Genomic DNA, 144179 nt, shown 5'->3' on the forward strand with positions numbered 1-144179 from the left:
CGCCCATTTTATCTAAAAATTTGCAGGGGCCTCTTGGGAACATTAGCAACCTCTTGGGAATTTTGCCCCCAAGAATGGGCACAATGGGTAAGTAATCATTCGGGTTTTCTTCGCACTTGGGGCTCGATTTTTTAGGGAATTTGAGACTTGATTCTGGGAGACCGTGAATTCGGTTTCGGGACTCGGATTTCGGGATTTATTCAATTTTTTTGGGAAAATGGGGCCAGGTCAAAATGGGGTGTCTACACTTGGGCTCGTTGAAATTTTGATTTTTGTGTTCAAAATTATAACTTGAACCGATCTTACTATGGTGATACTAATTTTCAAGAAAAGTTTGGGAAGGGAAATGTTTTCTTTCTTTCTTTTTTCACACGTTAAAAAGATAACTTGAACCAACCTTATTCAATTTTTATAAAGGGGAACTTCGATTTAGGATGTTATCCCACTAAATTTATCATAATCATACCATTTCCTCTTTATCGTTCAAAGAAATTTTTTCCCAAGAATGAACTTTCCATCAGAAATATCTTTCTTGCAATCCAAACGGGGCCTTTTGTTACAGGGCTAGCTCAGTCATTTATGAGCGTGTATAATACAACTCTTTGTATGTGTTCCATTTTCATCTACAATAATTTAGATAAAACGTGAATTTAGATAACGTGAATTCACGATAAAAGGGGGGCACATCATCCTACAGATCATCTCCCATTGCAGCCCAATAATCAGTTTTTTTTACTGACAATCGTTTCTTAAAATTCAAAACAAACATGGCGTAAGGTGAAATTAAAATAATCTCGTTAGCAAAGGAGGCCCAATTTTTGTGGACACCCAAAGATAGGCCCTTAGCTAACGAAGGTATTTTCTCCTGCTCATTTTAATAGTGAAGAAGATGAAGCTATGAGAGCCCTATTATATATTAGAAGCTTGATTCGGGCCCACTTATGATATTAATAGTTAGAAAAATTACGAATCATCCCAGCCATCCAATTAGTAGATGTTAACCATCGATCATTTTTATTTCTCACAGTTTGTTTGATGGTCATCATCTACACATCGACCCAACAGGGCGCACCAGATGGATCCTAATGATCCATGGATCAAGATCTCTGATCAGACATTCCCAAACAGCGCGATTTCTAGCTATTCTGGTAATTGTATCTGAAAACTCTGCGAAACTTGATACACATCTTTTCCTGGCTTTAATGGCAAAATATAAAGTTTTTTTAAAATAAATTAGGAGATAATATGTTGTGCATTTGCTAGGCTGTAAAGCAAAGGCAATTCCTTTGCTTTAGTTCATCTGTCGTTTCTTCTCTCTTGATGACTCTGTTTCCTTACACATTTAAAGCGCTGATAAATTACACTTACACCCCTTCAAGAGCAATAATGGCGAACATAGAAAAGTCAGTGGGTGTAGTTGTATCTTGTATCTGAATTCCTGGCTTTAGTGGCAAAATATAAAGTTTTTTTTTAAATAACTAAGGACCAATTACCAATGGGCGACAAACATTAGGCAGAATTATCAACTGGACCCAGGCTTTTCAGAAATTATCAATGGGGGACAAAATCTGTCTTGTCAGTAAAAGCTAGACGAAAATACCCTTTGGCATATAAAACACGTTTTGACTTTGGAAGGGGGTTTTCAAGTCTCTACGATTAGGGTTATTAGGTATCAAAATGGGGTTACCAATTTCAGAATGGGCTTATCAAGTCCCTTGAAAACCCCTTTCCAAAACTCTAGTGCCCTCTGCCAATTTTTAGGGACTTGATATGCCCATTCGGAAATTGGTAACCCTATTTTGATACTTGATAACCCCAATCCTAGAGATTTGAAAACCCCATTCAAAAACTCCAGTACCCTAGGCCAATTTTCAAGGACTTGATAAGCCCATTCAGAAATTGGTAACCCCATTTTTATACTAGATAACCCCAATCCCAGAGACTTGAAAACCCCCTTCCAAAACTCTAGTATCCTTGGCCAATTTTCAAGGACTTGATCACCCCATTCGGAAATTAGTAACCCCATTTTTTATACTAGATAACCCCATTCCTAAAGACTTGGAAAACCCTTTTCCAAAACTCCAGAACTCTCGGCCAATTTTCAGGGACTTGATAAGCCCATTCTGAAATTGGTAACCCCATTTTGATACCTAATAACCCCAATTGTAGAGACTTGAAAACCCCCTTTCAAAGTCAAAACGTGTTTTATATGCCAAAGGGTATTTTCGTCCAGCTTTTACTGACAAGACAGATTTTGTCCCCCATTGGTAATTTCTAAAAAGCCTGGGTCCAGTTGATAATTCTGCCTAATGTTTGTCCCCCATTGGTAATTGGTCCTTTAAAAAAACACTTTATAATTTGCCATTAAAGCCAAGAAGAGATGTGTATCAAGTTTCACAAAGTTTTGAAGTTATCAGAGTGACAAGCTATTTTCATCTTTGAGAGTTCACACTGGTGAAATAGGTATTTTCCTTTTTTGTACCCTCTCTATTCTTTCTTAGATATTAGAGAGTGATTTAGTTGGATTCTGAGGAATCTGTTTTTGGAACTTTGAAGGTTAGAGGAATGCTTTTGTAGTGCTCAATCCTCTCTTGTTCCATGTGTTTATCTCTTTTCTTTTGAAAATTTAAACAATTCAAAAACAAAAGTTGATTTTAAAGTTGATTCTGCAATTTGGGGTATGTGTATCTATTTATCTATCTATCTATCTATTACCTATGTGTGTGTATGTTAAAATGTGTTGGGAATAATAACAGTCTTTATTTATTACAGTGATCAAAGTAGTGACCATTGGACAGGGAGAGTTCATGTTGGTGAAGGCAAGTATGTATGTTTCTTTACTCTCTCTCTTTTTTTTTTCCAAAAATATTAAATAGTAATTTAATTAGTGGGTTTATTGAGAATCTCAAATTTTTATTAAATATTAAATAGTAATTTAGTGGGTTCGTGGGGAATCTCTTTTTGGAACTACCAAGATCAGAGGGAAGAGATTCTTAGCTAAGCTTTTGGGCTATCAGAGTGACCAGCTATTTTCATCTCTTGGAGAATTCACGTTGGTGAAAGGAGGTATTTTCCAGCTCTCAATTTTTTCCATAGAAAATATTCAGTGATTTGAGGAAGTTTAGAGGAATGCTTTAGTAGTGCAGAATCCTCTATTCTTGGATACGTTCTTCTTTTCTTTTGGAAAGTGAGATTTTATACCGTTTAACCGATATTCAAAACTGAATTTTCGGCTCGGTTTTGGTTCAATTCGCCCAATTTTATCACCCCTTTCACATAATCAATGGAAATAGGGGACAATGATTCGGTTTCGGTTCGGTTTGACCCCCAAACCTAACCGAACCAAATTTTGAATCGGTTTGGGTTAACCAAACCGAAACTGAATTTTCGGTTCTGTTTCAGTTCGGTTTCGGTCCGGATCTGCCAACTTTGCCACACATAGTTTAAGCAATTAATGAGTTTTTATATGGTTTAAGCCCTTATAGTCCCGTATTTTTTTAAAAAGTACTGTACATACCATAATATAGCATGATCCAAACCGTCCATCTGATGGGCCGCAGTGTAAAAGGTTGTGCTTGAAAAATCATTTCAATAGGATGATCCCAACCCTCCGATCTAGATAAGAACTGCATATTATGGAAACCTCTATAGATCAGACAGCTAGGATCATCCTATAGAAATAATTTTGGGCGAACAGCCTATTTACGTTTTGTTCCATAACATGGACGGTTTGGATCATGTACTTTTTTGAAAAATAAGGGACTATAAGGGCTTACACCATTTAAAATCTCACAATTCAAAAAATAAAAGTCCAAATACCAGGTATGAAGCTTGGTTAACTCATGACCAAAGTAATAAAATGACATAAAATAATAAATGGAAGAGATATAAGTTGCGAAGAATTATCAGGGCGACCATCTGCATCATCTTTGCATTAAAGAGGAGAGTTCGCGTTGGTGAAGGCATGCATGTTTGTTTCTCTGTACTCTTCTTTCTTAAATTATATTAAATAGAAATTTTTTAACAAAATTTCTGGGATTCTCTTTCTTAAATATTAAAATTTAGTGAGTTTATGGGGAATATCTTCTTTCATAACTATTAAATAGCAAATCTATAGTAGGGCACAACCGCTAATTGTAACATAATGAGGTCTGCCTACTAACAATACAATACTCGGCTTGTCTCATTGTAAAGGTCACCCCTAACTGAGCATTCCACATGAAGACCAGTAGGAGGTCATTTGGTTGCCATCAAAATAGTATTTTCTTCTGAAAGGAAAGTAAAATGACCTCAGTTTCCCATTCCCAAGGATGTTTGGTGGTTATGCATTGTTCATTCCACTTTCCTTCATGAAACTAATCAGGCCTCTTCATCCAAATGAGAAATACTAGAAAGAAACTCATTCTTTAATTCATAATCAAAATCGTATGTCTGATTTGCATTCTCATAAAAACATCTTAATTTTTCTCTTATAATCCCCCCAAAAAACAAGGTTTTAAATTTTGGTTTAGTAAAGCCTTTCGGCCGAATTCCCAAAATTTTTGGCCGAAATCCCGAAATCGAAATTTTCGGCCGAAATCCATGAAACTAATTAAAATAATATTTTATTCAATAGAAAATTTCGTCCGAAACTACTGAAATTTCGGATAAGTATTAAATAATTAAAAAAGCTAGATTTTTGGGTGGAATTCCTTAAATTTGGGCTGAAATTTCGGTGGAAGCTAGATTTCGATCAAAATTTCGATCTAAATTTTGAAATTTTGAACGAAATAATATACGGTTTTGCGTATATGCAATTTCGATTTTGTGGTTGACCGAAACCCGAAATTTTAGTCCCAAATTTTGGATTTAAATTTTGGTTTCGGTGTATATTTCGGTGTATATTTCAGTCCTCACCGAAAGCGAGGTTTTAAATTTTGGTTACGGTGTATATTTCAGTCCTCACCGAAAGCGACGAAATTTCGGCTGAAATTCGATGAAGTCCTTTGAAATGTCTGTTTTTTGGGCCGAAATTACTGAAATTTCGCGGCCGAAATTCGGTAAAGGATTTAAAATTTAATTTTTTCCAGAAATCTTGACAAAATTACCAAAATTCTAGGAATTTCGGCTGAAATTCCGTACATTTCGACAATTTCGGATTTCTCCTCTTTCGGTTTCAGTGTTAACCGAAATCAAAATTTTCGGTCGAAATTTAAAACCATGCTTCCTACAAAATAGGCACATGGAAGGAGAATTTTAACGCCAAAGCTCTATACACTTGAATCACTTGATCCTTAAAGTAGAAAAAGTCATACAAAATATTATCATTTCTACCTCCTTTTGGAGCAAAAATCTCTCTACTTTTTCCTAAAATTAATCTCTATCTTTCGGCCAACTTTAACTCCACATAAAGCTAGACTTCGGCCATTTCTTATGTTATCCGATTAAAAAAATAAGATCTTTAATTCGGCCAATTAAAAAAAATAGAATGTGATTTATGATTCTAATTACTTTTAAAAACATCTACAGCTCTACCTTTCCTGTGAAACTTGTCATAAACATGGTTTAAAATTTCGGTTTTGGTAGTCAAAATCCTGTACAACAAAGAGGCCTACTTTTTTTAATATTAAATTTCAGCCGAAATTACCGAAATTTCTATAATTTCGGTCGAAATTTTGGTCAAATATTAAAATAATAAAAAAAACAGGTTTTTTGGTTGAAATTTAGGAAGAAAATGAAATTCGCCTTAAATTCTGAAATTTCGGCCTAAATAAAATACTGTTTCGGATAAGTGTCATTTCAGTGTCGGTCTCCACCAAAATCCAAAATTTCAGTCCGAAATGTCGGATTTCGGTCGAAATTTAAAACCATGGTCATAAATATGAAATCGAAAAAGTTCATCAATCTTAAGGCCACTCCAATCCTCTAACGATCTAGGGATGATCAACTGTTGAATAGTATGTTACAAGTAGTAATTTGCCGGCCTAAGTCTATCTTAATTCTTCTAAGTTTTTGACAGATTGGGATTCTTTATGTTGTTTTTTTCTTTAGTTGAGTCATATCATATTTTATCTATAGTCACACTGAAACGTAAAATAGGGAGGCCAAAAAACATGCAAACCCTTGATCTCAGGCTTGCAGTAATAATGAAGTATATGTAGGCTGGCAATGGGGCGAGTCGGGGCCGGATATTGGGGTCCCCTACCCCTTCCCCTCTGCAGGGGAATTTCCCCCCTCCCCTCCCCACGGGGAATATCTAATCCCCATCCCCTACCCTTCCCCACTCCACATCCTTCGGGAACCATCACTTTACTTTGTTAAATGTTAGGTTTAAAACTAAAGATTTGCTAGGGACAATCACTTTAGGCATGTTGCGGCTTGGTTGTTGCATGTGAGAGTAGCCACATAACCCACACAGGCTAAGATTTTGTCTTATTCAATTTATTAACCTGGGGACAAAGGTGGTTTTTCTCAGATTCATCTAATTGATCAATAGTCCCTAACAGATCCCTAATTCCCAATCTCACTTGCCAAAAAGTACTGTATGCATTTGATGGGCACACCATACTACCATAGGCATAGGATGATCCAAACCTTCCACTTGATGGGCACATTGTAGGATGATCCAAACTGTCCATTTGATGGGCCACAACGTAAATAGGTTGTGGCCCAAAAATCATTTCCATAGGATAATCCCAACCCTCTGATCTATAGAGGAATTGCATATTATGGTACCTTCTATAGATCGGAGGGTTGCAATCATCCTATGGAAATGATCTTTGGGCCGCAATCTATTTACATTGTGGCCCAACAAATGGACGGTTTGGATATCTATGGTGTGGCTTGTAAAGTACTTTTAAATTGTAGCCTATCAAATGGACGGTTTGCAATCATTCTATGGCGTAGCCCATACAATAGCAATAATGCAAAACATAGAAACATATAAAGTCATCAATTAGACCCCATGACTTTTCTATGTTTGGCATTACTGCTATTGTAGAGGTGTTAGTGTACGGGTGTAAGTGTAATTTATCGTGCTTTAAATGTCTCCCAAAATAGAGTCATGAAAGGACGATTCCCATTAAGAAAAAAACTTTATATTTTGCCATTAAAGCCAGGAAGAGATGTGTTTCAAGTTTCGCAGAGTTTTGAGGTTATCAGAGTGACCAGCTATTTTCGTCTTTGAGAGTTCAAACTGGTGAAAATAGGTATTTTCCATTTTTGTACCCTCTATTTTTTCTTAGATATTAGAGAGTGATTTAGTAGGATTCTGAGGTATCTGTTTTTGGAACTATGAAGATTAGAGGAATACTTTGTAGTGCACAATCCTCTCTTCTTCCATATGTTTATCTCCTTTCTTTTGAAAATTAAACAAATCAAAAACAAAAGTTGATTTTAAAGTTGATGCTGCAATTTTGGGACATAGAAGTCTAATAGAATGACATAAAAAATAATAAATGTAAGTGATGGAACACACGAAGGTGTGTGTATCTATCCAGAGACGGAGCCAAGGGGGGCAATTGCCCCCCGCTGAAAAATATGAGAAAAATTCTTAGAACTTTGTAAAATGTCAAAAATGCCCTTTGTCTCTATAATTTTCAATTATTTTAGAAGGGGGCAAAAGGTTTTGTGAAGGGCATTTTTGGAACTAACATATGCCAGCATGACTATTTAGAAATGTCCTGTCAGTGGCCCTTTCTCCAATAAGAAACCCTTCTAATCCCGTGAAAATTGAAACTATGCTACTCATTGGTTTTAAAAGGGTGGGTTGTTAAGGTCTTTAAAAACACCTATGTTTTTTTTTATAATAGCACCAATGCGAATAAAAGGTTTATTATTGGTGTGTTGATTTTGACAACAGCACTGCAGTTTTGCTAAATTCAACACACTTAGTTTTTTATAGTGACACCTTGTTATTCTGTCAAAATTGAACCTATGCTACTAACGGGTAGGGGTGTCAACGGATCCGCTTCGGGTCGGATCCACCTATGTCACGGTCACAATCCATTCAAATTCCTTATCGGTCGGGTCAGAATCGGATTGTTCATCGGATCCTACTTTCCATGTCATGATCATGATCCATTTTAATTCGGAGTGTCCTATTATGTCCCACTAAGCTAAGTAAACAATGTTTTTTTAAAAAAAAGAGTTAGAATGGCAGTCCACTATTAGTGTGTCTTTAAGCATTTTCTTCAACTAAATTAAAAATTTATCTATGTTTAATCTATGTGTAAAATAATGCTTGTAAAGAATAAAACTAATCAAAATCACATACACGAATATAATGTATAACTATTATCAAAGAATAAATTACCCTAAAACCCCTATCTCTTTTCCTTCGTGAAAGTCTGAAATGAAACGACTGAAATGAATGAAATTGCACTCCCATCCGATTCATTAAGTGATAAGAGAGGTTTTGACAAAAATACCCTTCATAGAACGGTTAGCATTAACAAAATTTGGAGGGTACTTTTACAAAACATTTTGGATCGTGACTATCCAATGGGCATCTGTGGAGTGCCCATACCTAATCCAAAAATTTTCGGATCCCAGATTTGATGATCCGAAATATGCTCATGGATCCTATTCACATGTTTAGATCCCGTTCATTAACGCTCGGATTCAGATGATCCATCGGACCGTCTGGATCTATTGACGCCCCTACTAACGGGTTTTAAAAATGGGAGTTTTTATTATCTTTAAGTCACTTGTGCTGTTTTTATAACAGCACCCATGGAGATAAAAGGTTCTTATTGGTGTCTTGACTGTGATGACAACACTCCATTTTAGTCTTATATGAGAACTTCACATAAAAGTTGATTTTTAATGCTGATTTAGGATCCGTTTTTTTCCTAAAATTTTAAATGCGGATCTTTGTGATTGTGGTGGGTCATACAATACCATTTGAGCCTGGAAATTTTTGTTATTGTTCCCTTATAAATTATAATAATACTTTATGGTGTCTTTATGAACAATCCCAACATAATTATTGTTTCACTCTCTTTTACAGCTTTTTTTTAACAAACTTCTACTTACCCATAATTTATGTTGTAGTTTTGCTTGAGAAGGTACTTTACACTTCCATCCGAATTTATATTTCATTTACTTTCTTGTTCCAATTTTGAAGAATCAATGTTTTATGGTCAGTCAACATTGGGTCATTCTTATTGTAAGTGTCGTAGAATTTTGAGTCCTTAAGCAGTTTTGCAAGTTATGATTGTGTGGAACCATGCTCATTTTTAAGGCTCCGTTTCTTTTAATTAAAATGGACGTAAAACAAAGTTTATGCTCATTTTTACTGTAAAAATGGGTGTAAAATTTGTTTTTGCACCCATTTTATGTCGAAAGAAAAGGAGCATAAGTAAAAAATGAGGTTCAAAACTTGAGATATGTGAAATCTTCCATGGAAACTGTAATTTAGCTGCACAATTTTGATGAGTTGTTTGCCCCCCTTGGGGAGAATTCCTAGCTCCGCCCTTGTATCTATCTATCTATCTCTATATCATCTATGTGTGTTTGTAAAATGTTTTGGGAATAATAAAACACTCTTTATTTATTACAGTGATCAAAGTAGTGACCATTGGACAGGGAGAGTTCATGTTGGTGAAGGCAGGTATGCATCTTTCTGTACTCTCTTTTTTTCAAAAAATATTAATTAGTAATTTAATGGGTTTGTGGGGAATTTCTTTTTGGAACTTTGGAACTACCAAGATCAGAGTGAAGAGATGCTTAGCTAAGCTTTCGAGCTATCAGAGTGACCAGCTATTTTCGTCTCTTGGAGATTTCACGTTGGTGAAAGCAGGTATATTCATGCTCTCATTATTTTCATAGAAATTTTACAGTAATTTGAGGAAGATTAGAAGAATGCTTTAGTAGTGTAGAATCCTCAATTCTTGGATACGTTGATCTTTTCTTTTGGAAAGTGAGATTTTATACCGTTTAAGCCTTATAGTCCCTTATTTTTCAAAAACTACTGTACGGACCACACTATAGGATGATCCAAACCGTCCATATGATGGGCCATTACGTAAATAAGCTGCGCCCAAAAAAATCATTTCCATAGGATGATCTTAGCCATCCGAGCTGTAGAGGTTGTCTTGGAAAGTAAACAATTAATGAATTTTTATATGGTGAAAGCCCTTATAGTCCTGTATTTTTAAAAAAGTATTGTACAAACCATAATATAGCATGATCCAAACCGTTCGTCTGATGGGCCACAATGTAAATAGGTTGTACTTAAAAAAAAAATTCTATAGGATGATCCCAACCCTCAGATTGAGAGAAGAACTGCATATTATGGAAACCTCTATAGATCAGGACTTGATGATGCCAAAATCTGAATACGGGCGTCGGGTGAGCGTTATTGGCGAAACCAACAGCTTAGGTTGGTAGAGCTCCTATTCATGGGTGCCTGCGCTCATAGAAAACAACATTAGAAGGGCCCCAGAGTAGGGACTCGGGCACCCTCCGACGCTCAAGTCAGGTATTGGTATCACATATATCTAAGCAAGACTATTGGAGATAAAAATGCTTATGGGGGGGAAAGAGTCGCCTTTACCATTGAGCAAGATGGTGCCTTTTACAGGCTTAGAGTTCTTACACCTTATTTTGGTGTATAAGCCATGTGTCCCTGAGCATGCCATGTTTTAGCATGTTTGCCACTTGTTGGTGTGCATGCCATGTATTAACATGTATGCCATGTGTCTAATATAAAAAGGGAGTGCCAATTTTACCTCCAACAAAGCTAGGATCATCCTATGGAAATAATTTTTGGGGAATAGCCTATTTACGTTGTGTTCTATAATATGGATGGTTGAGGTGCAACTTGGGCGCGCTCAACCCGAACCCGACGGGTTCAACCGGGTAAAAAGTCGGGTTGGGTTGAGTTCGGGTCGGGCTCGGGTTTGGGTTGAGTTTTCTCAACCTGGGTTAAGGTTTCTCAACCCGGGTTAAGTTCGGGTTGAGGGCTTGGGCAACCCGACTCGAGTGAACCCGACATTTTTTAATAATTTTTAAATTTTTTTAAGATTAAATTCTCGGGTTGGGTTGGTGTGGACCCCGATCCGAGAGAGAGGTGGGAGGACGAGCCCCCTACGGCCTCTTGGATCATCCACGTGTGAAGGAGAGCTCTACCAAGGAACTCTCACGAACGGATGCCACCCTCATAGCATAGCACAAGTGGCGATAAATGAATGAGATATGTCTTGATCCGGAGCCAAGGCTTGAAACCAAGACATACCTAAAATAAACTCAGAGTCGCCATCCATGGATAGGCCATGAAACCCCAAAAACAAATATGCTCTGTGCAACGGATAACTAGAAATATGTATGGGCTTGTGCCTGATTACGAATGGAGAAGGTCCGAAGAGCACCCCCAATTCGTCCGAGTGCAAGCACTTGGTCTCTTATGCCATTTATTATTAACCTTGAAGAGTTTTGGGCGAAAATCATGTAAAATGGGAACAATATCCTCGAGCGAACGTCTACCTAAACATGCATGGCTCGGGATGGAATAATAAGCGCACACAAAATAATGAAAGAAGTGTCGCCTAATCACCACTAGGTTATGAGTGACATACCTAATTAGTGTTTAAGTTCTGGTGGACAAACACATGCATGCTACAGCTAAATGTATAAGGTCTATACAAGAAAGTAAGAAAACACAACAAAACATACAATATGACTCGATACCACACACGACGCAACACAACAAATCCTAGGACTCTAAACGATTTAACCCGAGTCCTTAGATAGTCTGATATTCATCCAAAGAAGCCCACGTATTCCCGCCTACATAAGAATCAGAGTCACGTAGTTCTTCGCACATATTGTAAATTATGATGCGTAAGACATCTAAACCTCTAACCTAGACTCGATCTAAAAGACCGGACTAGTTATTAAAGCTTCTTGTGCGATTATTTAAATTCCAATGGATTGTGGATTTTAGGACACCTTATATGCCCTAACTAAATGCAGGTTAGCCCTAAGCTAATGCAGGTGGTTCCTACAACCTATGTGTAACTAGGTTGTGTTTCTTAAGGAAAACAAAGGGCGGACTAACGCATCCTATTATAGTCATCAGTCGGCGATGTGGATCGCCAACTGACCGGACGTAGGCAAAACAAACTCTTAACTCTAACACAAACACACAACAACCACAACAAATCAAAGACAAACTTCTAGCTCTAAAACTCTCTATCTAGAACAAACTCCTAACTCTAAAGGAAGAGCTTTTTGAAAGCAAGGTTTTAAAGTTGTTAATTCAAAAGATTTAAATTGTTATTTTCAAAAGTTTGGGTGGACTTGGGATAAAGATCCCGAGTTGCACTACGTACCTCGTGAAAGAGGATCAAGCCAACGTAGTTCGAAAAGAACTTTCTTAGTACGCTCCTAAAACTTTAACACTTTAGATGATTTTGAATTTTTCTGGTTTTCAAATGTTTTTGAATATTAAGATATTTCAATGTTTTTTATGTTTTTAAAGTTTTCAAGTGTTTTTGGATTTTAAAATGATTACAATGTTTTCAATATTAAAGGGAACATGCAATCACAACCACAAACTAGGGCAAAGCCCTAAATCTAAAGGGAAAACCCCGAACAAGCAATTAGCGTCTCAAAGAGACGATCCACAACAAGTAAACAAATGTCCCAAGAACAGAGAAAGCTATTTAAAATCCTAAGTAAGCAAAGCTCTAATAAGACTGAGTTAGTCTCTAACCAAGATGAAGTAACAACTCAATACATAAAGATGGGTACAAATGAGTCAATGACTCTAATAACGCTACCAAGAAACGGAGAAAAATGAGTCAAAGACTCGCTAGAAGAAAGGGCTCTAATCATGGGGCTAAGGTAAGCCTCCTAATGGGGAAACTCTCTAAATGAGACAAGGCTTGTCTCCAAATAGGGGCTCTATAAATGAGATAAAGTATACCTCTTATGCACAATGGTGGGCTCCAAATATCCCTATCATCGCCCTTGCAAAGATAAAAAGGGATGAGGCAACCAACAGACCAAGTTGGTTTCCAACTAGTAAGAGGTACAAGTTGGGGTACAACTTGGAGAGGGTTCTAGAATGAGGCTGAGCAAGCCTCTTATAGGCTAACTACTTATAAAACCAAGGCGGACTCCCTAAGGGGAGGCTCTAAATGAGGCTCGTCTCCAAAGGAGAACTACCTATCGAGACAGAGCGCGTCTCCTAATGGGGGCTCTAAATAACTCTTTCATTGCCCGTGCAATGAGGGAAAGATTCTATCTAAAGGTATCTAAAAGACTTGAAAAGTCTACTAAATAAAGAGGGGAGCACTACTTGGACTGAACAAGTTCCCTAAATGATGGGCTTGGGATGACTCCTTCATCGCCCAAAGGCTACTAATAGCTAGAAAAATTTCTAAAAAAAACTAAGCAAGTTTCCTAAATGAAAGGTAAAAGAGGGAAAATGCTACCCTAAATATGCGAAGAAACAACAAAAGTGATACCAACAGGCTACAAAATGTCCTCACCAAGAAAAAACTTAAGACATCCATTACAATAAGACAACATCAATACTTAAGATAACACTATTATGAAAGAGACCCTGTCATTATTATTAGGCCCTCATGCATCTGCATATTAACTTTATGAATAACACTTTAGGCAAATGATTCAATCATTCAACCTATGGAATGCAGAACTATATAATGATGCCATCAAAATAATGCACATCCAAATTCTTTAAAAGAGTTCACACACTAAAGTTGACCCCTGAATGAAAATCATTCTCAAGTATTTCAAAGCAACCGATCACAGCAACAAAAACAATCCATATTAAACCTGGTAAACAAAAAGAAGGTAAAGAAAACTTGGAAACGATAAACTAAAATAAAGAGTGTAAATAAATCTTATTTAAACATCAAAAGCACACCAATGCAGGCACCAAAATATGTAACAGCACAATTTCAAACATTTGCATCCATTTTAAGGAAATGCTACTCCCACTACTTATAAGATAAACCATTAGAAGCAATAGAATCAACATTTATGAGGACTACTACTATCACAAAGGTGTGGGGGCTGCCAATATAAAAAATGTGAGGGCCGCCATTATCAAAGTAGTGAAAGGGCTGCAAATATTAAAGTGAAATGGTGGTGAAATGGTGGCTGCCGTCATCAAAAGGGATGTGAGGCTTTCAAAATCAAGGGTGTAAGGGCTGCAAAAAAATAAAATAAAATAAAAAATAATTTTTATTTTTACAATACTCACAAATGAAAATTAATCTAAGGCAAACTAATTTTGAGTAAATATAAAACTAAGCCTCAAGTATTGAAGCCAGGAACAAACATGTACATTACAACATCTTATTAAGAGTGCTATTTACTCCATCATGCATTGCTCCGACAGAATGCCAAATATGTTAATAATGTTGCATATTTGGGACTTCCAATATTAATTCATTGTAGGAGCATGGGCTATAGAATAATGCCACTACCAAAATATGACAAAGTAAAAGCTAGTTCTGAACTGGACTAAACCATTGCTATCCCCTGCATGGCCATACCAGCTCTGTTCTTTTTTATGACGCGCATTAGGGACATGAGTCCAATTATTCACTTTAGATCATTGAGACTTAAACCCCAAATAGAGGATCATTCCCCAAGTTGGATAACCACATCAACTCAACTCATTCACATTGGAAAAAAAAAAAGAGTAGCCCTGCAATTGGGAAATGGCAGAAGGAGGCATTTCTCCAACTGATAAGTTATGCCGGTTAAAAAAGTAGCCCTGCAATTGGATCATATCTATGATCCAAACTTCTAGATTTCCAAGTTATGCCTGTTATAAACAGATGGACACCCAAACTTCTAATTAACAAGAGAATGCATCAATTAAACGCCTCAGATTACTTTGATTTGTATATAAAATCATGGATTTAAAGAAGAAGATAGGGTTACCTGAATCGAACTATAGAGATACTGTAATTCCAAAATTAGTGATGATGATCGCAAATCATGGAAGCGGTCGGATGAAATGAAGGCCAGGGATTAAGATGATAACGATGGAATTCACAGATCTGACCGGAGAAGGAATAAATTCGCAGGAGATGCTGGGGGCTGATGTTTGCAGAATTGTCAGATCTAGGGTGGAATGGAACGAATCGAACAATGATGTCCGGAGATAGAGCTGGATTGCCGATCCCCTTTCTTCTCTTCTCTTTCTCTCTACTCCTTCGATTTTTGTGCAAGAGATTGGATTTGCGATGACTAGAAATGGCGGCTCAAGGTATTGTCGGCCGGGAAAAATAATGCCAACGGTGATGGCCGGATCTGAGTAGTAGCAATGAGGAAACTGATCGGATTCCGGCGGAAATCGCCGGAATTAACGAGGGTTCTCAGATCTAATAGAGATGGCTGCAAGGAATAAAAGAATTGGAGGTAATGATGATGGCTGTGATGGTAGGGGTGATCGGATCTTGGGGTTAAGAAGAAGATAAAGGTCGAATTCCGGCAACAATGCTGGAATCAATGGCAATGGGGAAATGGGATAATGATGGAGGTTTTTTCTGTAATGAGATTGAAGTAGGTAAGATCCAGATAGATGGGGATGGGTGACCGGATTCCGGTGAGGCGTGGTCGGAAAGGAGGAGATGGTAGAGAAGAAGAAGAAGGAGGTTGGAATGGTGGTGAAATGGAGGTGTGGCTGACGAGGTGTGGAGCTCGTCGGATTTCCGGCGGAATCGCAGGAGAAGAAGACCGAAATTCCTCTCTCTCTCTCTCTTATGCGGCTGCAAAAAATTGAGACTCCCCCCTGTTCAATCGATTTCTCTATCCTTTTTTATAAAATGTGATTAGGGTTTTTTCATTAGATTGATCCTCACCCTTGGTTCTTTCTCTCTCAAGGGATGCGATCAACCCATTTGTCTCCTTTTTAGGGTGAAATAAACACCCTTTATCTCCAAATATAGCGCCCCCGCCAGTGTATTCATCACTACTCTTTTGCACTTTCGGGTGGTCATCTCGGGTAGAATATGGGGATAATATTTGGCCCCTTTTTGCTGAGCATCTAGGTTGATATTGGCACACCTTGTTAAAATAACCCTCCTTTTACATGATAAAATAGCAAATTCAACCCTTTTCTCACTCTATGTATTGCCACTCACGCCCCCCTCTTTTCTTAAACAAAGAAAACGGATTCCCCTCCCAACAGACCTTAATTCATTGATATAAAAAATGAGGACTACGCTGATTTGGACCCCAAGGGCCTTGGTAAAATCACCCTCCTCATTTGGCTTCTCCTCTCTAACAATTTGTGTATGGAAATTGGTATTGGCACACCCTCACTCTCTACTGTTTTATACACTTGGGCTTTTTCCATTTTTCTTTTAGAAATGAACTCCCACAGCCAAGAGTCCCTTTTTATATAATGGAAATGATATATTTGCTCTCTACTCTTTCCACTGGACAGCCCTCTTTTAATACATTTTCACAACCTTCTTTAGACTCCACAAGGGGATCTTGAGTGAAAAGTAGCCATGAGAAAAATGATAAAATCTGCTTCTTTTTTCATTCCATGGACAGCTCTATGTACCACTTAATTCACCTCCCATTTGGTGCATTTTATGACTACTCTTTTTGCTACAGGGAAGTGGCTCGGGTAAGAGAAGGGGTCTAAAAAAAATGGAATATGCTCCCTTCTTCCCTGGACAGCAACTTCTAGTGTATTTAATACACTATAAGGGTGGTCTAAATAAGAAAAGGGGTGAACATTTTGCTCTTGCTATTACACTAGGGATTAGTAATGGCACACCCCTGCTTCACTAATGCACTCCACTTTTTCAATTCACCATTAGTTATAGCACAAACTCAGCTAGTCCTATTTGCTATTTCTCGTCCAATTCTTCTTAAACTTTGCGGGCACTCCTCTTGCTCTCACTAATGACCAAGACGGGTCTATGAAACTGGGGGTTCTCTTTACACTTGAACATGCTTCCATGAATTTTCGGGACTTGAATTTTTGAAATTCTTGCGATTAACTTCTGAATTTTTATTCGATTTCAGGGTTTGGGGTTCGGTCAAAATGGGGTGTCTACAGTCGGGTTGAACACGGGTTGGAACTCGGGTCGGATCGGGTTCGGGTTGAGCAAATGGTTGCTGGGGTCGGGTTTGGGTTAGCATCTACCCGACCCAACCCGACCCGAGTTGCACCCCTAATGGATGGTTTGGGTGACACCAAACAAATGGAAAAGAGAGGAGGAAATGCAAGTGAAAACTAAGATGAAACAGCCCGCCAACCAAAGGAATCCACCCAAGGGATAATAGCAAATAATACAACAAGGAATCCTTCTTTTTCACAAGCCAAAGGCTAAACTTGATTCAAATTCTCTGCAAAAGTCTCTTCTCTACAGCCCAAATAAATAATTAAGTAGGCATAGAACAACCCTCCAGCCATAGGTGCATTTCCAAAGGCTTGAACAACATTTCCTATCTTGACAGCACAAGTTCCAAGAAAGAAGGGAGAGGAAAACTAAAGTTACTTTGACTAATACTTAAGGCTATCTTACTAAACTTAATTGTGGTCTTTGGGACTTAATAAAGCATAAATATAATATAAAAAATAACTTAAATCATATCCAAAAACGTTTGGAGTAATGGGTTGGACAGTAGGCAAAAAGAAACCCAAAACTGCTGAAATTTGTATGTTGCAGGCAGCTTCAACCCTTCTCAGAAAAATAACACTAATTCCCTCCACAGAACTCAGATTTACGAACCGTTTATTGTGTTGGAAAGTAAACTCGTAGATCTTTCCAACCATGTATGGCTTGCTATGTTCAAAGCTCTGAGTAAATTCAGTTTTGACCCAAAAGATGACCTAAAATCATGGACTGCAACTCTATTTTTGGACCTTTTAATTTTGGGGCCTAGGCTAGTGGGCCTAGTAGACTCGGTTTGAGGATCCATCGAGTTAGCTCCGGCGTCATTGGATCATCCTATGATGTGGTCCGTACTTTTTGGAAAAATAAAAACTATAAGGCCTTACACTATATGAAACCTCACAATTCAAAAACAAAATGTCCAAATACCAGATATGAATCTTGGGGACATAAAAGTCTAATAGAATGACATAAAAAATAAAAAATGTAAGTGATGGAACAAACGAAGGCGTGTGTGTATCTATCTAACTCTATATCATCTATGTGTGTGTTAAAATGTGTTGGGAATAATAAAACACTCTTTATTTATTACAGTGATCAAAGTAGTGACCATCGGACAGGGAGAGTTCATGTTGGTGAAGGCAGGTACACATGTTTCTGTATCTCTCTTTTTCCAAAAATATTAAATAGTAATTTCACAGATAGGTTTATTGAGAATCTCATATTTTTTTAAATATTAAATAGTAATTTAGTGGGTTTGTGAGGAATTTCTTTTTGGAACTACCAAGATCAGAGTGAAGAGATGCTTAGCTAAGCTTTGGGGCTATCAGAGTGATCAGCTATTTTCGTCTCTTGGAGAGTTCACGTTGGTGAAAGGAGGTATTTTCCTGCTCTCAATTTTTTCATAGAAATTATTCAGTGATTTGAGGAAGATTAGAGGAATGCTTTAGTAGTGTAGAATCCTCTATTCTTGGATAAGTTCATCTTTTCTTTTGGAAAGTAAACAATTAATGAGTTTTTATATGGTGTAAGCCCTTGTAGTCCCGTATTTTTCGAAAAGTACTGTACAGACCAAACTATAGCATGATCTAAACCGTCCATCTGATCGGCCACAATGCAAATAGGTTGGCCCAAAATATCATTTCTATAGGATGATCCCAACCCTCTGATCTAGAGAAGAACTGCATATTATGGAAACCTCTATAGATCAGAGGGCTAGGATCATCCTATGGAAATATTTTTTGGAGAACAGCCTATTTACGTTGTGTTCCATAACATGGACGGTTTGGATCATCCTATGATGTGGGCCGTACAATACTTTTTGGAAAAATAAGGGACTATAAGGGCTTACACCATATGAAACATCTCAATTTAAAAACAAAACGTACAAATACCAGGTGTGAATCTTGGTTAACTTTGACCAAAGTAAAAAAAAATGACATAACATAATAAATGGAAGGGTATAAGGCTTGAGGAATTATATAATATAATTGTTAAAACACACTTTGTTTATCAGAGCTATCATCTACGTCATCTTTGCATCGAGGAGAGTTCACGTTGGTGAAGGCAGGTATGCTTGTTTCTCTATACTCTTTTTTTCTTAAATTTTATTAATTTGAAATTTTGTCAATTTCCGGGCGAGATTCTCTGTTTTTCTCTTAAATATTACAAAATTTAGCGAGTTTATGGGAAATATCATCTTTCGTAACTATTAAATAGCAATTCTTTAGTAGGGCACAACCACTAATTGTAACATAATGAGGTATGCCTACTAACAATACAATACTCGGCTTGTCTCATTGTAAAGGTGACCCCGACTGAGCATTCTAATGAAGACCACTAGGAGTCCGTTTGGTTGCCATCAAAACAGTATTTTCTTGTGAAAGTAAAATGACCTCAGTTTCCCATTCCCAAGGATGTTTGGTGGTTATTTAATTTATCATTCTCCTTTCCTTCAGGAAACTAATCATGCCTCTTCATCAAAATGTGAAATACTAGAAAGAAATTCTCTCTTTAATTCATAATCAAAATCATATGTCTGATTTGCATTCTACATAAAAACATTTTAATTCTCTCTCTTATATTGCCCCTACAAAATAGGCACATGGAAGGAGAATTTTAACGCCACTTTTCCACCTCCTTTTGGAGCAAAAATCTCTCTACTTTTCCTAAAATTAATCTCCATCTTTCGGCCAACTTTAACTCCACATAAAACTAGACTTCGGCCATTTCTTATGTTATCCGATTAAAAAACTAAGTCCTTTCATCCGGCCGATTAAAGCAAAATAAAATGTGACTTATGCTTCTAATTACTCTTAAAAACATCTAGAGCTCTACCCTTCCTGTGAAACTCATTGTGATAAATATGAAATCGACAATGGTCGTCAATCTTAAGGCCACTCCAATCCTCTAACGATCTAGGGACGATCGACCACCGAATAGTATGTTAGAAGTAGTAATTCATACTAGTGGGGCCAACCTAAGTCTATCTTAATTCTTCTAGAAGTTTTTGACTCAGTGGGATTCTTTAGGTTGTTTTTTTCTTTAGTTGAGTTGATATTAAATTTTTTCTATAGCTATTTGTAGACACCCCATATTGTTAAGACATGACTAATGATAGGTTTGTTGCGATGATGAATCCTATGATGAGTCCCGAAGCTTCTCTAGGTCTTTCCCTCGATGTCTCTCTCAATATTTCTCTAGGTTTTCAAGAACACAAAGTCACCCAAATAGCCAAGACACCCAATACCCAAGACCACCTACAACCAAGCCTACATCCAGAATCATCCGAGTTCACCAAAACCTTTTGAAAGAACCCTGAATTGGTCAAACAAAGGTCCCAAGAATAAAGCTCGATAGCTCGGCACCCTCTTTTTATAGCAAACACAACATCCTGAAGATCAAATCACCAAAACAAAGGAAAAGCTCTCCCTGAAGCCATTTCTAAGAACCAGAACCACCTTTTGGTCACCATAACCACTTTTGGTAACCATAAACCACTTTGGCTACCATGAACAACCTTCCCAGAGCAAAAAACTACTTGTCAAGCAACCAACAAACTAGAACAAAAAATCGGGAACTTGAAGCCAACTTTCCAAGGACCTGAAACCCATTTCGAGGACCCATAAAACACTTTCGGTTACCAGAAACCACTTTCTGGGAACTAGGAACTACCCTCGGTTATGAAGAAATATTCCTTAGAAACAAAAGATCAAATCTTGCTACCAAGGACATTTCATTAAAAACCAGAAACCACTTACTAGCAAGCCAGAGCAATTGACCATCTTTTAGTCACCAAAAATCATAACTACCAAAAGTTACTTTTTTTACTGCTTGGGACCATTTCCAACAACTGGAAATCAATTCGGGTTACCAAACAACTGTTTTGAAACTATCAAACATTCCCAAAACTTGAAATCCAGTCCTGGAAACCCGAAAACCATTCTCGATACCCCAAAACCCGACATACGCTAACAAAAACCACTTTTTAGTGGTCCCATAAGCTCCATCAAAGTCTATAAAAGGAGGCTTTCCCCTCCTTCAATTTTCATTCCTTTTCACTCCTCCACTTTTGCTCTGGTTTTCTTTCCCCCTCTTTGATATTTTTACCCCTTTAACATTTAGTTGCTATCTACACTCCTTTAAGCCCTTAGCACCCCTCCCTCATTGGTATTCACACCATTTTTCCATTTGGTTTTAGAAAACCCTAGAGAGAGAAATCGTGGGGACATTTCAGAAACTAATCCTAACCAATATATGCTGAAATCTCTTATGATATACCACCGAGCGTCGGAGTTATGCCGAATGTCATAGGATTTGGAGCATCACCAACCTATAAACTAGTTATATTTATAGTTTTCTGTACTTTCCTTTACAAAACCGGTAATGGGTAGCTACAGGGTTTGGGAATCCTCCTCTCCTCTTTTCATTATTAAGGGATGCTTTCTTTGTATTCAACAATCCATTTAGAGATTGACCATGCTTCTAGGTATCTAGAGCGGAGCATTATATGGTCTATCCCAATCTTTTTGAGGATTGTTGTCTATTAACAACTAGATTAATGAGATTCCTTTACTGTCCATAAGTCTAATTGAAGGATGCTTCCTCAATTCCGGTTAATCGTATTCAACAATCAATTTGATTAGAGATTGACCATGCTTTTAGGTGCCTAGAGCGAAGCGTTGTATGGTCTATCTCAAGCTTTTGAGTATTATTGTCTATGAAGAACTAGATTAAAGAGATTTGTCCATAAGTCTAATTAAAGGATGCTCCCTTAATTCCGGTTCTTGTATTCAACAATGAAAAAATTGGGATCTAGTAACGGATTGCCCTTTGGCATATCTAGAAGAGGCAATGGGTGTAGATGTAGAGGTTTTAGTTTGCTCCATCATTTTCTCTTGTAATAATTTGCAAAAATAAAAAATCTATGTAAGAGCCTTGAGCTCTGATACCAAATCCTAATAGGCAATCTAAGAGGGGGGGGGGGGTGTGAATTAGGTTTATAAAATTTTTAGCAAACAATTAAGAATTAAAAATAACTAACCATTGTTAACTTTGAATTAAAGTGCAAAGCAAAGTAAAGATGTTACCAATTAGAGGAGAGAAGGGTGGAAGAAGTAGAAGAAGATGAACACCAAGAATTATAGTGGTTCGGTCCTTACATCAAAGAATGCTTGAGCCCTTGTGCGGTGGCGGCCTTACTAACTCCAAAGAAAGATGGAACACAACGTATGTGTGTGGATAGTTGTTCCACTAACCGAATCATTATCAAATACCGATTTCTATTCCAATAATTGATGATATGTTTGACATGCTTGCCGGTGCAAAGATATTTTCCAAGATTGATCTTAGAAGTGGCTACCATCAAATTCAAATCAAGCTGCGTGATGAATGGAAGACCGCTTTCAAGACATGTGAAGGCTTATATGAGTGGCTTATTATGCCATTTGGTCTCTCAAACGCTCCAAGTATCTTCATGCGGGTAATTAATCAAGTCCTTCGCCCTTTCATTGGAATGCTTGTTGTTGTTTATTTTGATGACATTCTTATTTATAGTCATGATAAAAGTAAGCATGTAGATCATTTGAGGGTTGTTCTAACCACTTTAGAGGTGAAAAACTCTATGTAAACCACAAAAATTCTTTCATGACAACTAGTCTAGCTTTTTTAGGCTTTGTTTTGACTTCAACATGGATTAGAGTGGATGATGAGAAGATCAAAGTTGTCCAAGAATGGTCAATTCCAAAGAGCTTGCAAGAAGTGAGGAGTTTCTATGGATTGGCCTCATTTTATCGCCGAGTCATAAGAAATTTAAGCACTCTATCAACCCCTTGACGGATTGCATGAAGAAAGATGGGTTCAAGTGGACAATGGAGGTTGAAAAGAGTTTTCAACTTATAAAGAACAATTTGTCTAGTGCTCCTGTGCTTGCTTCGCCGGACTTTGAGAAGATGTTTGAGGTTGATTGTGATGCCTCTCATGTGGGCATTGGTGGAGTACTTAGCCAAGAGGGACATCCTATTGCCTTCTTTAGTGAAAAGCTCAATGAAGCAGAGAAGTACTCTACTTATGATGTGGAATTTTATGCCATTGTTCAAGCACTTCGGCATTAGCGATCGTATCTTGTTCAAAGGGAGTTTATTTATAATGCCGATCATGAAGCTCTCAAGCAAATCAATAATCAAGGAAGCCTAAATCGAAGACATGCAAAGTGGATTTCTTTCTTACAAGAATATACTTTTGTAATTAAAGCACAAGAGTGGAAAGTGCAACAAGTGGCAGATGCTCTTAGTAGAAGAGTAGCTCTTCTTAATTCCTTGAGTGTGCAACTTGAAGGATTTGATGGCATTCGAGACATGTATGCTAACGATGAAGACTTTGGTGAAATTTGGATGCTTTGCAAAGAAAGGAAGCATGACGATTATCTTCTTCAAGATGATTTTTTCTTTAAGGAGAGTCGCTTATGCATTCCAAAATGCTCCCTTGGAGAGTATGTTATTAAAGAGCTACATTCGGGAGGTTTGGGATGACATTTCGGAAGAGACAAACTTTTTTGCTAGTGAAAGAGAAGTATTTTTGGCCGACAATATGCATTGTATATTCAAAGCTATCTAATAATAACAATGGCATTCGACAATATGCATTACAAACCAAGATTACTTGGAAAAACCAAATGGAATAAAATTGAACCAGAAACACTTACCAGCTGCATCTCTACTTTCAAACCATAAGATTTACCTACATTATCCCACCAGTCATCTAAAGCATTGGCAATAACTGCAGTTATCACCTCCGCTTGCTCCGATGGAATCCCATGTGCTTCTGATTGTTTGACCTACAAGTCCATAAACATTTTACATCAGAATCACCACAACAAATAAAAAATCGAAAAAAAAATGTAAGCCAAATACAAACATGGTGATCAAAATTTTTTACCAAAGCTAATGTGTCTACATGAAAAGATTGTCTCCAGTTAGGTTTCACAAGGTGAGATATCTCCCTACGAAAAAATTGGATACCAAGATCAGAGCGAAGAGATGCTTAGCTAAGCTTTGGGACTATCAGAGTGACCAGCTATTTTCATCTCTTTGAGAATTCACGTTGGTGAAAGCAGATATTTTCATGCTCTCAATTTTTCTTAGAAATTAGACAGTGACTTGAGGAAGATTAGAGGAATGCATTAGTAGTATAGAATCCTCTATTGTTGGATATGTTCATCTCTTTTCTTTTGGAAAGTAAACAATTCAAAAACAAAAAGTCCAAACAGCACGTATGAATCTATGTTAACTTTGACCAAAGTAATAAAATGGCATAAAATAATAAATGGAAGGGATATAAGGCTTGAAGAAATATATAATATAATTATTAAAACACTCCTTGTTTATCGGTGCGACCATTGGCATCAGTGTGACCATCTACATTATCTTTGCATCGACGACGAGAGTTCACGTTGGTGATATGTTATATGATAAAAACTGACATGAGATTGAGAAGAAACCCTAATTCAGTAAAAACAAAACCAATAGCGGATGAAACCAAACCTATTTTCCTAACAAAAATTCACATTATAAAGAAAAGTAGAAAAGAAAACAGGAAAACAAAAAAATAATATTAAACTTTCTAAGATAAAAAATGAACATAAGATCAAAGAATAAACTCTAGTTCAGTAAAAAAACCCAATATCAGATGATACCAAACCTTTATTCCTAACAAAATTTCACAGGCTCTATTTTTTTCAACGAAACATGAGATGGGTGTTAAAAAAAAACAAATATAAGATCAGAGAAGAAGTCCTAGTTCAGTTACTATTAATATAGTATCAGAGAAGAAACCCTAGTTCAATAGAAACCCTAATTCGGTAAAATAAATCTAAATTTAAGATTAAGTCAAAACTATTTTTCTAACAAAAATTCACATTATAGAAAAGTACCAAAGAACACGGGTAAACCACCAAAGTAACTTTCTATGATAAACCAGCATAAGATCAGAGAAAACAAACCCTAATTCAGGAAAAAAAACCTAGTATAAGATCAGAAAAGAGGAAAAGGAAAAGGAAAAACAAATTATGAGAACATTCAACAAAAAAAACATCAGAGAAGAAACCTAGTTCAGTAAAAAAAAACCTAATTTACGATAAGAGAAGAAACCCTAATTCACTAAAAAAAATCTAATATAAGATTAAACAAAACTATTTCTAGAGAAATGATATCAGCACAACCATGTTTAATAATTGCACAAACTCGGCTTGTCTTTTCTTTTTTAATTGGCTTGTGATAGCTTTTTGGTACCCATAATAACCTTGACAGCTCTTTAAATACTAAACGACAAGGTTTAATGCTGATATCAAAACATAGTTGTGATGATATCATTTCCCTTCTTTTATTAGCCATACAAGTAAATTTTTGGACAATCTGGGCCATCAGATAAATTTGTTTTGCTCTATCCCATTGAAGGTGGGCCCCACCGAAAATTTGGTGGAATTTCTTGTCCGTGGGCAATCTAAGGTGGGCCCACCATATCGACGGCCCTAGTTGTCTCGGTCCCACTTCTGAGAGACTATCTTACGACTAGAAAAAACAATCATTTGCTTTCTTGACAGTACTAGAAAAAAAAAGCCTTATATATGATCATCTGATCAAGGTGGGCCAATGGCAATCCGATGTGTTCAGAAAAATAGAGATCAACGGGCCAGATCACATCCATGTGGTGACGTGAGATCCAAGAAAAATTATCAAATACAATTAGTAGAATAGCTAGAAATCCGCTGTTTGGGAACGTCTGATCAGAGATCTTGATCGTTAGGATAGTGCGCCCTGTTGGGTCGATGTATAGATAATGACCATCAAACAAACTGAGAAACAAAAATGATCGATGGTTAACATCTACTAATTGGATGGCTAGGATGATTCGTGATTTTTCTAACTACTAATATCATGAGTGGGCCCGAATCAAGCTTCTAATATTTATATAATAGGGCTCTCATAGCTTCATCTTCTTCCATATTAAAATGAACAAGAGAAAATACCTTCTTTACCTAAGGGCCTATCTTTGTTTTGAATTTGAGAAACAATTGTCAGTAACAAACGGATTGTTGGGCTGCAATGGGAGATGATTTTTTCACACCCTGTAGGATGATGCACCCCCTGTATCGTGAATTGTGGGCAGACTTGACGCTTTCTAACGTCAATTCACGTTAAAAGGGGCGCATCATCCTAAGGAGGGGTTGAAAAAACATTGCTTGGCTGCAATTTATGTTTATTAGTTTTGGATTCACAATCGGTTCTCTAATTCCCAAACAAACAGGACTGACTTCTAAATTAGACATTAAAGCCTCTTTGAGGGCACTATTCATTTCTCAACTATTATATCTATTATTTACAAATAATCATATTTTAACTTCAAAATCATTTATATAAAATATTATATTTTTTTGGACCTATCCAAAGAGTTTCTAAATTACTGTAGGTGAAAATGGAACACATACAAAGAGTTGTATTATACACACTCCTAAATTACTCAGCTAGCCCTATAACAAAAGGCCCCGTTTGCATTGCAAGAAAAATATTTCTGACGGAAAGTTCATTCTTGGGAAAAAATTTCTTTGAATGATAAACATGGTTTTAAATTTCGACCGGACCGACACCGAAACGTACCATACCCGAAACAGTATTTTATTTAGTATTTTATTTCGTCGGAAATTTCAGTCAAAATTTTATTTTTCTAGAAATTTCCTTGTACTGGCCTCCTCTTACGCCCCGGCTTTATATTTTTCATTTAACACGTCTCTCTTTCTCTCCCTCTCTTTTTATGATTTACCCTTAGTTGCTATCCCTATCTATTCGTATATGCAAGGGTAAAAGTGTCTTCTAATCTGTAGCACTGAGACTTGGACAAACTCTATCTAATAGGTATCCTCTCTCTTTCTCTAATTTGTGAGATATTTTTTTACTCATCTCCATCTAATATGTCTCTCTTCCTAGTTGTCTGACTGAAGGTTATCACAGACCCTCTCTAAGCAGCTGGAGTACGCTTTTTAGATAGCCATTTTGGTCGTCTCCTTCCGCCAGCGTAGCTCGAGAAGAGAAAGCCTTGCATAGTTAATACGTGTGCCTTTTCCCATCCCTCTTAAAGACGCGTGCCCCCCTCTCTCTCTCTGTACAAAAACATGCTTTTTAATTAATTAAATATTTTACTGAAATTTCGACCGAATTATTGAAATTTCGGCCAAAAATTTTTATTGAATAAAATAAGGTTGGTTCAAATTATCTTTTAAATGTGGAAAAAAAAGAGAGAAAACATTTCCCTTACCAAACTTCTCTTAAAAATTAGTATCATCATGATAGGATCGGTTCAAGTTATAATTTTGAACATAAAAATCAAAATTTCAGCGAAAAGTTGCAACTTTAAGGATCATTATTTGTGGATAGTGTCATACTTGTATGAAGTTCTTGTCCAATAATAGAACGGAGAATTGTCATTAGAGATTTGAACTAGTTTTGATGTAGAACGGCAATGCGAAACAAATCTTTACTCTCTTTTTTCTAATTTTTGTCAGTTTATTTGTGTCCCATGTTTTTAGCATCAAATCTTGTTATTTTCGGTTGATTTTGGTATCTTTAGAAAGGTTTTTCCATTACCTATCTAACGAGCCCAAGATCTCGCGATTTGTACTTGAATTGAGCAAGTTATGAGCATCTTACGAATATGGTATAAATCAATTACGAGATTTCTATTTTAGGATTATCTTTGTCATATTTCTTGCTTTTATTTCTGTTGCTTTAGATAGAAGATGGAGAATAATTGTTTGGCAAGTATTTAGGGTTGCTAATCGTAAGTTTTGACTCTATATATTGTAATGGCATGAGGAAAGAAATATATAGATTGAATATCGTTTTTTTTTGGGACATCACTTTTGAAGAGAGCATTGGCTATTTTATATGGGAGAAGGCCCTTCACTCCTTTCTCATGTTGTATTGGAGTTTTTCTCCAAACAATGGCATGGGTTTTCAAACCCCATGAGTTTATTTTAGTTGCTGCTTGTGTTGATTTCAAACTTGTGTTTCCGCTCGACACTCCCTTCTTTAGTTGGTATAAGAGCACAAGAGAACCAAGAACTCCAACAACAAGTGAAAACTTTCACACATAGCTAACATTACTTGAAGCCCGCATCCATGAGAAGACACCCATGGATCTGAGAGTGCCTTTGAGAGACCCTTTCATGGCTAGGCGCCATGTAAGGGATCGAGAAAAGATGAAAAAAAGGAAGAATAGAAAAATAAATGATTTGGAGGACGATGGCTTAAACTCGAGGTTGAGTTTTCTTCAAGCGGGGGTGAATGATGCAGAACGACAACACTTCTTTATTTTCAAATATTTGTCATTTTATTTCTGTCCCATGTTTTTGGCATCAAATCTTGCTTTTTTGGCTTATTTTGGTATCTTTAGAAAGGTTTTTCAATTCCCTATCTAACGAGCCCATGATCACGTGATTTGGACTTGATTTAAGCAAGTTATGGGCATTTTACGGATATGGTATAGGTCAATTATGGGATTTCTATTTAAAGATTATTTTACTCATATTTCTTGCTTTTATTATTATTACTTTTGCTAGAAGATAGAGAATAATTGTTAAGCAAGTATTTAGGGTTGCTATTCTTAAGTTTTGACTTTCTATATATTGTAATGGCATGAGTAAATGAAGTTATAGATTGAATAATATTTATTTTTGGGACATCTCTAGCGAAGAGAGCATTGGCTCTTTCACGTGGGTGAAGGAGCTTCGCTACTTTCACGTGTTATTTGGAGTTTTTTCCAAACGGTGGTATCGGTTTTCAAACTCCCATGAGTTTATTTTAATTGATGCTTGTGTTAATCTCCAATTTGTGTTGCCGGTCGATGCTCTTTGCATCAGTTGGTATCAGAGCACGTGAGATCTCTGACGCATTCACGACGGCGTGAAGAAGTTGTTGCACCTAACATCGTACAACGTGATCTAGCCGCATAGAATGAAGAAGTCCAACAACAAGTGAAGACTCTCTCACATAGTTAGCTCTACTCGAAGCCCGCATCTTTAAGAAGATACCCATGGATCTGAGAGTGCCTTCAAGAGCCCTTTTTCATGGCTAGGCATCATGTAAGGGGTCAAGAGAAGATGAAAAAAAGAAAGAAAGAATAGAAGTTTAGTGCAACGCTGAAAATTTGATTTGGAGGATGATGGCCTAAACTTGATGTCGAGTTTTCTTCAAGCGGGGTTGAATAATGCAGAACGACAATGCGAAACAAATCTTTATTCTTTATTTTCTAATTTTCATCATTTTATGTGTCCCATGTTTTTGGCGTTAAATCTTGCTATTTTGGCTTGATTTTGGTATCTTTGGAAAGGTTTTTCGATTACCTATCTAACTAGCCTAAAATCACACGATTTGGACTTTATTCTAAAATCACACGATTTGGACTTTATTTGAGCAAGTTATGGGCATTTTACGAATACGGTATAGGAAAATAATGAGATTTCTATTTTAGGATTATCTTAGTAATATTTCTTGCCTTTTTTTCTCTTGCTTTAGATAGAAGATGGAGAATAATTGTTACGCAAGTATTTAGGGTTGCTATTCTTTAGTTTTGACTTTGGCATGAGGAAAGAAAGATATAGATTGAATAAATTTTATTTTTGAGACATCACTTGTGGAGAGAGCACTTGTGAGGAGAGCATTAGCCCCTTAACACGGGTGAAGGAGCTTTGCTCCTTTCACGTGTTAAATTGGGTTTTTTTTTTTCTTTTCAAACGGTGGCATGTGTTTTCAAACCCCCATGAGTTTATTTTAGTTGTTGGTTGTGTTGATCTCCAGCTTGTGTTACTACTAGACGCTCCCTGTATCAAATTGTATGCTTTCAAGAAAGAAATTTGTCTTGAGAAAATGATTTAGCAGGCTAGTTCATTTTGAGTCCTACCAAAACTGATTGCACCACATTATGGCAAGCAACCCGAGGGCTTTATAGCCAGCTTTTTCTCACCAGTCACACCATTATAATGCCTTTCTGGTTCAAGAACAGCCAAATTACATGAATCGGATGGTTTGTACAGGGTATTGAGTACCTAAACTTATGATAGAAAAATTAGTGGACTTAAACGGTATCAGAAAAATAGAAAACATAGTGATATGGCATCGGTGAAGTATAATGGGGATCTCACATCGTCAAGAGATTTTGGTATCATTTCCCCTTCAGAATTAAAACTAGCTTTTATTTCAACCTTGATGTTTGGAAATGGCTTCTCTTACTAAAATAATCCTTAGTAGTTTCTCCATTTCGTGGTGTGATATAAAATATGGCAAATTACGTTCTCTATTCTAAAAAGAAGTATTAAGAAAGGATAGTGATAAATTAGCCCCCTTTTCTTCCCTCGGCCACCCCTATATTCTAATTGTGACCACTCACTCCTTTTACACTAAGTAAAGGGGACGAATATATCATTTCGCGGAAAAAAAATAATGGTCCCACAAATTTTATGAAGAAAAAAAAGTCTAAAAATATAAGGGATATGTCTTCCACTATGAAACTTTATGAGATATTGAGAACAGCCAGTCACACTAAAACGTTAAATACAGAGGCAAAAAAACATCCAAACCCTTGATCTCACGCTTGCAATAATGCAGTATATGAGAATGCCCAGTGCCACTCGCAAGTTCTTTCTTTATCCTTTTAGATTTATTTCTCCATCAGTGCTTTACAATAGCAATAATGCCCAACATAAAAAGAGAAATAAAGTCATCAACTACACCCCTAACTTTGCTATGTTGCCCATTATTACTAGTGTAAGTGTATGGGTGTAAGTGTAATTTATCAGTGCTTTAGATGTGTCAAAAATAGAGTCTTCAAAAGAGAAGAAACGACTAATGAACTAAAGCAAAGGACGATTCCCTTGGCTTTACAGCCTAGCAAATGGAAAACATATTGTCTCCTTATTTATTTATTTTTTTAAAAATTTATATTTTGCCATTAAAGCCAGGAAGAGATGTGTGTGATGTTTCACAAAGTTTTGAGGTTATCAGAGTGACCAGCTATTTTCGTCTTCGAGAGATTACACTGGTGAAAATAGTTATTTCCCTTTTTTGTACTCTATATTTTCTTAGATATTTTTTCTTGGATTTTCAGGAATTTTTGTTTTTGGAACTATGAAGATTAGTGGAATGCTTTTGTAGTGCACAATCCTCTCTTCTCCCATGTGTAAATGTGTTTATCTCTTTTCTTTTGAAAATGAAACAATTAAAAAACAAAAATTGGTTATGCAATTTGGGGACATAGAAGTCTAATAGAATGAAATAAAAAATAAGAAATGTAAGTGATGGAACACGAAGTTGTGTCTGTATGTATGTATGTATCTATCTTTCATCTATATGTGCGTGTATACGTTAAATTGTGTTGGGAATAATAAAACAGTCTTTATTTATTACAGTGATCAAAGTAGTGACCATTGGACAGGGAGAGTTCATGTTGGTGGAGGCAGGTATGCATGTTTCTTTACTCTCTCTTTTTTCCAAAAATATTAAATAGTAATTTAATTGGTGGGTTTATTGAGAATTTCATTTTTTTTCTTAAATATTAAATAGTAATTTAGTGGGTTTGTGGGGAATTTCTTTTTTTGGAACTACCAAGATCAGAGCGAAGAGATGCTTAGCTAAGGTTTGGGGCTATCAGAGTGATCAGCTATTTTCGTCTCTTGAGAATTCACGTTGGTGAAAGGAGGTATTTTTATGCTCTCAATTTTTTCATAGACATTATTCAGTGATTTGAGGAAAATTAGAGGAATGCTTTAGTAGTGCAGAATCCTCTATTCTTGGATACGTTCATCTTTTGGAAAGTAAACAATTCATGACTTTACATGGTGTAAGCCCTTATAGTCCCGTATTTTCCAAAATGTACTGTAGGGACCATACTATAGCATGATCCAAATCGTCCATCAGATGGGCCACAATGTAAATAAGTTGTGCCCAAACAATCATTTCTAAAGGATGATCCCAACCCTCCGATGTAGAAATGAACTGCATATTATGGCAACCTCTATGGATCAGAGGGCTAGGATCATCCTATGGAACTAATTTTTGGGGAACAACCTATTTACGTTGTGTTCCATAACATGAGCGGTTTTGATCATCCTATGATGTGGTCGGTACAGTACTTTTGGAAAAATAAGGGCCTGTAAAGGGCTTACAGCATATAAAATCTCACAATTCAAAAACAAAATTTCCAAATACCAAGTATGAATCTAGGTTAACTCATTACCAAAGCAATAAAATGACATAAAATAGTTAATGGAAGGGATGTAAGGCGCGAAGAAATATATAATATAATTGTTAAAACACTCTTTGTTTACCAGGGCCACCATCTGCATCATCTTTGCATCAAGGAGGAGAGTTCACGTTGGTGAAGGCATGTATGTTTATTTCTCTAAACTCTTTTTTCTTAAATTATAGGGAAAATGATCAGAAAAATGTACTTTTTGTCTGAAATTTTCAGAAAGGGGGGCTGTTTTCTAAATTATCAAAGAAGGGAGGAGGGAGAAAACTTTAGCCCATTTTAGGATGAGAATACCCCCTTCCCTCTTGAAGGTTCCTCATCTAATCATCCCATTTGCATATTTTCCAAAAGTCACCTTTTTACCTTGTTCTCATGATTTCTACCTTTTTACCTTCTTCAACCTCTTCTCAAAGACAAAAATCTTGTATTGCTCCTCTTCTCACAGTCCCATGAAAAACCCATTTTAGTGTGTTCTTTCATTTGGCATTAAACCCTTAGGTACTACCTTCTTCAATCTCTTCTCAAAGTCATACTTTAAAAACCTTGTATTGCTCCTCTTCTCAAAGTCCCATGAAAAATCCATTTTAGTGTCTTCTGGCATTTGGCATCAAACCCATTTGTACTTTTTCCCTTCTTCAACATCTTCTCACTTGCACTCTTTATTCCACGTAGAAAGGGCTTTAGTTCCATTTGGCGTCAAATTTAGGGTATTCTCTCTCTTAACTTTGTTCTTTGAAAATAGAGGTTCGTAGTGATAAATAGTGGTATTTATTGTTAAAAGAGTGCTTCGAGTGCTAAATAGTGGTTCTTAGTGTTAAATGGTGGTTATGTAGTTTTAAAACAGTGGTTCGAAGTGTTAAATAGTGGTTCCAATTAACTAAATAGTGGTTCTTAGTGTTTAAATAGTGGTTCAAAGTGCTAAATAATGGTTCCTATTTTAAATAGTGGTTCTGTGGTGTTAAAACAGTGGTTGTGTGTGTTAAATAGTGGTTCTAATTAACTAAATAGTGGTTCTTAGTGTTAAAATACTATTTGTAAGTGCTAACTAGTGGTTCTTAGTGTTTAAATAGTGCTTTGGAGTGATAAATAAGGGTTCTTTAGTTTTAAAACAGTGGTTTTGAGTGTCAAATAGTGGTTCTTAGTGTTTAAATAGTTGGTTCAGAGTCCTAAATAGTGGTTCTGTAGTTTTAAAACAGTGGTTGGGAGTGTTAAATAGTGGTTCTAATTAACTAAATAGTGGTTCTTAGTGTCAAAATAGTGGTTTTGAGTACTACATAATGGTTCTTAGTGTTAAATAGTATTTGTTTAGGGTTAAAAAGTGCTTGGGTGTGTTAAATAGTTGTTCTAATTAACAAAACAGTGGTTCGTGGTGTTAAAATAGTGGTTTTAAGTGCTAAATAATGGTTCTTAGTGTTTAAATAGTGGTTCAGAGTGCTAAATAAGGGTTATTTAGTATTAAAATTGTAACGCCCCGGTTTTTCTTGAAAATACCAAGTCGGTGCGTAGAAGAATATGACATCATCTTTTTCAAAAACTTTCATTATTCCCAAGATCTCAAATACATTTAGAGGATTTACAGAAATTAGGTCTAACTTATTACATCGTAATTCAAGACATAGTTGATACACATTTAAAACATAAATATCTGTTAGAACAGTTCTGCATTCAACTCTAGCATTCCCCATCTTCCATCTATACTTCACCTGGGGTTTGGAACCATAAAACAAGGGAAAGAAGGGGGTGAGCTCAAATAGCCCAGTAGGGTATAAACAACAAGGTAAATCTCACATGGAAAGAAAGAATAAGCACAACATGCTTTCCAAACGTATAGAGAAACTTATAGAACTTGATATTAAGAACTATATATATAGAATTAGATATATAGACTTCATGATGCTTTCATTCATAGCCATATCTCGGCCCATAATCCTCTAGATTTACACTTTCTAGAGTCGTCTTTACCCACGTGCACATGGAGGACTATAACGCGTCCATCCGTCATCATATCATAACTCAGTCCATATTCAGAATTAGGGTATCACAAGATAAACCCTAAACATAAACATATCTCATTGAAATAAGTTTCGGGGAAGAAAAACCCTTATATCAGCAAAAGAGAATCAATAGATAGGCAACCCTTACTTATGGTTTTCCGGTCACAGGTTTGTTTGAGCTTACACCTTGGAGTGGATAACCTGTAAATATATTTTATATCAAAGTCATGTTTTAAGATTATGGGCCCCACATGTTACTATTCATGTGGACCCCACATGTTACTATGCTCAGCAGGTTACCATGCTTTGAGTTAGTTATTTCTTGGCTACTATGCTTAGCAGTTCGCCTATGCTTAGCAGTTTGCCTTTCTGTGCTGAAAGTTTACTTACGGTTACTTGCTTGCATTTCACCGTTCAAATAAGATGGTAAAACTTGCATAATCTATAGCGAGTTATCGCCTCTTATGCATGTTTTATTTTGCTTCATATTGAGAGACTGTCTCTCCCTCTTCTTGCTTTAATGAGATAAATTCTCTTACTAGCTGAGCTTTCAGTGGTTGTGGGAAGTACTTTTCGAGGAAGATGCTTTTGAATTCATTCCAACACATTGCGTTCATTTCTTCTTCGGTTTTTGTATTTCGGAATAAATTCCACCACTGATCCGCGTCACCGTCCAATCTATACGTCGCCAATCTTACACGTTGTTGGCTGGTGCAGTCAATCACCGAAAAGATCTTTTCGATGGAGTGAATCCATCTTTCAGCTTCTAAGGGATCTGTAGTTCCCGAGAAGGCAGCAGGATGTTGCCTTATAAACTGTTCCAGTATAGCTCCTTCGTTTTGAAGTGGAGCAGGTGGGGCTCGTTGTTGGTTCATGTTTGCTGTCATTGCTTGGGCTAGCTGTGCCAATGCAGTGGCAATGGCATCATTTCCTGCGTTGTTGTTTCTAGCGTTGGCTGTAGGTTGTTCGTTTCTTGCTTGCCTTTCTCTGCGTGGCCTGCCACGTCCCCTCCTTGCCTCAGCCTCGATTGCAAAATTCTGTTCCTGATTCTCCGCCATCTTCATATCATAGGATCACATTAGTAATCTAAATTATAACTCATATTAAAAGCATTTATATCACAGAAATCATAACCAGCACAAGTTCTATATTAACCAACGACTATTGGTATAATTAACATCTTTTAACATAACATTTAGATAGGGTAAATTCAAATCCTATCTTTTTAAATCCTAATTTCCAAAACCGACTAAACTTCGCTCTGATACCAAATGTAACGCCCCGGTTTTTCTTAAAAATACCAACTCGGTGCGTAGAAGAATATGACATCATCTTTCTAAAAAACTTTCATTATTCCCAAGATCTCAAATACATTTAGAGGATTTACAGAAATTAGGTCTAACTTATTACATCGTAATTCAAGACATAGTTGATACACATTTAAAACATAAATATCCGTTAGAACAGTTCTGCATTCAACTCTAGCATTCCCCATCTTCCATCTATACTTCACCTGGGGTTTGGAACCATAAAACAAGGGAAAGAAGGGGGTGAGCTCAAATAGCCCAGTAGGGTATAAACAACAAGGTAAATCTCACATGGAAAGAAAGAATAAGCACAACATGCTTTCCAAACGTATAGAGAAACTTATAGAACTTGATATTAAGAACTATATATATAGAATTAGATATATAGACTTCATGATGCTTTCATTCATAGCCATATCTCGGCCCATAATCCTCTAGATTTACACTTTCTAGAGTCGTCTTTACCCACGTGCACATGGAGGACTATAACGCGTCCATCCGTCATCATATCATAACTCAGTCCATATTCAGAATTAGGGTATCACAAGATAAACCCTAAACATAAACATATCTCATTGAAATAAGTTTCGGGGAAGAAAAACCCTTATATCAGCAAAAGAGAATCAATAGATAGGCAATCCTTACTTATAGTTTTCCGGTCACAGGTTTGTTTGAGCTTACACCTTGGAGTGGATAACCTGTAAATATATTTTATATCAAAGTCATGTTTTAAGATTATGGGCCCCACATGTTACTATTCATGTGGACCCCACATGTTACTATGCTCAGCAGGTTACCATGCTTTGAGTTAGTTATTTCTTGGCTACTATGCTTAGCAGTTCGCCTATGCTTAGCAGTTTGCCTTTCTGTGCTGAAAGTTTACTTACGGTTACTTGCTTGCATTTCACCGTTCAAATAAGATGGTAAAACTTACATAATCTATAGCGAGTTATCGCCTCTTATGCATATTTTATCCTGATTTACATAGATGGATATTTACAGAGGTGGTAGAACCAACCATTTACTTTACGGTTACTATGCTAGCATTTCACCGTTCAAATAAGAGGGTAAAACTTGCATAATCTATAGCGAGTTATCGCCTCTTATGCATTTTTTATCCTGATTTACATAGATGGATATTTACAGAGGTGGTAGAACCAACCATTTACTTTACGGTTACTATGCTAGCATTTCACCGTTCAAATAAGAGGGTAAAAGAAATACTTTAACTATTGAAAGATTACCTTGAGGAAGTGGATTTCATTTTCCTTCTCCTTTCTCTCTTTTTCCTTCTCTTTCTTTTCTTTTTTTTTCTTCTGCCTCTGAACCTCTATTTATAGACACCGATTTCAACTATTCACGAATAAAATAATAATTAACTTTTTTTTTTAATATTATTTTCACCGACGTCTTCAATTATTATCAAAAAATAATAAAATAATATTTCACAACTGTCTTCAACAACTACTCCTTATTTGTGGGTCCTGCTTGTTGTGGGACCCGCTGGTGGTAGGACCCGCTTGTGTGGGGCCCGCTGATGTGGGACCCGCTTGTATGGGGCCTGCTGATGTGGGACCCGCTTGTATGGGGCCCGCTGATGTGGGACCCGCTTGTGTGGGACTCGCTTTTGGTGGGACCCGTGTGGGACCCACTTTTGATGGGACCCGCTTGTGAATAGTACTCGGTGGGTCCTACTGTGAATAGTAGTTTTAAATAGTGCATCTCAATAGTGAACTTGCATAGTATTTCTGCATAGTAATCTTGCATAGTGACTGTTGTGAATAGTAATTATGAATAGTGACTATTGGAAATTTTTAATATATGTAAATAACTAAGCCTTTTTCGTTGACATCTGGGGCGGTGGCTTAGTGGTAGGAAGCCGTTCAATCCTAGCTCAGGGTTGGGTTCGAATCGCGTATGCCCCATTATGCCAGATGTCCTCATGCCCGATTAACTCGGGGAAAAATGAGTAATGGCCGATGATTACCCACCTATGAGGCCATTTTGTTTTTATTTGTATGTAACATATATATATATATATATATATATATATATATTTTACCGGTTCTTACAAAAATAGTGGCTTCTAATGTTAAATAGTGGTCCTTAGTGTTAAATAATATTTCTTTAAGGTTAAAACAGTGTTTGGGAGTGTTAAATAGTGGTTCTAAGTAACTAAATAGTGGTTCTTAGTGTTTAAATAGTGATTTTGAGTGTTAAATAGTGGTTCTTAGTGTTTAAATAGTGGTTTGGAGTGATAAATAGGGGTTCTTTAGTGTTAAAACAATGGTTTCGAGTGTTAAATAGTGGTTCTTAGTGTTTAAATAGTGGTTCAGAGTGCTAAATAGTGGTTCGTAGTGTTTAAATAATGGTTTGGAGTGATAAATAGGGGTTCTTTAGTGTTAAAACAATGGTTTCGAGTTTTAAATAGTGGCTCTTAGTGTTTAAATAGTGGTTCAGAGTGCTAAATAGTGGTTCTTAGTGTTAAATAGTGGTTATGTAGTTTTAAAACAGTGGTTGGGAGCGTTAAATAGTGATTCTAATTAACTAGATAGTGGTTCTTAGTTAACAAATAGTGGTTTTGAGTGCTACATAGTGGTTCTTAGTGTTAAAATAGAATTTTTTTAGTGTTAAAATAGTGTTTGGGAGTGTTAAATAGTGTTTGTTAGTGTTAAAATAGTAGTTTTGAGTGCTAAATAGCGGTTCTTAATGTTTAAATAGTGGTTTGGAGTGATAAATAGGGGTTCTTAGTGTTAAACAATGGTACTTAGTGTTAAAACAGTGCTTGGGATTGTTAAATAGTGGTTATTACTGTTAAAAAAGTGGTTCATTCATTCCTATCTGATGAGGTCGACTTGTTCAGTGCAATTACAATATGATGAGATCAGTTGGAAAGAGGTCGACTTGTAGGTTTACTTGTTCAGTGCAATTACAATTTGATGAGATCAGCGGGAAAGAGGTCGACTTGTAGGTGGACTTGTTCATTGCAATTATAATCTGATGAGATCAGCCGGAAAGAGGTTGACTTGTAGGTCGACTTGTCTAGTGCAATTACAATTTGATGATATATGATGAAAAGATGTCGACTTGTAGGTTGACTTGTTCCACAAAAAAATCACATCGATATGTCCCACTTAATTTGACATTAAGGGCAAAGGACAAAGAATGAAAGGGACAAAGATGAAATGGAGAAATATATGCCACAAATAGATCCCACATATAGGTGCCACACAGTTACATTAACTAACTTTACAAATCGCCATTCATTTACGTTATTTACAAATCATCAAATCACAACCACCACCACCACCATCACCACACTGACTACTTATACTCTCCTTTCGTTTACAATCAGAGCATTCTTCTACTTAGTATTAACTCTCCCATATACTCCATCTAAGAAATCACTGAGTAATCTACCTCTCATAGCCATGATATTTGCCTAGTTGAAGTCTATCTTAGCATCACGCGAGAGATATTCCATTTCCTTTAAAACGACTAAACCACAACATTGCTGCAAAACACGAATGTCAAAATCATGTCGACACAATACGCATATGCTGAAATTAAGGTGGAATTATGACATTTCAATTATACTGAAAGGTACAAGTAAAATCAGCTATTTTTCTGTACGGGCTGCTTTTTTAGCTCTAATCCAATGAATCCAAATTAGACCTTTTTAGATGGAATCCAATCAAATGAAAAGAAATTAGACCTATTTAGATGGAATTGAATCCAATGAATACAAATTAGAGTGAAGATACATGGAATCCAGTCCAATCAATCCAAATTAGAATCTATTTAAATGGAATCCAAACCAATGGATCCAAAATAGACCTATTTAGATAGAATCCAACCCAATGAATCCAATCTTTGAACCACTATTGAGACCCTCTGAAGCATTAACAGACCCTATGAACCACAATTAGTCCCTTGGAACCACCATTAAACCCTCTCAACCACAATTTACAATGTTTGAACCATTGTTGAGGGCCTCTGAACCACTATTACACCCTTGGAACCACTGTTAGACCCTCTCAATCACTATTTATAATGTACTCAATAATTTAAACACCGTAGATTTAAATTATTTTTTGACATTTATATGGACTCAATACCCTTTTCTTAGTCTCTTGTGCACATGTCACGAGAAGACACCTTCGTGACACGTCTACTCGGGTCTTGTATGAAGTGGGGCTCCCAAATGTACAAACCCATGATCTCAAGCTTCCAACAATGCAGTATATGAGAATGCCCGGTCCCACTCGTAACTTCTTTCCTTACCTTTTAGCTTTATCTCTCTACCAGTGCTTTACAATAGCAATAATGCCCCATGTAGAAAGAGAAATAAAGTCATCAACTACACCCCCTCATTATTGCTATTGTAGCGGTGTAAGTGTAATTTAGCAGTGCTTGAAATGTGTCAGAAAATAGTCATCAGAAGAGAAGAAACGACGAATGAACTTTAGCAAAGGACGATTCCCTTTGCTTTACAGCCTAGCGAATGGAAAACATATTATCTCCTTATTTATTTAGCAAAATACTTCATATTTTACCATTAAACCCAGGAATAGATGTGTATCAAGTTTTGCAAATTAAGTTTTAAGGTTATTTGAGTAACCAGCTATTTTCGTCTTTGAGACTTGAGAGTTCACACTGGTGAAAATTGGTATTTTCCTTTTTGGTACCCTCTATTTTTTCTTAGATATTAGAGAGTGATTTACTGGGTATCTGAGGAATATCTGCTTTTGGAACTATGAAGATTAGAGGAATGCTTTTGTAGTGCAAAACCCTCTCTTCTTCCATGTGCTTATCTCTTTTCTTTTGAAAACTAAACAATTCAAAAAACAAAAGCTGATTTTAAAGTTGATTCTCCAATTTGGGGACATAAAAGTCTAATAGAATGACATAAAAAATAATAATTGTAAGTGGTGGAAAACACGAAGGTGTGTATCTATCTATCTATATATCATCTAAATGTGTGTGTTAAAATGTATTGGGAATAATAAAATACTCTTTATTTATTACAGTGATCAAAGTAGTGATCATGGGACAGGGAGAGAGTTCATGTTGGTGAAGGAAGGTATGCATGTTTCTTTATACTCTATTTTTCCAAAAATATTAAATAGTAATTTAATTGGTGGGTCTATTGAGAATCTCATTTTTTTTTCTTAAATATTAAATAGTATTTTAGTTGGTTTGTGGGGAATCTCTTTTTGGAACTACCAAGATCAGAGCGAAGAGATGCTTAACTAAGCTTTCCGGCTATCAGAGTGACCAGCTATTTTTGTCTCTTGGAGAGCTCGTTGGTGAAACCAGGTATTTTCATGCTCTCATTTTTTTCATAGAAATTATACAGTGATTTGAGGAAGATTAGAGGAATGCTTTAGTAGTGCAGAATCCTCTATTCTTGGATAAGTTCATCTTTTCTTTTCGAAAGTAAACAATTAATGATTTTTTAATTGTACTGTACAGACCATACTATAGCATGATCTAAACCGTCCATTTGATCGGCCACAATGCAAATAGGTTGTGCCCAAAAAATCATTTCTATAGGATGATCCCAACCCTCCGATCTAGAGAAGAACTGCATATTATGGAAACCCTCTTATCATGCCCAATACTCCGATCTATAGGATGATCCCAACCCTCTGATCATTTCTATAGATCAGACGGCTAGGATCATCCTATGGAAATAATTTTTGGGGAACAGCCTATTTCCGTTGTGTTCCATAACATGGACGGTTTGGATCATCCTATGATGTGGCTCATACAGTACTTTTTGGAAAAATAAGGGACTATAAGGGCTTACACCATATGAAACCTCACAATTCAAAAACAAAACGTCCAAATTCCAGGTATGAATCTTGGTTAACTTTGACCAAAGTAAAAAAATTGACATAAAATAATAAATGGAAGGGATATAAGGCGCGAAGAAAAATATAATATAATTTTTAAAACACTCTTTGTTTATCAGGGCGACCATTTGCATCATCTTTGCATCGAGGAGGAGAGTTCACGTTGGTGAAGGCAGGTATGCTTGTTTCTCTATACTCTCTTTTTTCTTAAATTATATTAAATAGAAATTTTGTAGATCTCAGGGATTCTATTTTTTTCTTAATCATTACAAAGTAATTTAGTGAGTTTATGGGGAATATCATCTTTCGTAACTTTTAAAAAGCAATTCTTTAGTAGGGCACAACCACTAATTATAACATAATGAGGTATGCCTACTAACAATAGGATATTCGGCTTGTCTCATTGTAAAGGTCAACCCGACTGAGCATTCTGATAGAGCTGTGATACTTGCTGAGTTCAAGATTGCAAGTCTCCAAAACAATGAGTTTTTTTTTGGTTGGAAAAAATATCTGATGATTTTCCATTATTTGCTAGAGATATATAAATAGATAACATCAAGAGTCCAGGGAGAGAATCTCTCCAACAAATTGAAAACACAACAACGGTCAAAAGACCACTTTGCTAGCTAACTACTTGACGAAAAATAGCAACATAAACTGAAAAACAGGGAAAGGCTCCAGCTTTATTATTTGATAAGATCACCCACGTCGGAAGACGTGGCTTGGATGGGTGGGTGACGTGGCTTGCAGGGTAACCAACCCACGTGCACATAATCCTCGCCTCTTCAAGCAACCTTGTCCTCAAGGTTGAAGCTTGGATAATCCCGTTTCAATGTCCATTCATCAACCCATGTTGCATCCCCTTCATCAGTGCCCTCCCACTGAATTAGCAAATCGGGGTGGACGCGTCTTCCTCTTTTCTTCTTTCTGGTGCTAAGGACCCGAATCGGCCTGAGAACTGGATTGCCCTTTTCATTGCTATCTGGAAAATCAATAAGAGCTACATCCTGATCACCCAATTTAGCTTTTAATTGAGAAACGTGGAATACGGGGTGCACCTTGCATCCCGTAGGTAGTCGCAGCTTATAGGCGACTTTCCTGACCCGTTCTATGATCTCATATGGCCCATAGTAACAAGGAGAGAGCTTCGTTACTCTTCAGAACTGGAGGGAACTCTGCCTGTAGGGTTGCAACCTTAGGTAGACCATATCTCCCACTGCAAATTGATGGTCCGTGCGTTTGAGATCCGCAAGCTTTTTCATTATGTTTAGGGCCATGTCTAAATTTTCTTTGAGCAGCTTTAAAACTTCATCACGATCTAACAGTATTTTCTCCAATTCTTTGACAAAACTGGTGCCCTTGACAGAGGAGAGTAACCTCGGTGGATCAATGCCATAAAGGACTCAAAGGGGGAGAAGCCTGTTGACCCATTTATATTTGTGTTCTGCCAAAACTCAGCTAAAAATATAGCCATTGAGCCCATTGTGAAGGTTGCAATCCTGCAAAACAGCGCAAATAGTTTCAGGCCATGTTCATCTGTCCAAAGGGCCAAATGTGTCTTAAAAGTATTTAGTTTCCACTCTGACATTTTTGACTTGTGAAATCCATTTTATAATCAATTTATGCTCAATTGATCTTGTTTTAAGCCTAACCTAGGGATTAGTTTATTATCTAAAGGCTTGACACACATCTTCACTCCTTCATAATCTTCAAATCTTCTTCAATCTTGGATCCATCCTTCGTACTTCATGGTTCTTTATTTGACAAACTTTGACTCCATTCCATGATATCTTCAATTTACCTTTAAAGAGCTTTCTTACATAACAATGAACCACTAGTATAACAACTATTATAAATCATCATGATGTGTTTGTTCTCACCAAAACATGAGTTGGGAAAGTAGGCAAGGTTGAACCCTTGGGGTAACACATGTTATCTATAAAAAAAATTCCCTTGTAGTTACGACTCCCTAGATTACTTCCAAAGCTAATAGTTTAAGTGGTTTAGTTCCTTGAGAATTGTTGGAAATCTAAGCTCGACCACTTGACCACCTATTCACTTGACTCTTAGATTTTCCGTGGTTTTGGAACTCTACTATTTTGGGAGCTTGCAACTCTGACTTGATTTGACCTCATTGGGAATCTCCTTTGTGAGAGTTAATGGCCTGAGGACTTAGTTTCTTTGTTTTGGAATTATGTAAGACATTTACTTTACCTTTGTTAGTGTGTTAGTGGTACTTAGGAAACCTAAGTTTAGTTAAGAAAAGTTAATCTCAGATTTGAAGTACAGCTTAAATATTAAGCCTTGTACCTTCTTCATTTAAAATCCATTTTAGTGAAATTTGAAAGCTCTTGAGTAGTATAATTACTTGGTCTTCTTTCTTTGTGAGTTTGACATCATGAGAATATTTTTCTTCTCTTGAAACTCATATTCTCCCTCCAACCTAGTTGGTTTCATTCCAACAAAGTGATATCGGAGCATAGGTTGAAGGTTGATCATGGCTTCCAACAATATGTTGCAACCTCAACTTCCTGGATTCAACGACAACAACTACAACTAATAGAGTATTCAAATGAAGGTGTTGTATGGATCTCAAGATCTATGGGATATTGTTGAGACTGGCATTGAAGAACCGGAGGATTAAGCGGCTCTAATTCCACAACATTTGAATGAGTTGAAAGACAATCGAAAGAAGGACAAGAAGGCTTTGTTCTTCATCTATCAAGCGGTGGATGAAGTCATCTTTGAACAAATTCTATATGTAACTTTGGCAAAAGAAGCATGGGATACATTCTATACATCATACAAAGGAGAAGACAAAGTAAAGGTGATGAGATTACAAACTCTTAGATTTGATTTTGATTCACTAAAGATGAAGGATTCAGAATCGGTTGGGGATTTTTACAATCGTGTTATGTCTCTTGTAAATCTATTGAGAGTAAATGGTGAAGATATTCAAGATCGAAGGATTGCAGAGAAAATCCTTAGAAGTTTGACTCGAAAATTTGAGTATTTTGTTTCTTGCAATTGAAGAAACTAAGGATTTAGCTTCTTTATCCTTAGAAAGTTTATTGGGATCACTCCATTTTTAAAAAAATGTTTATTGGGATCGCTCCAATCCCATGAATTACGAATGAAGCAATTTGATTCTTCTCTTCTAGAACAGGCTTTTCAAACACAAGTCTCTTTTAGAGGAGGCTCTAGAGGAAGAGGAAGAGGAAGAGGAAGAAATTCTTTTCGTGGAAGAGGGAGAAATGGTGGAGGAAGAAATCACGAATACAAAAAAGATGGAAGTGGTTCTTCTACAAGAGGAAAAGGGAGAGGAAGATTACTATCTTTGCAAAAATTATGGTCATACCGTGAAGTCTTGTAAAAGAAGTTGGCGGAAGAATCTACTTTCATGGATGAGAAAGATGAAAATAAAGAAGAAGACACACTCTTTCTTGCTTGTAATGTGGAAGAAGTGGCTCTTGATGAGACGTGGTCTCTTGATAGTGGTTGTAGTAACCACATGACCGGCAACAAAGGCGTGATTGTAACGTTGGATGAATCACTGCAAAGTGATGTTCGAACGAGTGATGACAAGAGGCTCTCTGTAAAAAGAAGTGATATTCTCGTCCAAACAAAGAAAGATGTCGAGCGCATCTCCATTGGTTTCTATGTTCCCGGTCTAAAGCACAATCTCTTGAGTGTTGGGCAACTTTTAATGAAAGGGCGTGGTTTTCATTTCAAGGAAGATATATGCAAAATCAAAGACAAAAATCATGTTCTCATAGCCAAGGTGAGAATGTCTCAAAACAAGATGTTTCCTCTAAAGTTTCAAAGTGAAGGTCTTCCTTGTCTCAACACCATTGTCAATGATACGGCATGGTTATGGCATCTTCCCTATGGTCACTTGAGCTTTAGCACCTTATCTCTAATGTACAAGAAGCACATGGTGAAAGGCATGCCTAACATCGACCGTCAAGATCAAGTATGTGAAGGATGTGCACTTAGAAAGCATTAAAGAGACTCTTTTCCCATTGGAAAATCTTGGTGGTCATCAAATCCTCTTGAGCTAGTAAATTCGGATTTATGCGGGCCTATACAAACAACATCAATTGGAAGTAATCGATATTTTCTCACCATCATTAATGATTATAGTAGAAAGACATGGGTTTACTTTCTCAAAGAAAAATCGGAAGTCTTTGGATGTTTTAAAGTTTTCAAGAGCTTGGTAGAAAAGCAAAGTGGTTTCATGTTGAAAACTCTGCATTCCGATAGAGGCGGTGAATATGTTTCTCATGAGCTTGAGAATTTCTTGAAAGAGAATGGGATTGGGCATCAACGTACCACTCGTTACACGCCAACAAAACAGCCGAAAGAAAGAATCGAACGATGATGGAATTGGCTAGAAGTATGTTGAAAGCAAAAGGGATGCTTAATATGTTTTGGGCGGAAGCCGTTGCATGTGACATCTATCTTTTGAACCGAGCATCATCAAAAAGTGTTCAAGGTATGACTCCTCAAGAAGCTTGGAGTGGTCATAAGCCTTGTGTTGCTTACTTGAGAAATTTTTGTAGTATTGCCTACTGTCACTTTCCGGATGAAACAAGAAGAGAGTTGGATAATAAAATGCATTCTTATTGGGTATAGCAAAAGCTCAAAAGCATACAAATTGTACAATCCTATCACAAAGAAGATTATCATAAGTAGAGATGTGAAGTTCAATGAAGAAGAATGTTGGGATTGGAATTAAAGTGAGAAGAAGAAAAAAGTTTTTGTAGATATGGATGAAAGCAAACATACTCATGATGGTGGAATTAAAGGGAGTGAAGAGGATATGACTCATCTTAACTCTCCATATTCTTCTCCATCTTCTTCGGCTCCATCATCTTCATCGTCTTCAACAAGCCTTCACTCTCCTCCAAGGAAGATAAAAAGCATAAGAGAAATCTATAAAAAGTTTGGAAGAATTACCAATAAAGAGTTGGCAAATTTTGCTTTGTTTGCCGATGCCGATCCAATTAGTTCTGAGGAGACATATCAAGAAGAAAAGTAGAAGAAAGCAATGGATCAAGAAATTTCTTCCATTTAAAGGAACAATACTTGGGAGCTAACGGAGCTTCCACTATTGGTGTGAAGTGGGTATACAAGACAAAGTTGAATGCAAATGGTGAAGTTGAAAAGTATAAAGCTCGCTTAGTAGTAAAAGGTTACAAGCAAAGGTATGACATTGATTACAAAGAAGTGTTTGCTCCCGTTTCGTCTTGAGAAGATTATGATGGTTCTAGCTTTGGCGGTACAAAAGAATTGGGAAGTTTATCAAATGGATGTCAAATCAACATTCTTGAATGGGTTTCTTGAAGAGAGGTATATGTTGATCAACCTCGCCGATTGAAGAAAGCTCTATATGGATTGAAGGAATCACCAAGGGCATGGTATAGTCGCATTGACGGATATTTCATGAAGAATGGTTTCAAAGGTGTCCTTATGAACACACCCTCTATATCAAAGAGACCACCCAAGGTGATTTTTTGGTTGTTTACTTATATGTTGATGATTTGACTTTTACCAAGTGTGAAGAATTCAAAAGAAATATGATGCAAGAATTTGTGATGACTGGCATGGGTTTTAAATACATCTTTTGAGAAGCTAAACCAAACCTTAAACATTTTGTTCAACCCCAAGAGAAGAATTTTGTAGAGAAGGAGAGAGAGATCAGGTTTTGGAATCGGAAAGCGTGAATCGAGGTAAGAACTATGTTCTTGGTTGATTTTGGTCTTCTTGGAAACCATAAAACAAGGATTTAAAGTAATTAAAGGATGCGATTGCCGATCGTTGTGACTTAGAATAAGAACTATTTGACTAATCTCGGATTCCTTGGGGTTTATATCGTTCTCCGATCCCCAACAAACCCAATATCAGATTGTTGTAGCCATATACTTGAAGTTTCGAAAGGCTTAGACCTAAAAGTGAAAATTTGTTTGCAATAATTCTCTATAGTGATTCAGAACGTGAAATCAGGTTTGATGGATTCACTTCTGCGCGAGGAGTCCATCTGATCTGACCTCGTGCGATTTAGAGTCCGAACGAAGGAGATATGAATTTCTGAAGTTTTAGAGAAATCACGTAAAATCTGGAATTCTCGTGCTGAAACCCACCTCGCACTTCGGACTCCCGATTAAGGGTGTTCGGGTGCCCGAAGGGCCATTCAAACATCTTGTTCGGGTGTCCAAACATGAAGGGAACCGAAACATGAGAGTTGGATTTCCTTCTGAAATTCTCAGAGACGTCCAAAGTGGCTTTTGAAGGGCGTTCGGGCGTCAGAATGTTCTGTTCAGGCGTCTGAACCCGCTGGGAATTGTAAAGTTGTTTTGAGATTTTGGAACTTGAGATTAGTAGTCTGGGCTTACTTTCAAAGGCCCTTATTTGATGAATATGGTCTCTTTGGATTAGGTGTTTGACTATCAGAGTGGAATTTAAGGAGAAACATTCGCCATTAAGGTGTGTAATAACGTACTATTCTAGGTGAATTGTTAATCTCATTCGATTCAACTACTTCATCATTGAATATTAGATTTGTGTATCTCTGTTTGTTAATATATATTACTTCAGTAACTGTCTGGATCTAGCATGCCTCTTTTTGTAACCCTTTGGGACCCTATGACTTCTACACTTATCATTGCTTCACTTATTGTTCTGGCATTATTTTATTTCGTTATACATGATATGAACCTTTGAACCTTTGAAACCCCTATGGAACCTTTTGCTGAGCTTTGTCTCTCACATTTATGGACTCTTTGACATCATCCGTTGTGGACTTTGGCACTATCAATTTTGGACACTTATGTGGAGGCTTGGATTATTTCTGGACCCTACCATATGGGGGTAAATCAATTGGCAACTCTGGACCCAACTGTGGGGATAGTACGCGATGACTTTGGTTTTGGCTACGATTATTTGACCCTTATTGAGCCTTGGCATGCATAGATCTACACTTAGAGTAGTGCTTTATTAAGTGCTGAGCTTTTCAGCTGATTGTGGTTCACAATATTTTCAGATTTTGATCCTCGTGAGGCGAACGAGGAAGAGGACGCTTCGATCTCTGAGGAGCTTTGCGTCAGACAAAATAGGTAATTTATTTGCTTTATTTTCAATGAGTATTAGGAACAATTGTATTAGACTACGTTATGTTAATTTTGATTTAGATGTGGAGAGCGTTGAGATCTAGATTTGATTATGTTAAACACTTGTTATTGGAGGATTTGATATTTTAATTATGAAACGCCAGGTATAGATCTGTTACTGCTTTATAGCCTTGTATACTTGTGGGATTTACCTTGCAGGTGTACGGTGTTGTCATTTCCTATGCGAAGGGTGTGGTTTGGGGCGTGACATGGGTCTTCTCCATTTCTTTCTTGCCATTGAGGTCAACCAAAGAGATGGTGGAATTTTTATTTCTCAAACGAAGTACACAAAAGATTTGCTAAAGAGGTCTAGAATGGAAGGTACTACACATATTAGCACATCTTTGGAAGTTGGCTTGAAACTATGCAAAAATGAGGATGAGAAATGAGTTGATTCAACTCTTCATAGAAACCTTGTTGGTAGTATCATGTACTTAACAGCCACAGGACCGGATCTTACGTGTGCGGTGAGTATGATTAGTAGATTTGTGGAATCACCAAAAAGTAGTCATTGAGAAGCCGGTTGTGGAAGAGTTGATGATTCAAGCTTAGTAGGTTATTGTGATAGTGATTAGGGAGGAATTGTTGATGATAGCAAAAGTACTTCCGGCTATGTTTTTAACATTGGTTCGGGTGCGATTTCATGGGCATCAAATATGCAATCGGTTGTTGCTCTTTCAACGGCAGAAGCGGAGTACATTTCATAATCTTCGGTGAGTTGTCAAGCTCTTTGGCTACGATGGGTGTTTGAAGAACTCAAATATCCACAAGATGGTGGTTCAAGCTTATTTTGTGATAATAATTCCGCGATTTCACTCACAAAGAATTCAATTTTTCATGGCAAAAGCAAGCACATAAGGATCAAGTATCATTTTATTCGAGACTTGGTAAATGATGGAGTTGTCAACTTTCATTTTTGTAAAACTCAAAATCAAGTTGCGGATATTTTTAAAAAGGCTTTGAAGTCCGATACATTCATCAAGATGAAGCCAAAACTCGGCATGGGTAGTGGTCTAGCTTAAGGGGGGCTGTTGGAAATCTATGCTTTGACCACTTGATGACCTATTCACTTGACTCTTAGATTTTGCATGGTTGATGCAGTGCCAACATGGCAACCATCTCATGCTTATGTGGTTTTGGTGGAGTTCCAAGGTGCATTCCCGTATTAAAGTTTCTGACCAATTTTCAACCACGTTTTTGGGCTATTAAATGGCAGATTCATGGAAAATGATAAACTACAAAGTTGTAGGTCTTTTCGATATCTTTTGTGCTCGAAAATTGGACAAGTAGTTAGAAAGTTATGGCAGTTTTAGTGGCTTGTGTCTATTGGGTTCTCAAACCAGTCAAAGTTAGTGAGTTCCATTGTAATTACTCACTAAGTTAGCTTGTGGAAGAAGTTGGACGAATTTTCCTGGCTTTTCTTTTATTTAAAGAGTTAGAAACTATTATTGGGAGAGGATTCTGGATTTTGATTAACTTATGTAATTGATGGAATATCAATTGGGTTGAGCATTGCTCCCATTTTCTTCTTCTTCTCTTGGATGTGTTCGTGTGTTTTTATTTTTCTTCTTCTTCCCTCTTAAGCACCCGCATCATCTGGTATCAGAGCTAATGCTACTCTCTTGGGCTAGCTTTGATTTGATTTTCATAGTGGTACGAAGAGGTAGAGGAAGGCGTGGTAACCAAATGATGGAAGATTTGAGAGATGAAAGAGATGACGAACTTTAAGCGCTTTGAAGACAAGTTGAGCAACTTACCATGCGACTTGAAAACCAAGAGGGTCATAGTGAGCGTAGTGGATCAAGCCGTGGACTAGTGACAAGTCCGATGTGAATCCCTTCTCCAATACACGTGAGGAGTCTAGGTTGGGAAGGTTCTGTCTTGATTTGCCGGAGTTCCATGGTCGTCTACAACCCGAAGAGTTTCTTGAATTGCTTGGTTTCATTGAGAAGTTCTTTGATTATAAGGAGACACCCGAAAGCTAACGTGTGAAACTTGTGGCTACAAGACTTCGTGGCTACGCTTCAACATGGTGAGATAAAGTTCAAGAAATGAGAATCCGCAAAGCAAAGCGTTAGATTTCTTCTTGGGACAAAATGATGTCAAGGCTTAAGGAGAAATTTCTTCCATTGGATTTTTCTCAAATTATCTTCTTTCAATTCAACAACCTACGCCAAGAATCCAAGAGTGTGTTGGACTACACCGAAGAGTTCTACAAACTCATGGCTCGTAATGATATACCATAGGGTGAAGATCAACTTGTGGCAAGGTATGTTGATGGTTTGAAGTTTTCTATTCATGATAAAGTGGTTGCATCGATCATTGAGAGTCAATGATGCATATCAACAAGCCTTGAAGGTGGAGGCTAAGCTTGCTCGTCGTGATGCTAAAAAGTATGTGGATGTTCATAGTCTATATCCTTCTTCTAAAGGTGAATCTTCACATGGTGGAGGTACAAAGTCAAAGTCCGAATATTTCAACAAAAATTCTACAAAATCAGCCCCTACACATCAAGTTGGAAATCAGCCCAATCGTCCCAACAATCGAAATGCTTGTTTCAAGTGTGGTCAAGTTGGCCATCATTACAAAGATTGTCCAAAGAGGCAAGTTGTAGCCTTCGGTGATGAAGAAAATGATGAGGATGCTGTTGTTGATTCAAATTAGCCCTTATATGATGAGGAAATTGAACCCGAAGAAGGAGAAAGTTTGGTGATCCAAAGAGCACTTGCTACACCAAAGGTTAAATCCAATGATGATTGGCTTCGTTCCAATATTTTCAAGACTTGATGCAAGTCTCATGACAAGGTTTGCACCATTGTGATTGACGGTGGGATTTGTGAGAACATCGTATCTCATGAAATGGTGAACAAGCTCAAGCTCAAAGTCGAACCACATCCAAAGCCCTATCGGATTGCATGGTTCAAGAAGGATAATGAGGTAAAAGTTACTAAGCGATGTTTAGTTTCATTTTCTATGGGTAAGAATTACTATGATCAAGCTTGGTGTGATGTAGTTCCTATGGATGTGTCTCACATTACTTTTAGGAAGGAAATGGCAATATGATAGAAATGTCACCCATGATAGTCGTAAAAATACATACAACTTTCGGATGGGAAAAGTAGAGATTGTTCTTTTGCCTAGTAAGAGGAAAAGGCATCCAAATCTTTACAAGAGGAGGGTAGAAATTTTCTCACTTCATCAAAGTTTGCAAAAGAAAGTGAGAGTAGTGGTATTGTGTACATGTTAGTGGCAAAAGATTTGGAAAATTCTTTCAATGTTCCTAGTAAGTTAGAACCTCTCTTGGAGGAATTCAATGATGTCACACCTGATGAGTTACCCATTGGTCTCCCTCCTTTACGAGACATTCAACATCAAATTGACTTGATTCCTAGTTCTAATCTTCCCAACAAGGCTCACTACCGTATGAGTCCTAAAAGCATGAAGAATTAAATAGGCAAGTAATGGAGTTGTTGAATAAAGGCTACATCAAAGAAAGCTTTAGCCCTTGTGCGGTGCCGGCCTTACTAACTCCAAAGAAGGATTGAACATGACGTATGTGTGTAGATAGTCGTACTATAAACAGAATCACTATCAAATACCGGTTTCCCATTCCAAGAATTGATGATATGTTTGACATGCTTGCCGGTGCAAAGATATTTTCCAAGAGTGATCTTAGAAGTGGCTACCATCAAATTCTAATCAAGTTGGGTGATGAATGGAATACCGCTTTCAAGACATGTTAAGGCTTATATGAGTGGTTTGTTATGCCATTTGGTATCTCCAATGCTCCAAGTACCTTCATGCGGGTAATAAATCAAGTCCTTCGCCCTTTCATTGGAAAGTTTGTTGTTGTTTATTTCGATGATATTCTTATTTATAGTCATGATAAAAGTGAGCATGTAGAACATTTGAGGGTTGTTCTATCTTAACCACTTTGAGAGGTGAAAAACTCTATGTAAACCTAAAAAGTGTTCTTTCGTGACAACTAGCCTAGATTTTCTAGGCTTTGTTTTGACTTCAACAGGGATTAGAGTGGATGATGAGAAGATCAAAGTTATTCAAGAATGGTATACTCCAAAGAGCTTGCAAGAAGTGAGGAGTTTCCATGGATTGGCCTCATTTTATCACCGATTCATAAGAAATTTCAGCACTATATCAGCCCTCCTGACGGATTGCATGAAGAAAGATGGGTTCAAGTAGACAATGGAGGCCGAAAAGAGTTTTCAACTTATAAAGGACAAGTTGTCTAGTGCTCCTGGGCTTAGTTTGCCGGACTTTGAGAAGATGTTTGAGGTTGATTGTGCTGCATCTCATGTGGGCATTGGTGGAGTACTTAGCCAAGAACGTCATCCCATTGCTTTCTTTAGTGAAAAACTCAATGAAGCAAAGAAGAAGCACTCTACCTATGATGTGGAATTTTATGCCATTGTTCAAGCACTTCAACATTGGCGATTGTATCTTGTTCAAGGGAGTTTATTTTGAATTCTGATCATGAAGCTCTCAAGCATATTAACAATCAAGGAAGCCTAATTCGAAGACATGCAAAGTGGGTTTCTTTCTTACAGGAATATACTTTTGTGTTAAAGCATAAGAGTGGAAAGTGCAATCAACTGGCGGTTGCTCTTAGTAAAATAGTAGCTCTTCTTAATTCCATGAGTGTGCAACTTGAAGGGTTTGATACCATTATAGACATGTATGCTAATGATGAAGACTTTGGTGAGAATTGGAAGCATTGCAAAGAAGGGAAGCATGAAGATAATCTTCTTCAAGATGATTTTCTCTTTAAGGGGAGTACCTTATGCATTCCAAAATGCTCCCTTAGAGAGTATGTTATTTAAGAGCTACATTCAGGAGGTTTGGGAGGACATTTTGGAAGAGAAAAAACCGTTTTGCTAGTGAAAGAGAAGTATTTTTGGCCGACCATTTACCGAGATGTGATGCGTTATGTGAAGAGGTGCCAAACATGCATGGGACATACTCAAAACACCGGTACCTACTGTCCACTCCCACTTCCTAATGCTCCATGTGAAGATGTTAGTATGGATTTTGTGGTTGGCTTGCTGAGAACTCAAAGAGGTAATGATTCCATCTTTGTTGTTGTTGATGGCTTCTCTAAAATGGCCCATTTCATTCCTTGTAAGAAGACTATGGCTGCTTCTTATGTTGCTAATCTTTATTTCAATAAGGTAGTTAAGCATCATAGTGTTCCAAACTCCCCTGTTTCGGATAGGGATGCTAAATTCCTTAGTCATTTTTGGAGATGCTTATGGAAAAGAATTGGTACTATCTTGCTCTATAGTAGTGCCTATCACCCTCAAACCGATGGACAAAGCGAGGTGGTGAATCGAACTTTGAGAAATTTGCTTAGGAGTTTAGCGGCAAAGAGGCCCAAGAAATGGGATATGGTGCTTCCTCAAGCGGAGTTTTCTTATAATTATGTTGTAAATCATTCTACAGGTAAGAGTCCATATGAAGCGATCTATGGAAAAAATCCAAAACACTATCTTGATCTTGCACCCATTCCTGATCCATCATTGTCCATTAAGAAGGTGGAAGATTTTGCTACTACCATGACAAGAATTCATAAGAAGTGAAGAAGAATCTTGAAGAAAATACCGAGAAGTACAAGCAAGTGGCCAATACTCATCGCCGAATCAAAGTTTTCATTGAAGGTGATCTTGTGTGGGTTTATTTAAAGAAAGAACGATTTCCAGCTGGTTTCTATAACAAGCTCAATGAAAAGAAGATTCGTCCATGTCGAATTCTCAAGAAAGTCAACGACAATGCATACAAGATTGAGCTCCATCCAAATATCAACACTCACCCAACATTCAATGTTAAAGACTTGACAACCTATCATGTAGAGCTTAACAAGAACTCATGGGTGAGTTCTTTCTCACCCAGAGATGATGATGCAGTACCAACATGGCAGCCATGTCATGCGTAGGTGGTTTTGGTGGAGTTCCAAGGTGCATTCCCGCAATAAAGCTTCTGACCAATTTTCAACCATATTTTTGGGCTATTAAATGGCATATTCATGAAAAATGGTAAAATACAAAGTTGTAGGTCTTTTTGATATCTTTCCAACAAGTATTTTTGCTCAAAAAGTGGACAAGTGGTTAGAAGGTTATGGTAGTTTTAGTGAACTGTGTCTATTGGGTTTCCAAACCAGTCAAAGTTAGTGAATTCCAATGTAATTAGTCACTAAATTAGCTTGTGGAAGAAGTTGGACGAATTTTCTTTGATTTTCTTTTATTTAAAGGGTTAGAAACCATCTTGGGAGGGGGTTTTGGATTTTGATTGACTTATGTAATTGATGGAATATCAATTGGGTTGAGCATTGCTCCCATTTTCATCTTCTTCTCTGATGTGTTCTTGTGTTCCTATTTCTCTTCTTCTTCCCTCTTAAGCACCCGCGTCAATGGTTTTGGAACTCTTTTATTTTGGAAGCTTGCAACTTTGACTTGACTTGACCACATTGGAAATCTCCTTTGTAGGTGTTAATGGTCCAGGACTTAATTTCTTTGTTTTGGAATTATGTAAGACATTTATTTTACCTTTGTTAGTGTGTTAATGGTACTTAGGGAAGCTAAGTTTAGTTAGAAAAATTTAATCTCAGATTTGAAGTGCAGCTTAAATATTAGGCCTTGTATCTTATTCATTTAAAAGCCATTTTAGTGAAATTTAAAGGCTCTTAAGTAATATAACAACTTTTTTTTATGATGTAGGGTGTCCCCACCCCACTTCGTAGAGTGGGAATAATTCCCCCCGGATGTGCACAATCAGGAGAACAACTTGGGCTTCTTTCTTTGTGTGTTTGACATCAAGAGAACAATTTTCTTCTCTTCTCATCTTCTCCCTCCAACCTAGTTGGTTTCATTCCAACAAGAATGACAAACTGGCATCCTTGGCTATCATGAATGGTGTCTATTCAAGATTGACTACTCTCAAAGAATCTAATATGTGAATAAGATCCAAGCAGCTCTACTCATTTGAGAATCACTTTGGCTTCCCTACTGCTTGTTGAGTCCAAAGCAGCTAAAATCAAGCAACTCATAGAAATGCACACAGGAGAAAGTGCAAACTCCAGTGGTTTATGTACTTGTATCTCTTTGTGGAAGTATAAGTGCAGACACTCCTCAAAATACAAGTTTAAAAATATAAAAGAAGAAAAAAGAGATGAAAATGTAGAAGAAGAAGAAGAAGAAGAATTTATTCTAATCTTTTTAATGTATAAGATGTGTAAACCCCTAAAGAAAAGAACAAAGAAAAACTCAAAGACTTGAATATTTACACTCTGAGCCTAGGACCCTATTTATACATGTCATTTAAAAAAACTCACTTCTAATGGCAGCTTTTGACCGTGATTCCTAAAATAAATCAAACCCTTGGACATATCATTGTTTACTTTTAGTTATTAAACTAATACCACACACTCAAGAATACTATTTAACATCTAACCCTTTCATCAATTATTCTTCATGTAACTATGCAGCTATGTCTATGATCCCACAACCATATCTGTTAGCCCAACTCTTCTAGCTGAGTGCCATAATTAGTGATGACTTAGAAGTTCTTCTTGTCGGATTTCTCCATTTAGTTTGTGTTGTTCTTGTTCTTTTGGCTTTTGCTTTTTGTTTGGGGCCCGTTTGGATGCCGAGAAGATTTGGATTTGGATTTCTCACATTTGCAGCCCTTTTTGCATTGTAATTTGGATCGGATCAAATTCTTGGATTTCTAATTCAGCAACTGACAGTGAAAAAAATCAGATTTCTAATTTGCTGTGGAAATAAGAAATTGGAGATCCACAGATTTGGCAGTTTCCTTCACCCTCTTTGCTCCTCAACCTCTCCCCTCCACTAGGAAGTACCCCCTTCCCTCTCTCTCTCTCTCTCCCTCTACATGAGCTGCCGGATCTATTCATTTTGTATTCAAAACTCAATTCCAAATCCAAATACAAAATGGGAGGTATCCAAACGGGCCCTTATACAATTTAGGAGTGCAGTTTAGAGTGTCTATCTACACATATAGAATTTGGATCTCCCTATACTATATTCAAGGGCAAAATAAAAACAATCAGCTATATTTTGATCTTACTTGTTGCTTTGGTTTTAAAGTTAAATAATTCAAAGTGGCAGTTAAATATTCTTTTCAGATTTGTGTGTAGAGAATTTGGATCTCTCTATACTATTAGCATTTTCAAACAATAATGAGATCAAAACATATTTTTTCTTTAAAATAATTAAATACTTAAATAAAAATAGTAATAAGGAGACAATAATAATGTTTTATGGCATAAACAAGTTATCTCTCTGTTTTATGCAACATATAATAGCACTCTTAATAGAAAATTATTTTTTCTAATATGAATGTTGACAAATAACCTCTAAAATTTATAAAAACTGGGCAATTTATGTTAGTGTTGAAGTCAATGGCACTGAAGAGAAATAAATTGATGTTTTTACAAATATGTAGAATAAAAATGAGGGTGAGCCTTGGCGCAACAGTAGGGTTGCTCCATTGTGACCTATAGTGCTCACGGGTTCGAGTCACGGAAACCGCTTCTCTACAAAGCAGAGGTAAGGCTGCGAACATCTAGCCCTCCCCAGACCCTGCAATGGTAGGAACCTCGTGCACTGGGCCGCCCTTTACTAATATGTAGAATAAAAAAGATAATAAATGCCATGTTATCATTAGTCACTCATTATTTTTAGCATGATGATATCTTCTTAATGGTTTGTGATCTAGTACTACACTCGAAAAAATGACTAGTCCAATATAAAAGGGCAAGACAAAGCCAAGTTGGCAGAGTGTTTGGTTTTTTAATTTGCATCATATGATGCTGACCTAATTTCACAATCAGAAAAGTAATTTCATGTTAACTACGCATTTTGGTTTTCCCTATATTTCAATTACAAATCCAATTCATAATAATCTCATACACTTGTTAACTTTTATTTTTGTCTTTGTGTTGTCTTTGTTCCTTTTGTAGAATTGTTTGTGGTTTATTTGTGTGGAGAAGACTATGGACTCATTGATTCAAGTTCTCGTAGATATAGCAAAGTGTTTGTTGGAACCTCTTAAGAAACGCATGGACTATCTAAATGGTTTTGAAGGCAATGTTGAAAATTTAAAAAGACGTGTAGAAGATCTTGTAGCTAGGAGAGATGATATACAAAGACGTGTAGATGAAAGACGTTTAAATACGAATGTGGTGGTCCTTGCTGAAGTTCAATTGTGGATCAAAAGAGCAGATGAAATGATATCGGAAGCAAATCAGATAGAGGTCAATGTAGGGGAAAACATGAGATGCCTCATGGCGAGGTGTCCGAATTGGCGTCGGCGATATAGATTGAGTAAACTTGCAAAAGATAAGGTAGACACCATTACCGATCACCATAGTAAAGGAACATTTGAGATTTTGGCAACAGCCCAGCCACCTCCAAGGGTAGAGTCCATGCCTACTTCTTCAATTGATGGTCTAAAGACAGTAAATTTGTCATTGAATAAAGTCATGGATGCTCTAAAGGATGAAAATATCAGAATGATTGGTGTATATGGCATGGGTGGAATTGGGAAAACCACTCTTGTAAAAAATGTAAACAATAAATTGAAAGGTACATCAGATTTTGATGCAATTGTGATGGTAACTGTGTCTAAGGATGTAAAATTAGAACTCATCAAAGAAGAAATTGCAAAGAAAGTGGGAATGGAACTCAGAGAGAAGAACATTGTATCCCTAAGAACAACAGAACTAAGGACAGGATTAACGAAACATAAGAAGTTATTGATAATCTTGGATGATGTGTGGGAAAAACTAGATATAGTCGATATAGGAATTCCCTATTCTGATGAAAATAAGGGGTGTAAGATTTTATTAACATCTCGAAACTTAGATATATGCAGACAAATGGGAAGCAAAGATAATATCCACGTAAATTTGTTGTCAGAGGATGAATCCTGGAATTTGTTTAGAGAGAAAGTGGGAGATGTTGTTGATTGTATAAGCCTGCAAAATGTGGCAAGGATGGCTGCTCTAGAATGCCGTGGTCTGCCACTAGCACTTGTTACACTTGGGGGAGCACTAAGTGGTAACAACAATTTGTTAGTCTGGGAGAATGCAGTAACCCAACTGAAAAGATCAGACCCTATATATATTGAAGGCATGGAGAAGGAGGTGTATCAATCCCTCAGAATAAGCTTTAGTCATTTGAAAACTGAGGAGCTAAAGCAATGTTTCTTGTTCTGTGCTCTATTTCCAGAGGACTTCAAAATTCCTGTGGATAGGATGATTAGATACTTGATTGGTGAGGGAATCTTGGAGGAGTTTGAGAATTTAGAGGAAACAATGAATAAAGGACGTGCCTTAATTGAGAATCTCAAGTCTTGCAGCTTGTTGCTACAGAGTGAAGAGAAAGGGGAGGTAAGGATGCATGACATGGTACGGGATATGGCCATTTGGATTGCATCCAAAGAAGGTGACTATAAGTTTGTGGTGAAGGCTGGATTAGGACTTGAAGATTGGCCAGAAATGGAGAGGTTACAAGAATGTAAGAGGCTCTCGTTGATGAACAACAGAATAAGGAAACTTCCAGATAGAGTGGAATGCCCCCAGCTTCTAACATTATTGATGCAAGGAAATGAAAATTTGGCAGAAATACCGGACGAGTTTTTCGAAACCGTCAAAGATCTTCGTGTTTTGGATATAGGCACGACTGCTATTGTAAGGATACCTCCATCTCTGGCATGCCTGCACAACCTTAAGGAACTCTGCCTACGACGTTGTTGGTCTCTTTCGGCTGGCTTGTCACATGTCGGGGAACTGAAAGCACTAGAATCCCTCGATCTCTCTAATAACCTTTTCAGCCAACTGCCGGTGGAAATTGGAAATTTGACAAATCTAAGGCGTTTGGACTTATCATACAATGGAATTCTTGAAGTTATACCAAGAAATGCAGTCATATGTAGGCTGACTCGTTTGGAGGAATTGGATATGGAGGAAAGCTTTGATAGGTGGGAGGTGGAAGGAGAAGGAGTGGGAGAGGGAGAGGCCAGCAACGGCAATGCTATGTTGGCAGAAGTAGCGTCTTTAAGAGGGTTGACTAATTTGAGGGTGGAGATAAAAGATGCCCACCGCTTTACCCAAGATGACTTGTTCAGATCTTCGACACATTTGGAGAAATTTCGCTTCGGCTTTCAAGAAAGTAAAAATGAAGACGATTTTGAAGGTGAAGATGACGATTTTGAAGATGAAGATGACGATTTTGAAAGTGAAGATGACGGCGATTTTGAAAGTGAAGATGAGGATGCTTTGGAATTTTTTTTTGACGATGCTTCTAAATTTCCAGGAGATTTTGAAAGTCGTTTGATAAACATTGAAGGACGTAGGGGTAGGGGTTCCGCACCAATCCCTATGTGGGTAAAGTTGTTTTTGTTCCCTCGGAGTTCTTCCCTACGGATAAGTTGCCACCACTCTTCAACGAATTTATTGGATTTGGATAAGCATGGATTTCAAAGTTTGTCATATATTTACATCGATAGGTGTGATGAGATGGAATATCTTATTAGTGGGAAGGATGTTCCCAAATATGCCCTCCAACATTTGCAATATTTACAACTTTATCGACATAAAAAGTTAGAGAAGTTAGTGTCTGATGATGAATCGCTTCCGCTCCCAACTCTTGCAAACCTCACCGGCATGTCTATTAGGGGTTGTCATCGTCTAAAGCATGTAGTAATCACGCCCATCTTATTGCAAAGAATGCAGAATCTGGAGAAACTCTCAGTTAATTCGTGTGAGAATGTGGAACATTTGTTTGTGGCGCCAACAGAAAATAAACTAGTGCTTCCTAAACTTCAAAAGTTGTATCTAGAGAAGCTCCCAAAGATGGAAAATATGTGGATTGGATTGCCAACACTACAAAGCCTGACTGAACTCAACATCTCTGAGTGCGATGGGTTGAAAGAAATCTTTTCTTCTGCTCAAGTGAAAGGCCTCCCCAATCTTGCAAAACTCTCAGTTACATATTGCGGGGAAGTGAAGAAGATAATTTCAGAGGTGGAGGAGGTGGTGGGGGATGAGAATGCAATGCTACCGAAATTGAGATTCTTGAAATTATATTTTCTACCAAATTTGGAGCATTTCTATGTAAGGCCACTTGCTTTGCATTCCTTGGAAACCACTGAAATATTTTCATGTCCAAATTTGAAGAAGCTACCGTTTGGAGGGCCGGATAGCGTGCCGTCTCTGCAAAATATTGAAGCAGAAGGAGAGTGATGGGAAGGATTGAAGTGGGAAGAAGAAGAAGACAGCTTCAAGGCACGTCTCCATCCCATCTTCTATGGAGGCTCGTGGTAAGAAGAAGAAGACAGCTTCAAGAAGAGAAAGAAGAAGATGGCAAGGTCAATTAAAGCTGAAAGAGATGAAATAGCGAGGTGTTGGATCATTTAATGGAAAGTCTCTCGGAGCTCACCCAATGGCAAGCTGGTACATCTTTCTCTATAGCAGATCCCCTCCTATTCCCTTCATGTGCCTACTCTATTTGTAACTTTGGTGAGTGGCATTCTTCTGTCTTTTCTTTTAAAATTTGTAATTTTATGGACGGCCTTTCTTTTGGTTTTTCCCTTTGAACTCTGTATTGTAATTTTAAGGAGTGCCTATTTTCTGTTTTTTCTTTTTAATTCTGTACATATATTAAATCTGTAATGTAATTATAGCCACAGGCTTTTGTCTACTTTTTTTCTTTTTAATTCTATAATATAAAGGACTGGATTTCCTCTGGATTTTTTATTATTAATCTCTCAGTTCAAGTTGTGTCTTCCTGTTTTTTTGGTTTTATGAAGCATTGAGATGTCAGGTTGAAATATAAATGGATGAGAAGGGCAATCGGTAAGCTTCAACAAGCAACAACATTAACTAAATTAAAATGCAAATTTGTGTGCATGTTGGGGTAAAATTTTCATAGAAAATTATTTCATGAAAAAAGATTTCAAGGTTTGTTTTTAATCTATCATTTTAAGGTCAATCTGTTGGTTTTAAGAGAGTAGGTTCTCTGGGGTCCTAAAAGAACTTGACAAAATTAAAATCAAAGAAACAATTTCAATTGAAAAAATTTCCGAAATAACTAATAACATTTTACGGTGAAGCTCTCGTATAGACCGTTTGAGCGATGTTCTACAAGATCAACGGTCGAAACCAAATCTTGCCAAGTAGGAAAATAATTAAATAGTGGATAACGACTCTCTATTCACACCCAATCGGGCCAACTGATCCTCTCAGCTTTGGGGTCCTTATATAAAAAGAATGTCCATTCAGTGGGTTGGGATCATCATATATAAAGATGATTTTTGGGCACCATGACGATCGAGAGTTTTGCCTGTATAGTATGAGAGTTCAAGTCTTCAAGATGCCTACTAGAAAATTTTGGTGCATTTTATAAACTTGACCTGTACTCACCACATAATATCAACATGATTACATGAATTGGATCCTTCATTGAACTACACCTCTAACTCAAAATGATAAGAGGTGGGTTATTTTCCTTTTAAAATATTAGTGGGAAAAAGTATAGAAGAGCCCAACAGTCGATGAAATTGTTTCACCTCCCTTGCACCCACGATCACTTCCATATCATTTTTTTCTTTCTTGTCACCAAAAAGAGAGGCTTATTTCGGGCCACCCTGTTATTAATATAAAAGGGAAGTGATATCTTCACAACGTTTCCTTAAACATTGGCTGTTCAGGCTGTGGCCCATCTAATGGACGGTTTGGATCTTATGATGCAGGCCATACCGTACTTTTAATAAAGTGAGGAGTGCCCTCATAAAAATACAGTAGTGCGGATAACATTTTCCTAAATAAATGATGAAGCAACAAAGCTTACCAAAAAGAGAGGAAAGAAAAAGAAATTTTACTAATGAAAAAATAACACTTCGTTTACAAAGTCATTGCAGAAATTCATAATAATCTCATAGACTTGTTAACTTTTATTTTTGTCATTGTGTTCTCTTTGTTCTTTTTGTAGAATTGTTTGTAGTTTATTTGTGTGGAGAAGACTATGGACGCATTGATTCAAGTTCTCGTAGAGATAGCAAAGTGTTCGTGGGAACCTCTTAAGAAACGCATGGACAATTTAAATGATTTTGAAGACAATGTTGAAAATTTAAAAAGACGTGTCCAAGAACTTGTAGCGAGGAGAAACGTTATACAGAAACGTGTAGATGAAAGATGCTCAAATGGTGATGTGGTCACTGATGATGTTCAATTGTGGATCGATAGAGCAAATGAAATGATATTGGAAGCAAATCAGATGGAAGTCAGTGGAGGGGAAAACATGAGATGCCTCATGGGGAGGTGTCCGAATTGGCGTCGACGGTATAGGTTGAGTAAACAGGCAAAAGATAAGGTAGAAACCATTACCAATCACCATGAAAAAGGAACATTTGAGAATGTGGCAACATCCCTGCCACGTCCAAGGGTGGAGTTCCAACCTACTCCTTCAATTGATACTCTAAAGACAGTAAATTTGTCATTGAAGAAAGTCATGGATGCCCTAGGGGACGAAAATATCACAATGATTGGTGTATATGGCATGGGTGGAATTGGGAAAACCACTCTTGTGAAAAATGTAAACAATAAATTGAAAGGGACATCAGCTTTTGATGCAGTTGTGATGGTAACTGTGTCTAAGGATGTAAAATTAAAAATCATCCAAGAAGAAATTGCAAAGAAAGTGGGAATGGAACTCAAAGAGGAAATTGAATCGCTTAGAACAAGTAAACTCAGGACAAGATTAATGGATGTTAAGAAATTACTGATAATCTTGGATGATTTGTGGCAGAGATTAATCTAAGGAGTTTGGACTTATCAGACAATTGGAAATTTGACAAATCTAAGGCGTTTTGACTTATCATACAATCGAAATCTTAAAGTCATACCACGAAATGCAGTCATACATAGGTTGACTCGTTTGGAGGAATTGAATATGGATAGAAGCTTTGATAGGTGGGAGGTTGGAGGAGAAGGAGAGGGGGAGGCCAGCAACGGCAATGCTATGTTGGCAGAAGTAGCGTCTTTAAGACGGTTGACTAATTTGAGGGTGGAGATAAAAGATGCCCACCGCTTTACCCAAGATGACTTGTTCAGATCTTCGACACATTTGAAGAAATTTCGCTTCCACCTTCAACTTAGACCACGTGCGGTCTTCCACCTTCAAGCTGGAGCACGTGCTCTAGGAGATATTAATCGTGAGATAATCATTCGTGGTTCCGCACCAATCCCTAAGTGGGTAAAGTTGTTTTTGTTACCTCAGAGTTCTTCCCTATCCGTAGTAAACCACCATTCTTCAAAGAATTTTTTTGATTTGGATAAGGATGGATTTCAAAGTTTGTTATTTATTTCCATCGATTCGTGTGATGAGATGGAATATCTTATTAGTGGGAAGGATGTTCCCGAATATGCCCTCCAACATTTGCAATATTTACAGCTTTATGGACTTGAAAAGTTAGAGAAGGTAGTGTCTGATGATGAATCCCTTCCGCTCCCAACTCTTGCAAACCTCACCAGAATGTCTATTAAGAAATGTGATCGTCTAAAGCATGTTCTATTCACGCCCAATTTATTGCAAAGAATGCAGAATCTGGCGGAACTCGAAGTTAATTGGTGTGAAAATGTTGAACACTTGTTTGTGGCGCCAACAGAAAATAAACCAGCGCTTCCTAAACTTCAACAGCTATTTCTAGAGAAGCTCCCAAAGATGGAAAATATGTGGATCGGATTGCCAACACTACAAAGCCTGACTGAACTCTTCATCTCTGGGTGCAACGGGTTGAAAGAAATCTTTTCTTCCGCTCAAGTGAAAGGGCTCCCTAATCTTGCAAAACTCACAGTTGGAGGTTGCGGGGAAGTGAAGAAGATAATTTCAGAGGTGGAGGAGGTGGTGGGGGATGAGAATGCAATGCTACCTAAATTGAGATCCTTGCAATTAATACGTCTACAAAAGTTGGAGCATTTCTATGTAAGGCCACTTGCTTTGCATTCCTTGGAAACCACTGAAATATTTTCATGTCCAAATTTGAAGAAGCTACCATTTGGAGGGCCGGATAGCGTGCCGTCTCTGCAAAGGATTAGATCAAAAAGGGGGTGGTGGGAAAAATAGAAGTGGGAAGAAGAAGAAGACAGCTTCAAGGCACGTCTACAACCCATCCTCTATGAAATCAAAGGGGAGGAAGAAGAAGAAGAGGAGGAGGAAGAAGTAGAAGACTTCTTGACGGCCCTTCTCCATCCCATCTTCTATTGAAGCTCCTCTAAAGACGAAGAGGAGGAAAAAGAAGAAGAGGAGGAGGAGGAAGAAGAAGATGGCAAGGTCAATTAAAGCTGAAAGAGATGAAATAGCGAGGTGTTGGATCATTTAATGGAAAGTCTGTCGGAGCTCACCCAATGGGAAGCTGGTACATCTTTCTCTATAGCAGATCCCCTCCTATTCCCTTTATGTGCCTACTCTATTTGTAACTTTGGTGAGTGGCATTCTTCTGTCTTTTCTTTTAAAATTTGTAATTTTATGGACGGGCTTTCTTTTTGTTTTTCCTTTTAAACTCTGTATTGTAATTTTAAGGAGTGCCTTTTTTCTGTTTTTTCTTTTTAATTCTCTACATATATTAAATCTGTAATGTAATTATTGCGAGGGGCAATCGGTAACCTTCAACAAGCAACAACATTAACTAAATTAAAATGCAAATTTGTGTGCATGTTGGGGTAAAATTTTCATAGAAAATTATTTCATGAAAAAAAGATTTCAAGGTTTGTTTTTAATCTATCATTTTAAGGTCAATGTGTTCTCTGGGGTCCAAAAAAAACTTGAGAAAATTAAAATCAAAGAAAGAATTTCAATTGAAAAAATTTCCCAACAGTCGATGAAATTGTTTCACCTCCCTTGCACACACGATCATTTTTTTCACTCTTTTGTCAAGGGTTGAGATTAAGTCACAAAAAAGAGAGGTTTATTTCGGGCCAAGGTGGAAGTGATATCTTCACAACGTTTCCTTAAACATTGGCTGTTTCGTGTATTGCTTATGGGAAATGATATCTCCACCCTCTTTTACAGCATTTTACCATCTTCTATTTATTTTTTTCAAAATGACTACATTACCCACCCCTTTTCTTTCTCTTTTTCTTAAAATGACAGAGAAAGGGATAAAAAATTTAGGGGTGCAACTGGGGCCGGGTTGGATCGCCACAAGAAATCCGCCGTGTCTAAATCGCATCTGTTCATCCTTAGTTCCTTACTCTATAAAAACAGTATCCGTAAATTAATAAATAAAGGGAAATGTTATCAGCACTACTATATATTTTGATGAGGGCACGGACTGCACCATAGGATGACCCGAACTGTCCATTAGATGGACCACAGCCTAAATAGGTTGTGCCCCAAAAATCACTTCCATAGGTTTTCTCCGATCTGAACGTTACATGGTTGATCCGAACCTACCATAGATCGGAGGGTTAGGATCAAACTATGGAAATAATTTTTGGGCCACAACCTATTTAGGCTGTGGCCCATCTAATGGACGGTTTGGATCATCCTATGGTGCGGGCCATACTGTACTTTTAATAAGTGGAGAATCCCCTCATCAAAATACAGTAGTGCGGATAACATTTCCCTAAATACAGTAGTGCTGATGCCCATCAATAACCATCATGATTCAGTTACAAAATCAGTATACCAGTTGCAAAAACCATCACACGGTGAAACCCATGAAAATGTCTATAAATGAGCACCAAACCCACGAACGAGAGAACCATATATCAAACACACCAAAACGGAATAGAAAAACCTCACTGTGAACGGGTCCAAAACCATTCCCTCCTTGCATACTCCCCATCCGCGTATCTCACACTCGGGAAGAAGTTCCTCTCCAAAAGGTCTGTAAAAATAAGTTCCTCTCCAAAAGATAGGTAAAAACGAGCAGCAAATCAAGGACTATAGCTTTCATGGTATCTTAACTGCAAATTGTTTTGAAGTTGAACATAAATATTTTCGAGTGACAGTTATAATTAATGGTTTGACGTCTTTGAAATGATATATTCATTGGTTTCTAAAGAGACCTTAATGTCCCATTTGCAATGATGATTCGATTAAATTAATCTTAGCTGCAAATAATAACTAAATTTCGTAAAATCCAAAGAAGCCCCAGTGAAGTAGTCTTAAATGGCTGGAAGGGATGGAAGATAACATAGGTGCAATAGATAATGGTGTTTTGGTCTTCCTATTCAAATATAATTTCTGTGATCTCATTTTCCCAAGATGTTGATACACTAGGCATCTCTCAAGTAGCCATATAATAAGCCATCCAGCTAGTTTTCCATTTTATATTTAATCATATCAAAAGACATTAAATGGAAAGCCAATTGAATCTTTAAGTATAGAAAAAATGAGTTCATGAAGTACATATTTTTATATACTAATTCATAGAAAACCAATTTCTTAAGAATAACTTTATCTTATTGAAACTGAAATTTCTGCTCATTTTATTACTTTTTATCTTTCTTCTTTATTTTTTATTTGAGGTTTTTTATATTGTTTCTTCTTTAATAAAACATTCATCTAACATCCATTGTAAAGAAAATTTGAATAAGAAAAAGCAGATTTCATCTCCATGAGAAGCAATGGCAAAGATCAAGAATCATTGAGGTTGATCGATTGCTACTTACAGGTCCAAATCAGACAATCCTATCCAACATGGTACTTGAGAACATAGAGAAGGGAACTTTACATATGAAACCTAATATATACGATGTATTCTAATTAATCATTGAGAAGTATGATTTAGTAAAAAAGTATATCTGTTTGAAAATTATTTCCAGTAAGTCCCTGGATACTTATGTTAACAGATGGTAGAATCGAGTAACTATAAAAAAAGAGCACTTTTGTTTAAAAAAAAACATTTTTGAAATGGTAGGATACAATAAGTTTTGACCATAGTGAATTGTTACTGAAAAGTACTACTTTTCAATGTCTGAAATTTCAAATCTACAACATGAAAGAATCTTAAAATTTGAAACTTTAGATTGGGATTCAATAGTTGGGTCTAGATCAAATTTAATCTTATCTTAAGAGTTGAAGGCTTGAAGTTTTGAAAGATAATGAGAGTCTGTGATTTAGGTCTAGGTGAGAGGGTTTTAAAGATTAAGATTAGGACTTAGATTGAGGAATAGATACAGGAGGTTGTGGCTGATTATTAAGGTAGGCAATTTATCTTGCTTAAGCGCGAGTAAGTTTGCAAACTACTAACCTGTTATGGCGAGCTTAGCACAACTAGATTGTTGTGGCAGTAGAGAATTGTGTTGGCTGTTGCTGTGAATTTGGCCTTATAGTCAAGTGGTGAGTTTAACTTGTCCGGCGAGTTGTGCAACTATGAGGAGGCTTCTTTTGGCTGTCTTTAGTACATTCCAAGTTCGATTACACTGCTCAATATGCGTTCCAAAATACCAACTTGGCGGGACTGATATCCGGTAACAGGGATGTCTGTCAGCTGCTTAACAAGTCTGTTAATACGTTCTTGAATGACAGTTCAATCAAAATAATATTCCTTATAGAATTTAAACTAAACCAAATGATGGGAATAAGGCAAATGGGGCAGATCTCCGTAATATTTAAACTATAATGTTTTCATATAACAAGAGGCTTAACAAGTCTGTTAATACGTTCTTGAATGACAGTTCAATCACAAAAAAAAAATTCCTTATAGAATTTAAACTTAACCAAATGATGGGAATAAGGCAAATGGGGCAGATCTCTGTAATATTAAACTATAATGTTGTCATATAACAAGAAACATTAAATGGAGATTTTGTATGATTCTTGATAGAAGATAAGTCAGTGAAAAAAATAAATATATAAAGATGTGTATGTGCAAGTACAGTTACAATATATCAAATAGGAGTTTAATGGCCCAAATATAATTGGATTAGAGAAGTAGTTCTACCTATAATATGGAGATAAAACAATCCAAAAGGAATAGAAGTCACAGAGTATAGATAGAATCCAATAATGCAAATAGATAAGAGCCGATTTCTTAACTGTCACAAGTTTGAAGCTAGTATTGACAGCAGAGGTCTGCAATTGAGGCAATAAGCCTGATTTTAGTGGTGCAAAGTAACAAGAGTCGTGTAAATAATTGGGTCCGTGACAAGGTCTCTGTGAGAAACAAAATAATGATAATAATTTTTATAGGCTTATATTGAGGAAGTATATATGATGTAAATAGAAAGACTCAAGGTACTGTAAAAGAAACGACTGCTTACAACCCTCAGCCTAATATGCGATAAATGATAACATAGCTTCAAATGCACACTAGGTCATTTAAAGAGATATTTTCTATCAGTTGCTCACATGAAATAAACAAATCTTAGCAAGTGTTATCCTAGTCTATGAAGATTAAAGAGGAATCTCAGTAGAAGGTATTTAATTGATATGATTTATAAAATTACAACCCAAGATAAAGTCAGAATATAGATGAGTTTAAGCTCTTTAATGACCCTTGTTTAAGAGCGAACTAGAAGCTTGCAGATCTAAGAACTCTGTAGGATAGTAAAAAAACAAATCAGAAAACATGCACATAAGAACAGATTGGAATAGTAAGCATGAGAATAATAAAGTTTAGGCGTTCCCTTCGCAAAAAAAGGCGGTGTTTGAGGGGATGTTTGAAGACTTTGGAGAAAAAGCCCAAGCCGTTGCCCCGGTATAAATGATGGAAAACATTGAAATAAAAGAAAATTTGAAAAAAATGTGAAAGGTGTAGATAATGAAGAAAGAGAGAGGGTGAGAGCTTAGAAGATTGTAGAGGCTTTTGCGAGCATAGAAGCTTGTAGAGGCTTTTGCCTTTGTGAATTTTCGTGATTTAGAGGGTTGGGAGATGGGTTATTTATAGTTGAATGGGAAAAACTACCCTTTTTTAGCATAACAATCAAAGATAAGCAACGATTAGATTTGGGTATGATTTAAAATCAAAATGGTATAGGAATAAGGTCAAATCGTGATATTTTGGTTGTAAATGCAGATTTGGGCGGGATTTATCATTTTTGGGAAGAAAACATTGACTTTTTTTATTTAAAATCAAATTTGTGTTGGAAGTTTGAGGCTAGTTGATTGACGCTACACGATTTGGGGAAGATTTGTGAGGAATACGAGGAAATTTGGTGTAATTTTGGCAAAAATAGGTAAAATACATTTGGAATGAGAAAAGTCTCGAATTTAGAGCTTAATGGCATGCAAGTGTAAATTTGAATGGTTTTGGATGTTTTTCTAAACTTAAAACAAGAGGGGTATGGCCTGTAAATACTTGGAAAACTAAGGGCATTTTGGTTTTGTTTGGTTTTGAAAAACACGTGCTTGCAGTTACCACAGTCAATTTAAAATAATGTACAACGCAATGTAAGTCCAAAGATTGAGAGCATGCTCCATTTCCATTTCATCAAATAGTAAATATTATTAGCTCCTACTACAAAAAAAAAAAAAAACCATAAGTTCCTATTACTAAGAATGAATCTACCACTTAAGCATAAAATAGTGCTAATATTAACTTAAACCATCATTGTTGGTTCCCTGATTCATGATTCTTAATCAAACACAATCTGAGGAAGTTCTAAGTATCAGCCAAAAGTCAATTAAAAGTATTTATATTTGTCATATTTGTTTGTGTTTGCTACATATATGATCCTTTTACCAGTTTGCTCTATAAAGCTTCTACACAATGCTCAGGCATTTTCGGTCAGTCAACGAACTTTGCAAATGCTCAATTATTGTATGGTTAAAAAGCAAAGCCCTTTTGTGAAGTGGGAATTTGTTAAGGGGCTCTACAACTCCTCACTTAAGGAGATAAGTTTTTGCCCAAAAGTTGACATGTCTCCAGAGACAATCCAAGCTTCAATTCACATTTTTACAATTACTAAAGCGGAAAAAAAACCTACAGGTGTAGCTCCTTAACTTTTACAAAAATCTCTCTGCTACTTGCTTCTAATAGATTTCCTCCTTTTGTAGGTAAATTGGGATTAAACATGTCACATGAATGCTCTGAACCATGTCCTAAACATTAGGTAATGAGGCTTGAAACCCACTATCTTAAAGTTCCAACATCAAGGTAAATAGTATGTGGTCACAGTCAAACCAACATACTTACCGGTCACACCTATTTTGGTGCAGCATAGCCATATGTTCCACAACCTAGTAGAAAAATGTGTTTTGTCACCTTGTGGCCCTGCTTTTGCCATCCACCATCCGAAAGCTTTGCATTATACTCTTATAGAAGGAAGCTTCAATGAAAACAGAAAAGAATGAATCCCTAAGGATTCAATAAGAAGATTTTGACATGTACCATTGGATGTCTTGGAGTCCCTACAAATGACTGGTTCAGCACTTCTATGGAGAAAAGCTAATCCTCTAGCTGCACCAAGCTACCAAGTGCAATCCTTATCCTCCTGAGTCAATTGTCCAAAATCTCTTAATATTTTCATAGTAAAATTGTCCAAAATCTTTTCCTTTTTAAAGTTCTTTCACTCTGTTTCCATAGATTTTTACTTAAAATAGCTATTAGTGTTGCCTGATGAAAGTGACTTAATGAGGACACATGGATCCTTAAATTTTCATAAAGGCATTGATAGATGGATCCTGAAAAAATTAAAAAATTAAAGATGGTGCCAAGCTGACCCCAACTAGTTTGGGACAAAGGCTTAGCTGAGTTGAGTTGAGTTGCTAAGCTTGGTCAGGCTTACCGAACCCCAATAACAGAACCTTTCAGTGCATGAAATTCTTTGTTGTTCACTGATACAGTGCTACCTCCATCCATTACAATTCTCAAAATGGTGGCTTCTTGCAGACTGTTAAATAAACAACACTGGAATTAGAAAGTGGATTATTATATGAAACACGTCGAACTGCAAAAAGATATTTAATAAAGGGCAATGATATTTTCACTCCCCCTGCAGTACGCATACGCTCCCCTTTTAATGTAAATTGAAGTAAAAAAGCGTTAAAGTTGCCCACTGTTCACGTTATAAGGGAGGCAAATGCGTACTGCAGGGGGAGTGAAAATTTCATCGCTCTTAAAAAATCTAGCCCAAATATCAAATGACATTTTCCCCTATGCACAAACGATCAGCGTCGTTAGGAACCTAGATAAAAAGAAATCAGATTTCAAATACAGATCATATATCTTAGGAAAATAATTAAAAGCTTGAGAGAAAGAGAGAAGAAACGAATACCTGGAGAAAGTATCTTGTGCTATATATCTGACAAATCTCAAAACCCGCCTCTTGACAATCATCCATGATGGAAACCTTCTATCAGGCTCTCAAATCAAATTGATATGATGTCATGGACGGCTGGAGAGAGAGGGGAGGGGGATGGAGAGTGGGAGCGAAATAAGGAAAAGGGATTTTTCTTATAACAGTTGAGGCAAAAAAATATGGTAATAGAGAGGCTGTGAGAGATCATGAATCAGTATTCATGAATAGAAAACCAAATGAATCCTTTTCGTTTAGGAGCCAATAAATCAGCAATAAAACGTAATAGAGAAGTAGTGGGAGATTACAGAATCCCGATATTGTAGGCGTATTCTGGTGAGGATTCTATCTTTAGAATTTGCAGTGCCTGTTGTATAGCAAACACGTAAGAGAGAGAGAGAGAGCAATAACAGGAAACAATCTGATTTTTTTGTGTTTCATGGAGGATAGCTTAATAGGAAGCAATCCGATTTTTACACATTTTGTTAATAGGAAAGGATGGGGTTCTCAAGAAGTAAATGGAAAACAGGATACAGAGGGATTGCCATGTGGCTCACTCACAGAAAGCAGGATTCTGTTTTACTTATATATTATTAGATAACCCCCTTCTCCATTCTCTCATTTGTTCGTTTTGTGGCCGCATTTCTTATTCTTGTGACTATGCGTATGGCTTTTAGGGTTTTGTCGCCGCATTTTTTTAGGATTTTGTTGCCGCATTTTTTTAGGTTTTTTTACCCGCATTTTTTAGGGTTTTTTCGCCACATTTTTTAATGGTTTTAGGTTTTTGTCGCTGCATTTTTTAGGGTTTTCAGGGTTGTAGAGATTGAGATCCGTTTTTGTAGAGATTGAGATTCCCCTCCCCTTTTTTTATTGATTTTGCTAGTTAGATTCTAGTGATGGAAGTGATGACCCTTTACCCACCTGATCGACTATGATCATAGGGTTCTTAATTTATTATATTCTACAAATAATTGCTATATTTGTAGAGTTCACATAGATATTGCTATCCTTATATTTAGATGATTAAGAATTTCAGATGAGATCTCTATCACAGTAAAATGTATCAGTTTGTCTAGAAAAATTAATAGGTCCACCTGCAATTCCAGTGTACCTTTTCCATGTAAGAGGAATTGATAGCTTTTCTTTCTTCTTTTTTTCTTTGAATGGTAAATTGGTAGCTTTTATGTAGACAGAGTAATTGAATTATTGGATAAAAGTGGGTAAAATATTATGTAGAATGCACAGCGTTTTAAGGTTGGGGTAATTCATAATTATTGCATCTTATGAGAAGAAATAACTAGTTATGTTCTTAGTCTTCATAGAAGTTTCATGATGTGTATTAAAAATTTGAGTCGTCTTGAAATTGGTCTTTCAGTTTTTGATATGAACTCCACTGAGTTTGTTATAGACTTGGCAATATTTTATTTAATATATCAGAAATTGGATTCGGTACTTGGAGTTCAGAGAAACCAAGTTAACTTGGTTGATCTAAGAGTTTGTCAGCGAGTTATTGTACATTGATATAGATAATTTTTCATATAGTGATTCAAATTACAAATTTTATTGTTTCATTTTAGGAGTGAGCATTATAAAGTGCTTACTGATCATGAACCTTGTAATTCTTGCCAACCAATATTTAACATATTTCTTAGAGTGTTATTTATAGGTTTTTTTATTTTTCTTTGTAGTTCTTTTTATATTGTTTCCAGAGGCCTCTACTCAAGGCATGTTGGTAAATAGGTTTTCCCTTTTGCTGCTTTACTTCTATGTTATTTCTCACGTCCTGAACCGTATTCATACGTTGGTGCCCGTAACAACTGCCGCAATGTTCACAGAGTTACCCCTACGAACACGCAAGGCTCAACTTCCACCAATTCACCAATTTACTCATAGTAGAATAACTTTAAAAGGGTAAACCTTTCAAAGCATTTACTAACTAATGCGGAAGCTAAATTTACTTAATTAAAGTAATATTACATCTCAAATACAAAAGTCATAATAAGTCTTCTAAATACATCAACATCAAATCACCTCACCACACTAAATACTGAACTATTAAAAGATTGAAGTAAAATCTCTCGATCAACGATGCGACAAATCTCCATAGTTCAACGGATCTACAAGTGATCCTCGGGGTTTGAAAATGGTAATCAACGTAATGAACACAGGGGGCCAGCAAATAAACCAAAACCAACCAGCTAATACGCCGTCACACACATATATATAATACGATGCATTATTTGAATTCTGACTTACGCAAATAGTGTAAATGACATGCTTTTCTTGTTTCAAATAAACAATATTTTAAAGAATTTTTTTTTGGAAAGTTACATGTGAATCAAAGTAGATTATGAAGTTTTCAAATTCATAACTTGTTTAAAATCATTATTGTTAATGGTCTACATGGTGTAGAGGAAGATGAAGTTCATGAGTGAGGGAGAGAAAGATAACGAGACAAAGAGATAGAGACAAGAAAGAGAAAGTAGTAAGAATCAGTCTCACGCACCCCTCACACCACTAAAATATATATATATATATATATATATATATATATATATATATATTTAATAACATGAAAAAGACTGAAATACCCTTATAGAATGGTATACGTCTAACACTCCCCCTCAAGCTGGAATGTATATATTATACATTCCTAGCTTGTTACAAGCATCCTAGGAAAACAACGTAATACACGGTCTACCTACCTCAATTTGCACTCTCGTCAATATGATTCTGATGGCTCTAGGAAGATTTCCAAAGTCTTGAATCCCTCCCTTCTTCTCCCTTGATTGAACAAGATCATCCTCCAAACAGTCTTTCCTCTCCCTCAAAATCTCTCTCTCTCTACCTCTCAATCTCTCTCTCAACAAGCAAAGGTAAGGAGTATGGGGTGGTCGACTTCTTTAAATAGGGATGAAGGAGTAGTCGTGTGACCCTCCCTCTCCGCTTAATGCAAGACATAAGTGCTTTGCAAAACCAAAAACCCATTCATTTCCCCATTTTAACACAAAACACAAGTCCCCTCTTAAATCACACGTTTTCTCTACTCAAACATGTGCCCCATGCTCTTCTTCAATATTGGTGGATCTATTTCATGAAATTATTCTTATTCTTGATAAATTAAGAGGTTGGGACCTACACACACCCACGATTTTCACAAGGCTCCCAACTCATTCAAGAAGGTAAGCATCTATGGTGGTTTTCTATAGTTAATGGCTTTATTTAAGGAAAACCATTCCTTTTCCAATATGGAATTTAATTTTCCCTCACACCGTGCCAAAGTAGCATCAAGGCTTGGACGTTTCCATGCTTTGAGACTCCATAAAAGAGGAAAACCCTCCATTTAATGGCTAATTAAGGTTCATCTTTCTAAATTCCCCTCTCTCTAATATTAATTGGTAAGCCTCTCTTCTTATTAGCTGCAACTCAAGGAACAGACGCCCAACGTAGGCTAGCAATCTTGAAAATTTGTATCCAAAATTCAATTTACATATAAAGCCATTTTTTATGACAGCACTCCCATATAAGCATCTAAAAACTTATGCCCATCTTTTGATAGACAACCCAAAAATTTCCCAACTTGGGGCTGGGTATTATATTATTTATTTCCTCGAATTGCACTGCATGTGGTGAGCCGACATTGGTTTACCAATGTTGGTTCAGTAGCGACCTGAAATTGATATAAAGTGTCTTTGTCCTCATTTCGTAATATGTGTATCTTCCTTTCCTCAGCAGATTTTTCTTTTAAATTCTTTGGCTATTTGCGAGTGATTTGAATAGAAGATAATTGAAGAAAGAAAAAATGAGAAAAAAACGGAATGAATTTCTGAAAAGTCTGAAGTGGTGGATGTTGTAGGGAATTTTGTAATTCTCTCACCGTTGCCTTATGTCTTCAGAGGAGGCTTAAATTTGAGTGACTTGTGCTTGAGGTTAAAAGTTGTGAAAGAAACAAGAGGCATGAAACGATTAGCATGAGGGAGGGAGGGATATTCTCTTTATATGTAGTATATATGTCTTGATCCTTTTTTGGTGTTCTATAAGTGTACAATAAAAAAAACATGTTATTAAGAGACTGCATTTATGTTCTATTTTACTATAACCTTATTAATTTTTGAAGAATTAGGAAGATTTTTTCTGTTTCTTTTATTGTGTTTTATGCACAAGAAACCCTTGTAGAGTGATTATACAAGTAATGTTGTGTGTTACTCTTTTTTACTTAGTATATGCTTACTTTTCTATTTGATTTAGTGCAACTTATGACCCCATTTGGTCCGCCAAAATTCCAAGGGTTTTGCTAAATCGTGTCGAAAGTGGTTAGAATTGTCCAAGATTAGGATTTCTACAAGTTCTCAACATGACTCTGAGCGATAGGACTGGACTTAAGGTGAAAAATGACCAATGGGAAAAGAGAGAATATGTTCTTTACTCATGCAAAGGAACAAAGCAACAGGAACAAATAGGAATGATGTAGAGTGTGTTTTGGGAAATGATAAATGTGCCCATTTTCATCACATGGGACACCTAGCAGCAGTGTATCAATGATTGCAGAGGGGCTAATGTACTTCATGTCAGAAGGATTTAACGGATTTGATTGGCATGTAAAGGTTTTGAATAGCGGGCTAATAAGGCATTTTATTCTGTGGGAAAGGCAGGAGGTTGTCATGATCATAAAGCTGATTGTTTAAAGACAATAGTTAGCAAAATGGCGTTTTAAACAGCATTTTTTTTTTCATTTTATTAGTGTGCCGTTTAATACTCCGTTTAAAACTTTTACTGTGAAAAAAAAAACTGTTTTTTTTTTTGGAAAGCGTTTAAAACACGTTTTAGACGGTATTAAATGAGTTTTTTATTAGCCAATTTTCCAACTGCACCAACTATATTTTTTAAATGACCAATTTAAGACACAATTTTTTTTGTGTTTCCTTTTTTTAACTACGTTCTTAATCAATACCGTATTAAACTTGAATTTTTCCAGTCCCGTTTTTTGTTTTTTTTTTCTTTTGCCGAATTACATTTTGCTAGCTGTGGTAAAGACCACTGACGGTCATTACCTTGATAAAGGTAGACTTTTTACAATAATTTGACACACCCGAGCATGCAACTTTGAACTATCCGTGGATATTTATGCCAAAGATACATGGATGAATAAGATTGTTTGATTAGGTCCTTATAGGTTAGGATCACATAGTACCATGCTCATGAAAATTTAGAATTGAAGTTGTCATAAATTTGGGACAAGGATATCAAGGTAGAAGTGGATATGGATGATGATGAAATTTTATATGCATAAATTTCTAGACTTTGTGGTTGGAATAATATGTTCCTGCTCCAAATAGATTGTATCATTGGACTATTCCCATATTACTTTATAATCTTTTTTCACGCATTGATTACAATTATATATATATAGAGGAAAAGGAGTGTGCGGTCGACCGCACCTAAGCTTAGGTGCGGTCGAGGGCCTAAACACATGGGTCCCACACTTTTTGTGGTGATCACAACCATTCATTTGCAAGGCCCCATCATAGATAGGGTGTGTACAAAAAATCAGCTCCATTGGATTATCCTAACCCCTCCAAAAGTGGAGGGCAAAAATGGGTAGATTTGTGGCAAACGGTGTCTGTCCATTTTGCCCTCCACTTTTGGATGGGTTAGGATGATCCTATGGAGCTGATTTTTTGTACACACCCTATCTATGATGGGGTCTTGCAAATGAATGCTTTGGGCCATTCTAACAATGTGGGCCCACATGAGTTTTGGGCCCTCGACCGCACCTAAGCTTGGTGCGGTCGAGCGCACAATCTTATTCCTCATATATATATTGTTTTTGCATTATACATTTTTGCTTAATTCTATATTTTCAACTATAATTTCCCAATACTATCCTGATAAAAGGTCTAATTTGAAAATGAAAATATTAACGAGTATCAAGTACGTAAATTGCTAATAGCAATATTTGGTACAGCGAATTATGGTTATGGGGTTGGTATACCTAAAAGGACTAAGTTAATTAACTAAAAATTCAACTCAGACTTTAGGAGGACTCCAGTTTGTGTTCACAAGAAATCAGTTGGAGTTTTTTGAGTTTGAAAAGCTTGTACACTCAGATTTTTCTAGTTTTTTCAAGTGCTTGTTAAGCTTTATTGTTCTAAAATAGAATAGTTGAGTTCCTCTTTTGTCATGATAAGAGAGTCTTTATCAAGCTGAGTAAACTCAGTATGTTAAAGTACTTGATAGATTCTTAGAACGCTGATATAAAGTAGACACGTAAATAAATGCCTGCATTATATGTACACACGTATACACATGCATAGTTGCCGGAAACTCCTTAGGCGGGTGGGAAACCTGTTTCCCCTAAAATGAGTTTCTCACAGGTGGGGAACTCGTTTCCCCTAAAACGTGGGAAACGCGTTTCCGAAACGTTTCCGAAACATGATAAAAAAATTGAAGAAATGTTTCCGAAATGCGTGGGAAACATATGAGAAACTTATGTAAATCATGCGTGAAATGCATGATAACGTATGCAACACTCGTAGAAAACACATGTGAAACGGGTAGGGAAATGTGTGGAACTTACAAAAATCATTTTGGAAAAAATACATTAAAAATTGTGGAATAAAATTTTAAAAAAAAAGAAACAATAGCATATATTGTAATATAAATGAAAATAAGAAAAATTCAAATAGAAATTTAAAATTAACAAAATTTAAATCTACAAAACCACGCATTTTATATTTTACTTGTGTTTCATGTGTGTTTTTTCTATCGTTTCTGAAACGCTTCTAATGCGTTTCCTAAGACGTTTCTCATAAGATTTTCTCATTTTCTCGTTTTCTCGTTTCTCATTTCCCCTATATTTTTTTTCCACGCGTTTCATGTTTCGTTTACCGAATTCATTTCCCACCCTGGTAACTATGCACATACTAGGAATAAAATATTGTGTTATACATATTGTTGGGTTATGTTCTATGAGATCACCTAAAAATAAATTATGATATGGACTGGAAGAGCCTTATAAGCTGCATTCCAGAGATTAAATTTTCCATCCCATAAAAGCCAATTTCATAATTTGTAATATTGTCCCAAATAACCTTACCTTTAAAATCTGTTGTGCATACCATTAAAAAAATATATGTTGTGCATGTTGTGGACTTCAAGGATTTACATGGCTATTTCAGTGTGAATCTCTGATAATGTACATATGAATTTGTATGCTCAATCACATATGTTAAGTGAACCTATTATTAACTCTTTCAACTTGGTATTGGTCCATTGCATGATAAGCTATAGCTCTTTTATGCAGGATTTTAAATGTATTCCGGTCTTGACATTCCTGTGACATAGTCAGAGCAATGGTTTTGGCACTGCAGTTAGTATTTATACAGACATCAGCATCTGATTAGATTTGACATGACTGAAACAGGCAATGGCTCCATCACAGCCAAAATCCGGCCTCCTTGTGGGTTTAAATAACGTCCACATTGTAACAAAGAAAGAATTAGCTCCTCGACCCTCTGACAGAAAAGGGGTAAGTTATACATGTAATGAGCTTATTCTTTGATTTAGTTTAATTTTTGCTTTTGTTTCTGTTTCCTATGTTCTTATGTCTTAGTTATGGATCTTTAAAGTGTGGTAGCTCCTGAACGGGATTGTTATTGTAGTAACCATGATGCTATATTGCTATCTGACCATTTAAAAAAGCAATGATTTCTATCTATCTATCTATCTATCTATCAATATATTCAAATTTATTAAATTAGAAAAGAATCAGTTTTAGAATCCTATAGAATATTGCATTACAATGTGAAATATTTACTAGCCACTCCTTAGTAATTTGATTGTGTACTTTCTGAAGTAATATCTTGACCACAATTTCTTACTTCCATATTAATATGTTGTGTTACTATGTTATTAAAGTTCATCTTTTGTCATTCAGAAAACCAGTAAAAGAGTCCATTTTGTTAGAAATGTGATCAGGGAAGTTCATGGTTTTGCCCCATATGAGAAGAGAATTGCTAAACTTCTCAAAGTTGGAAAAGATAAGCGTGCATTGAAAGTAGCAAGGAGAAAGCTGGGAACCCACAAGAGAGCCAAAAAGAAGCGTGAGGAGATGTCCAATGTTTTGCCGAAGATGAGGTAGTTCTCCTTTTGTTGAATAGTTGTATGCGAACACACACACACATGAGATATATACAGGGCCCTGCTTTCATGGTGCAGAACGGGCCGGGACTTCCATTCAAAATTAAAGTACCCCTTCCCATTAATACAATTTCAATGAGGGATAGGATTGTGAGGCTGTGTGCATGAATGCATAGAGAAGGGAAGATTAAGAATAGTAATAGAAGAAATGAGTGTTTTTTTAATTCCCCGACTATTCTCTCCTCTTGCAGAGTGTTTGGCGCAATGGAAGCATGCGGAAAGGCATATCACTGCCTCACCTAAGAAGAAGAGAGATCACCGTCTCTCCCTCAAAGAGAGTCCTTCAAACCACAAGAAAATGAGAAGGAATCCAAAACTGAAATTTTATTCCATTGAAAGTTCCCCCACTATACATCACATGACCGCACATTTATAGAAGCCAAACTCTCTCTAACTAGAATAGGATAAACTCCATATCTAATCCAACCCTATCTCTAATCTAACTAAACACAGGTAGGATAAATCATCAGGACTTCTACCAGAAACTCAAAACAAATAAAACAATAAAAAACGTCCTACATCGCCATTCATGAGGAGTACGTTCTCTTTATTGGATGCAGATTCTTCTCATATTTGAGAGAGAGGGGGAGAGAGGTCCATAAATAATTATTACCAGCTACAAAAGTACGACTTCTATATAATATTTTTTTCTCAAATAAACAGGTAACTGGCTAGCACTACTTAATCAGTTGATATCAAAATGTGAAAAAAAAGGGGTGGAGTTGGTAGGATAAGTGGGTTGAAACATCCCTTGCAGCATGTGCAACTCAAGATGCTGAAAGTGTTGCTCTCTCTTCTTCAACAGATCTTTGCCAAGGCCCGCCCACTCCTTCCTAATATTTCCTCCCCTACAAGCTTGTTGTGTTTGTGGCTTCTGTGGAGATGACAGGTGTGGAGAGAAGACATGAAGGACAAGAAAACTAAAAAAAACAAAACACCCACTCATGATAAGCTTGGTAAGGATATTTTTAAGGACACTGTGGTAAAAAAAATGGATTGTTCGCTAATTTGTCCATGAAGGCTGACATATAAGCAATTTATAATTCCCCTGATTTGTAATGTAAATACAGTGGCCCTCATATGTATTGATCAGAGATTGTAACAGCAAACGATAGTTTAAAGTATTGAGTGCTACTATCAAGAGATATGATTAGGTCGTTTGAGGTCCATCGTGACGAAGCAATTAATGCTTCGTCGCTTATCCAGGAACCATTCGATTTATTCTACGGTTTAGAATAAATGTGATGGAAATCTACTTCAAGAGTTAACCGGTAGCACCTCTTGCCTTTTTCTTCGAAAATCATGAAATGCAGATCCCCAATCATCGTGAAAACAGGCCGAACATTTCCATGTTTGTGAATCCCTCTCTTTGTCTCTTCTTCTCAAGAATTTCACCGGATTCGAGGATCACCCTTCTCAAGAACAGCAATGCTCTTGTCTCAATCGAAAGCTTATGCATTCCATCAGTTGGATTCTTCATGTCCTCGTTTAGGTATCTTCTGTGAATTTCCAAAACATTGATTCCTCTTTTCAATTCGTTCTTCTCAAGAATTTCTTCGGGGAAAACCTCGGCATGATAGAAAGTCTGGATTCTTCATAGTAACATAACGGAGTTTTGGCAAATTCACAAATTTCTCTGCATTTGTTGTTTTATGAAAGAGGATTGTTCATAAAATGTGGAGATGTGATTTAACATGGCTAAGGCAAAGACTCTTAATAATATACACTAAAATTGACAGAAATAGAACTCAATCGAAAGAGTTTAAATTGCTTCGACAAAGATTTTGAAGTATGACCTAATGAGGAAATTTTAATCTTGAAAATTGAACAAGTAGATTGTAGCTTTCAGGGGGCAAGAAAATAAATGGTTGCAGTAATGGAGTACAGAAAAAAATTTAAATATACAGTAAGAACCTTAGTCACAGTGAAGAATGAAACAATGCATCACAGAAATATCATGAATACTGGATCCATCAAATTAATTTCAGTTTACTATTGAAAATTCTATAATTCAGTTCACTATTGGAATTCCTAAATGAAAGGGAGAGCGGGAGAGTGCAAGAGACAGTGCAAGTTTTCAGAGAAGAAATCCCAATGCAGAAAAAAATTAAAATAAGATTAAAGACAGCTATTTTTCTAACAAAAATTCACATTGTAGAAAAGTAACTTTCCATGGTAAATAAAAAAAATGCAGTTACAAAAAAGATAGAGAAGAAACCCTAATTCAGTAAAAAAGAACAACATAGGATGAAACCGAACCTATTTTCTAAAGAAAATTCATATTATAGAAAATGAACAAAAGAAACGCACATGATAGAAAAGGAACAAAAGAAAAACAGGGATATCCTGGTTCGGTACATAATCCAGAAGAAACCCTAAATCAGAATAAACCCGAATTCAGAAAAAACAAAACAAAAAAAGAACAACAGAAGAAGAAATTCAACCTGTTTTCCTAGCGAAGATTCACAGGAGAAAAAAAGGAACAGAAGAAAACAAAGAAACAGCAAAAGAAATGGCAAAAACGTAAGGAAAAAGGGAACCTGAGATTGAATGCACGAATCTGAGAGCAAAACGCAGTTTCCCTCTCTACTTCCCCTCCTTTTCTAACTTTCTAAAATTAAAGTTTAAAGTTCGCCGCATTTTATTACTTGGAACAGCCCCCCTAGTAAAAATAGATAGGTTTTGTTGTGGTCCATTGACCGAAGGATTTGAGTGATTTTTCATTTTGGTGTGGGACACGCACAACCAAGACAATTTATCTGATCTGCAATATCGACGGTCCTCATTCGTTTGGTCCCAGTCCGAGCAAATCTCATACCTAAATCTAAGGTATTCATCAAAAAACAATATCAACGAACCAGATCACATCCACGTGGTGCACATGAGGTCCATGGAAAAGGATCCTTGGGTCATAGGAATCAGAGGTAGGGCCCATTAGGTAAATAGACTAGATCGATGATTAGATTTTCCATGTGTACGGCAAAGATAGAGTTATATTCGTGGTTGATTGATCTGTGGACCCAGTTGCATCAAGGGATGACATCACCACAAGATAGATGATGACATCACCACATGATAGATGATGACCTTTAAACAAACGCAGACAAAAATGATCAACGGTTGGCATCTATTAAGGGAACAATCTAGTAATTGGATGGTTGGGATCAATCCAGTTCAGGCTCCTCGTGCACATACTTCTTCTCATGCCATCATCTTCTTTAGTTATATTTCCGGCAACCATCAATTTATACTTCACACAGCATAATCTCAGCACTCAATGGTGTAAGACCGTATAGTGCAGTATTTTTTATAATGTAATGTACGGCTTACAGGATAGGATGATCCAAACCGTCCATTTGATGGGCCACAACCTAATGGGTGTGCCCAAAAAATCATTTCCGTAGGATAATCCCAACCCTCCCATCTGTATATGTTTCCATAATATGCAGTTCCTCACTAGATCAGAGGGCTAGGATCATCCTAAGGAAATAATTTCTTGGACACAAGCTATTTACGTGTTGGACGGTTTGGATCATCCTATCATGTAAGCTGTACAGTACATCTTCAAAAATACTGGACGTTATGGGTTTTTTCTAACTGTTAAAGGTGGCCCCTACAGAAAGGATTGGTGTGATTTCTGGTCTGTGGGTAATCTAAGGTGGGCCAGCCAAATCAACAGCCCTCCCCACTTCTGAGAGACATCTCATCCCTTACCACTAGAAAAAACAATCATTTTCTTTCTTGACAGAACCGCAAATAAGCTGGCAAAAGAAGGAGTGCACAGATATCTCGTGTGTTTACTCTAGGGCTTAACTTACAGTCGCTTCTGATCTTGGTACCTGTATAGTCATTGCCAATGTAACGACTTATGAATTGTAGCTGGGGACATCTTGTCCCTGTATGTACGTTTTCTGTTATTGGAATAAATTCTCGTTACCTTTCAAAAAAAAATATATAAACTCTACCCACGACTCGGATTCAACAACAAATCAATAACAAAAGTCTCAAATCCAAAGGACCAAACTACCAAATAAAATATCCAGTTTTTATGTAAAATGCAATGGAGAAATGTAGCTCAACAGCAAAATGCATTAGCAAGGACCAAACTACTAAGTAAAATGCAATGGAAAAATGTAGCTCAACAGCAAAATGCATTAGCATTTGCATCATATTCCAAATTATAATTAGAGGACAATAGACAATACAAAAGTGGAATTGAGGTCCAACTTCAAAAGTGGGAACATCACTAATTAAACTGTGGGAAGTGATAGATCCGCCCCTTTTGAATACTTGGGTCGCCCAGCAGCAGTGTATCAATGACTGCAGAGGGGCTGGTGTACTTCACGTCAGAAGGTTTCAATGGGGCTGATTGTCACGTACACTGTTGCGGGGTGTCCTATGTAAATCAAAAGGGGTGGATATATCACTTCCCTCAACTATTGATGGGATTTCTCAGTTCTTGATGTGGCAATGCATGGATGAAAACGTTGATCAACTCCAGCTTGAGAAATAAGGCTGTTTGATTGCCACATACACTGTTGCGGGGTGTCCTAAGTAATAAAAAGGGGCAGATATATCACTTCCCTCAACTGTTGATGGGATTTCTCAGCTCTAGATGTGGCAATGCAGGGGTGAAAAACGTTGATCAAGTCGAGCTTGAGAAATGAGGCTGTTTGATAGAACTCAATTCAATGGACAAAAAGGTGCTAAAATAATAAAACAAGTGAGCCAATGTATTGCATTTTCTTGTTAAGATAGAAAACTACCATATAACATCATATTTATTTACATAAACCTTTAGGGAATCCATTTTTTTATTGGTTTAGGACTCACACCCATATGACTTGCGAGCATGCATGAGTAGACCAATAGTTCATGCTATCCAAAATCACCCAATGCAGAAATTCAATTTGCAATATTGGATAAATGCACAATCCATGTAAAAGCAAATGAGTAGGCCAACAAATCCATGTTGTCCATTCATGAAAACAATTGGATATCTTTTGGCGTTCTTTTCAAACCAGGTTTAACCAATTTTAGGCACTGCTCATTTTGGATTTTGATACCAAAACCTAAAGTCTTGTGGTTTCAATCTAAACGAAAACTAAGCAAGCAGCAACAACAGTGTATAGAAAATAATAATCATCATTTAAATTTTCTAATTTAGTTCACTTGCTCAAAGTACAATTATCAGAAGAAAAGACGGCTTCTCTTCTTGAAAGTCTTTGCTTCAGGAAAGACTTTGTAGATAACATTGGTATTTTAAAAGGCTTTCTACAAATTATCATTACACTATCTTAGCAAGAGATGATGATCCAACAAATCATCACCAACAGTCACCATGTGTAAGATATTCTCTGTGTCAAATCCAACCCAATAAAAAACTCTTTCCAATGTGATGATGTTTCCTAAGTTTTCCTTTTTATTAGTCTACATTATTTTGGATTGTAAATTTGCAGAGTCTATAATGGACTTCATCATTTCTTTCTTCCGTCAATGTTTGACGGGTTCCAATTTCCAAACATTTGTTATGTTCTATCAACTGTTCAACTATGAAAACACGGTGTAATGCTATTGCTACCCAATCAGCCTTGGTATGATGTAGTGCTATAGATGCGGCTGGAAATATCTTAAAGCAAACCAAGAATATGCAAGATACATGATCAAGGGCCTATGATATCTTAAATATGTAAGCTTTTCCTAGTGCTAATGCAACTGAAAAGAATACTCTCAGTTTATATTATAACCTCAATAAAATGTCATTGTAACTAAACTCGTGTAGGCATTTCATCAAACAGCTATTACACCAAATTAAGAGGCCTTGAAATTTAACTGGTACAACAGAGTAGGAAAAGGTAAAGGAACAAATTTTCATCTAAAAGTTATTTACAATAATTCTGGAGAAGCATTGATGTATGTAGCTCGAATCCAATACCGATATAGCCAAAATAATTGGACCAAAGAGGCTTTATAAACGGAAAATCTCTATGAGAAGGAATATATAAACGGAATATATATTCCTTCGTGCTATAAACGGAAAATCTCCCCCATCGTGCTATATAATAATAGATGAGTGGGCCCTGTTCGTTTAAGATTATGGCAACCGATTGTAAGTCCTAAACCTATTACTAGGCTCAAAGTTATAGGCTCTGTTAGTTTAAGATCAAGACAACCGATTGTGAGTGCTAAACTGATTATTGGACTCAAATCATATATAATATAATATAAATCATATCATATAATCTATTATAATATAGCACGATGGGGGTTTCACTATTCACGCCCACGTGGACAGCCTCCTCATCCAGCTTGAGATCTACGTGGCATCATTATTAAAAACGCATAAAAATTAAAATTTGGGAATTGTTTCCTATTTTCTCTCTAAAAACGTAAAAAGAAGGATTTTTTCCTACTTTTTCAGTTCTTAATTTATGTCTCTAAAAAAGGCATAAAAACTAAACGTGAAGGATTGTTTCCTATTTATAATCTTCTCTTCCCCTTTTGTTTCCCACTCGACATCATCGCTCTCTCTCTTTTTCAAGATGTCTTGAAGAAACTATGGTGATTTTCCCTGTCTATTAGGATTATTTTTCCATTTTTACTATGTTTATTGATGCTATGGTGATTATGCTTAATGATTTATTTGGTTTATTTTGATATTTGCGGCCAAGCTTCCTCAAAATTTGAGAATGTAAAACGGAATCCTGGACGACGTGGGTGTGCCCCGTGGCACCGTCCTCCAAAAACGTAAAACTCTCTCCATAAGGTGATATATATGCATTGTAGCATATCCCACGTTTTAGCAAAATTGTTTTATATTTGCATTGTTTCTATTTATTGGAGAAAAAATCTCCACTAATAAATCTATCTTATTTCCTGCATGTGGCACTCCTTCTCCAAAAACGTAAAACTCTCTCCATAAGGTGATATATTTGGATTGTAGAAAAATCTCACCATATCCCACGTTTTTAGCAAAATTGTTTCAATTACTCTGTATCCCACGTATATTAGCATTGTTTCTATAAATCTCCACTGATAAATCTATCTTGGTTTCCTGATTTTTATTTCAATTTCCTAATTTAATAGTTATAGCTTCTTCTTTTTTGGGTAACAATCGCCTATTTTCTAGCTTGCACACCAGAATGAACAATCCCTGTTGTGTTGGGCAACTCTCCCTCTCTAATAGCACTGTCTTTAAATAGTCTTTTAATAAATTTGAAAATTGCTATATATAAAGTAATAGATTCCTTGATAAACGAGGACTATTTGCAAACGCGAATAACATAGGTAGAGGACTCCATTCTATTCATATCCCGCCTTCACCGACTTCAACTCCCCTCTTCACCGACTATTTACTCCTACTCCCCTTCTTTTCATCACTCCTCTCTATACACGTAAAACACAACTCTCCAAGAGTAAGAAAATCAGCCTTTCTTGCTCTCTTTGTTTCTTTTTTGCTGTGATAAGGTACATCTTTACATCTCTACTTAAATAGTTTGTGTCATTTTGAATGCTTTCTTAATAAGGGTATGATTTCTCTGCGTTTTGTATTAATACTTGACAGCAAGACCTAGCAAACGGGCGGCCGGGCCGGGTTTGACCCGGCCCTTACAGGTCCGGGTCAAACGGGCCGGGTCAAAATGACCTGGAGAATTCTACGGGTCATTGAGCTTGGCCCGCACCCGGCCCGTACGGGCCGGGTCGACCCGCGGGTCACCCCGATTTTTGACGTATTTTGTAAAGATTTTTTTTTTTTTTTTTTGGTATAGGGATTCGCTAGCCACCTTCGCCGAGGGTCTTTTCGGCTTGTCGCACATCCTTTGCTGCAAAGATCGGCAGAAGTACGATTTGCGCAATGGTGGCTAGCAATAAATAAAAGGAATATAGAATAATCATGCGGGTACTAAGTTTTAAATGAAAAATTACGGAAAAATGGAAGCAAAGTAGAAAAATTACCAAAAAAATACCCAAAATGTATTAAAATATGACAATTACCAAAAAAATACAAAGAAAATTAAATAATTATGACAATTACGGGGAAAAAAAGGCCAAAATAAAACTTTTGTACTTCTCTACGGGCACCCGTGGGTCGACCCGGCCCGGCCCAGTTTTGACGGGCTGGGTGGACCTGCGGGTCAATTTCAAACGGGTCACAGATTGGTGACCCGGACCCGGAATTTACGGGCGGGCCGGGTGGACCCGCCAGGTCACTTTTTGCCAGGTCTATTGACAGCATACGTGGTTGTTAAACATTGTAATTTTTATCACAAAAGAAATTTACTAATGTTATTAAATCAAAGGTTTAACAATAGCGAAAACTTTTATATCGTAGATTTGTTCCAGATTCTAAAATCATCAACAAGGCAATTCATAGAATAAATATATTTGGTCATGAACAAGAATAAATAGATCGATTTTATACAATAATCTCAAATATATAGAATCTATTTAGATTTCATGCACTAACGAGCACAAATTGCCCCTTGGGTGATAAAGGGATGTAGCATATATGTTTGAATCTCCATTTGTTATTATTAGCTCCAGTTTTCATCAATGAGATATGGCTTGTGTATTTGCGTTGTATTTTGGGAAATACTATCTTGATCACTACTCTAAGTGCCGTGTGCTAAACTCACCTGCTTCTCTATCAATTTCCATTGCGAAATGATATTTGAATGAATTGAACAGGTAAAGAGAATTGAATGAACTGAACTGTTTTCCTACCAAGTTCTTTTTCGGTGCGTATAAAATTTCAATTCTTTCTTTGGTTTTGATATTTATTTTGAATATTGGTCTCACTGATTTCGTTTATTTTTTCAATCTTTGATTTTCCTTTTTTTGGGCTTCTTTTGAATGGTATCATTGGTTTGGATTATTGTTTAGTCTTTGATTTCTTTCTTTGATTTCCATTTTTTGGTTTCCTTTTTTGATTCATTTGTTCAATCTTTTATTATTCTTTACATTGATTTTGATATTTCTTTTTTCAATGCTCACTTTGGTTTTGATTAATGTTCAATCTTTGATTTCCTTCTATGATTTTCCTTTTTCGGATTTCTTTTGATATTTCATTTTCAATGGTCGCTTCTATTTCGATTATTGTTCAATCTTTGATTTCTTTATGCCATTTTTCTTTTTTTGGGCTCCTTTTGATTATTTTTTTTCACTTCCTATAGCAACCCTTCTTCTTGGACTGGAAATTTTTGATTCTTCGATTAGGTTTCAATATTTCTTTTTCAATAGTCTCTTTGGTTTTGATTACTGTTCAATATTTGACGTCTTTATGTGATTTTCCTTTTTTGGGCTTCTTTTCATTATTTCTGTCACTTCCTATGGCAGCTCCTTCTTCTTGGAATGGAATTTTTTTTTATTCTTTGACATGGTTTCAATATTTCTTTTTTGGGTTTCTTATGATTTTCCCCCTTCCTATAGCAACCCCTTCTTCTTGGATTGGATATTTTTTATTCGTCAATTTGGTTTCAATATTTCTTTTACAATGGTCGCTTTGGTTTCAAAATTTTATCTAAATACCATTGTTCATTCTTTGAATTCTTTCTGTGATTTTCGTTTTGGGGCTTATTTTGATTATTTTCCTTCCAATAGCAACCCGGGCTACCGAGAAGCTGAATCATACTCCATTGAATGGGAAATTGATAAGAATCATGTAGTCACATCGAGATGAGGATGCGAGAAAGATTGGGATTGGGAATATTTTTGTGAAGGTATGCTTTGTGAGAAATTTTCATTGCAATGTATTTGGTTTCCTATCTGTATGTGTTTTCTCTTTTTCTCTTCTTTTTCTTTTTTGGGTATGTTGACTTCTTAGGTAGATGAGAGGAATGCACTGTTGTTCAGATTGGAGTGTGTATATGATAGGATTTTAAGTCATTAGTATTTAATGTTAGTATAATGGGGTGCGAAAATTACAAAACATATCTATTCATGAAAACAATTTGCAATTTTGGATTTTGTAATTTGCATTTATAACCAGATTTCAGTTTCAATGGTGTTTCCAATGGAACGCTTGGAAATATGCAACTGCAATTCGGATGCCAATTTGGATTCACTGGCAAAATATGTAAGTGGAATTCTAATCGGATGCCAATTTGGATTCACAGTTGGGCTCTGATTGATTTGGATTTTGAGAAGAGATTGTTAGTCAAAAACTGATTATTGGATTCTCAAAATATTTATCGACTTCTCAATTTATCTATTTCCATTTTTTTGAAAAGACGCGTGGATTTTCCCATGACTTTGGCAATAGCTAAGCTTATCCAAGCTAACCTTTCGTGATTTCCTGACTTATCACTTGGTTTTACTAAACCTTCATGTGTTTCTCTCATAGATATCTATTCATACCTCTAAAAAGATAAAAGCCTACAAGCTTTCTATTAGTATCTCTCTCAACCCTCAACAACATACCCGTAACTCATTAAAAGGTATGCATATTAGGTTTTCATTCCAGAATCCTCTTGGAGAAACTCCTTCGATCCGTAACTTGCCAATATTAACTATTATTTACTTCTTTTTTGCAGCATGATCATCATTGCTTTCGATTGGCGTTAAGTGGTGGGCTAGGTTTAATTGGAAATATTATGGTCTTTACATTTAATCAAGGCATCTTTGATTTTTTGGGTATGTTTTTCTTCTTTTTTTTCAAAAGTTTAACTGCTGATGTCCCTAGGTTTAATTAAGTTCATGGCTTAGACAATTTGTGTTGATGCAACTATATTCTCCAGTTATTAATGCTGTTTGAAACTTTTGTTTTATTGATTTTGTCCCTTGGAAAAAATTTATATTGAATACATCCATGACAGAATATGGAGCCCGGTGCTCACTCATTTTCTTAAATAATTGAATTGAGATATATATTTTTTAGTAAAATTATTTTCAGCATCTTATGCAATCTTTATTGATTGATTTCTTCTGTTATTTCTTTGTTTTCATTGCCAAAGATCCAAGGGATCACTAAAGTAATGTTAAGAATAACAACCCCCACTAAGGGCGCGTTTGGATTGCGGGAATTGGAAATAGGAATCGGTATTTCATTCTTTTTGGCTGATTCTAGTGTTTGGCTGAGGATTGGTGGCGTAAAAGGAAACGTGAGGTGGAATATTTATGGGAAATAAGATTGGAGATGGATACCGCCAAAATAGGTGGGATTCGTTCATTCCACCGTCTCTCTCTTTCTCTCTCACCTAAAATCTCTCCCACCTAAAATCTCTCACCCATAGAATATTTTTCTCTTAAAAGGGAAAGCTTTCAACAGATTTCACACAGATATGTTCCTAAACCATCTCTATTCTCCCTCATTTAAGGACACATTTACACGACAGAAAGACTTCTCATTTTTTTCCTTTTCTTTTTTTCTTGGGTCAAGATTTTCCGTTTGATTTTCATGTTCTTACCCAAACACTAGAATCAGGTATTACATTCCGTTTACGGAGAGAATCGGAATAAAATTGGAATGGCATGTGGATTCCATTTCTTGATTCCTACAATCCAAACGCACCCTAAGGGTTTGTGTTCAAAGATGGAAGAGAGTATTGGTTTTGAGAATAGAGTTTTTATATGCTGTAAGCCCGAATAGTCAAGTAGTTTTCAAATTGGACTGAACGGCCCACGTTGATCCAAATCGTCCATTTGTTGGGCCACAACGTAAATTAATTGTGCCTGAAAAAATCTATTCCATGGAATGATCCCAACCCTCTGATCTATGGCTGTTTCTTTTGTTTTTATGACTGCCCTAATTTTCTTTTCTCATCACACCACTATTTACAGGTTGGATGGTTTAGATTACCTGATCATTGCACCATTTTTGGATTATAGCCAATCAATGATTTAGATTCTCATACTAAGCCCATGTTTGTTTTGGATTTTGAAAACTGATTGTGATGTCACTCCCTCTTTTTTCGTATATAAAAAAAAATCTCAAAATGATTCTATTTATTCTCCTTTTAAACCGGTGATAAATTACAATAGGCAAAAAAATCAGCTATATTTCTATTTATTCTCCTAGATATTCTTATTTCCGGCAACACTCTCTAATATTCCTCACCTATAAACGTATGACTTCCTTTTGATTTGCTGTTTTTGAAAACAATTGCCATATTCCATACAACTCTTCTTTTTTCAGTCGTACATACAAAGAAAAATTCAAAACGATTCTATTTATTCTCCTTTTATACAGCTGATAAGCTAGAACTAAATTACGCTTTGGCCAATCAAATTTGGCAAACGTGCTTTTAGTAGGGAAAGATGGAAAACCTCCAAAGAGTTGCATTACACACACTTCTAAAGGACCGAGCTCTCCCTATAATTAATGGCCTGTCCTCTTTGGAAAGGTTTTTCTTTCCCCGATTTAGAGGATAATATCATGAATTGAAGGTCCATCTTAAGTAAAAATTGAATAGGGTTGGTTCGAGTTATAAAAATTGAAGGTCCATCTCTACTTCTGTTAATAGGAATTCAAAATGCCAAGAGTTTATCAAATGAAATGGGAGTGATAAGTGGAAACAGAGAAACATCACTTACAGTGTGAATAAATTTTTAAGTGAACCTGAAATTGATATCTTAGATCTAGAATTAACAGAAAATGTCTGTAGGTTATCTTCTCTTCTGATAGATCCAAGTTATGTGAACTTTTTAGGAGAAGTTTAGTGACAAGATCAGAAGGAATTTGAACAAGAAATGAAGCTTACTCGAGCGGTCAGACAAGTAGGGCAGCAAAATGCAATTGTTGTCATACGAATTCCATCTCTTGCTCAAAAAAGACCTTATTTCATGGCAATTTAATACTATATCATAGAAGAAAACAACATTAGAATCGTAGATAGGAAGAAACAAAGCAATGAACCTTAGTTGAATGCACAACTGAATAGAGTTCATTTAAAGGAAGAAATGTAAATCCAAGAACTCACACTAGGACTGCACACCCAAAATATTATTTCTTCTCCAAAACTCCCAAAGTGCTGCTTTCTTTTCTCTATTTATAGAGAATGGTGAAGACTCTAGAAGAAGCCAGCTCAAGGCCAGCTCTTTGACAGCTAGAATAGCTGAACAAGTTGGGGGAAACCAACTCCACTTGGGAACTACCAACTGTTTTGGGCAGTTACAAGCCCAACCAAACACTTGCACTTGCACACATACCACTTTCTCCTCACACTCACAATTCCTCACAACCTCATGCACACTAACACCCCTACCATTTACACCTACTTACAAGTTGAACAGACACTCGAATGAAGAAAAGAAACAACTATAATTACCCTAAAAGAAGCTCCTACCCCAAGGCTAAAACATTAGGCGTAAAATAGTTGACCCATCCTATGCATGGGTTTGCGTGGAGATGGTTGGATTCACCTTATTAAAATAGGTAGAAGATGAGCAACCATAGGTCAATTAAATGCTAGGTATTGGAGGGCATCATTGGCATAACAGCTGTAGGCAGCTCCAAACTGTCATTTTAAAGAAATCACACTAAAGTAATGAGATTAGTGGAGGGAAAAGGAAAATTAGACATATCACTCACCAACTTTACATTGTTTTTGCTATCCATTCCTCAAACATCGGAGTGGTTGGGCATTCCTCAACAGAGGGCCAAAACCTACTACTAATCTATGTTAGAAACTCTTGTTTACCAATTCCATTTGGAAGTTTCCTCTTCTTTATCTCTTGGTTCTCATCATCAATGTCCATGATTTCATGTACGAGAACCTTTAAGTTGAGATTTAAGTCCTGGCTAAGTGTCCTCTTTAGTGCCGACTTAATACTAAGACCGAATTGCACCTTGCATGGAGTACCCACAATGAGCTGATTCTTTCTCGAGAAATGCCTTCTAACTCTATCATAAATCTCCTCACTGCCTCATCCCCTGTCATTATTTTTCTTCCTTCACCTTCTGCTACCTCCATGTAACTAAGCCTTGCCACAGATATAAAAAAGAGCTGGTTTGTATTGACATAGCCAAATATGAAATATCTAAAGCAATGGGACTGGCCGCAACAGGGCATGCACTTCCAAGATGACCTCTTTCATATCAATGGGCATCTAGATGCTTCATGTTCAAGATGATCTCTAATACCTGATTAATTTACTACATTGATCCTTGGATGCACCGTTTGAAATAATTTTGTCGTCACAGACAACAGCCACCCTGAATTTTATTTCCGGATGTCTAAGATCCTCATCGTCAATTTTGAAATTGTTGATCTAGATGCAAGAAAAACAAGTTATGTGCGTCCAAGAAGACTCAACTACTATATAAGAATTGACCTGCCGACATTCTTTTCTTTTTTCTCGAAAAACTAGATCTGAGATTAACACATGAACTACATAAGGACATTTGCTTAAAAACTAACAACAAAGTACAATAGTAACACAACAAATAAGCTCACATTCCAGCTCATACAAGAATACAAAAGAAGCAAATTTTTTTACTTCATCGGAGTTTAGAATACAAAGGAAGCAAAACTATTAACTTCATCAGAGTTTCTCATAACTTGGCTTTGGGGGCAAAATCTTCTGTGTGGCTTTATTTTTTATTCAGGATTCAACTGCTACATCAACAGCATCATCACGTTCTTGTCATGTTATCATTATCTTAGATAAAAAATCAGTTGAATAAGAGTAGTTTCTTCTGCTAGTGTACACACTGTCCTTAACACCACCCTCCTTAAGGCGCACAGATTGCAGTTTAACAATAGCAAACCTTAAAATTTTATAGACCTATGGCAGGGAAATGCTTTAAAAGGTTGAGGCTTCACAAAAGAACAACAGTCCAAACATCTTGAATGGTCTCCATGCTCTAAGCTAATGATAAATAGAGGGATCATACATAAATGCAAGAGGATCTCTTATCTCTGAGAGTAAACAGGGCATAGAACTTCTTAAAGAAAGATCATGGTGAGTTTAGAACATTTAAGACAACACACACATGCTGAAACATACCCATTAGTAAGAGAGAAAACAACCATGTCTCAATTTCAGAGCATGCATTGTTTCGGGATCCAAGAAAGAAATAAGAATTTCTTTCAAAAATGAGAATTTGTAGAATATTATTGGGAGAAAATGCAGATCGAACGACCGGAGGCATTGGTAGAGGCAGAGCTTATGCTCTATTTTCTCACAAACCTCTAACAATTAGCAGGTAGCTCCTATTTGAGTTTGAAGTAATGGAGAATATTAATTGAGAAGGACAGTAAAAAAGTTGCAGACAAAGGAGAAAGAGAGTAATAGATGCGAGGCATGTGACAACCAAATAGTCCCTTAGAAACCATTTCCTTGTTTATTTCTACTAATTGTAGAGACTGATCTCAAGCACCCATGGCATAATTCAAGTATCTGAAACATTTTACTTTTCAGGTTGAACGTAATGGTTCCAATGAATAGAACAATTATCAACTTAATACTACTGACCAGCTTATTCGAGACTTGAAGAATATTGATATAGTTTTCCAAATTGGGGATTTAAGTTATGCAAATGGATACATCTCACAGTGGGATCAGTTTATAGATACAGTCTTCTCTTTCATTTGTGTAGGATCAAAGTTTAAATTGAGTATGATCCAATCAGTATCATTTGGACCTAGCTCAGTTCCGAATCCGGACTTGGTATGCCCTAAACCGATCATGACTCAAGACTTACCTGAGTCCGGCCTGAATGTGGCTCATTGGCAGCTTTAATCAAGATGATAACTTGCCTAACTTCTGAAATAATTCTTTGAATGCTTCAACATACCCTTCCACAGACCCACTTCATCCAATATTTACAAATAATGTTTAGGGAAATGATATCAGCAGAACCATATTTTGGGAATATTGCAAAAACTCAACTTGTCTTTTCTTTTTTAATCGGCTTCTAGCGGATTAAAAAAGAAAAGACGAGTTGAGTTTGTTCAATTATCAAAACATGGTAAAATGCCTAACATAAGTGGCATTTACAAATAATCATATTTAAATAATAAAAGACAAGATTGTTTTCAATCATGTTCGGCGATCTGTTAATGGGGAGGCGGACTCCTTGGCTAGAAGTGGGGTTAGGGGGTTGGAGTTGGAGTGGTTTGACTTCCTTCCTCCCTGAGATTTGTCTTTCTTGTTATTGTTGTTTTATTTTCTTGTAATTTTGGTTGAGGCGCACCTCGGTCCCCTTCCTTTTTAATGAATTCATCTTGCCATTTCAAAAAAATAAAATAATAAAAGACAAGATGAGATAGGCAAAGTTGGAGCACCTCTAAAGAGTTGCAACATACAAAGTTCTAAATGATTGAGCAAGCGCTGTAAGCCATCACAACACAAGACACACCCATCATCATAATGTAATGTAGAATTTATAAATTTTGTTGTTCATGGGAGAGCGTCAAAAGTCTACCACAAGAACAATAATAAAAGACAAGAAGAGATAAGCAAAGTTGGAGCACCTCTAAAGAGTTGCAACATACAAAGTTCTAAATGACTGAGCAAGCGCTGTAAGCCATCACAGCACAAGACGCAGCTATCATCATAATGTATTGTAGAATTTATAAATTTTGTTGTTCATTGGAGAGCATCAAAAGTCTACCACAAGAACAAGTTAAACTAGAGTTTTTGTCTAATATCAGAACAGATAATTGTTATGAGAGCAAAAGAATAAGTTAAACTGAAGTTTTTGACTAATAATAGAACATAGAAATGTCATGAGAGAGCACAAGAACAAGTTAAACTGAAGTTTTTGTCTAATTTCATAACAGAGTATTGTAATGAGACAGTTTTTCATTCACAAATTACAAGACAAACATGATATTACATAAAAACATTAAACTGTAACTTTCAAAGTTGTTGGAACTCCATTTGTTTCCTTATTTGACATTTCTCCAATGAGCTAACTTTATAAACATCATTCTTTTTTGTACATTTCCTCACATCCTGTTCTATTGAATAACTATCCCATCTCTATATAAAAAGTTGTATCCTGCAAAAATGTATAAAATTAAACAGTATCTTGCAAAATAGTTGGAACTCCATTTGTTTCCTTCTTTTGATATTTTTCCAATTAGCTGGCTTTATAATCCAGTATGTCCTGTCATCGAATTCAAACATCCAATTTCCTGAGAAATATTCGCCACTGAGAAACCTTGCCCTCAAGTGTCTCGCTCCCTGAATATAAATTCGAGTAACTTGACAAGTTTCCATTATTTAGGCAATGGTCCGGCTTTACACTTGTTTTATGATCAATGCCAATATAACTACACACTGTCCTTAACACCACCCTCCTTAAGGCGCACAGATTGCAGTTTAACAATAGCAAACCTTAAAATTTTATGGACCTATGGCAGGGAAATGCTTTAAAAGGTTGAGGCTTCACAAAAGAACAACAGTCCAAACATCTTGAATGGTCTCCATGCTCTAAGCTAATGATAAATAGAGGGATCATACATAAATGCAAGAGGATCTCTTATCTCTGAGAGTAAACAGGGCATAGAACTTCTTAAAGAAAGATCATGGTGAGTTTAGAACATTTAAGACAACACACACATGCTGAAACATACCCATTAGTAAGAGAGAAAACAACCATGTCTCAATTTCAGAGCATGCATTGTTTCGGGATCCAAGAAAGAAATAAGAATTCCTTTCAAAAATGAGAATTTGTAGAATATTATTGAGAGAAAATGCAGATCGAACGACATAAGGCATTGGTAGAGGCAGACTTTATGCTCTATTTTCTCACAAACCTCTAACAATCAGCAGGTAGCTCCTATTTGAGCTTGAAGTAATGGAGAATATTAATTGAGAAGGACAGTAAAAAAGTTGCAGACAAGGGAGAAAGAGAGTAATAGATGCGGGGCATGTGACAACCAAATAGTCCCTTAGAAACCATTTCCTTGTTTATTTCTACTAATTGTAGAGACTGATCTCAAGCACCCATGGCATAATTCAAGTATCTGAAACATTTTACCTTTCAGGTTGAACGTAATGGCTCCAATGAATATAACAATTATCAACTTAATATTACTGACCAGCTTATTCGAGACTTGAAGAATATTGATATAGTTTTCCAAATTGGGGATTTAATTTATGCAAATGGATACATCTCACAGTGGGATCAGTTTATAGATACAGTCTTCTCTTTCATTTGTGTAGGATCAAAGTTTGAATTGAGTATGATCCAATCAGTATCATTTGGACCCAGCTCAGTTCCGAATCCGGACTTGGTATGCCCTAAACCGATCATGACTCAAGACTTACCTGAGTCCGGCCTGAACATGGCTCATTGGCAGCTTTAATCAAGATGATAACTTGCCTAACTTCTGAAATAATTCTTTGAATGCTTCAACATACCCTTCCATAGACCCACTTCATCCAATATTTACAAATAATGTTTAGGGAAATGATATCAGCAGAACCATTTTTTGGGAATATTGCAAAAACTCAACTTGTCTTTTCTTTTTTAATCCACTTCTACATGGTAAAATGCCAAACATCAGTGGCATTTACAAATAATCATATTTAAATAATAAAAGACAAGATGAGATAGGCAAAGTTGGAGCACCTCTAAAGAGTTGCAACATACAAAGTTCTAAATGACTGAGCAAGCGCTGTAAGCCATCACAACACAAGACACACCTATCATCATAATGTAATGTAGAATTTATAAATTTTGTTGTTCATTGGAGAGCGTCAAAAGTCTACCGCAAGAACAATAATAAAAGACAAGATGAGATAGGCAAAGTTGGAGCACCTCTAAAGAGTTGCAACATACAAAGTTCTAAATGACTGAGCAAGCGCTGTAAGCCATCACAGCACAAGACGCAGCTATCATCATAATGTATTGTAGAATTTATAAATTTTGTTGTTCATTGGAGAGCGTCAAAAGTCTACCACAAGAACAAGTTAAACTAGAGTTTTTGTCTAATATCAGAATAGATAATTGTTATGACAGCAAAAGAATAAGTTAAACTGAAGTTTTTGACTAATAATAGAACATAGAAATGTCATGAGAGAGCACAAGAACAAGTTAAACTGAAGTTTTTGTCTAATTTCATAACAGAGTACTGTAATGAGACAGTTTTTCATTCACAAATTACAAGACAAACATGATATTACATAAAAACATTAAACTGTAACTTTCAAAGTTGTTGGAACTCCATTTGTTTCCTTATTTGACATTTCTCCAATGAGCTAACTTTATAAACATCATTCTTTTTTGTACATTTCCTCACATCCTGTTCTATTGAATAACTATCCGTCTCTATAAAAAAAGTTGTATCCTGCAAAAATGTATAAAATTAAACTGTATCTTGCAAAATAGTTGGAACTCCATTTGTTTCCTTCTTTTGATATTTCTCCAATTAGCTGGCTTTATAATCCAGTATGTCCTGTCACCGAATTCAAACACCCAATTTCCTGAGAAATATTCGCCACTGAGAAACCATGCCCTCAAGTCTCGCTCCCTGAATATAAATTCGAGTAACTTGACAAGTTTCCATTATTTAGGCAATGGTCCGGCTTTACACTTGTTTTATGATCAATGCCAATATAACTACACATGTCAAAGTCAATGCCAAAAGAACCGAGGTCCTCAAAATCAGTGCTATCATGTGAAGGTGAAAAACCAAAGAACCAATCATCCGTTGATATCAAGCCCTCTACAGTCCTAGTCCCTAAATATGAGCTTGAGTAACTTGACGAAGAGTTTCCATTACTTGGCCAATAGTCGTCAAAATCACTGCCATCTGAAGGTGTAAAACAAGAGAAGAATTCACCTGTTAACACCAAGCCCTCTGCAGTCCCTGTCCCTAAATATGTGCTTGAGTAACTTGATGAAGAGTTCCCATTATTCGTCCAATAGTCCTCATAATCAGTGCTATAGCCTGAAGGTGTAAAACCAGAGACACATCCACCCGTTGACACCAAGCTCTCCGGTGTCCCAGTTGCTAAATATGTGCTCAAACAACTTGATGAGAAGTTTCCATTATTTTGACAGCAGTCTGGCTCCACACTTGTTGGAAAGCCCATGCCAAGATAACTAGACATTTCAAAACAAATGCCTAAAGAAACGGGGTCCTCAAAATCACTGTTATCACATGAAGGTGTAAAATCAGAGAAGCATTCAAGCATTGACACCACGCTCTCCGGAGTCCCAGTCCCTAAGTATGTGCTTGAGCAACCTGATGAGTGGTTTCCATTATTCACCCAACAGTCAGATGTCACCTCTTTAGGAATAAACATGTCAAAATAAGAAGGATATGGATTGCAAATGCAATCATCCAATGCCACATGATTAGATAGAGGGAAGAGAATGGGAGATGCATTGCACTCTTCTTCAACTACAAGCTCAACTTCCTTTTCCTTACTACTCAACAAGCTCTCTTTACTAGATTTAAGTATCTCAGATCTCTTTTTCACCATCTCAATCTTCATATTTAGTATACCCGCCAGTTCTTTTAGAGAGTCTTGTGAAAATTTGTCCAAACGGTCATCCCATGTAGGATAGAGCTCAATTCGCTTCCTATCAAGCTTATGATGCAGATTCTTCATCTTTTTCTTGCACAAGCTCGCAGTATCTTCACTATTTTTCGCACTTTCTTCCTTGTCCTTGTATCATTTATATATGCGGTCGACCTCTGATCGGTTGGTAGGCCAAGTTTCAATATGATCTCCATCTGAAATGACAGACACCATGATTGCATCTATATCGCAGAGAGTCGTAAGCTCAAAGATCTTCTTCTTCATCCCTTTAACTCTATTTGAAAATACATTCTTGACGTCTTTTGCAGTCGATTGGTTTCATCTCAGAAGGACTCATGTTTACAAGGGTTCAATAAGCTTCGAATTGGGTTTTAAAGAACCTGCGAAAATCATATAAGATAAAAAGATGATTAGAACATTATAAATAAGATATTAATTGGGTTACTCTAACAAAAGAACAATCAGAATCATTAATAATTTCCCACCAAAAAACTCATTCTTTTTTTCTTTCTAGAGGCGCTGCAAAAAATAATGATGGAGGGGAATTTCATGAGAGGATATGTTATATCATAAAAACTGACATAATATCAGTGAAGAAACCCTAACTCAGTGAAAAACAAAACCAATATCAGATGAAACCAAACTTATTTTCTTAATAAAAATTCACATTAGAGAAAAGGAGAACAAGAAAAACAGGAATCCAAAAAATATAACTTTCTATGATTAAAGAAAAACCAACATAAGATTAGAGAAGAACTCTAGTTCAGTAAAATAAAACAATATGAGATGATACCAAAACCCATATACCTAACAAAAATTCACATTAGAGGAAAGGAACAAAAGAAAACAGGGAAACAACAAAAATGACCTTGGACGATAAAAACCAACATAGGATCAGCGAAGAAACCCTAATTGAGTATAAAAAAAAGAAACATAAGATGAACCCTTACCTATTCTTTGTAACAAAACTTCACATTAGAGAAAAGGAACAAAAGGAAAACAGGGAAACAACAAAAGAAAATTTGTATGATAAAAACCACATTAGGAAATTGAAAAAGAAAAGAAAACAGAGAAGCCAAAACCAATTTCTCTATTACAAATTCAAATTAGAGTAAAAAGGAAAAGAAAGCGAGCAAAAAAAAACTTTTCAGTCTCTACAATAATAAAAAAAAAGTAACAGATATGGTAAAAAATGAAAAGAGGAAAAGAACTTATACCTTAGTTTGAATGCAAGAGAGTGCGAGAGACAGTGCGAGCGCAAGAGAGTGCAGTTTTCAGAGAAGAAAACCTAATTCAGAAAAAAAAAACTAATATAAGATTCAACAAAACTATTTGTCTAATAAAAATTCACATTATAGAAAAGAAACTTTCTACAATAAATAAGAAAAAATGCCATTAAAAAAAAGATCAGAGAAGAAACCCTAATTCAGCAAAAAAGAAAAACATAAGATTTTCACTAAACCTATTTTTAAAAGAAAATTCACATTAAACAAAAGGAACAATAGAAATATAGGGAAACCCTGATTCAGTAGAAAGTAAAGAGAAACCTTAATTCAGTAGAAAATAATCTATCATATTTCATTAAAAAAACTAATAAACGATCAAACAAGAAACACTAATTCAGGAAAAAAAAGTCTAGCATAAGATTAAACAAAAATTATTTTTCTAAAAAAAATTCACATTTATAGAGAAGGAGCAAAGAACATAGGGAAACAACGAAAATAATTTTCTAGATAAAAACCAACATATAACATCAGAGAAGAAACCCTAATTCATAAGAAACCCTCATTCAGAAGAGAGAGAGAGAGAGAGAGAGAGAGAGAGAGAGAGAGGAACCCAAACCGGAGAGCGAATGCAAAAGTCTGAGAGCTAGACCGCAAAATGCAGTTTCCCCCTCTACTTCCCCTCCTTTTTAAACTTTCTAAAATGGAAAGCGCGTTTTAAAACTTTCCCCTCTTTATTTACTTAGACAGTCCCCTAGTGTATTTATGAGTTATGATTGCTTCCTCTGTTGCGCTAGAGGGGGCTGTCTGAAGTAAAAAGAAAGTGAGGAGAATGTATCATTTTCCATTTCTTTCAAAAGATTTAACCGTTGGACCGTTAGAGGCATCCAATAAGTATAGACATTTTGGCATTCTTAGACAGTCCCCAGCCCCTTCGGGGTCGGGGTCGGGTGGGAATACCCTTCGTTACCAAAAACAATAAAAAATAAAAAAAATTGGCATTTTCCTTTTGGGCGTTGATTTATTTGCACCCCCTGTAGGATAATTAGCACCACTTTTAACGTGATTTGCCGTCAAAAAGCCTTAAAGTCGGCCCACAATTCATGTTATAGGGGGTGTGTATTATCCTGTAGGGGGTGCAAATAAACAGGCATTGTTCTGGCCCATTGACCGAAGGATTTGAGTGACTTTTGGTCCAGCAATCCAATCGGGACCATTTATCTGGTCGGCAATATCTACGGCTCTCATTGTTTTGGTCCCACTCCGAACAAATGTCATACCTAAATCTAAGGCCTGGAAAAAACCATCATTTCCTTTCTTCTCTGAATTAGGAAAAGAAGTCCTTACATACGATCATCCGATCAAGGTGGGGCCAATGGCAATGTGAGACAAGGTTTTAAATTTCGGCCGAAATCCGAAATTTTGGGTATGTTGGTACAAATTTGAAACTTTGGTCATAAGCATAGACATTTTGGATTATGAGTTCTGACTGCTCCCTCTGTTGCACTTGATGGGGTTATCTAACGTTAAAAATGAGGAGAATGGTCATTATTTACCATTTGGCATTTGGGCGATGATTGGTTGGCACCCCCTGTAGGATAATTCGTACCTCATGTAACGTGATTTGACGTGACAAAAGCGTTTAAAATCTGCCCACTATTCACGTTCAAGGGGTGCGTATTATCCTGTAGATGGTGCAAATTTATTATCTCCCTTTTCTTTTTTTTATTGGCCATCAAATAAACAGGTATTGCTCTGGCCCATTGACCAAAGGATTTGAGTGAATTTTGGTCCTTGGGCAATCCAACCCGGACCTTTTATCTGGTCGGCAATATCGAGGGTTCTCATTGTTTTGGTCCCACTCCGAGCAAATCTCGTACCTAAATCTAAGGCCTAGAAAAAACCATCATTTTCTTTCTTCCATGAATTAGAAAAAGAAGTCCTTACATTTGATCATCCGATCAAGGTGGGGCCAATGGCAACGTGATATACATGTATTCAAAAAAAAATAAAAAAATCAACGAACCGCATCAAATCCATGCGGTGCACATGAGGTCCATGGAAAAAGATCTTTGGGTCGTAAGGAAGGTTTTAAATTTCAGTTTCTGCCATAATTTCAGTCCTCGCCAAAACAGAAATTTCAGCCGAAATTCCGAAAATTCGGTAGAAGATAACCAAATGATGGATTTTTCTCCCTTCAACTAAATTATGTAAACAAATAAAAAACAATATTTTATTGAAATTTCCACTGAAATTGACGAAACTTCAGATATTTCGACCAAAATTTGTTACTTTTCGGGGATTTCGGTTTCAGAAAGTTTCGGTGTTGACCGAAATCCGAAGGTCTAAATTTAGAACCTTGGTCATAAGCATCAGAGGTAGGGCCCATCAGGTAAATGGAGTAGATCAATGATTAGATTTTCCATGTGTACGGCAAAAATACAGTTGCATCATAATATGATCCGACCTACTACATTCGTGGTTGATTGGTCTGTGGGCCCCGTTTCTTCAAGGGATGACATCAACACAAGATAGATGATGACCTTTAAACAAAGTGAGACAAAAATGATCAACGGTTAGAATCTATTAAGGGAAATATCTTGTAAGGGCAATCTAAGGTGGACGGCCCTCATTGTCCTGGTCCCGCTTCTGAGAGACATCTCATTCATAAATCTTACGACTAGAAAAAACAATCATTCTTGACAGAATTAGGGGGAAAAAAGCCTTTTATATGATCATCTGATCAAGGTGGGGCCAATGGGAATCCCATGTGTCCATAAAAAATGAGATCAACGGACCAGATCACATCCATGTGTTGATATGAGATCCAAGGAAAAGTATCAATTACAATTACTGGAACAGCTAGAAATCCAGTGTTTGCTAATGTATGATCAAGGATCATAAGCATTTCGACACAAGATAGATGATGACCTTTAAACAATCTGTGAGAAACAAAAGCAACGTAAACATCTATTAATGATGGCCCTGTTCTTTTTGAGATTATGACCACCGATTGTGAGCCCCCAACCGATCATTGGAATCAAAATTACATTAATATTGGGTCAAATAGTCCGCTAGGGGGCATACAATCGGTCGTTACAATCACAAACGAACAAGATTATTTTAATTTAACCATAGGTCACTGTTTATGGTTCCAAACTCAACAATGGCAACTAAACACGAGGGTTGTTTTTGGATTTTGAGAACCGATTGTGAGTCCAAAACTGATTATTGGCTGCAGTTTATGTTTGTCAGTTATGGACTCACAATCAGTTATCCAAATCCCAAACAATTAGGGGTTCACTTGCAAATTAGACATTAAGGCCTCTTTGGGGGCACTATTTTTATTTCTAAAACTATTACATATAATATTATATTATTTTTGGTAGGGCTGGCAACGGGGCGGGGGCGGGCCGGATGTTGCATTCCCCGTCCCCGCCCCTTGGGGAATACCTAATCCCCATCCCCGCCCCACACAAAAATCCTCACCTTAAAAAAGCTTTCTAACACCCAAAAAAAAAAAGACAAGCCGTGTTTGTGCATTTATCAAAATCTAGTAGTGCCAATATCACTAGCATAAAAAAATATTTACTGTTAACTTAAAAAACATTAAAACAATACTAAAATAAGAGGATATTAATAATGGCTTGCATATTAAAACGGGTTGGGGTGGGGTGGGGCGGGGCGGGGCGGGTCCATCTCCATCCCCGCCCCGTCCCCGTTTATGGGAAATTTTCAAGTCCCCCCCTCCAAGTCGGGGAATCCCCGCCCCGTTTGGGGCAGGGCGGAGCGGATCCCCGTTTTAACGGGGAAATTGCCAGCCCTAATTTTTGGACCTATCCAAAGTGTTACTAAATCACCGTAGGCAAAGATGGAACATCTCCAAAGAGTTGCATTATACACACTTCTATAAGTGAGCTAGTCCTATAACAAAGACCCCGTTTGGATTTCAAGAAAAATATTTCTGACGGAAATTCATTCGTAGGAAAAAAAAAATTCTTTCAATGATTAAGAGGAAAATTATCATAAATCGAAGTTCCCCTTCATAAAAATTGAATAAGGTGGGTTCAAGTTATCTTTTTTCTTCTGTAAAAAAAGAAATCATTACCCTTCCCAAACTTTTCTTGAAAATTAGTGCAATCCAAACAGGGCCTAAATTACACCCATCACAACAAAAGATGCACTCAGAGATACAGTATGATCATAATAGGTGGAACTGTCACAAAAATCAAAATTAAAATGAAAGTCGGCACATCTCAAGGGATCTTTATTTGTGGAACTGTCACACTAAAATGAAATTTTTGTCTAATATAAGAACAGAGAATCGTCATGAGAGATTGGAACTAGTTCTATGTTCTCAAGAAAGGAATTTATCTTGAAAAAACAATTTTGAGTTTCACAAAAACTGATTGCACCACAGTATATCATTCACAACTTAAACAGATTTTGAACATATTATAGAAAAGTTCTAAATGGTATATGAAATGGAGAAAACATAGTGATATGGCATCTGTGAAGTATAAAGGGGAATCTCACATAGTTAAAAGATAGTGGTATCTGTTTCATATACAGAACTCAGTGAGCAAATACTGTCCCTTACCACTTGTACTCTGACTGACAAACTTGGCTTTTTAATATAGACCGAAAATTTAGTCACCCATGTTTATTGTAATTGCACTTAATTAAGTGGATTCATCCATAAGTAATTTAATTAGTTCAATTTGAATTCAGCACAACAGCCACTGTCCCTCACCACAGGTTTTCCTGACAACCTTCTTAGATACTAGCATTCCCAGCCCATGCTATATGAATGGTGGGCCTATGCATGGGTTCAGGTGCAGATGATGGGACCCACTCTATCAAAACATGTAGAAGATAAATCTAGTTTTTTGGGGTGGCGATTGGCATAATAGCTGTAGGCAGTACCAAGCTGTTATTTTATTTTTTTAAAGAAATCACATTAAAGTAATGAAATTACATGGAGGGAAAAGAAAAATTAGACAATTCCCTAAGTTCTTGATGTGAAAACTTATATTTAATTTGAACTATAACGGAGATTAAACTGTAATGGGAGATTCGAAATTCTTGCAAAAAAAATGACAATATCATTAGATGGTGTGGATCGATGGAATAAAAGTGCTTTAAAAGGTTGAGGCTTCATAAAAGAACAATAGTCCAAAGATCTTGAGTGGTCTCCATGCTCTAAGTAAGCTATGTATAGATTGAGGAAATTTCAGATCATACATAAATGCAAGGGGATCTCGTATCTCTGATAGTAGATAGGGCATAGAGCTTCTTAAAGAAAGATCTTGGTGACTTTACAAATCATTTAAGACAAAAAAAAAAAAAAAACTACTGGCAATTGCAAGAAATATAACAAGGAGAAATGGAGAGATCTAAAGAAAAGCTCAAGTAAAGATAAGAAATTCAATCTTCATGGCAGCACATAGATTGAAATACAATCTACTAAGGAATAGAAATGAGAAAGAAACTCTATATTGAAATACAAGCTACTAAGGAATAGAAATGAGAAAGAAACTCTCTTACATGTAGAAAGCTCCAATCTTCATAAAGGGAGGAAACACCTCTCCTTAGCCACTAAGGGGCTGTTTGGACACAAGGATTTTGAAATCCTGGATTTCCTCAAAATCCTGGATGGGAGACAAGAGAAGGAGACCATCCGCCGTTTTCTGATTTCTCGCCCATCTTTTCATAGAGCAAGTGTAGGAGATCGTCCTATGTTTCCAGGTTTTAGAAATCTCAGGATGGAGGAGAGATTTCTAAAGCCTGGATTTCTTACTTAAAATCCAAGAAAACAATTGATATCCAAGATTTTAAAGAAGGAGACCGCTCGTTGTTTTCTGATTTCCCACCCCTCTTTTACACTAATTTCAAACTAAAACCTGGATTCTAAAATCCTGGTATCCAAACAGCCCCTAAGGCTGTCTCCAACGACCACACTCAATGTAATTCTCCAAACTTCAAAAATCTCCTAGAAGCTGAAGAATTCAAGACACAAATTTAAAATTCAGTGGCTGCCAGTTGAAGTTTCTGGCTTCAACTAAACTCTGGATGCAACTTCAGTGAGGGGGAGGTTTGACCAGTTTTCTCTCTCTGCCCTTTACGTAGGACGGTCGGCCACCATATAAAAACTCGGTATATGTATAGTAATATCTTTTTTGTTTGCGTCATTTTTACTGTCTGGTTTTTGTCATTGTCACTCACTTTGATCATCGGCTTTATCTTTATTTCTTATTTTGATTCATTGCCTTTATTTGGTTCTAGGTTCTCATAAAGATCAAAACTTGAGGCATAAAACTATCAAATAAGAAAGCAAGATTTGACTGAATAAGTAATTCACAATAGACAGTATTTATGGTGCTAATATTCTTCCTGTACCGTTTCAAAAAATTATTTATTTATATTCTATCGGCAATCATAAGGTTAGTGTCTATTAATCTCTATTTTAGTCCATTTGACTTTTGTCTTCTCTGTTCTTTTTCTCTCTGTTTGAAATTCATTTGATGGGATGATAGCATGGCATGTTGAGGCTATCTCCACTCCATACAGTGTGCAGCTGTTAAACTCTGTTTACATGAAAAGGGAGGGGTCTATTGCGGAACAATTTGGAGTTTAAGTTGTTGCTTCAACATTTATGAATTTGTTGAATCATTTGACTATTTTTTATTTAGCACTTTACAATTTTGTAGGACTTCATATGAGGGGTGTGTCAAACTTGGAATAGAATTATATGGCGATGAGATGAGATTCCTCACTTTTCTCAAAAAATTAAGCTCGTTTTTTTTTCTAATGTTTTTACTCTTTCTGGGTCATGACATGTAGACTCGTAACCTATGGTATCTGTGTATAGCACATACATTTCTTGGGTATGTATTGTATACAACATCGTGGTGTATAAAATATTCAAGATTATATTAAGAATGCATGATAATATTCTTTTGTATTGCTTTCTACTAGGTTGTTGCATTGAAATTGGTTGTTTTGTCTTTGGGATGGTTCATCCATGCATATGGTGATTAATTTTACTATACATATAGGATTAAACCATAAATGGTAGGGCACTCAACACCTTTTCTTTTGCTATCCTCTCCCATTCCCATCGAGTTTCATCATATCGCAACTGATGGTCTATATTTTCAGATCTAAATTAAATTTTGTTAAGCAAGTGTAATTTCACTTTTTGAATTTTCAACCATTTTAATCAGTGTGTAATGTGTACTTGTTTGAATTGTGTGAGAACTTTCCAAGACAACAAATTAGCTGATGGGACTAAATATTTGGAGTGACATTTGAAAATTTTGACTTGTTGATATTTTAAGAAAACAAAATACATATTTTAGCAACATTTATATACTAAAATATGTTACACAACTTCTATTATTTACTGAATAAAATTAAATTCACTCTCATTTCAACCCTTTCTGCGACTGAAATCTACTTTCCTCAACATGGGTTGATGTTGATTTTAGAGCAAGTTCTGACCCAAGAGTTCTAGTATAGATAGTAGTTTTTCATTGTATATTTAAAATTAGTTGTTATTCTATCAACTTCTCAAGCATGACTGTAGTTGAAAACTTGAAATAGGAGTTTTTTGTGTTATATTCCGAGTTCTAAAATGCAATGCTAGTTACTGAAATATACTATTCTCAGCAGTACGTTCTATGATCTGATGTCAAGAAGAGAATTATAATGTGATGGTGTCCCTAGAATTAAATTCTGGATTTTTTTAGGAGATGGTCTTGTTGGGACTTGTGTAGACAACAAATATTTTTTCTATGTTTGAGTGGCTTAGATTTATTTTCTTAGTTTTTTTTTTTATTGCTGTTCGAGACCGAAGTTCAATAGGATAAATGTGTTCCAGAGGGAAAACCGTCACAAACTGGGCCGCCGAGGACAGCAGATTCGGAAGCGTGTTGATATCTTAAGGTCCTGATTGGGGGGCCCGCCTAGGTATGGGACTGTGTAGGACCCAGCCTGGTATGAGACAGGTTTAAAGGGCCTTGCCTAACGCGTTCCATCAGCTCTGGAGCTTTTGGCGTATCGGTAAGGTATCTAACACAAGGTGTGCCGAACAATACCACTAATGGTATTAGTAGAAAAGGAAATACCGGTGATGATTTTCAACAACAAAGAAAGGAAATACCACTTTTGCAAAGTGGGTCCCTCTCAAATAAACAACGAAAAAAGGTACTATACCTCTTCTTCTTAACAGAAAACAAAAAAAAACGAAAAGAGGGTTTCTATTCCTCTCGCAGAGACTAAAATGATGGCAGTTTCCAGAATAGGATGGTTTTCAAAAGACGGCTACGAAGAAGTGGCTGGCCGGAAGAAACAACATGGAGGGCGTCTTGCAATGCTGGTGTCTGATCTTGACAAGGAATGAAATCGGAATGAAAACACCAGTGAGTATCAATGGCACAACTTCTATTTAGCCGGTTTTTCTCGCCGGAATGAAGTGCAAAATTATTATAGCAGAAGCAGAGATCTCTGTAAATAACGCTCTGATACCACTGTTGGTTACAGAGAATGATTTTGAGAGAAGCAAATAATAGAAAATGGTTAGATGCAAGGAATGGTAATGAAGAGAGAGGGCTATGGATTTCTTCCAATAAGAAATTGATCGTGCGACAGTGCAGAAATGAGGGATTGTTTGAATGAATTGCAGAGGGAGAAATGGGCTGTTCTTATAGAATAACCCATATGCCCTTTAGCCTTCATGGTCGTTCACCATGGCCTTTCAACATGGTCTTTGGCCTTTCAACATGGCCTTTCAATCTAACAATCAAGTGACCCTTCATTCAGTTACAGTCACCTTTTTAACTTAGGACAGCCCCCTTAGTGATTACTCTTTTACATTGGAGCGGGCTGCCACAAGCAAACTTTTCTGTGACTCGAACACAGGGCATGGTGGCTGCTCTGATACCAAATGTTAAGTACCTTACCGATACGCCAAAAGCTCCAGAGCTGATGGAACGTGTTAGGCAAGGCCCTTTAAACCTGTCCCATACCAGGCTGGGTCCCTCCCAGTCTCATACCCAGGTGGGCCTCCACTCAGGACTGTAACACCTTATTCTGCACACCTGTGGTTTGTACAAGTGGAGAAGGAAAAGAATATTTCTTTTTTCTATTCTCTATTCCAGTTCATAATCACTCACCACCGTTTTCATTTTATTTACACTCCAACCCTTTATATCTTGAATACCAAGTCAGTCTCTGTTACGGATTTTGGGTTTTTAGAACGAGTAGTCTCTTTCATCACTAGTATACATCCACCATTTGACCGAGTGTAGGAAAGACTGATATTCCACTTAGCAACCCAAGAGGGGGGTGAATTGGGTGTCTTTTAAAAATTTTAAGAACTTTGAAAAACTTTCTTACACTAGTTTTAAGTTGATTAAGAATAGAAATTAGTTTTAGAGTCAAGAGTTGAAGCACTTACCACAAGAGAAGAAGAGAAGAGATAATGAAGCTTGACACAAGATTTTATAGTGGTTCGGTCTTAAACCAAGACCTACTCCACTCTTCCCAAGTTGATCTCTTGAGGTTTCCACTAATAATCCTCTTCCAAGGAACTTAAATACGACGTTCCTTTCGCCAAGTAGAATCCGAGCACGAACGCTCCAAAAAGCTTAAATACGGCGCCCCTGTCGCCAAATACAAAGAAGGAAAGAAGGATGTAGCACACTTGCCTCTTAGTAGGCTGATTACAATGTAAGAATCACTCACTCTCACTCAAGAAGAAGATGAACAAGTAAAACCTAAGGTCTCTCAAGAGTAATCTAAGATTAAAGGCACAAGAGAGATTAAGAGAGTGATTTCCTTGTTAGAATATGATTAAAACCCTTATGCATGCTCAAGGAATGTTTGGTGAGTCAAAAAGAGTATTCATTAAGGCCCTAGTAACTCATATATATAGGGGGTGTGAAATATGGCTATTTTAGACTCCCCAACGGTCATTACGGAAGCAATGCAAGGAATTCCGTAGTGACCGTTGCCTATTTTTTATTTTCAAACAGAACCTTTCACGGAATTCCGTGGGAATCCATGGAATTCCGAGCACACAAGTCCGTGAAGGCTTCTGAACAACAGTTTTGCCTTTTGGGTTGCTGTTTGTTTTGGGCCTTCGGAATTCACTTCAATCTTGACGAATGGAATGCCATATGGGTCCAACCCTGTGAGGACACCACCATGGCCATTCACTTGTCCAATTAGGTTTATATTTAGGTTGATTTTAGCCTTAGAAGCACGAGCGGGTGCGGGGGCTGGGGCGGAGGCGGAAGTGGGGGCGGGGAAGCGTGGGGTCTAGAAGAGTTTAAGTTTGGGAGCGCCATGGGAGCGTGTATGTAATATTTTCTTTATTTATCTTTCAAAATTCAAGTACATCAAAAAATAATAGTTTCTAACCATTTTCATATGTATCTTTCAAAATTTAGGTACATCTAAAAGCTAATTTCTAACCATCTTCACCATCTTCATTTGTGTGCACTCGATCCTCGTGCCTTCTGAAGATGCACAAGCCTTTTTGCTTGCTCCAATGAAGTACTTTGAAGAGTTTGAGGAGTTTGATGTAAGGAAGTTGGTGATAGTGGGACTTATAGAGTAATAGAAGCAGTCTGGGTGCATTATTAGAGCGGTTCCCGTCTCTCTGGAGTCACGCTTCCTGGAAGCTCTTTCCTAAGAAGTGCCGAATCGAGGTTCCGAGGTGGGAACGGCACCCCGAGAGAAGGTTCCTGCTTCTAAGATTTTAGCTCTCTTTTGTGCCTTTAACTGAGATATACATCATAGACCTAATACAATCTAAGTAGAGCTTGGTCTTCAATCTTGATGGCACTTTGTTTTGACGTCCATCAACTTCCTTGATTCGCTTGAGCATGGCTTTGATCTTTGGAGCGATTTTCATCCTTTTGGGCTTGCATGTGACTTTGCTTTTGAAAGTTCTTGGACATGTCTTGAACATGCTTTGCCTTTGATTTGTTCTTGCCTTCATGCCTTTGAGTTCACTTTGTACTTGAGTGAATTGTCCTTTGGGTTACAACCTTGAAAGTATTTGAGCTTGGAACATATTCACTTAGACATTGAAGAGCATTAGTCCAAATAATTATTATATGACAAATTGAGTTTGTTAATCATCAAAACACATAACTAGGAGTACTTGTTGAACCCTTGGGCTAACAATCTCCCCCTTTTTTATGATGACAAATACAATTTGCTTTAGGGTAGGAGCTCTCCCTTATGGGATGATTAAAACAATTAATGCTCCCCCTAAGAGTATGATTTAATTGACAATTTAAGCATTAATTATAATGATAGAAAATTGAAAGAAATTGAGCTTTGCTCCCCCTCAATATATGCATATAATCATGATTTGGGAGCTTAAGTATTCTCCTCCTTTCGTTATCACAAAAAGGTGAAACAAAATGGATATATAAGCTATTGATTCATGGAGAACCACAAGATAGACCATCTATGAAAGATAAGACCATAAAAAGTCAAAATCATAGGCAAACCACATTTTATATATGAAGGAAGGCCATACATAAGATCAATACATAATGAGGTGCTTGGCCCTACACGCTCATACCTACAAGATGAGCCAAAACACGAAGAGATATCCAAGAACAAAAAGATAGAACATACATACATACAACCCAAAAGGATAGAACATAATAACCATAGCCATCATAACATATGCGAGTTTACTGCTGACAATGTAGACCATACATACGAGTGTAATATAACCTAGGTAGCCTATACAGATCAAACATCAAATCAGAAACAGAGATATGCCCAAAGTGAGTGAACAAGATCGAGCGCGATGAGCAGGAGAGCAGGATCCATCTACTGCTCTGGAGGAGGTGGAGGATGAGAGGAACTGCAGGAGGCTGACTCCACTAACCTCGGGAAAGACACTCACACATAGAGGTGAACTGAGTGTCCAAGTGAGTGTGAAACTGCTCAAACTGGGTAAGGAATGAGTCAGAAAGGGCTTTCTGCATAGTCATGAGATCCTGGCATGTGCACACCTGAGAGAGGCCCTGAGTCGTCTCCATGGCCGTCGGGGCCTGAACATCCTGATCCTCATCTCCCTCGGCAACAGATTCTTCTTCGTCAGACTCCTCTTCAGCATAAGAGGCTGCTTCTTAATCAAGTCTCATCCTTCTGAAGGTGCGATCATTGAATGGAGCTTTCAGAGTGATCGTCGCTTCTCCAGTCAGAGAGACACCAAAATGACGGAAGATGCGGGTGAGAAGCATGCCATATGGCATAGAGGATCGTGATCGGTGAGGAGCCTCATACATGAAGCGAAAGATAATGTACGGAAGGCAAATCTGGCGACGCACAAGGATATAATAAATAATATAGGCCTCTAATGGCCTCAAAGCGTCGAACATCCCTCCTTGAGGGGTGATGTTGTGGAAGATGATGTTGTTTAGCATCTTTCCGACAGGGATCAGGTTTTCAGCTTCAACAAACATGCTAGGAGCATACCCATCCACAATCGTGTCGTAAATGGTATCACAATCAAGATCGTGAATGGAATCCATGCCATCCTTAGGCCAAAAGTAGTGTTCCGCTCCGGAAGAACAGACGTCAAAGAGTATACCAAATTGATGGTGATTGAGTTTGACGGTAATTTTCTTGACTCGAGACTCAATCATAAAGTACGAAGGCGAAATACAGAGATTGGCATAGAATAATCTTACCAATCGAGGGTAGACGACTTCGTTGATGTGAAGAATCGGCGTCCACTCAAGGTTGTCAAGGCAATTTTTGAGCCCAAAGTGCTCAAGGACGTCGGGTTCGACGTATCGTCCTGTGAGAATGCCACGGTTTTCGATTTGCAACCACAGTTTCTTCTCTACTTTGCCAGTGAAGTATGAAGAGGGTATGATCTCCGAGTCCGGAGCCTTGGCTTTCTTGCGTGATGGCCCTTCATCGTCTTGGCCGTGGGAGGATCCTTCGATGTTCACGTTTTTTTATTTAGGCATGGTGGAGATGCTAGGGTTTTAAGAAAGAGGAAAATATAGGAAAAACAGAGTTTTAAAACCTAAATCTAGGAAGATAGAGAGAACCGAAGGGGATGGAAGGAAAAGAGGTTTAAATAGGTAGATTCGCAAGAACAAGGAGAAAACAGTGAGAAATGGCACAAAAAGAGGTGAAAAATCATGAGAAATTGAGGGTTTAAAACAAGGAAATAGATTTGCAGGTTTAGGGTTAAAAAGAGGGTTTGATTTGAAGAAAATGGATGGATTTGGTAGTGAAAGGGAAGGATTTGGAGAGGAAAAGGGTTTGGAAGGTGTTTAGGGGTTTGAGAGGAAGGAAAAAGTGAAGAAAGAGAGGAAAAGAATGAAGGTTTATGGCCGCCGGACCCCGTCAAGTTGTACGTTTTTAAAAAACGCTAGAAATCGTGCACGGAATTCTGTCATTTTTGATGGAATTCCGTCATATATTTTTTATCTCCTGGAATGTTGCACTGAATTCCGTGGGTATTTACGGAATTCCAAGCTCAAAATTCCATGAATTTTCACGGAGTTCCGCCAAGTGTTTTTTTTTTGTCGTCACATGATTGTTGTTTTGCAAATTTTCTAAGTGATTAACATGCATTGTTGGCATATGAAAATCATCAAAGTTTTGGACAATCCATCTAAGTTTAACATAGACTAAGCCACACACACAAACAAGCATAGACTTAAGCATGGTTGAGATGATGGCATAGAAGCCAAATGGTTAAGTGTTTTGATTATGGTGACGGTGCCGACTCCCTCTTTGGCAAAGTGGGCTATGGACACCAATTAAGTAGCTTTTAGCATTTAGGTTTAATCATTTAGAACCATGTAGTCAATAACAAAACAAGGGTGATAAATAGATATAGATATAGACATGCATATGTAAAGAGTACATTATCACCTTTTCATGCTTCACTTGCAAACTCTTTCACTTGATCTAAGCTCCAAATGTTGAGACTACTTCTAATATCACAAAATCTATCCTCATTTAGGGGTTTAGTGAATATGTCCGCCAATTGATCATTAGTGTTGATATATTCAATAGAAATATCCCTTTTTTCAGAGTGATCCCTAAGGAAATGATGCCTAACCTCTATGTGCTTGGTTCTTGAATGTTGAATTGGACTTTTTGTCAAGTTAATAGCACTTGTGATATCACAATGGATTGGAACACAATTGAATTCAAGATTGTAATCCATGAGTGCGTTCTTCATCCATAGGATTTGTGCACAACAAGTTCCGGCCGCAATGTATTCGGCTTCGGTAGTGGATAGTGCTACGGAGTTTTGTTTCTTGCTAAACCAAGACACAAGAGACCTACCGTGGAATTGACATGTGCCACTTGTGCTTTTTCTATCTATTCTACAACCGGCAAAGTCGGCATCCGAGTAACCTACTAGATTGAATTCTTTAGTTCTTTCTTACCACAAACATAGAGAAGGAGTTCTTTTGAGATATTTGAAGATTCTCTTAACCGCACTCAAATGAGACTCTTTTGGAGCCGATTGAAATCTAGCACAAATGCACACACTAAACTTTATATCCGGCCTGCTAGCGGTCAAGTACAATAGGCTTCCGATCATTCCTCTAAATTTCTTTTCATCAACGGATTTTCCAATTTCATCTTTCTCTAATTTAGTGGATGTGCTCATTGGAGTTGGCTTGATTTATGAACTATCCATTCCAAATTTCTTTAGGAGTTCCCTAGTATATTTCTGTTGATTGATGAAAATTTCATTTTTACATTGTTTGATTTGAAGTCTTAGGAAATAAGTGAGCTCTCCCATCATACTCATCTCCAACTCTTTTTGCATGGATTGAGCAAATTCTTCACACATGCTATCATTAGTAACACCAAATATAGTATCATCAACATATATTTGAACAATAAGCACATATTTTTCTTTTCTTTTAATGAACAAGGTTTTGTTAACCTTGCCCATTTGAAAGCCACTCTCTAATAGGAAGGAGCTAAGCTTCTCATACTAAGCTCTATGAGCTTACTTTAGACCATACAAGGCTTTATCCAACCTATAGACATGATTAAGGTATTTGAAATCTTCAAATCTAGGAGGTTGTTCTACATAAACTTCCTCCATGATATGCCCACGAAGAAATGCACTCTTCACATCCATTTGATATAACTTAAAGTTTTTATGGCATGCAAATGCGAGAAGCATCCTTATGGCTTCCAATCTAGCAACCGGAGCAAAGGTCTCATCATAATCGATGCCTTCCTCCTGGTTGTAACCTTGAGCTACTAATCTAGTTTTATTCCTTTGACAATCTCCATGCTTATCTTGTTTGTTTCTGAACACCCATTTAATTCCAATAACCAGGTGATCACTCGGCCTAGAAACTAATCTCCATACTCTGTTTCTTTCAAATTGATTTAGTTCCTCTTGCATTGCAATCATCCAAAATTCATCCTTTTCGGCTTTTTTTTTATAGATTTACTTATTTGAGTAGGAGATGACTAGACATTATTCTATGATGTTTGGAAGGTCCTTCAACTTCAACTTCTTCTATTGGTTGAACTTCTAAGTTAAGGTTTTCTAATGGTTGAATAAGAGTATCTACTTGACTAGGAGGTTCTAAAAGATTGGCATTATCATCATCATCATCAATCACCCTAGGAGGCTCAAAGGATTCATCAAATTTTGCACGTGACATTTCCTAGGTCGCTCATGGTGATGAAGGCAAACTTGGTCACATTTCCCGTCATATGCCTTGAACAACCATTATCCAAAAACCATTTGTCCTTTGAAGGCTTGCCCTTTAAGCATACCTACAAGAAATCAAGACTCATATTGAAACTTTAGGTACCCACCTTTTCTTGGGTCCTTCATGGTTAGCAACATAATCAAGTTCATCTTTTCTAACCCAAATAAACTTAGATGCATTTGATTTCTTAATCTTACATGCAAATCTTAAATGCCCTACTCTACCACAATAGTGATAAGTAGGCACAAATGAGCTACAACTAGCATGCATGTGAGAAGAAGATTTTACTATTTTATTCTTGAAGGAGGCTTCTCTTTTAGAGAAGGGTTGGTATCCAAGACCAGATATCAACTTTTTCTAAAGAGACAAGTTTATTTTCTAGGATTTCATCTAACTTGTTTTTTCCACAAGAAAACCTTCTAAATGATAGATTTAATTCCTTGCATTTTAAATTAGGCTTTTCATTTTCATCTTTCAAGCTCTTGTTTTCTAAAATGAGCTTATCAATTTCTTCATTCAAAACTTTGTTTTTCAAAATCAATTTTTCACTTGTATTAGCTTGCAAATCAAATTCCTTTTTCAAAAATCCAAAATCTCTAGTTATATCTTGTAAAGATTTTTTATGGTTTTATTCTTAGCAATTTGCAAATCCAAGTTTTCGTGGCAATTAACAATTCATCATTAGAAAATTCATGAATAATATCATCAAGATCATTTACCTCAGAAATGGAGATCTCATTAGTTACTTCGGCTAGTCCCATAAAGCAAAGATCATCTCCTTCTTTTCACTTGATTCATTTCTGGATGAGGCACTCCCTTCATCCCAAGTCACACACATAACCTTTTTGCCATCTCTTCTTTTCTTCTTGTTCTCATCAATTGTAGCATCTCATTTCTTCTTTGCTTGTAGGTCTATCTCTTCCTCAGCTTGTGTTTCCTCCTTTCTTGTACTTGATGAACTTCTTGAATCTCTTAGTAAAGAGAGTTAGATCATCATCTTGTACTTCTTCTTCACTCTCAACTCTTGCTTTAAAAGCTATTCCCTTCTTCTTAGTGTCTTCTTTATGTTTGTTTAGTGTTTCCCTACCTTTTATAACCATTTCATATGTTACCAAGGATCCTACTAAGTCTTCTAGTCCCATTTTTTATACATCTTTAGCTTCTTCAATGGCGGTGACTTTAAGATCCCATTCTTTAGGTAGTGACCTAAGTATTTTGGTTACCAATTCCTTGTTAGACATTTGCTTTCCTAGAGATTTTAGACAATTTGTTAGGTTGGTGAATCTAGTGTGCATTTCAGAAATGGTTTCATTGGGTTCCATCATAAAAAGTTCATATTTCCTAAATAGAAAATTCATTTTAGATTCCTTGACTTGATTAATTCTTTCATGAGTTACTCCTAACACATCTTAAATTTCCTTAGCGGTTTCAAGAGTGGAGACTCGGTTAAATTCTTTGGGTGAGAGGGCACAAATCAAGACATTCATAGCTTTTGCATTAATGATGGATTCTTTCTTTTCATTTTCATCCCATAGACTCATGTCTTTGTTGGGTTTATTATATCCATTTTGAATACATCTCCACACATCAAAATCCAAAGATTTTAAAAACACTTTCAACCTAAGCTTTCCAATAGGGATAGTTTGATCCATTAAAGAAGGGAGGTCTAGTAGTGGATTGCCTTTCACTACTTTGAGAAAAGGTTGCCATTTGGATCTTTCCCTTGTAGGTTTTCAAGAGAAATCCTCTATAAGAGACTTAGCTCTGATACCAAGCGAAATTCCACTTAGCAACCCAAGAGGGGGGTGAATTGGGTGTCTTTTAAAAATTTTAAGAACTTTGAAAAACTTTCTTACACTAGTTTTAAGTTGATTAAGAATATAAATTAGTTTTAGAGTAAAGAGTTGAATCACTTACCACAAGAGAGAAGAGCAGAGATTATGAAGCTTGACACAAGATTTTTATAGTAGTTCGGTCTTAAACCAAGACCTACTCCACTCTTCCCAAGTTGATCTCTTGATGTTTCTACTAATAATCCTCTTCCAAGGAACTTAAATACGATGTTCCTTTCGCCAAGTACAATCCGAGCACGAACGCTCCAAAGGGCTTAAATACGGCGCCCTTTTCTCCAAATACAAAGAAGGAAAGAAGGATGTAGCTCACTTGCCTCTTAGTAGGCTGATTACAATGTAAGAATCACTCACTCTCACTCAAGAAGAAGATGAACAAGTAAAACCTAAGGTCTCTCAAGAGTAATCTAAGATTAAAGGCACAAGAGAGATTAAGAGAGTGATTTCCTTGTTAGAATATGATTAAAATCCTTATGAATGCTCAAAGAATGTTTGGTGAGTCATAAAGAGTATTCATTAAGGCCCTAGTAAGTCATATATATAGGGGAGTGTGAAATATGGCTGTTTTAGACTCCCCAACGGTTATTATGGAACATCGCACGGAATTCCGTAGTGACCGTTGCCTATTTTTTATTTTCAAATAGAACCTTTCACGGAATTTCGTGGGAATGCTTGGAATTTCATGGATTCCCACGGAATTCCGTGAAGGCTTCTGGACATCAGTTTTGCCTTTTGGGTTGCTGTTTGTTTTGGGCCTTCGGAATTCACTTCAATCTTGACGGATAGAATGCCAAATGGGTCAAACCCTGTGAGGACAGCGCCATGGTCATTCACTTGTCCAATTAGGTTTATATTTAGGTTGATTTTAGCTCTCTTTTGTGTTTTTAACTGAGATATACATGATAGACCTAATACAATCTAAGTAGAGCTTGTTCTTCAAACTTGATGGCACTTTGATTTTCTCTTGGCGTCCATCAACTTCCTTGATTCGCTTGAGCATGGGTTTGATCTTTGGAGTGATTTCCTTCCTTTTGGGCTTGCATTTGACTTTATTTTTGAAGGTTCTTAGACATGTCTTGAACTTGCTTTGCCTTTGATTTGTTCTTGCCTTCTTCATGCCTTTGAGTTCACTTTGTACTTGAGTGAATTGTCCTTTAGGTTATGTAAGCCCAATGGTTCCAACCTTGGCATTACCTTCTTGTTTTGATGATTCCATATACAAGTGATTTTATATCACTAATGTGTTTTTGATTGTCTAAGTTGTAGATCTCATTAGTGTGCAATCAAGGAAGCTTAGATCATGGCATTAAAGCTAAATTGGAATGCATTTGGTGTGCCAAAGCTAGGATGATCCAAGAAGCATGGTGGACTTGAAGCCTTGAAGATCAAGAGTAGATTGTAGTGCTTTTCAAGTCAATAGAGTTTGTACTCCTCTCCTTGTTTTCAGAGATGTCAAAGGCACTAAACATAAGTCAAAATGTATTTGAAAATGTAGGAATAAATCCCACAGACCATGGCCCAAAAGTCCTTAAAGTTTTTAAAGTAAAAAAGGAATTTCATACAGGGCCGGTCGACCGGGCTATGCCGGGCAACCGCGAGATGGAACCTGGAATTCCAGACATCTCGAAATTTATCGGGCCGGTCAACCGGGGTAGTCCCGGACGACCACGGATAGGTTTCTGTTTCGACAGAAACAAATCCAGCATGGTTTGGGCGGACGACAGCCAAGGGTCAGTCGACCGCATAAAGATTTTGAGTCAAATGTTTTGAGCGAACAGTTAGCCCTCGCCGGGCGACCGCCATGTTTCGGTCGACCACGACGATAGAGAATTTGAAAATAAAAAAGGCGCCCGATAAGGGCAGGCGACCGCCGCAGCCTGGCAAAAGACCTGTTGGGGCTTTTTCTTGTTGACTTTTTCAACTCCATTTTTACAGTTTTACCCTCAAACGGTCATATTTTCAAATGGGCTATATCTACACTATCTAAACCTTTATAAAACATATTTTTGCATTATCTTGAACATCTATAAGATCAAACCAAAGTATTTTTAGTGCCTCTCTCATCTCTAAGCAAGGAAGTGGATTAGGCTTATATTTGTACATCTTCATCCTTTGTAACCCTTGTGAAGGGATTTTTAGTTTTCTTTCTTTGAAGAACATTGTATTTTGGCGAGTGCGAAGAGACGCGTAGCCATCTCAAGAGCGAGTGTTGGAGACGCGGAGCTTTCTCCGGTTCGTGGCGAGTCTTGCTAGGCGGAGCCGAACCTTTGTAATTGGGTTGATTCCCCGCCATTAAGGGAATCCATAGTAAAATCACCAAGAGGTCTTGGTGGAGTGGAGTAGGTCCTTGTGTGACCGAACCACTATAAATCTCGAGTGCACTCTCTATTTCTCTCACTCTCTTTATTTTGTGATTGTGCATTTGTGGTTTATTTTCATTTGTGTTTAAAGTTTTAATTTGCCATTTAGTTTTTCATTTCCGCAATATTTTTGGCAAAGTTTTTAAAACCCAATTCATCCCCCTCTTGGGTTGCCATCTGCCCTGGGTTTTCAGGTTACAACCTTGATATTATTTGAGCTTGGAACATATTCACTTAGACATTGAAGAGCATTAGTCCAAATAATCATTATATGACAAATTGAGTTTGTTAATCATCAAAATACATAACTACGAGTACTTGTTGAACCCTTGGGCTAACAAAGACAACATTTTCTTCTCCCTCATCTCTTTTGCTGGTGTTAAAATTCACAGCGTAGCCTTTTTTTTATAATTACACTCCTTTCATTGGTTGTGTCGTTTTGATAAATATGTCATCCCCTTTTATTTTGAAATCTACACATGATAAAAGGTTTCTATACATCCCATCTGAGATCCGCAAAAAAGGCGGCAAACTTGTATTGCCGAAGGTATTATTTTGGGTGATGTACATCTAGAAATTTGGTATGAGTAACAATGAACGTGGATTGACGCAGAGTAAAAAGGGGACGACAAAGCGTCATTTTCAAGGGCATATTCAATCTGACTGAAGGATTCAACCACCAAGGGTTAGTGATTTTAATTTTGCCAAACCGGTTAGTTCTAAACTTTGGTTTTATTTGGATTCAATTATATCATTTGCTCTTAGTAACAAACTTAGTAAAATTGAGAAATTTAATGGAATGAATTTCTTGATGTGGAAACGTAGGATCAAACACATTCTTAGTCAATGTAATGACCCGCTCCCAACAAAGGCCTATAAAGTTTCAAATCCTAATTAAATCTAGGCCATAGATCTTTCAATCAAAGATTAACGGCTAGTTCTTCGATTTTGAGTTTTCAAACAGTAGGATATGGAAATTAGACATTGGATCGATCCCTGATCTTTAAGATTCTTGTGTATTTTCTATCCCGCATTAGATTAAACAATCTTAAAAATCGACGGTCATAATGTATTTTCGTCACTTTTAGTATAACCTATTTTTGGGGCATCAAATCTTGTCCGTTCGACATAATTTTTGTCCCGATAGATGGGTATTTCGAATACGTATCTAACTGACATTATAGCGATTCAGACATGATTTGAGCAAGTTATGACCCTTTTTTTGTTAGGGTTAGGCATAGTTACGAGTTTTGTCTTATTTGATGGGGTACAAATACGGCTACACTCCCAGATATCGCCACGTGTCATCCATGCACGAGCAGAGCCCAACCATCATGAAGAATGGCGTTGGAAAACAGCAAAGACCACACATTCATGACACGTGTCGCACTCTCGCCGCCCAGGCCTCATCATCACAAATTATGGAAGGAAATGGCCACGCGCGCCGGCAAGACAGGGAGACGGCCCAATCCCGCAAAGGAAAGTTTTCCCTCCATAATGATGAAAAAGAGCCCCACACCTCACTTTGAAAGGGAGGAAAAGGAAGAACAGAGGAGGCCCCTTTTTGCTGAAAAGAGGACTTTACCCATTCTCCACTCCGGACACCGGAAAAAGAGGCGAGGCAACAACAGAAGAGGCTAGGAACCCAATCCTACTCTCCCTGCTAGTCCCCTCCGACTCACTCACTCACACACCCAGAAAAGAGCCCGCGCGCTGCCCCTGGTAACCCTGATCGAAACTCCCTTCCCCCTCTCGCTGTTCTTTATATTGATTGGTCGAAGGATCTGACTTGGGTGTCGAAGTGGTCGTCCGGGACCCACCCCGGACCCCCTGACCCCCTTTGTTTGTGATTGCAGACCCCGCGGAGGCCCTCTACCGACTGCGCGATCGCAGACCCGGATTCAGACGCTATAGACCTCTCCCGCTTCGGTCTGTACGATGGAAGCACCGACCCCCTCGAGTTCCTCCAAACCTTCAAAAGGGTAATGACGCTCCGAGGCGCGTCAGACGGATTCATGTGCAGAGCCTTCGCGTCCCTACTGAGAAAAACTGCCAACGACTGGTACATGAGATTGGAGCCCGACTCCATCGCATCCTTCCACGAATTTGGGAGGAAGTTCAGCGCAAGGTTCGCCAACAACCGCCTCCGCCATGATCCAGCAGATGCCCTCTTAGCCCTCCGACAAGGAAGAAACGAGACCCTGAGAGACTTCATGTTGAAATTCAACGCCGAATTAGCCCAACTTTCTAACATGGACGTCCAAATAGCGGTCGCCACACTAAAGCATGCCACCACCGATCCGAATCTCAAGCTGCACCTCACCCTCAAGCCACCACGGGACCTACAGGAACTTGAATCCAAGGCTGATAAGTTCGTACGGGCAGAAGAAGCCTGCGCTCGAGAACAGAATCAGCCCGGCCCCGATGAAAGAAAAAACGACGGCCGAAGGGCCATAAGGCCACGTGCCGACGAGAGGCAGGCGGGCAGAAACCCCGTCCCCGTCTTTGAGAGACTGGGAACCGCCCCGCTAAAGTTCCCCCTCTCCCACGTTCTACTGGCCATCAGGGATCAGGGTCTCCTGATCCCCTCAAGAGAATGGCCACAGACCCAAAGAAGAGGTCCGCTCGAAAATTCTGCGAGTTCCACGGGGACCACGGCCACGAAACTGACCATTGCTTCCACCTCCGCCTCCAACTGGAAAAGTTGGCCGAAGAAGGGCACCTAAATCAATATCTCAGGAGTCCTGACAAAAGCTCGCGCGAGGTCCAGCAGCCCTCCGACGAGCCGAGAGGTAGGCATCGGTCACCCAATGGACGCCGGTCCAACAACCGTCGCCGATCCACGAGCCGACATCGATCCCCTAGCAGGCATCGCTCAAGAAGCAGACGCCGATCCAGAAGCAGACGCGACGCGCACCGCCACCAGCTCCCCGGAAAGAGGAGCCCCCCGAGCAACCGCAGGCCCGCGAACAGCCGCCCACCATTATCGGGAAAATCAATATCATCACGGGCGGGCCAGCAGCGGGAGGGCCGACAACCGCCGGCCGGCGGGCGTACGCGGAACGAATATTCTCCATGGATATGCCTTCCAAAAAGGCCCGAACGGATCCACCCCTACAAAACCAGATCATCACCTTTTCCAACGAAGACCTCGAAGGGCTACAAGTCCCGCACGACGACGCGCTGGTTGTCAGACTGGTCGTCGCCAACTTCGATATAGGAAAAATCCTGGTGGACACAGGAAGCTCCGTCAACATGCTACACCTCGAGACTTTCGAAGAAATGAAACTGGGCAAAGAAAGGCTGGGACCCGCGGAATACTCTATCTACGGGTTCTCCGGTGCGTCCGTACGGGTCAACGGCAAGATCGACTTACCAGTAACCTTCGGGACATACCCCCTCCAAAAAACCATCCTGACCACCTTCCTGGTCGTAGACATACCATTCACTTACAGCGCCATCATTGGACGCCCTGCTCTAAGAGATTTGGGAGCAGTAGTCTCCACCCCCCACCTCAAGATGAAATTCCCCACCCCGACCGGGGTAGGGGAGGCCCGGGGACAGCAAATGATAGCACGCTAGTGCTACGCCGCAAGCCTGAGAGGAACCAACGCCCCGGCCGAAAATTTCACGATCGGTAGTGAAGATCCCCGACAGCGGGCCCGCACAATCAGAGGAGAGCCCGCCGAGGAGCTAGACTCCATCCCCCTAGCCAAAGATCAGCCGGAGAGACAAGTTCGGATCAGCTCCCTGCTAAAAGGCCCCCTGCGAGACCAAATGATCGACTTCCTCAGAACAAACCAAGACATGTTCGCATGGTCCGCTAAGGACATGCCCGGGATACCCAAGGAACTGGCCGTTCACAAGTTAAATGTGAACCCAGCCCTTAAACCCGTCTGGCAGAAAAAAAAAGGAACTTCGCGATAGAGCGTCAAACTCACATAAAGGCCGAAGTGGAAAAACTACTACAAGCCGGGTTCATCAGAGAAATCCGGTACCCCGAGTGGCTGTCAAACGTCGTCATGGTCAAGAAAGCTAGCGGAGGTTGGCGGGCCTGTATAGACTTCACAGACCTAAACAGGGCCTGCCCAAAGGACCCCTACCCCCTGCCGCGCATAGACCAACTCATCGACGCCACATGCGGACACGAACTTCTCACCTTCTTGGATGCGTTCTTAGGCTACAATCAGGTCAAAATGCACGAGCCAGACATCCCAAAAACCACGTTTATCACCGATCAGGGCGTCTACTGCTACACTGTTATGCCTTTCGATTTAAAAAACGTGGGCGCCACCTACCAGCGGCTCGTAAATAAGCTGTTCTAAGCACAAATCGGAAGAAACGTAGAGGTGTATGTCGACGATATGCTGGTAAAAAGTCTGGAAGCCTCCAAACACATCTCCGACCTTCAGGAAACTTTCAGCACCCTACGACGAGCCCGAATGAAGCTCAACCCCGCGAAATGCGCCTTCGGGGTAGCTTCCGGAAAATTCTTAGGGTTCATGGTCAGCCAGAGAGGGATCGAGGCCAACCCCGAAAAGATCCAAGCCATCCTAGACATGAAACCCCCGGCAACAGCGGTAGAAGTACAGAGGCTCGCAGGTCGAATCACGGCCCTCGGCCGATTCATGCCCAAATCGGCAGAAAAATGCCAACCCTTCTTCAAACAATTAAAAAACATACGGGAGTTCGAATGGACCCTGGCCTGCCAAGAGGCCTTCAACTCCTTGAAGCAATACCTTCAGACACCGCCCGTACTCGCCAAACCCGAGCCTGGGGAAGAGCTATTTTTATACCTGGCCGTCAGCCCCACGGCAGTGAGTGCGGTGTTGGCCAAGCAAAGTGACAAAAAGGAACACCTGGTGTACTACGTGAGCAAGACTCTCTACGGTGCAGAGATCTGGTACCTAAACATAGAGAAATTCGCCCTCGCAGTCGTCAGCGCCGCTCGAAAGCTCCGCCCCTACTTCCAGGCCCACCCCATTGTGCTTCTGACCGACCAACCCCTGAGGAAAATTCTCCAGAAACCAGAGACCTCGGGTAGGATGGTCAGTTGGGCCGTCGAGTTGGGGGAGTTCGACATACAAGTCCGCCCGAGACCAGCCATTAAATCCCAGGCCCTCGCTGACTTTATAGTGGAATCCACGGCCCTGGCCGAGGAACCAGCGACAACGGAAAATGGCGACGGCCCCACCAAACAGACGGCTAGCAAGAACGTGGCGGAACAAAGCGACGAGGTTCATTGGACCCTGCACGTTGACAGCTCAGCAGGCCAAAAAGGGCGCGGGGCGGGGGTGGTCCTTCACGGCCTAGAAGGATTCACACTGGAATACGCCCTCAGGTTAGATTTCAAAGCCTCCAACAACGAGGCTGAGTACGAAGCCTTGCTGGCAGGACTAAGTCTAGCCGCGGAGCTCGGCGCAGGAAAGTTAAAAGTCCATAGCGACTCTCAGCTTGTCGTCAACCAAGTGAACGGCGTATACGAAGCCAAGGGCCCCAAAATGAAGAGATACCTCCAGAAGATAAAAGAAAAGCTGCAGGGAATGGGAGAGGTAGAGATCCTCCAAGTACCACGGGACATGAATAACCGAGCAGATGCATTATCAAGGATGGCCGCCGAAGAGACCCATGACTTCGGTACCGTGCTCACAGAAATACTGCCCCACCCCAACATCGACGAGGTGCCAGTCTTGGAAATCCCACCCGGACCAAACTGGATGGACCCCATCATACGATACCTGAAAGACGGTATACTACCCGCAGATAAGCTGGAAGCCTGGCGCCTAACGGCAAGAGCCGCCCACTACGTGGTCCACGGACCCAGGCTCTACAAACGGTCATACGCATGGCCGTACCTCGGATGCCTGGTACCCTCCGAATCAGACTACGCCCTGCGAGAAGTACATGAAGGGATCTGCGGAGACCACGGGGGCGGAAGGACCCTGGCTCAGAAAATCGTAAGGCACGGCTACTTCTGGCCTACGATCCTCAGGGACGCCAAGGAGTTCGTCAAAAAATGCAGCCCATGCCAAAAGTACGCAACCACCCCCCACCAACCGGCCACACCATACACCGCGATGGCAGGACCCCTGCCTTTCGCCATGTGGGGCATGGATCTACTCGGACCCTTCCCGAAAGCTCCCGGGGGGCATACCATGTTGTACGTCGCCATCGACTACTTCACCAAATGGGTCGAAGTCAAAGCCGTGGCAAAACCCACTTCGAAAGCAACAGAGAAGTTCTTCTACCACGACGTGGTTTGCCGCTTCGGCATTCCAAAAACACTCGTAACGGACAACGGTCCCCAGTTCGCAAGCGCCGAATTTGGCAAATTCTGCAATAACCTAAGCATCGAACACCGTTTCGCCTCCGTAGCACACCCGCAGGCCAATGGGCAGGTAGAGGTAACTAACAGGATCTTGCTTCAGAGCCTCAAGAAGCGATTAGGAGAAGCTGGGAAAGACTGGGTAGAAGCGCTACCTAGCGTCCTCTGGGCCTATCGAACGACGCCGCGGACCGCGACTGGAGAATCCCCTTTTAGTCTAACCTTCTGGGCCGAAGCGGTCATTCCGTTGGAAATTGGCCTCCCCAGCTTCCGCACCGCGAATTATGACGAACAGGGGAATTCCGAGCTCCTCCGGAACACCCTCGATCTCGTGCTCGAAAAAAGAGAGCAAGCCCTTCTCCGAACCGCCTCCTACCAGCAAAAGGTGGCACGGTACTACAACGCCCGGGTAAGAAAGCGCTCGATAAAACCCGGAGACCTCGTACTACGGCGTGCGGCGGTATCCGACCCCCGCAACACCAGAAAACTCGCACCTAAATGGGAAGGACCCTACAGGGTCGTTCGAGCACTCCACCCCGGGGCCTACCAGCTAGAACGCCTCGACGGGACCCCAGTCCCTCGAAGTTGGAGCATGGACAACCTCCGAGAATTTTACCAGTAAAAGAACAGGGTAAGCTCCGTGTTTTTCTTTAAAAGCATGACGAATGTTTGTTTGTTTCTTTTTGTGTCTTTAAAGGCAAGGATGTATCTTTTCTCCTTAAACGAATCAATGGAATAGCGTTTCTACTTAAGGCATACGTATCTCCACTTTCCGGCCCATGATAAACGAGGGACCCGAAAGAAGACAGGGAGCGAGACAGAGGTAGCATCGGGGCCGATCCCCCCGAAAATACCCTAAAACACTCCCCATGAAGAAAAGACCTCCCCCTAAAAGGGCAGGCGGGACCCATTAACCCCGAACTGATCACTCGAGGGGAAGATAGTCCTTCCGCAAAAAATAGAGACACCCCACGGGGTGCACCAGGAACATTCTCGACGATCAGATTAAAATTCAAAAGGCTCGAATAACCCGGAGCGCACCGTGTATATAAAGAAAATAGAAGAAAGCAGAAAAGAAGAGAAGAAGAGGGAGAATTCAAAAGTTATTACAAATCCACAAGAAAAGGTAAAATATAAGATCCAAAAGACATCCTGGCACCACTAAGCCCCCTCAGAGGTCTCGGTAACTACAGGATCCGCCAGAGCAGCCACCTCCTCATCGACCAGCTCCAGTGCTTCTACTGGTACCGACGGAGGATCGGCCTCAGCCTCGTGCATCAGTTTGTCCAGGGGAAAGGAAGGATCAACCTCGTGGACACGCCGCCGGCATTCAGCAAAAGCATCAATCTCAACATCCACGTTGAACGCAGCCGCAGCCTTAAGGAACTCCTCTGAGCCACGCCACTCCTCCCGCACCGCCGCCAGCTCCCGGGCGTGCGTTCGCCGGGCCACCGCCAGTTTGTCCGACGCGCGACTTCTCCCCTCTATGGTTTTCCGGAGGTCTTCCCGAAGCTGAGCGACAGTATCATCAAAGGTCGCTCTCTCCGCCCGGGCTCTGTCCAAATCTTCACTTAGCCGCCGATTCCGCTCCGCAAAGGCACTTATCTCAGCCTCATCCTCGAGCAGGCACTGCACCATCCTCCTAGCGTAGCTCTGGGACTGCAAAAGCAACCCATCAGGAAATTTCCGACGTCCGTTCGCCAAATGACAAAAAGAGAAACGTACAAACAGAAAACCGGCCGCCCGGTACTTACGCAAGATGTCGATTGAAAATACTGAGTCCCAAGGGCCCTGCGATCATAGCCCTCCAACTCAGCCTCGTCGCCAGGAAGGGCAGTCGTCACCCCCAGCTCCACCACAACCCGGGGATTCGCAAGAACGCTATCCTCGACACCAATCTTCCAGTCAGGCTTAAACAGCTCTCCTCGCACCTGGAAGCTCTGCGGAGGAAGCACCACTCGTTCCAGAAGAAGTTTGGTCATAACCGCCCCCTCCATTCGACTTGGCACGTCCTCCGCAAAGACAGGAGGACGCGCCACACGAACGACATCCCCATGTTGAGCGCCAAAAGAGGCCGCCCTCTTGGCGGACGGCTCCGACTCCGAAGGAAAAAGCCTAGCCGCCGCCTTTTCTCTGACCGCTCGAACAGGGGGACTAGAAGGCACGGATGCCGCGAGTTTTGCCTGTGACCGGCCCAACCTGGCAACGGCCATGAAATCAGAAAGGATCTTCTTCTGACTCGTCAGACCCTTCGTCACCACCGCTACCCCTTTTCTCTTCCCAGCGTCACCGGACGAAGACATACCTCCTGCAAGAAAAAAAAAACGGGAAAACAAAAACTGCTCAGAACGAGGGAAAGCAAAAAATAAAAAAAATTGCTAAACAGAGAGAGAGAAAGAGGGGAGGGGCTCACCACGAGGACTGGCGGAACTCTCCCCCATTCCCTCGCCCGTACAACGGGCCCTCTTCTCCACGGCTCCCAGCAAGCCAAGCCTCTTCAGGCTCCTCTCCCATTTGAACTCGGAAACATCGACAGCCTCCCCGGAGGCGAGCTTCCCCAAAGTCAAACTTGTTATAGTCAGACTCGTCGGGGAGGGACTTCCTTCGCCACTCAACGGAGCGCCTCCAAGAGCGAGGAAAGCCCCACCCAGCGTCCAACGGAGGGGTGATGAACACATACTCCTCCTTCCACCCTTTGATGGAGGAAGGCAAATTCGCCGCCATTTTCACCCGAGGAAGCTGAGTCAGATATAGCCAGCTGTCCTCCCCCTTCACCAACGGGCTAAGGGCAACACAGGCCCGGAGCAGCGGAAGGGTAGGTTGAACCCTGTGAAGGCCCGTCTTAGCCACAAAGGCCAAGAGAGTACGCCAACTATTAGGCGCCAGTTGGGAGGGAGCCACCCGGTAAAACTCAAGGGCCTCTACTATAATACCCAAGAGCGGGAACCTAACCCCTGCCCGAAAAGCCTCCACGTAGAAAGATACCTCTTCCTCAGTGGTACCCCCACAAACACTCTCTACAAAGGAAGGAACCCTAATCCCATAACCATCGGGAATGTGGAACTCCCTCCTAATTTTCTCCGCCGCCCCTTCTCCCAAAGTGTTCCTGAAACACGCCAGCCGACCGGGGCAAATAACGGCACCAGACCGAATATCCCCAGCCTCCGCCTCACGAGCAGAAAAAACTCGAGCTAGAGATTCCGAGGGAGCGGCTCCCACCGATGACCCACAGGCCCCGGAGCTATCTCTCAACTCCGTGGGCTGCTGTACATCCTCAGAGACGACGCCCCCACCCTCTAAAGATAACCGCCTCCTTTTTCTTGGCAGAGCCCTCTCCACCACCTCCACCGACTCAGAAGAAGGGCTCTGAGGTACAGTCGCAACAGACATCGTAAACTATCAAATCGCGGATGAAATAAAAGATACGGAACTCACCGGAAGAAGTTTGGTGAATAAGCAACGCGTGAAAAAACCGCCGCAGAGGAAAACCCGTTCACCCGAGGAAGACGAAGCAATAAAATAAAGAATGAAATCCCCCAAAAAGGCTTTAAAAGGGCTAGGGTTTAGACACGCGTCGCCTCAACTCCTGCCCTTTCTAAATCCGATGGGACGCGAACACGTGGCACCGATTGGGAAACCCAAGGGAACCGCCATAAGTCAAAGCGCCATACGGAAAGGACATCTCTACCCCTACCCACGAAGTAACTTCCCCAGCAAGCCATCCATAAACCCTCGCCATGTTTGAGGGCAAAAGGCTTGGATCCCGTCACAAGGGTCCGGCATACATCTCCACAAGATGGAAAAAACCAATTTCAATGGCAAAAGGCTCGGGACCCGTCACAAGGGTCCGGCATACATCTCCACAAGATGGCAAAAACCGCGTTCGATGGCAAGAGGCTCGGAACCCGTCACAAGGGTCCGGAATACATCTCCACAAGATGGCAAAAACCGCGTTCGATGGCAAGAGGCTCGGAACCCGTCATAAGGGTCCGGCATACATCTCTACAAGATGGCAAAAAGAAACCACGTTCGATGATGAAAACCCGACACAAAGTGCTACCGAGCGAAAATACCAAACACAGCGAAAAGGGCTCGAGTCGCGCGGGAAAGCAAACACGCAAGATGAAGGCAAACATAAGATATAAGCTGTAACAAACGGACAAAGGAAACAAAAACAAAGAAAGCCATTCATAAACTACTTCCTTCTGGCCCACGGGCCTACAAGAGAGGGGGGAATAAGACATAAGGCACGCAGGCCTGGACTCCCAAGGCCCCTAACAAAAAAAAAGAAGAAGCTCCCTCCGAAACCCTACTCCTCCAGCCACCTCCCGCTCAGAGCGATTGGCCGCTGAAAGAGATATAAAGGCGGCGCTATTCCCAGAACACGCCGCGTGTCGCCTCCCACACCTATATAAAGCTTAAACTCCATGAAGAAAGGCAAGGGGAAACGACAAGACCATACGAAGTCGACAAGCACCGCTATCCCGACCCCACGCAGGTTCGGGGCCCAGAGCGCGGACCTACACAAAAAAAGGGGAGAAAATGACGAGGCCCGGAGCCCGGATGCGAAGGCCACGGTACGCAAGCACAATGAGCAAACAAGATTAAAAGCATAAAAGGGCACGGCACCAATTCATAAAGATCATCCATTCACATCCTCCCGGCCCACAGGCCTACAAGAAAGAAAGGGAAAACAAGAAAACACAGCACAGGGCAAGCAGGCCTCAGAAATCCCCGACAAAGAAAGGGATAGGCACGCAGAGAAACAAGGAAACACAAAGCTTAATCGGAGAACGACTCCTCTCCCGAAGGGTTCCCCTCCTCCTCCCAAGAGGTCTCCAGCAGGAGATCCACCTCATATTCCAACAGCTGCTCGTTGAGAAGGTGCACCTTTTTCTGTAAAACCTCGTTCTCCCGCTTCAAGTCCTATATCTCCTTGCCCATCTTCGAAACACGGCCGCGCATTTCCGTTCCCTGATGATAGACTCGAGAGAAAAACGACCACTCCCTGGCGACGCGAGACCGAGACAATCTGTCCTCCCTAGGCAAGGAGGAAAGGCGAAGGGGAGGGAAGCCCGAGGAAGGACCTGGACCCCTCCTAGCCTTCTTCCGATGACCCACGAGATCCTCCCCCGGATCGGAGGACAAGTCGGGGTCACTCGACGACTCCTGGAGGAAACGGGCCTTGCCCCCAAATCGTGAAGAAGAACCAGACATGTTGCTAAAGAAGATACGAAAAAAACCCCTACTGAGAAGGAGAGAAGAAGAACGACGAAGAGCCACAATAAAAAGGCATCAGGATAATTCCCTTCTCTCTCGGGAAAGAAATCTTGGTGCCTCGAGACAACGCAACCTCCCTAACGACGCTGTCGCTTCCCGGGGACAGCCGCCGGATAAAACGGCACGTCTCCTCATACCCCGGAGCCCTCGTAAATATCCTCATCATGACTTCGCTCGAACAAAACGTTACTCCCTTGGCCCATTCAATGGACCAAAGGAGTAAGGGGGAGTTATGATGGGGTACAAATACGGCTACACTCCCAGATATCGCCACGTGTCATCCATGCACGAGCAGAGCCCAACCATCATGAAGAATGGCGTTGGAAAACGGCAAAGACCACACATTCATGACACGTGTCGCACTCTCGCCGCCCAGGCCTCATCATCACAAATTATGGAAGGAAATGGCCACGCGCGCCGGCAAGACAGGGAGACGGCCCAATCCCGCAAAGGAAAGTTTTCCCTCCATAATGATGAAAAAGAGCCCCACACCTCCCTTTAAAAGGGAGGAAAAGGAAGAACAGAGGAGGCCCCTTTTTGCTGAAAAGAGGACTTTACCCATTCTCCACTCCGGACACCGGAAAAAGAGGTGAGGCAACAACAAAAGAGGCTAGGAACCCAATCCTACTCTCCCTGCTAGTCCCCTCCGACTCACTCACTCACACACCCAGAAAAGAGCCCGCGCGCTGCCCCTGGTAACCCTGATCGAAACTCCCTTCCCCCTCTCGCTGTTCTTTATATTGATTGGTCGAAGGATCTGACTTGGGTGTCGAAGTGGTCGTCCGGAACCCACCCCGGACTCCCTTTGTTTGTGATTGCAGACCCCACGGAGGCCCTCTACCGACTGCGCGATCGCAGACCCGGATTTAGACGCCATCATTATTAGGCAACTTTTATGTTGTTTTATCTTAAAAAGAAAATATAAAAGTAGCCTAATATAACCTAAATACTAATAACATACTAGAATAGGCTAGGGAACACAATATTGATATTTTCACCTCTTAAGTTAGTATTAGATTATAATTAGGAATCTAATCATTAGAATCCTTCTTGAAATAAAACTCTAGGCTAAGTTTATAAATAAACCCATCCAGGGTTATTTTTAATCACCTAAATATTGAAGGGGAGAGAGAGAGAGAGAGATCACACGATTCCATCTTTTCCCCTTTGCTGCTATGAGAAAAGAAAAAAAAAAGAGAAAGAAAGGGAAGAAAAGTGAAGAAGAAGAGAAGAGGAGAAAAGAGGGATTGCTTCGAGGGTGCGGTTCGTCTTCGAGTCACTTTTCGGTTGACACCTAGAGCTATCTCGCATTACTGTTTTTCACCAAACTAATTATTAATTTGGACCTCATGATTCTCATCTTCATATCAGTGTCAGGACTTCGTACGATCACCTAGACATCAATATCAAAGCAAGTGATGACTGACTTTTATAATATTAGTTACGATTATGATTTCTGTGATTATATTTCTGTTGCCTATGATTCTTCGCATTCTTTTTGCACTTATGTCCTTGAATTAACTGATTATCCCCGTAGAATTTCCTGTGGTAGGATTTTTTTATTTTAGGCCATAATCTATATACACGGTGTTTTGTTTATTATTAATATTACACCTCGTACTTAAAGTGTGAGAAGGTCATAGAACTATGTGTGGTCACTTACTGACGGGTTTGTGATGATTTCCATCGTGTATATACTTATGAGGAGATAGATATGACACAAATACCTCATGGAGATGACATGATAATTCTCGTAGTTTACCTCTCTACTTTGTATGATTGAGGCTCTCTTATATGATTACATGATTTGCCATCTTTAGTATATTCCCTTGACATTCTCACATGCGTATTTATATTCTTTATCTTTAGCAATAAATCTTATAATTCTTATTGCTTCTCCTTATCACATGTGAATGCCATGAGAAACACCTTTATAATGCAGATTTTCATTCTTATCACTTTTATTATCCAAGCCAGTCACATGAGCATGAGCTTGCTGTTTGATTTAAGATTATTTTTCAAACTTTGTAGGTGAGGAAAGTGAATGAGCCTTTGCCGATGAACAAGTCTAGGTGACACTTAGGATGTGAGAGAGCATTCGTAGGATTTCTTTTGGGGTTGAGATAAATCATGTAATAGACATTCTGTTAATGGAATAGAATTGTTTAGTTGTTGTTCCCTTTTTGGGGTAGCGATTCGGATTTTGGGATTTTGAAAAAAAAATCTTGTCTAAAAATTTGCCCCAAATCCGAGTCGTTACAGTCAAGAGAAAGTTTACTATATATTGACTACTAATCCACCACCAGAACCCACACTTAGAGCTACTGATTTGGTTGAAAGAAATTATGAAAAATATATGGATGATGATAAAACTGTTACAGCATTTTGTTAACGTTCATGGAACCAGATTTAGAGATAATGTATGAAGAATATGAACATACAAAACAAATATATGAATCAATAGTTGAAGCATATGATACTATGTCAGAATCATATGTTCAACTATTGATCGAGAAGTTTAACTCAATTAGAATGAAAGAAGAGGAGTCTGTAGTGGATCATATTAATAAAATGCTAGTAATAGCCAAAGAATTGGCTGCTGTAGGGAATCCCCTTCCAGAAAAAATGCAAGTATCGCCCTGCCTCATGGGATTCAGTTGTAGTTGCTATAATCTTCTCTGGTCAAGAAGTTGACATAAGGACTCTTCCACTAAAGTTAAGTGTGGAATATGAAAGGAGACTTAAGAGAAAATACTCAGAAGCAATGTTGGTTGTCCCATCTTCTTCAGAAAACATCAAGCCCCAAGTGAACAACTTTCAAAAGAGGAAAGGGAAGGGAAAATTCAAACTCAGAAATAATAAGTTCAAGAATAATGAGAACTTTAAGGGAAACTGCTTTAATTGTGGCAAACCTGGACACCGTAAAATTGATCGTCGTAAAAAGAAAACAAATAAAAAATGAAAATGAGTCCAGAGACATTGCCTGCGTGCTTTTTGAATCCCTTCTTGTAGATGGAGACAAAAATTCCTGGTGGATTGATTCGGGTTGCATCCATCAAGTGGCTAGCGTCGGAGAGAACTTCATAGAGATGAAGTGAAAGCTGGTGATCATCGTATCTTTATGGGTAATAACACTTACAGCGATGTGATGGGAGTAAGAACACTCCGTTTGAAGATACCTAGACAGAATAATCTCATTGTCTTTGATGTGTTGTATGCTCCGTCAATAAGATGAAATCTTCTCTTTGTATCTCGATTTGACGAACATGGTTTTGACGTTCGTTTCTGATCAGGAAAGGCCTCCATTGGAAAACATGGAAAAGTCTTGTCCTCGGGAAGGAAAGTTGATGGATTGTATAAGTTAAATGTATCTTATGGAATTATCATTAAAAGTGTTTTTTCTTCTTAATATTTTGATGTGTCTTTTAATGTAGTTGATCCTTTTATATGGCATATGAGATTAGGACTCATAAACAAAGGTAAAATAAAATAAATGTCTGAAAATGGTTTAATTCCTCAAATGGTAATGGAATACTCTACATATGAACCGTGTTTTAGTGGAAAGATGACTAGAAAACCTTGTCGAAAAGGTCAAAGGTCATCTGAACTCTTAGCAATTATACATTTAGACATTTGTGGCCCCTTAAATGTAAAAACCCATAGAGGTATGGAATACTTTATACCATTTATAGATGAATACTCAAGTTATGGGTATGTCTATCTAATTTGAAAGATGCCTTAAACATCTTTAAAGAATACAAAAAGGAAGTGGAAAACCAATTCGGTAGACAAATTAAAATACTTAGAATAGATAGAGGTGGTGAGTACTGTTCAGAACTATTCAACGAGTTCTGTAGGGAATGTTGTATAAAACACCAAACTACAATACCATATACACCACAACAAAATGGTGTGGCTGAAAGAAGAAACAAAACCTTAATGGATATGGTTAGGTCTATGCTTTGCCATTCAAAGATATTGTGGATTCTTTTAGGTTAAAGTCGGCGAAGGAGCTAAAGGCTTTAAATTAAAAAATAGGTTTCTCAATGCAATCAAGAGTTTCGATGAAAAGCGCACACGTTCGGGTAAAGGTAAATTCAGTAGAGGTCTCAGGAGGGACGCTTCATCTTGGCTACCCGTGGTGGCCTATCAGTACTTAACAGGTGGATTAAGTTTATGTATCGAAAAAAAGAAGTCAGAAAGAAAAAACTTGAGTCCGAAATCACCAATTCCTACGAATTTTGGATAACTCGCCTAGTTCAAGCATGTCTGATAAAGATCGATCTCGGGCTACAATTAGTGAGATCAAGGGTGACTTTACCCTAGAGGATGGAGAGCTTGACCTTCTAAAAAATCTCAAATATAACGAAAAGCTGGCGAGGAAGGAATCGCCTACCTCTGGTGAGGTGTTGCAATCTCCTCTTAAGAAGCAGTGGATGAAAGAAAGAGAAGAATCCAGTCAAAGCTCGGGTATGTCTCTTAATCTGTCCATCATGAATAGCAAGGAAGAACTTCATACGCCTCTTCGTAATTTGCCCATATTCAACAAGATTTTAGAAAAGGAAAGGCGATCCCGAAAGCGGGTGTGGGAGGAGGAGAAACATTGGCTATCTTAAGCCTGGAGAATAGGCTCGAGAGCCTGGTTGCTGATTCGGGTCTGGTGCGAGGTAATTCAGAGGTGGAAGATGGTCAGCAAATTGTGAAGTTTAATGAGTCTAGTGGAAACGATAAAGGAAAAGGTGTATTGATATCGCCTAATTTAGAGGAATCTAGGCACCCAGAGCCGGAGGGTTTTAATGATTTTTTAGTAATTGGAGATGTATTTGGAATCTCATACCAAGAGGATCTAGGAAAGACTAGAGAAATGTTCCTGGCAATGAAAGCTAGAGACGTAGAGGAGAAAAAAGAAAGAGCCAAGGAGGCTGAAATGGAAGCGGGATTACGAGATTAAAGGACCCTATCTTAAGAGGTTGTTGATTTGAACTGTATCAGTGAGTCCTTGCTTATTGATTTCCGAAGTATCTAGTCAAGTTGTTTTCGTTAGTTGTGGAGCATTGTAATTGACTACTAGTGGAATCCTCCTAGACATGGTTCTTGTGGTTGTTTTTAATTAGTAGAGGTAGGACGGGAAAGGAGATGGTTAAAGGAAGTTGGGAATTTAGTTACTTAAATTGTGGAATCTATGAAGATGACTTCAGTTCTGTTGGTTGGTGCTAAGGTAATATGTTAGAATGGTTAAAGGAAGTTGGGAATTTAGTTATTTAAATTGTGGATTCTCTGAAGCTGGCTTCAGTTCTGTTGGTTGGTGGTAAGGTAATATGTTAGAATGATGAATAGTAGAGATCGCAGGAGTAAATATTTGATCTACGTAATATTAGATCCTAGGTGGGCCGAGAAAAGATTTAGAATCTCAATAGCTTGAGACCATGGTCTTTCGCTAGTCGAGCCAATGTTGTCTGGTAGTTCTTTTTTATGTGATTAGTCAAGAAATACGGTGCATGAAGAAAGGGTCTCGAATTCTGTTGTTTTTACTTAACCTTCCTGGTCTAGGGTATGCCCTGAACCTTTTTATTTGATTCTATGTAATGTAGGCTGGGACTCCTAGTCCCCTATGTAATTTTCTTAGTATCAATGAAATATGTCATCTTTCAAAAAAATGAACTTTTGGGGTGAGGCTTTATCAAGAGCCATGTATATCTTAAATATAGTTTCAACTAAGGCTATAAAGGTGACGCCGTGTGAACTTTCGAGAGGTTTTAGTCCTAATTTAAGTAACTTTAGAGTTTGGAGGTCTGGTGCTCATGTGGTAGTGCTAAGTCAATACATGGATAAATTAAGTAGTAAAACTATTAAGTGCACATTCATAGGATATGCTGAAAATTCTAAGGGTCATAGATTTGGGATTCATCATGACGATGGATCAGTGGGATTAGTGGAGACCAGAGATGATCATTTTCTAAAAGAGTCTCTAGATACAAGAAACCCTAGCAAATTAATAGAGTTATTTGAAATATCTAAAGAAAACGACTCAGTTAGTCTGGAAACTTGAACTCCTTTAAGTACACCTCAACCTGAAACATTTAGGATTCAAAGAGTTAGACAACCTTCATCGATGTTTAAAGATTTTTACACTTCTCTAAATGAAAGTGAAATCGATGAGCCTTCGTCCTTTAGAGAAGCATTAGAATCTCCTGATTCAGTTAAATGGAGAGAAGCTATTCTAGAAGAGTTAAACTCTGTAGAGAAGAATCAAGTGTGTGAGCTAGTTGATAAACCCAAAGATAGAAAGGCTACAGGTTGTAAATGGGTATTTAAGTGAAAACTCAAAGCAAATTGATCAATTTATAAGTATAAAGCTAGACTAGTAGCAAAAGGATTTACACAACAAGAATGTGTAGATTACAAGGAGACGTATTCACCAGTAGCCAAATTTACATCCATTAGAATAATTATGTCAATGGTGCCATATCTTGATTTGGGACTCCCCTAAATGGATGTTAAAACGACATTCCTAAATGGAGAACTTAATGAAGATATTTATATAATCCAACATGAAGGATGTGAAATAGAGAGACAAGAAGATAAAGTCTATAAGTTGAAGAAGTCATTATATGGATTAAAGTAGTCTCCTGGGCAATGGTACTATACTTTTCATAGTACCAAATAACTTTGACCAATGTGTATATATCTTAAGAGGTGAGAGTTCATTTGTGATATTGTCATTATATGTTGATGATATCTTACTGGCTGGAAATGATATGCCAATCAAGTCATGGTTAAGATCCCAATTTGAAATGAAAGATATGGGTGAAGTCTCATTTGTCTTAGGAATTAAGATCACTAGGAATAGAAAGTCCAAACTTCTTAGCTTGTCATAAGAAAGCTACTTAGAGAAAGTTCTAAGGAAGTTTAGAATGAACAAGTCAAAAGCAATAGACACTCCCATTTGCAAAGGTACAAAATTATCAAAAAACATGGCAACATCTAATGACGAAGAGTTAATAGAAATGCAAAACAAACCCTATGATCAGGTCGTAGGAACTTTAATATATGTTGTTGCAGTTAAAATTTGGTTATGGCTAAGCTGGAGGTGAGGAGCGGATGGACGGTCTCGATCTGTCCTCGCTGTTTTGTCTTGCACGCGAGAGAACGGTTAAAGACCAACGCGGAGGGTATCCTCCGCGAAGACCCTTCGATACTTAAGTCAGTGACCGCAACAGAAAAGAAAACCCAAATGGAATAGTAAGTTTTTGGGAATCGTGTCCTTTACCTTTCGGGTTTTACCTCTATTTATAGTGGTTGGATGTGGTAGGGCAAATTCATAAATTTCCCTATGGTGTGATTACAATACTACCCTTGAGCGGAGGGCATTGAGCCGTAAATACCGCTTCTTATAGGGGTTTTTTGTTGAGTACGGGCAATTTACCTTCTTGCCCTTTTTTGCATCAGAGGGTTTCTTTCATACGTGGAGCTCTCTGATTGGGTAGTCATTTTTATCCCTATCAGTTGCCCCCCACTCCTTCAGACCATTTTGGTAAGGTCTGGGGGAGTAAAATTTTTTTTTTATTATTATTATTTTTTTTGGCCGACCTCTGGGTCTTAGATGACCTCAGGTTCTATACGACCTTCCCTAGCCGAGCTGCAACTTGGATTTCTGGACGACCATAAGGTCTTGGATGACCTTCTTATTTTGGCGTTCTTCAACAGCGGCTCCACGACGAGCTCTTTCGACCGGACTCGTCTGTACGAGCTCTTTTGGCCGAGCTACAACTTGGGATTTTGAAGAATTCTTGAAAGGCTGAAAAATATGAAGTTCGGCTGAATTTTCGGACGACCTTCTTATTTTGGTGTCCTTCAACAACAGCTTCACGACGAGCTCTTTCGACCGGACTCGTCTGTATGAGCTCTTTTGGCCGAGCTACAACTTAGGATTTTGAAGAATCCTTGAAAGGCTGAAAAATATGAAGTTCGGCTGAATTTTCGGAAGACCTTATTTTGGTGTCCTTCAACAGCGGCTTCACGACGAGCTCTTTCGACTGAACTCGTCTATACGAGCTCTTTTGGCCGAGCTACAACTTAGGATTTTGAAGAATCCTTGAAAGGCTGAAAAATATGAAGTTCGGCTGAATTTTCGGACGACCTTCTTATTTTGGTGTCCTTCAACAACGGCTTCACGACGAGCTCTTTCGACCGGACTCGTCTGTATGAGCTCTTTTGGCCGAGCTACAACTTAGGATTTTGAAGAATCCTTGAAAGGCTGAAAAATATGAAGTTTGGCTGAATTTTCGGAAGACCTTCTTATTTTGGTGTCCTTCAACAGCGGCTTCACGACGAGCTCTTTCGACTGAACTCGTCTGTACGAGCTCTTTTGGCCTAGCTACAACTTAGGATTTTGAAGAATCCTTGAAAGGCTGAAAAATATGAAGTTCGGCTGAATTTTCGGACGACATTCTTATTTTGGTGTCCTTCAACAGCGGCTTCACGACGAGCTCTTTCGACCGGACTCATCTGTACGAGCTCTTTTGGCCGAGCTACAACTTAGGATTTTGAAGAATCCTTGGAAGGCTGAAAAATATGAAGTGGCTTTGTCTCTTTTCCTCTACTCGTCACATCTTTTTAGGAACATTCACCCAGTCTCATCTGTGTTATTTAGGGAGACTCGTCCAGTCTTATCATTTTTTCTTTTAGGAGACTCGCCTAGTCTCATTCTCTTATCGATTCTTCACTTTTAAGAGACAGGCCATGTCTCATTGATCCTAATGGCCATTTTCATTTGAGAGACAGGCCTTGTCTCATTTGTACACTCTTTCAGAGAAGAGCAATGCAAGGATTTATTTATGATTTAGTTATTTTCCCTTCTCTTAGGGTCTAACTCAGTCTTCTTAGGTTTTACATCTTCTCGGGATTTCATCCATTCTATCATCTGTTTGAGACACTGATTTGCTTGTTTAGGACAACCCTTAGGCTAAAATGGTTCTGTCTTTTCATCTGACACTTCTCCAGGCTATGGATCACAGGAGTGTTCTTTTCTTTCTGGTTGTCTCATTGTTTCCCTTTGGCTAAAACGGTTAAAACTCTTGAAAATCCAAAAAACATCAAAAACTCGAAACCTCAAAAAAATATTTGAAAAACATCAAAAGCATTCTAATTCTATGAGTCATTAGGAGTAGCTAAGAAGTTATGTTTCCGAACTACGATGGCTTGATCCTCTTCCACAAGGTACGTAGGCAGCTTGGGATTCTTATCCTAAGTTTAGTCAAACCTTCAAAAATAAACATTTCAAACCTTCCAAAAATACAAAAATTCTTCAAAGTCTTTTCAAAAAGATCTTCCCCTAGAGTTAGGAGTCTGTCCTAGATGTTTGGGGTGTCTTAGAGTTAGGAGTCTGTCCTGATTGTGTTTGTTCTAGAGTTAGGAGACTGTCTTAGCTAGGAGTATGTTACGCCTCTGTCCGGTCAGTTGGCGATCCACATCGCCGATTGATGACTAGACTAGGATGCGCTAGTGATCCCATTGTTTCCCTTAGGAACACAGCCTAGTTATACATAGGATGTAGAACCACCTGCATTAGCTTAGGCTAAAACTTGCATCTTGAGAGGTCATATGGAGTCCTAAAAATCCACAATTCACTTGAATTTAAATAATCGTAAAAGAAGCTATTAACAACAGGTCAAGTCTTTTAGGTTGAGTCTAGGATAACAGTCCTAGATGAGTTAGGCATCATAGTTTAGAATAGGCATGCGAAGAACTACGTCGCCTTGATTCCTGTAAGAGGCGGGGATACGTAGGCTTCTTTGGATGAACATTGATTGTAATATTAAATAACCGCAAGTGCACGGATCGTGTAAATACGGTTCGAACTCAGGGAAGAGAAATCTAGTTGTCAATCCTATTCTTTTACCGATTAGAATACTAGCTATGATATAATGTTGCCTGGAATGGACTCAGGATTTCCGTGGACTTAGACCTCGGAGCCAACATTATATATAAGCGTATATTCTATTCAATCTAAGAATCAAATTCAACTAAGATCTTTTTTATTTAAAATCCTAATTTAGGCAAAGTGTACCAAATTTTAATGATCTCTATTAACTACTTATCTAATTTAATTAGAAAACCAAATTCTAAGGGCTTAAGTGAATTGAGCAATTGCAAAAGTAATTTGGAATAGTGTAAAATCCTTAATTCAATATAAAAGAGTACTTAGGGTTAGAATCCACCATGGGTTTGAATAAAATTGATTAATTAAAACAATCCTTTGAATTAGGTTGAAAATCCAACTAAACAGTCAATAAATAATAAGATCTAAAAGATGCCATTATTTATGAGTATTTAGTCGATTAACCCTCTAATTTATATTAATTATATAGAATTTAATCTTTGTTAATCAACAATCATCCATACGAAAGGGGAAAGCCAATGACATGGATGATTGAGATTTGTACAGAAACAAAATCCTACATAATTTGTTATATGAACCACTTGTTTTAATTACTTCTCTTTCTCCTTCCCCATGGCTTCATCTAAACCCTAAGTATAGTGGGTTTAACTGCTCATGGAGAAGGGGAAAGAAACATAGAAAATAGAGAGAATAGGGAAGAGAATTGTCATTAAAAATTTGAAAAGTAAAATAAAACACAAAGTAATTTCTCTTTTAATTGAAATTAAACAAAAATACATTGAACTAGATTTGAAAGAAATAACAAAAATTAAAGAACACTTAGTCTTTTTCTCCTCTTCGCA

The 144179-nt window shown here is 38.2% G+C and overlaps 2 protein-coding genes and 2 long non-coding RNA genes across 6 annotated transcripts; 3 read left to right on the plus strand and 1 right to left on the minus strand.

The window, feature by feature from the left end:
- Nucleotides 1-2341: 2341 nt before the first annotated feature.
- Nucleotides 2342-57291, plus strand: LOC143857286 (uncharacterized). 3 transcript variants are annotated; one of them, XR_013238574.1, is made up of 16 exons: nucleotides 2514-2678; nucleotides 2773-2819; nucleotides 2981-3066; nucleotides 3910-3966; nucleotides 9542-9592; nucleotides 9691-9781; nucleotides 18198-18248; nucleotides 18348-18482; nucleotides 19120-19173; nucleotides 31558-31608; nucleotides 31758-31847; nucleotides 32479-32535; nucleotides 40731-40783; nucleotides 40887-41019; nucleotides 41678-41734; nucleotides 48601-48859. It is a non-coding gene; the product is annotated as an uncharacterized LOC143857286 (long non-coding RNA). The 3 variants fall into 3 exon arrangements; XR_013238573.1 differs by lacking the exons at nucleotides 2514-2678; nucleotides 48601-48859 and adding exons at nucleotides 2342-2463; nucleotides 57203-57291 and having other exon boundaries at nucleotides 2773-3066; XR_013238572.1 differs by lacking the exons at nucleotides 2514-2678; nucleotides 48601-48859 and adding exons at nucleotides 2342-2463; nucleotides 42119-42851 and having other exon boundaries at nucleotides 2773-3066; nucleotides 41678-41969.
- Nucleotides 57292-57752: 461 nt separating this feature from the next.
- LOC143856996 (disease resistance protein At4g27190-like) lies at nucleotides 57753-61004 on the plus strand. The gene has a single exon (XM_077367273.1). The coding sequence runs from the start codon at nucleotides 57753-57755 to the stop codon at nucleotides 61002-61004; it is 3252 nt and encodes a 1083-aa protein (XP_077223388.1).
- Nucleotides 61005-62784: 1780 nt separating this feature from the next.
- LOC143856997 (putative disease resistance protein At5g05400) lies at nucleotides 62785-63579 on the plus strand. Its single transcript, XM_077367274.1, has one exon. It carries the CDS (start codon nucleotides 62785-62787, stop codon nucleotides 63577-63579), a length of 795 nt encoding a protein of 264 aa, XP_077223389.1.
- Nucleotides 63580-67650: 4071 nt separating this feature from the next.
- On the minus strand, nucleotides 67651-71199 carry LOC143857443 (uncharacterized). The gene is made up of 3 exons (XR_013238652.1): nucleotides 71099-71199; nucleotides 70904-70981; nucleotides 67651-68257 (listed from the first exon to the last, which is right to left on the minus strand). It is a non-coding gene; the product is annotated as an uncharacterized LOC143857443 (long non-coding RNA).
- Between the last annotated feature and the right edge of the window lie 72980 nt (nucleotides 71200-144179).

Source organism: Tasmannia lanceolata, unplaced genomic scaffold (genome assembly GCF_043159265.1).
Source record: "Tasmannia lanceolata isolate RefF3 unplaced genomic scaffold, GAP_Taslan_0.1 ptg000024l, whole genome shotgun sequence".
In the NCBI taxonomy this organism is placed as follows: domain Eukaryota; kingdom Viridiplantae; phylum Streptophyta; class Magnoliopsida; order Canellales; family Winteraceae; genus Tasmannia; species Tasmannia lanceolata.

Coding starts and splice junctions, on each gene's coding strand:
- LOC143856997 (XM_077367274.1), top strand. CDS start 62,785: ATGGACGCATTGATTCAAGTTCTCGTAGAGATAGCAAAGTGTTCGTGG.
- LOC143856996 (XM_077367273.1), top strand. CDS start 57,753: ATGGACTCATTGATTCAAGTTCTCGTAGATATAGCAAAGTGTTTGTTG.